Genomic DNA, 144,179 nt, shown 5'->3' on the forward strand with positions numbered 1-144,179 from the left:
AAAATTCTGTCTTGTCAAAGCTATGGTATTTCCAGGAGTCATGTAGGGATGTGAGAGTTGGACTATAAAGGAAGTTGAGCACTGCAGAATTGAAGAATTGATGCTTTTGAACTGTGGTGTTGGAGAAGACTCTTGAGATTCCCATGGACTGCAAGCAGGTCAAACCAGTCAATCCTAAAATAAATCAATCCTGAATATTCTTTGGAAGGACTGACGCTGAAGCTGAAACTCCAATACTTTGGCCACCTGATGTGAAGAACTGACTCATTGGAAAAGACTCTGATGCTGGGAAAGATTGAAGGCAGGAGGAGAAGGGGATGACAGAGGATGAGATGGCTGGATGGCATTACTGACTTAATGGACATGAGTTTGAGCAAGCTCTGGGAGTTGATGAAGGACAGGGAAGCCTGGTGTGCTGCAGTCCGTGGTGTGGACTGACACTACTGAGCAACTGAACTGAAGCTTCAAAAAATTCCTCCCAAATGATGTGCAGGAAATCTCACTAAAACATGCTTTATAAATACAGTCTGTGGTTTTAATTTTTTGGTTGTTTTTTATTGCTGTTGACTATGGCAACATTGTTGGAGAAGGAAATTGCAACCCACTCCAGAATCCCAGGGATGGGGGAGCCTGGTGGGCTGCCGTCTATGGGGTCGCATAGAGTTGGACACTACTGAAGTGACTTAGCAGCAGCAGCAGTAGCATGGCAACAGTGTATCAAGAATCTGAGCCAGTTTTTAAAATACATTCCTCAATTCTCTTTAATTCCAGTGCATTACCAATCCTTGCATTCCTTATTGTATCTTATATTTTTATATATGGTCAATAAACATTCATTGTACAAAAAATTGCCAAAAATTTACTTGTGTTTCAGGCTTTCAGAGTCAGTGAAAGACTGCTAATTTGAGAATTCACAGATTAATTGAAGAGACAAAAAGTATGTGATTGAAAAAGAGATGCAAATTATCAAAAACAACATAAAAGTAGTTAATATTTAATATCTTTAATAATGTGAGGTAGGACTTAGTCTTGAGATAAAATTGGACAGGATTCAAGAAAAATATTAATATAAGATAGCTGATATTACTTAACATTTTTATTTTTAATTGAAATATAATTTGAAGTGTTATGTTAGTTTCAGATGTACAGCAAAATGCTTCAGTTACATGTATAACTAAATATGCACATATATATTATTTTTCAGATTTTTCTTTTATAGATTATTATAAAATATTGAATATATTATAGCTCCTTGTACTATAGAGTAGCTCTATTTTATGTATACAAGTGTGAATATGTTAATCCCAAGCTTCCAGTTTCTCTCTCCCACCCTCTCCTACATATTTATTTACTTTTAACAAGTAAATAAAGATAACTGTCTGACAGGATTTAATCCAATGTTCAATTAAAATAATTCAACTTGCTGCTTTGAATACCTAGACAGAGCCAAAAATATTCAGTAAGAAATGACAAGCAAATAAATATACATATACATATATATATACTCTCAAACATAGATACATATACAGACACATCCAATGAATGAATAAATAAATAAATTCATGATTAGTGAAATTAGAGAATTAATGAAAACTTGAAATATTCTCTCCAACTTTGGCAATTTAATAAGTCAAATTTTTGAGATGTTGGATGGTATCATCAACTCAATGGACATGAGCATGAGCAAGCTATGGGAGATAGTGAAGGACAGGGAAGTCTGGTGTGCTGCAGTCCATGGGGTCGCAAAAAGTGTCAGACACAACTGAGTGACTAAACAACCCCCAAAAAGCTTGGACTGCAAGGAGATCAAACTAGTCAATCCTGATGGAAATCAACTCTAAATATTCATTGGAAGGACTGAGATACTGAAGTTGAAGCTCTAATACTCTGGGCAACCTGATGCGAAGAACTGACTCATTGGAAAAGACACCATTGATGCTGGGAAAGATGAAGACAGGAGGAGAAGAGTCATAGAGCATACGATGGTTGGATAGCATCACTGACTTGATGAATATGAGTTTGAGCAAACTCTGGAAGACGGTGGAGGACAAGGGAGCCTGGAGTGCTGCAGTCCATGGAGTTGCAAATAGTCGGATATAACTTGGCAACTGAACAACAAAAAACTCTGAATTTGGCAACTCATGGACAGACACTCTTTTTTCCTTACTCATTTCTAATTTTTCCTAATCTTTGCAATGGATAAGTATCTCTTTGATTTAGAGAGGAGTAATATTTTAAATGAAACAAAAGTAAGTAATAAATAAAAAAATGAGGGGCTTCCCAGATAGCTTAAATAGTAAAGAATATGCTTGCAATGCAGGAGACCCAGGTTTGATCCCTGGGTCAGGAAGATCCCCTGGAGAAGGGCATGAAAACCCACTCCAGTATTCTTGCCTGGAGAATTCCATGGGCAGAGGAGCCTGGCAGGCTACAGTCCATGGGGTCACAAAGAGTCAGACATGACTGAGAGACTAATACACACAGACACACACACACACACACAAGATAAATGAAAGGAGACAACAATATCTCTTCATGAATTGTTTGAGAGTTTCCCAGCCAGTATTTTGTGCTCTTGCTGTAAGTTGAGAAATGTCTTGTATAATGTTTGTTGTTGTTTGTGCTGGGTCTTCATTGCTGCCTGCAGCTTTTCTCTAGTTGTGGTAAGCGGGAAGTGGGATTACTCTTTCTCTGCTGTGCACAGGCTTCTCATTGCGGTGGCTTCTCTTGCTGAGGCTTTAGGGATGTGGATATAATTTGCTCAAGGGTATATGGGATCTTCCCAGACCAGGGATCAAACCCATGTCTCCTGCATTGGCAGGCAGAATCTTAACTACTGGCTTAACAGTGAATTCCTTTAGAAAGTCCTTTCACTCAGGATTTTTCTTTCATATATGTGTGTCTTTTACATAGTCTTATACTGGATTGCATTCCATTGCATACATGTGATTTAGCTTAATTTTAAACCATCTGCACTTCTATAGGTGAAGGTCTATGGCAAAGGCAAAGTTCTTATCACAGATAACTTGAATCCTGTGAAAAAGTTTAACATACTCTGTATATTTCTTATTTCTTATATTTTCAGGTTGTTAGCTATTCCCAACAACTCATATCAGCTGGAAAGAGCAAAGTTTAATTGTGATTCACTATCGTCTGATTTCTGACAGGCTCTTTTTATCCACAAAAGGATTGTCTTTTATATATTCAGAATGCATACACAGTCCTACTGTGTCTCTTGAGATGCTAACCTCATCAAGGAGGAGTTGATGCTTTTGTCTCTGTTTCAGGATAAAAACTCCTCTTTGCTCCCTTTGGTCTTGTATTTACCCTTGTTTTTGCAAATGTTATACCTTCGTTTTGTCTACAGAAAATTCACATACCGTAACATTAATTTCATGCTTAAGTCTATTATTGAGAGATATTTTATAAAACAAATAATAGATTATATTTCAGAATAACTGTGCCTGCATCCTGGTTCTATCATTCTAGTGACATTACTTTATATGGGTGTTTGAAAACCCTTTTTTTAATGGTGGCCAAGTTAAGATGATCCAAGAATCTGATTATATTGAAGAACTGAGGCAGACCAACTTTTAATAAATCATGTCAAAACCATCTAATTTTTCACAACCAAATAAACAGCCATTGTAATCACTAAGAGCAACCTTATCAATTTTAACTAAATATTAATATTTAAGAGGAACAAAACAGCTTCATGTAATAATGATATTGTATTAAGAACAAATTTCTATTTATTCAAGTTGTGGTAATTCAGCACATTTGCTAATTAGATATATATTAACAGATATGTGACTTTTAAAATATTGAATAATTTCTTTGTTATGGACCACTTTTTAGAGTTCTAGAACAGAACTTCTATGAGTTACTATTAATGCATGTCAGCTAACTTTAGTAACTTTTATAAGCAACATGTCTTTACTGTTATATACGAATTAGAATCTGTGAAGTGTTACATAATTCTCCCCATGAAAAACAAACAAAAAGAGGTCTTGCATTTTTGAATTAGCTAAGCATAGAGCTTCCATTAGTCTTTGTATGCGCTAAAGAGCATCTGTTGGTAAATGTGGATTTTAAAGTTATTAAATTTATGTTTTGGAGAAGGCAATGGCAACCCACTCCAGTACTCTTGCCTGGAGAATCCCATGGACGCAGGAGCCTGGTGGGCTGCCGTCTATGGGGTTGCACAGAGTTGGACACGACTGAAGCGACTTAGAAGCAGCAGCAGCAGATACTTAGAGACAGATCTGTTTTCACACAGGGTATAGAGAACTCCAGGGAGGTAATGTTTGCCTTCTTTCCCCTTGTGCATTTGGTTTCTATGTTTCTGGCATGTTTGGGTGTTTGCTTTGCTCATGTTAGGCAGTGGGATAATTGACATTCTCTGCACAAATATTTTAAGTTTTAAATTACTGTGTGGGTACAACATCCACCCTTCTCTCGCCCACCCTCACACCTGGAAACCTGATGGAACTGTGCTGTCTTGAGACCCTGGCAGAAAAATCATTTTAACTTCTAGTAAATTGAGGAAGGCTCACATATCTGGGCAGAAAAGGCAATGGCACCCAACTCCAGTACTCTTGCCTGGAAAATCCCATGGCTGCAGGAGCCTGGTAGGCTGTAGTCCATGGGATTGCTAAGAGTCGGACACAACTGAGCGACTTCACTTTCACTTTTCACTTTTATGCATTGGAGAAGGAAATGGCAACCCACTCCAGTGTTCTTGCCTGGAGAATCCCAGGGACTGGGGAGCCTGGTGGGCTGCTGTCTATGGGGTCAGCTAAAATGCTTTATATGCAGTAAGTACATCATCCATGAGATTGTATTAGATTTTGGTAAAATAAATCATTTTTTTTTGTCCTCTATAATATTTCTTCAAAGTGCATTCCATGAAATACCAGTTTTTTTTTTTTTCTTTAATCCAAACAGGAAGGAAAAAACATTATCTAATTTATTTAATCTGGGGAAACAATGTGTTTAAAATAATTGCAGCATATTTTAAAATATACCTTCTAGTCTGCAATAAAATTGTGAAATATATCAAATATATTTTCTGAATTTTTTAATCATATGATGCTATTTCAAAGACTATTGTGAATCTAGAGTAGCACTGCCCAGCAGACATTTCTACTGTGATGGAAATATTCTGAATGTGTGCTTTCCAAAACCCAAAATGTAGACACTCCTCACTAGTGGCTTTTGAATACTTAAAATGTGATTAGCATGACGGCATTTATGCTCAGTCGCTAAGTTGTAGCTGACTCTTTTTGTGATCCCATGGACTGTATAGCCCGCCAGGCTCCTCAGTGCATGAAATTTTCCAGGCAAGAATACTGGAGTGGGTTGCCATTTCCCTCTCCAGGGGTTCTTCCTTACCCAAGGATTGAGCCTGTGTCTCCTGCCTGGTAGGTGGATTCTTTACAACCTGTGCCACCTGGGGAGCCTCAAGTGTGATGGAAGAACTGAATTTTAATGTTATTTCATTTTAAACAAATTTTAAATAGCCACTTGTAGCTAATGGCTGATTTATTGGACAACTCAGATCTAGATTCTCAAAACTACCCAAGTTATGCTGCTCTATCACAACAGTTATGACTAATGTGGTTTTTATGTACCTTTAGAGCACATCAACCAGGAAGGTGATGATTGTAAATATTCCTAAGGAACCATGACTGGAGAACAGCACTGATGAATGTACTAATAATGAAGACAGGAGAAATGTCTGCAAGCAGAAAAAGTCCAAGGGTCAGCAACAAAAGCTGGATGAGGCCAAAGGCAACTACAAATTCTGAAGGGCATAATTTATTGCAGCTGTCTCATTAGTGCCCTTCATTCCCTACTCCTCCCTCGTGTTACAAGAAAGGGAAAATGGGAAAGATCAAGCTAAGATGAATATGTTCATGTGGCAGAACTGCTGCTCAGAGACAAGGCTAGAATTGTGCAGGAACAGACAATTAAAATGTGTTTCATTCTATTGCCACATTATTTATGACAATATATAAAAATTGTATATGATTATGAGGATTGGCTTACCTTGCCATTTTATCATTTGCAGTGATCCATATTCAAGCCTAAATGACAGTATAAAGGTTTCAACAATGCAAGTGTTAGCACTTTACAACCAGCATCAAAGTATTACTCAGTCATAAAAATCAATTAATGTCATCTGCAGCAACATGGATGGACCTAGAGATTATGCTACTAAGTGAAGTAGGTCAGAAAGAGAATGACAGATACCACATATATTTGGAATCTAAAATATGACACAAATGAATGTATTTACAAAACAGAAATAGACTCACAGACATAGAAAACAAATGCGTGATTACCAAAGGGAAAAAGTGGGGGGGGGGGGTGGTAAATTAGGAGTTTGGGATTAAAAGAAATATGCTACTATATATAAAATAAACAATGAGGATCTATTGTATAAAATAGGGGATTATATTCAATGTCTTGTAATAAACTATAATGAAAAAGAATCTGAAAAAGAATAGATATATATAGCTATACCTGAATCATTGTGCTGTATATCTGAAATTATCACATCATTTAAAATCATCTATGCTTCAACTTAAAAAAAAAAAAAGTGTCAAAGTAATACTGATGATAGTGCAGACATGCTGGACAAGACACAGGTTGCCTTGCATTCACATACTCTGGAAATTGCTCTGAACTGACTGAGCAAGAGATAACATTGAACAAAACAAGGGAAATAAAGACTCAGGAAAAGGACACTAAGTTACATGACCACAATATTTTACACATTTAAAGCACTTCCAACTTTTAAAATATTGGCAGGGATTAAAGGAAAGATATAAACATCTGAATGCAGAGTTCCAAAGAAGAGCAAGAAGAGATAAGAAAGTCTTCTTCAGCGATCAATGCAAAGAAATAGAGGAAAACAACAGAATGGGAAAGACTAGGGATCTCTTCAAGAAAATCAGATACCAAAGGAATATTTCATGCAAAGATGAGCTCGATAAAGGACAGAAATGGTATGGACCTAACAGAAGCAGAAGATATTAAGAAGAGATGGCAAGAATACACAGAAGAATTGCACAAAAAAGATCTTCAAGACCCAGATAATCACGATGGTGTGATCACTGACCTAGAACCAGACATCCTGGAATGTGAAGTCAAGTGGGCCTTAGAAAGCATCACTACGAACAAAGCTAGTGGAGGTGATGGAATTCCAGTTGAGCTATTCCAAATCCTGAAAGATGATGCTGTGAAAGTGCTGCACTCAATATGCCAGCAAATTTGGAAAACTCAACAGTGGCCACAGGACTGGAAAAAGTCCGTTTTCATTCCAATCCCAAAGAAAGGCAATGCCAAAGAATGCTCAAACTACTGCACAATTGCACTCATCTCACATGCTAGTAAAGTAATGCTCAAAATTCTCCAAGCCAGGCTTCAGCAATATGTGAACCATGAACTTCCTGATGTTCAAGCTGGTTTTAGAAAAGGCAGAGGAACCAGAGATCAAATTGCCAACATCCGCTGGATCATGGAAAAAGCAAGAGAGTTCCAGAAAAACATCTATTTCTGCTTTATTGACTATGCCAAAGCCTTTGACTGTGTGGATCACAATAAACTGTGGAAAATTCTTCAAGAGATGGGAATACCAGACCACCTGATCTGCCTCTTGAGAAATTTGTATGCAGGTCAGGAAGCAACAGTTAGAACTGGACCTGGAACAACAGACTGGTTCCAAACAGGAAAAGGAGTTCGTCAAGGCTGTATATTGTCACCCTGTTTATTTAACTTGGATGCAGAGTACATCATGAGAAACGCTGGACTGGAAGAAACACAGCTGGAATCAAGATTGCCGGGAGAAATATCAATAACCTCAGATATGCAGATGACACCACCCTTATGGCAGAAAGTGAAGAGGAACTCAAAAGCCTCTTGATGAAAGTGAAAGTGGAGAGTGAAAAAGTTGGCTTAAAGCTCAACATTCAGAAAAGGAAGATCAAGGCATCTGGTCCCATCACTTCATGGGAAATAGATGGGGAAACAGTGTCAGACTTTATTTTTCTGGGCTCCAAAATCACTGCAGATGGTGACTGCAGCCATGAAAATAAAGACACTTACTCCTTGGAAGGAAAGTTATGACAAACCTAGAGAGCATATTGAAAAGCAGAGACATTACTTTGCCAACAAAGGTCTGTCTAGTCAAGGCTATGGTTTTTCCTGTGGTCATGGATGGATGTGAGAGTTGGACTGTGAAGAAGGCTGAGCACCGAAGAATTGATGCTTTTGAACTGTGGTGTTGGAGAAGACTCTTGAGAGTCCCTTGGACTGCAAGGAGAGCCAACCAGCCCATTCTTAAGAGATCAGCCCTGGGATTTCTTTGGAAGGAATGATGCTAAAACTGAAACTCCAGTACTTTGGCCACCTCATGCGAAGAGTTGACTCATTGGAAAAGACTCTGATGCTGGGAGGGATTGGGGGCAGGCGGAAAAGGGGACGACAGAGGATGAGATGGCTGGATGGCATCACTGACTCGATGGACGTGAGTCTGAGTGAACTCCGGGAGTTGGTGATGGACAGGGAGGCCTGGCGTGCTGCAATTCATGGGGTTGCAAAGAGTCGGACACGACTGAGCGACTGATCTGATCTGATCTCATTTGATCTTCTTAAAAACGTTCACAGTTATGCATGGAAATATAGCCCTGATGATGATGATGGTAGTGGTAATGAGGTTTATGATAATAATGAGGATAATGATAATGATGGTGGTGACCTCATGAAAAGTATTCCCTGAGTAGCTTCATGTCCATTACTGTTTTCCTGAGACATCAAACTTGAAGTTAATAGAGTTGGGTTAAATTTGGCTCACGTTGTCTGGGTCTTACAGTGTTAGGTAGGGTAAAAATTCTGCTGTTGAGAAGACTAGGGGCATCCTGATATTTTTGCTTATATATGAGCTGGAATTTTTGACTGATACATAAAGTGTATTTTCTTCTCATCTTTAAAGTCAATATAAGTCAGTGTAAGTCCCAGGCACACAATCTTCAATCTTTCAGTATATTTTTTCAAATATATTTTTTTGGGGGGATAGCAAAAGTAGGGCTAGATAGCAGGTATTAAAGTTTTCAGAAAAGTGTCTGTTTCTGTTCTTTTATGTGTGTGTGTGTGTGTGTGTGTGTGTGTGTGTGTGTGTAGGAGCCCAGCTAGCTGTACACTATATATTTAAGGCATTATTTGCCTATCTAGTAAAGGGGTCAGCAAACTTACCTGAAAGCCAAATTCAGACCTGAATCTGGCCTCAGAATTGAGAATATTTCATTTTTATATTTTTTTAAAAGTTGTGAAGACAAGGAAGAGCATTTAAGAGGCCTCTTGCGACCCTTAAAATCTAAAGTATTAACTTTACAAAAACTCTATTTAAAAAGTATTAAAAACTTTTTTCAGTCTATATTCTAGTACATTCAACATTTTCCTAAATACTACTTTCCTTTTCCGTTGTTCCCATCCTATTTTTCCTTATTGGTGTTTATTCATTCCTGTTATCTTTGTGAAGATGAGATTCCATTCTATTTTTCTCAAAATTTTCTGAATTTTATTATGTCCTGTTTCAAATCCTACTTATTTCTAGTCACATTATTGAAATTTTTGTACCCACTGTTCTTTATTATTTGTTATAGTGAAGGTTAGTTGATGTACAATGACTCAATTGTAAACATTATATTTATTATATATTATATATACAATTTTTTTCATAGTATTTTCCCTTATAGGTTATTGTAAAATATTCAATATAGTTCCCTGTGCTATACAGTAGATTTTTGTTTATCTATTTTATATATAGTAGTATATGTATTTGTTAATCCCAAACTTCTAATTTATCCCTCTCCCTGAACTGTTCCTCTATGCTATATCAATAAGGTACCCATTTTAAGGTTTCAATTAAAGTATTAGGCTAAAATTTTCAAATACTTTTTGGTAATTTTATTGTTCTTTATTCCTTGGGAAAGTGGAAAAGTGTTAGTTGCTGAGTCCTGTCTTACTCTTTGTGACCCCATGGACTATAGTACACCAGGCTCCTCTGTCTATGGAATTTCCCAGGCAAGAATATGGAGTTGGTAGCCATTCCCTTCTCCAGGTGATTTTCCTGACCCAGAGGTTAAATTTGGGTCTCCTGTGTTGCAGGCAGATTCTCTACTGGCTGAGCCACCAGGGAAGCCCGTCTTTATAAATTACTCACTTTATTTTCATCTTTGTATTTCTTGTAATAGTTGTGCTTGTTATTTTAGTGAATCCTCCATTGTATTCCCTCTTAAAAGGATGAGTTTTTCTGGGCTTCTCTTGTGGCTCAGCTGGTAAAGAATCTGCCTACCTTGTGGGAGACCTGCATTCTATCCCTGGGTTGGGAAGTTCCCCTGGAGAAGGGAAAGGCTACCCACTCCAGTATTCTGGCCTGGAGAATTCTGTGGACTGTGTGCAGTGGCAAAGAGTCGGACACGACTGAACAACTTTCACTTTCATTTTTTTGGATAATAAGAGTAGGTTTGATTTTGTCCAAGTGAAATCACTGTGGTTGTTTTCTCTGAGCCATGGCTGAATCTTTCCACCGTACATAGATGTTCTATAGTGTTCTTAATTCTTTCTTGCATTACTTTTCTCCACCCATCTCTGCCATCATTATATTTTATTTTTCTTAACCTAATGTTATTGACAGCATAAATAAATTTGTATTGATTGTCTTTTGTTTGGGCTTCCCTGGTGACTCAGACAGTAAAGAATCTGTCTGCAATGCAGGAGACACAGGTTTGATCCCTGAGTTGGGAAGATCTCCTGAAGAAGGAAATGGCAACCCACTCCAGTATTCTTGCCTGGGAAATCCCATGGACAGATGAGCCTGGCTGGCTACAGTCCATGGGGTTGCAAAGAGTCAGATATGACTGAGCAACTAACACACAAGCACACATCTTTTCTTCAGAGTAACCATTGTTTTGAAGGAGCATGTATTTGTTAAATTTCTTTTTCTTCCTCAAGGAACTGAATCATCCTGGTATACACTTTAGTCCTTTTGAGGTTTTACTAAATTATTGCAGTTATAATCAAATTAGAACCTCAGAAAATTGCTCCACATTTCCATGATCATGTTCAGATGCTTACTCATGTTTTCATTAAGCATGGGATCTATCCTTCTCAACAGGCATATTTGCTGACAATTTTTGTTCCCTAAGGTTAGTATCAGGGAAGCTCAGATGGCTCAGTGGTAAAGAACCAACCCAACAATGCAAGAGATGCAACAGACCCACGCTTGATCCCTGGGTTGGGAAGATCCCATGCAGAAGGAAATGACAACCCACTCCAGTATTCTTGCCTGGGAAATCCCATGGACAGAGAAGCCTGGCAGTCTACAGTCCATGGGGGTGCAAAAAGTCAGACACAACTGAGTGACTAAGCAACAAAGCAAATTTAGTATCAGATCCCCCTTTATCTCCCATCACTCCACTGAGCGTGATTCTGTCCTCACTTTGGTGTGAATTATGATTGACTTTACAAGCCTGTCTTGCAGTGTTTTATTAAAAATAGAGATTTATGTGTTTGCTGTCTGGGGTAAGCTGAGTAATTAGTACTTGCAAAAAGAGATCTCAACATCCAAATCCTGAAACTTAGTAAATATGCTACCTTCTGTGGCAAAAAAGCACTTTACACATGAGGTTATATCAAGAAAACAGATGTAGCAACTGTCATGGATTATCTGGGTCATCCCAAGAATCCTTATAAGGAGAAGGCAGGTGGGCCCGTAGAAGTCCTGATTGGAGTGATGCAGCCAAAAGGAATGAAGCCACCAGAATCTGGAAGAGGCCAGGGGGCAATTCTCACCTGGAGCCTCTGAAAAAAGTTTTGAAGACACTGTGACTTTAGCCCAGAGAAACTTAATTTGAACTTCTTCTTTCCAGAATTGTAGAGAATATATCTGTATTATGCAAGACACCAATCTAAGGTAATTTGTTACAGCAGAATTAGGAAACAAACTATTCTTGGTCTATATCATTTGGAGGCAAGGGTGTCCTGGTAGGTTCACTAAGTAGATATCAATAGGAAATAAATAGGCAGAGAATGTCCATCTATTTTAGGAAAAAAAAAATTGACTATTTCTTCAATTATTTTCTTCCTTCCTTTCTTTTTCTTTCTTTTTCTTTTTTTTAACTATTTAGGAGGAGGGGATAACAGAAGACAAGGTGATTGGATGGCATCATTGACTCAATGGACATGAGTTTGAGCAAGCTCTGAGAAATGGTAAAGGACTGGGAAGCCTGGCATGATGCAGTCCATGGGGTTGCAAAGAGTCAGACAAAAATTTTTTACTATTTTTGTTACTATTTACTCTTTTCTGTATTTTGATACTTTACTTTTGTTTATATAACCTAGATTTTTTTTTTATTATATATCCTGTATCTTAGTATTTTCTTGCAGGATTCTGCTTCTAGTATTATGAAATTAACTCAGCATGATAATATTCCTGCTGAGAATAACTGGAAAACAACAGATAACTTATTAAAAAAATCCATTATATGACATTAAAAAAAAAAAATGAGTGCAAACAGTACTAGAGGAATCAAGATCCAAGAGGGAAGGGAACTCCTTTTGACAGAGATCCATTTTAATGTTACGGACAAGGAGGACTTTGAAGAGACTCTTTCTAAGTGATGATGCTGAAGACTTCATGTTTGGAGGAATTTGACGTGGAAGAGTGCACTATGAGAGCTCCTGTCAATCTGCATGGGTTTCCACAAATGTCAGCTGGTAGTTTGGGCTATTGTTATGGTCTTATCTTACCAGGAAGGATAACAGAAGTAGGATAGCAAGTAAAAAGCTTAAACAGATTTCCTCCAACTGGTCACTAACCACCATTGCAACTGGTTTCCTGGTATTAGGGTACAACTCAGCATTCATTCTGTAGAGAGAATTTTTAATTTGTTGTCATCATTAATTCTAGAATTCCTTTTAATATGTATTTCTTTTGTTGGATTGTTGTTCAGTTGTGTCTGATTCTTTGCGACCCCATGCACTGCAGCACACCAGGCCTCCCTGTCCTTTACCATCCATTGAGTCAGCGATGCCACCCAACCATCTCATCTTCTGTTGTCCCCTTCTCCTCCTGCCTTCAATCTTTCCCAGCATCAGGGTCTTTTCTAATGATTCAGTTCTCCACATCAAGTGGCCAGTGTATTGGAGCTTTAGCTTCAGCATCAATCCTCCTAAAGAATATACAGGATGGATATCCTTTAGGATTGACTGGTTTGATCTCCTTGCAGGGCAAGGGATTCTGCAAGAGTCTTCTCCAAAATCACAGATCACTCTCAAGAGTCTCAAGAGTCAGGAGTCAGTCTCAAGATCTGACTCTCAAAGAGGCAGATCAAAAGCATCAATTCTTTGAGTTCAGCCTTCTTTGTGGTCTAGCTCTCACATCCATACATGACTTCTGGAAAAACCATAGCTTTGACTTGATGGATGTTTGTTGGCCAAGTAATGTCTCTACTTTTTAATGTCTAGGTTTCTCATAGCTTTTCTTTCAAGGAGCAAGCATCTTTTCATTTCATGGCTATAGTCACTGTCTGCAGTGATTTTCAGTTCAATTCAGTTGCTCAGTTGTGTCCAACTCTTTGCAGTGATTTTGGTGCCCCTCAAAATAAAGTCTGTCATTGTTTACATTGTTTCCCCACTTATTTGCCATGAAGTGATGGGGCTGGATGCCATGATCTTAGTTTTTTGAATGTTGAGTTTTAAGCCAGCTTTTTCACTCTCCTCTCTCACCTTCAAGAGGCTCTTAAGTTCCTCTTCTCTTTCTACCATAAGGGTGGTATCATCTGCACATCTGAGGTTATTGATATTTCTCCCAGCAATCCTGATTCCAGCTTGTGATTCCTCCAGCCCAGCATTTCTCATGATGTACTCTGCATTGAAGTTAAACAAGCAGGATGACAATATGCAGCCTTGACGTACTCCTTTCCCAATCTGGAACCACCCCATTTTTCCATGTCTGGTCTAACTATTACTTTTCTTTCTTTGGATAACATATTTTTATTTCATATATTTTTATTATATATTACATAAATTAAAATATTATAAGAAACTTATCACACACTTTGAACAATACAGGTGAGAAATCCCTTTAACATTTGAGATTATTCAGTAAAAGAGAGAGAGGTCAACATTTTCTACTTTCCTATTATTTTAACGTTTCAAGACAAAATTATTCCCTATTTTTATTTTTGCAGGAAAATGCTACTATAGGAAAAAAAAAAAAAAAGAAAATGCTACTATTGAGCCAATAAAGTGATAAACTCAGGAAATTACCAAAAATAATAGCTTAAGAAATAGAGTCACAGATGTAGAAAATAAAATTATGGTTGCATGGAGGCAGTAAATTGGGAGAATAGAATTGACATTTACACACTGCTATATATATATATATATATATATATATATATATATATATAAAATATAGACTTCCCCTGGTGGCTCAGATGGTAAAGCATCTGCCTACAATGAGGGAGACCCGGGTCTAATCCCTGGGTTAGGAAGATCTCCTGGAGAAGGAAATGGCAACCCACTCCAGTATTCTTGCCTGGAAAATCCCATGGCTACAGTCCATGGGGTCACAAAGAGTCAGTCACCACTGAGCAACTTCACTTTCACTTTCATATATAAAATAGACAATTAAGAAGAACCAACTGTATAGCAGAGGGTAACTCTTCTCAATACTCTGTCATGATCTATTTGGGAAAAGAATCTAAAATGAAATGGATATATATATTTGCATAACCACGACGGAGGAGCCCAGTAGGCTACAGTCTGTGGTGTCGCAAAGAGTGGGACACTACTGAGCGAGTTCACTTTCACTTTCAAGCAGTTGTATAAAAAAAGAGTATATGACTATTTTAATTTTGAACAAAAAATGTTATTAGTAATTCTTCTCTGCAGAATGTGCATCTAAAACATGCATGCTAGTAAATTAAAAACATATATATATGCCAAGAGCAAATTAGATTAGCTAATAATCCAGTGTTTCTTCATGAAAACAATGTATACAGAAATTATGTATATTTACAATGCTAATTTTTTGCTATAGGATCAAGTGCTTGCAATATATTTGATTTCTTAGGGCAATAAGACCTGAAGGAATTTCCTAAGGTCATCACATCCATTTTTCTGACTTAAGGTCTGCAACTACCCAAACAAAGCAATTAATCACACAGCCTGATTCTTATCTCACCAAAGGGAAAGACTAGCTAGGAAAAAAATGCTATGAAGCCTCAAAGAACAACTGCATACAGTTCATCCTTTAATCCATGGGGCTTTGGCTCCAGAACCCCATGTGATTCCAAAATCCGTATCTGCTTAAATCGCTTATGTAACATGGCATAATATTTACATATAATGTATACACACTCCTGTACTTTAAATCATCTCTAGATTACTTATATTACCTAATACAATGTAACTGCTGTGTAAGTAGCTGTAAACACAATGTAAATGATTGATATATTGCTGTGAGCACATAGGAAATTCACGCTTTGCCTTTTGAAACATGGATTTTTGTTCTGAGCACTTTCGATCTGTGATTTACTGAATCCGTGGATGTAGAACCTGCAGATATGGTGAGCAGACTGTATATGACAGGGCATTAAAAAGTCAACAGTGTATGTAGTCACAAGTCCTCAGTTGCTGAGCTTGTTCTGACATCATAACATGTATTCTATAGTTGCTTGTGAATATTTCCTTTAGAGAGTGTCCTAAACGATGGTGTGATCACTCACCTAGAGCCAGACATCCTGGAATGTGAAGTAAAGTAGGCCTTAGGGAGCATCACTACAAAAAAAGCTAGTGGAAGTGATGGAATTCCAGTTGAGCTATTTCAAATCCTGAAAGATGACTCTGTGAAAGTGCTGCACTCAATATGCCAACACAATTGGAAACCTCAGCAGTGGCCACAGGACTGGAAAAAGTCAGTTTTCATTCCAATCCCAAAGAAAGGCAATGCCAAAGAATGCTCAAACTACCACACAATAGCACTCATCTCACATGCTAGTAAAGTAATGCTCAAAATTCTCCAAGCCAGGCTTCAGCAATTGAACTGTGAATGTCCAGATGTTCAAGCTGGTTTTAGAAAAGGCAGAGGAACCAGAGATCAAATTGCCAACATCGGCTGGATCATGGAAAAAGCAAGAGAGTTCCAGAAAACATTTATTTCTGCTTTATTGACTACACCAAAGCCTTTGACTGTGTGGATCACTACAAACTGTGGGAAATTCTGAAAGAGATGGGAATACCAGACCACCTGACCTGTCTCTTGAGAAACCTGTATGCAGGTCAAGAATCAACAGTTGGAAATGGACATGGAACAACAGACTGGTTCCAAAGAGGAAAAGGAGTATATTAAGGCTGTATATTGTCACCCTGCTTATTTAACTTCTATGCAGAGTACATCATGAGAAATGCGGGGCTAGAGAAAGCACAAGCTGGAATCAAGATTGCTGGGAGAAATATCAATAACCTCAGATATGCAGATGATACCACCCTTATGGCAGAAAGTGAAGAACTAAAGAGCCTCTTGATGAAAGTGAAAGAGGAGAGTGAAAAAGTTGGCTAAAAGCTCAACATTCAAAAAGCTAAGATCATGGCATCTGGTCCCATCACTTCATGGGAAGTAGATGGGGAAACACTGGAAACAATGGCTGACTTTATTTTGGGGGGCTCGAAAATCACTGCAGATAGTGACTGCAGCCATGAAATTAAAAGACGCTTACTCATTGGAAGGAAAGTTATGACCAACCTAGACAGCATATTAAAAAGCAGAGACTACTTTGCCAACAAAGGTCCATCTAGTCAAGGCTATGGTTTTTCCAGTGGTCGTGTATGGATGTGAGAGTTGGACTATAAAGAAAGCTGAACACCAAAGAATTGATGCTTTTGAACTGTGATGTTGGAGAAAACTCTTGAGAGTCCCTTGGACTGCTAGGAGGTCCAACCAGTCCATCCTAAATGAGATAAGTCCTTGGTGTTCATTGGAAGGACTGATGTTGAAGCTGAAACTCCAATACTTTGGCCACCTGATGTGAAGAGCTGACTCACTGGAAAAGACCCTGATGCTGGGAAAGATTAGGGGCAGGAGGAGATAGGTGGATGGCATCACTGACTCAATGGACATGGGTTTGAGTAGACTCTGGGAGTTTGTGATGGACAGGGAGGCCTGGTGTGCTGCATTTCATGGAATTGCAAAGAGTTGGACATGACTGAGTGACTGAACTGAACTACTGCCATGGATACTCTTCACAGCACCATCAGTTCTTGAAATAATAATGACTATGGGAAAACTGGAGAAGGCAATGGCACCCCACTCCAGTACTTTTGCCTGGAGAATCCCATGGACAGAGGAGCCTGGTAGGCTGCAGTCCATGGGGTCGCGAAGAGTAGGACATGACAGTGACTTCACTTTCACGCATTGGAGAAGGAAATGGCAACCCACTCCAGTGTTCTTGCCTGGAGAATCCCTGGGTTGGCGGGGCCTGGTGGGCTGCCGTCTATGGTGTCGCACAGAGTCGGACATGACTGAAGGACTTAGCAGTTGCAGCAGCAGCAGCATGGGAAAACTATTCAGTATGGAAGAAAATCCGAGGGTTAGTGTTGTAAATTATTATAATAGGTTGTTACACAGTCCTACAACCTCTGGTCATTGAACAGAGAAGTACATGAAGATAAGTATAGGGAACAGAAAGGAACAAAACTCCATTTGGTGCACACACCCCCTCCGACTCCCACCCACCCCTGCCTTCCTGCCTCAGCTTCTCTTCCATCTCCCTCAAACATAGAATTTCGTTTGAATAATAAAGGAGCTAAAACATTCCAATCTTAAACTCTATTGCAACTGAATCAAATTATATACAGTTTCACATCAAAAATTAAAGGTTAATGAGTGATAGATTTTTTTTTTTTTTTTTGATTTTTTTTTTTAATTTTATTTTATTTTTAAACTTTACATAACTGTATTAGATTTGCCAAATATCAAAATGAATCCGCCACAGGTTTACATGTGTTCCCCATCCTGAACCCTCCTCCCTCCTCCCTCCCCATTCCATCCCTCTGGGTCGTCCCAGCGCACCAGCCCCAAGCATCCAGTATCGTGCATCGAACCTGGACTGGCAACTCATTTCATACATGATATTCTACATGTTTCAATGCCATTCTCCCAAATCTTCCCACCCTCTCCCTCTCCCACAGAGTCCATAAGACTGTTCTATACATCAGTGTCTCTTTTGCTGTCTCGTACACAGGGTTATTGTTACCATCTTTCTAAATTCCATATATATGCGTTAGTATAGTGTATTGGTGTTTTTCTTTCTGGCTTACTTCACTCTGTATAATAGGCTCCAGTTTCATCCACCTCATTAGAACTGACTCAAATGTATTCTTTTTAATGGCTGAATAATACTCCATTGTGTATATGTACCACAGATTTTTAATAGCATAAAACCTCAGGATTTCTTTCCTTTATAAATTTGCAGCATGAACTTGCTGACCCTGCATTTATGCCTTGATAAGAAGAGACTTCAAAGGCATTCCTAGTTTCTGAAATTCAGTCACTCTAGGGTGCAGATATCACCGTGGTTTAATGTCTAAGAAATATGAAGTGTAAATAAAGGAGAACTGGGAAGACTTTCTCTTGCTGATTGCCATAACTTTTTCCCTACCTTGTCAAATAGTGCCTGGGGCAAGCCAAGAGATAAAATAACCCATATTTTATCTTCATCCTACAAATTTAGTGTCCATGACTTGTCCTGCTCGCAGCTGTCTTTTTTCTGGCTTTCTTCAATGTTTCTACATAATTATTTTTTCTACTTTCATTTAAAGGTATTTACATAATGATTTCTAAAGCAATTCTATAAGTGTTTTGACAAAACAGACTTTGGGAAGTTAAAACCATTCAAAAACTTTCTAAAATAAAGTTTTTCAGTTGTAACATAATTTTAAAGTATAGAATTTGACCTTTACAAAATACAATGTAAGCAAAGCTCAATTACAGGAGTTGGTGAAATGATGTTCAAAGAAAGAGTGTAGGAGACAGTTTTGCAGAGGGATCTGTGACTAAAAGAAAATGTCAGAAAGATAAGTGACTGACATTGACCTCTGTCTGGAACAATCCTATTCTCACTTCTGGCACCTGCCATAATGATTTCCCTTATGATTTCTTTCAGAGCTTTAAGTAGAGAATGCTTTTTCTAGGTGGGGGAAATTAAAGTATAAATAGATGACAGTTAAAGAGAAATCATGTTTGCTTTCTTCTTGCAACTTTGGAAGAAAATTAATTATTTTCACTGATACAAAAGTCTGTTTCATATAGATCACCTGTACTACTGGTAGAGAAAATGACCTCAGAGAGCACACACACCAATACTGGGAACATAGCAATGCTTAGCATTTTTTAAAGAAATAACAATGATGTTTCTCTAGCCCTTTTATTGTTCATTATAGTTTACAAGCATATATACATGTATATGTATGCATATATATGTACATATGAATGCACATGCTCATTCACAAAAGGCAACCATCATGAGCTAAATGACATGAATCACAGAAAACCCTTATAAAAATATTTCTTGTTAATAGTTGAGATTTTGATGACTGGAGAATTCTTGCACACACAAATATCTGTATATGTATTATTGAGGTGCTGTGTGCTCAGTTGTTCAGTCATCTCCAGCTCTTTCCCACAACAAGGCCTGTAGCCTGCCAGACTGATCTGTCCATGGCATTCTCCAGGCAAGAATACTGGAGTGGGTGGCCATTCCGTACTCCAGGGGAGCTTCCTGACCCAGGGATTGAACCCATGTCTCTTGTATCTCCTGCACTGGCAGGCAGGTTCTTTACCACTAGCACCACCTGGGAAGCTATTGATACTATCCATAAAATAGATAACTAACAAGAACCTACTGTATACCATAGAAAACCACTCAGTGCTCTGTGGTGACTCAGATAGGAAGAAAATCCCCAAAAGAGAGGATATATGTAAACATATAGCTGATTCATTTTCTTTTTTTCTTTTTTATTTTTTTTGATTCATTTTCTATAGAGAAGAAACTAACACAACATTGTAAGACAACTATACTGCATAAAATTAGTAAGAATAAAATCATTTAAAGTGATTCACCATAAAAAATAACACAAAAATAAATATTGACATGGATATTCTTATATAAGTTAAAACCATTTTCTAGAAATAGAAAAATCTAAATTTGGAGATGAATATACATGAGAAAAATATGATGGTGTTTGGGCTGAATTGTGATCCTCCAAAAATGTATATATTGAGGTTATAACTCCTAGTATCTTAGGATATGTCTTTAAAGAAGTAATTAAATCAGGTTGCTGGGCTGGGCCTTAACCCACTATGACTGGTGTCCACAGAAGGGAAGATTATGACCCAGGCACTCACAGAGAGACTATCATATGAGACATTGCATAAAGACTAGCATCTGCAAGCCAAAGAGAGAAGTTCTCAGAGGAAACCAACCCTGGGTACACCTTGATCTTGAACTTCCAGCTTCCAGAACTGTGACAAACTAGATTTCTGTGGTTTAAGGAACTCATTCTGTATACTTTGTTGTGGTAACTCTAGTATGCTAATACATATGAGATAAAACAAAAGAAAGAAAAAGGCTGGCATTTACTCATGTAAATGAAGCACATTTCCTTGTCTATATTCAAGGACAAATGATAGATTAAAAAAAAAAAATCACCCAAGTAAAAATGTCTTTAAAATACAAACATTAGACTACACTCAAATTTCCCTTTTCAACTTCTCTTTTATGACTTACATTATGTAGAAAATAATGAAAATAAATGTTTTTATCCATTATTAAAGGAAAAAAGAAAACCTTTCCTTTGTCATTTCTTCTGTCATTAAGGCTCAGATGATGGAATGAACTTGGGGGTCTTTTGTAGAGCTGGCAAATTAGCAAAAAAAATTGCTTAAAACTTGAGGAGGGACTTCCCTTGTGCTCTAGCAGCTAAGACTGTGCACTCCCAGTGCAGTAGGCCCAGGTTCGATCTCTGATCAGAGAAGTAGATCTGACATTCTGCAACTAAAAGATCCTGCACAGCACAACTAAAGATCCCACAGCTCAGGCCTGGCATAATCAAACAAACAAACAAAAAGAGATACTAAAAAAAAAAAAACCAAAACACAAAACTTCAGGGGAAATAATTTTTAAAAAGACTTTGTTGACTGATTTCCCTTTATTTTAGCTTTTCTTCCCCTAGATCACTCTTTTTCATATTGGTTAACTCCCTATCTCACTGGTTACAGATCATCCCTTATCAGAGCTTTCACTAGCATCGGTGTCTAAAACCACCTTGTCACGATCTCTCACTCTGCCTTTCTTTTTTCTCTATGCAAAGAATTTTTATGAAGGAAAATGAAGCACCTCCTAACATGTCTACATATATGTTTCTTTGGGGGCTTCCCAGGTGACTCAGTAACCCGCCTGCAATGCAGGAGATCTGGGTTTGATCCCTGAGTCAGGAAGATCCCCTGGAGGAGGAAATGACAACCCACTCCAGTATTCTTGCCTGGGAAATCCTAAGGACAGAGGAGCCTGGCAGGCTACAGTCCTTGGGTTCCCAAAGAGTCAGACACAACTTAGTAACTGAACAACAATGTTTCTTTGTGCTTTTTCTTTTTTTTTTTTTTAACAGAAATGCACATTTCAGGAGGACTTTGTTTTATTCATATCATCTATTAATAATAGAGATTTGTTGAATGCTATTTTTATTTGATGTTATTAATTTGAAAGGGAAGAGCCCTGTGACTTGCAATAGTGACTCATTTCTCCCTGGCTATTGGAAAGTCAAGCCCTGTTTGGTCTTTGGTGAAATGAATATGTATATTTCAGGCCCATCCAAAAAAGTGGGCAAAGCCAAAAATCTTTCCATAGGGTTTTGCCCTGATCATTGAGGACTCCAGAGTCAGGAAATTTGGTGATTAGAACTTGAATTGGCTTCTCTCAAACCCCATGCCCACCCTTCCTACCAGGTCCCCACCTGGAAAATGTTGTAGTTCTTGGTTTGTCTTTTTTTCTAATAGAAAGAAAAATCAAAAGCAAGGAAAACATGGACTCAGAGAAATGTCCTAAACAAAATATTTGATTAAAACGACAAAGGAAAACATAATAGAAAGTAAATTTGTTTAAATACTGTCACAATATAATATAATCTGATCTATATAATATTTAATATAATCTAATGTTTACAGAATTTGTTAATCTGACCTCCAGACTATTCAGAGGAATTCTCCTAAAAATGCATGTATGTTCATGTCCTTTCCTGTCGAAAATTCCTCAGAGAAGCCCATTGGTCTTTTTAAAGACCACATGTGCAATATTCTGTTCAGGGACCTAGCTAGAAACTACTTCCTTAAATACCCATGTTCTGGCCTAACTATAAGTTTGATCTTGGACTGGTGAATTTACTTTTTTCTGTATTTGGAATTTCTGAGCTGCTTGACTAGTAATGTAAAATTGCTCCCTTCAGTGGTTAAAGTCTCTCACTAAAGCAGAGGCTGTGAGAATGAAAAGAGGGGAATAAATCTGGGTTTGTCTAAGTCCAGTGCTGTTTTTCAGCATGCATTTCAGCAGAATAATTCTGTATCAGCACATCATTGCCTTAGGCCATAACTTGTGTGGCATTTTTCAGTGAGAGGGTTCAATGTTTCCAAGACACCTAACACTTTTAAAACAGAGATGACAAATGCATGCAATTGTTCTTCAGACACTTGGGCACAGCAGTGTAAAATTTGGGGTAATCAAATCAGGAAACATAGCCTTAAAGCAATTTCCTCAGACTTGTGGTTATGAAGAGAGCAATATATTCTGGGATTCAACAAAGTGCTGGTGTGTGGTCTGGGGGTTCCTGCATAGTTAGCTGAGTTATCATCAGATTAGTGATCTGATGCTTGCTTGGGCCAAACATGGGTGTGGCACTCCCTGATGGGTGACGCTATGAAAGTGTGAAAACTATAAATAAAACATAACAATATATTTTTCTTAAATCAAGTAGAACTTCATATTGTATATAAAACCATGATTCTAGCTTCCTACAGTATTAAGTATTTTAAAGTGACTATGAGGTTTATATAGAACTTTTAAATATACATTTTAATTTTATTATTCTCGTCAGAATTAAGGAGCAAGTACTGGAGAAGAATAGATGAATGCCCAGTTTTCCAGGAATTTAGGCTGTTTACTGAGGACAGGTGAATAATTAGAACAAGGCTAGTGTTCCTGACATTTTATGCACAGATATCAGTATCTTTGATGCTAGATGCAGCACATTCCAAGAGTAAGTTCCCCCAGGAAACCTTTCCTTTGTTTTCTTGCCAAACTCAAGGTGGCTATGCTCTAAATAATACCAAATATACCAAGATTTTAAAAGTGCACAGTTTTCAACCCTGCATTGAAAGAGCCTGATGTAGCAGATTTTAGTACAGTTCCATTTCCACACTCTTCAGATCTTGCTTCGAAATTAAACAAATTTAACCAGCACAATTTATTGAAAAATATGTTCACATTGCATTTTCTAACGAAAGGTTGTTGCTGACCCACAAAAAGATACCAGGATTCTTGGCCTCCAGAGGAGAAGAATTCAATCCGGGGCCAGAAACAAGGCTTGATCACTCAGAGATTTTGTGTAATAAAGTTTTATTAAAGTATAAAGGAGATAGAGAAAGCTTCTGACATAGGCATAGGGGCATAGTATCTCCCTGCTAGTCTTCAGCTGGATGTTATATAGTCACTAGCAGTCTGTTAATGAAAGAAAGGAATATCTTAAAACTCAGAATGGCACCAGGCCCCTCATCCATAAAATGTATTTTGGGATAATCTCAGCACCAGATGATTCATCCTGGGCCATAAAACGATTGACTTGAATATTGTAGAAGGGCAGATTACCATACAGATAGTTTCATTTACATAGATTAGGGGAAAAATGTCTGAGTATAACATAATGGTTTGTCAAGTAGGTTCAGAGCCATTAGGCAGAACCGACTGGAAGATAGAGTCTGGGGTAAATGCATAGTACACAAACATTTCCACAAGAAAAATGCATTGGTTAACTCAAGGTTTGAGAATAGTTAACTTCAGGTGAAACCAGTTGTCATTATGGCAACACAGTATTTTAGGAGAAACCTCCTTTTAAATTTGTAAAGAGAAGGGAAAAAAAAAAAATATCGCTAGTTTGTTTCCTCCTGCCACTTAAGAGAGATAAAAATGTCTGACGCTTGCAGCCTATTTCCTCCGTTTGGAGACCCCTGGCCTTCCTGCCTGTTACCCTCTCACTAAAGCATATGTTTCTAATTTGGCTTGCCTTGTTTAAAAGGGGAGAAAATACATTAAGAGTTAAAAGAGGTGATTATCCTAAAAACACACCAGAATCTCTTAAAATTATAGAGCAAAGTAAAATGGGGCCTCATGGGAAAATCCTTCCATCTCTCTTTTTCTGCCTGGGGTATGTGGCCTACATGCTCTGCTTCTCTTCCCCGGTTCACTTCAGTGTCTCTGCAGACTGCACACTCCACTCATCCTCATTCAGCTTTCAGGGGACAAGTGATATTTCTCTCCCTAGATGGCAGCCTTACCTCCTAGGTCTGCCTACTCTTCTAGTTCTCACAGTTTAACAACTGAGTTCCTATAGTATCCCATTTCCGAAATCTCATTTCAGAGAATCCACTTGGCCTGCCTTGACCTGATTTAATGAGCTCTGGGCAGAGTCCAGGGTCATCTGGTCATCTGGTCCAGAGCAAGGGCCAAGCTTGAAGGCAGGCATAGAAAGCATTGGTACTGGGGGTGGGGGGTGGGGGTATATAAAACATTTTACACTAAAATTATAATGTACATTCATCAGATATATGTAAATTATATGGATACTTGAGAAGAAAGCTTATCTTAAAGGGTCCATGATGTTAGGTGATAATTGGTGCTTGTTATTAGTTAAACAGTGTGGGAGAAACTTGATAGGAATTCTACTACTTGCAACAGGATCTGACTATAATCTGTTATTTCAGTCAGCAAATATTTGTTGATCACTTGCTATTTATCACATGATGAGACAGTAAAAATAAGCCATGGAGGGGCAAATGAGCATGTTTCAGCAGAGGCAGCAACCAGAGATTTTGCTGAAAAGTTAGGAGCGGTGATGTCAGGATATCAACTGCAGGTGCTGTTCTTCCTGTTCAACGCTACCTGTTAGCTGGAGACAGTACTGATTTGAAAACTGTCCAACACCTGCAACTTTACATAAATATTTACATATCAGTTCCTTTTTCTTTTTACAACTCATAGATTTGGGCTTCTCTGATGGCTCAGGGGTAAAGAATTCACTTGTAACTTAGGAGACGCAGGTTCAGTCCTTGGGCCGGGAAGATGCCACTCACCACAGAGTAGCTAAGCCCCTGCGCCCACAACTACTGAGCCTGTGTTCCAGAGCCCAGGAGTTGCAACTACTGAGCCCTCATGCCACAACTATTGAAGCTCTCAAGTCCTAGAGCCCATGCTCTGCAACAAGAGAAGCCATGCAATAGGAAGCCTGTGCATTGCAACTAGAGATTAGCCCCTGCTCACCACAACTAAAGAAAAGGCCCCACAACAACTAAGACCCACCACAGCCACAAATAAATAAATAAATAAAATTATTTTTAAAAACTCATAGATTTTCAGATGATGTAAATACATATATTACTCAGCTATATTTTAGCTGGTATTGAAAATTTTAAATATCTGTTTAAAAACATCAGGATGAAAATAATGATCTGTAATTAAATTCTTTCTTCTCCTATTTACCAAGATAACCTCAAATGAGTTACTATCTCACAGTAGTTCTCATTGCTCAATTAAAAAAATATATGGAATAATAAGTTAATTCACTCTAATTGAGAAAATTATAACCCATTTAATACACTAGCTATATTTGAATGATGTGCTAAATTGAATTTAAAATCACCACCAACAAAGCCATCACTTACCAGTGATAAAATGTTAGATAAAGTACTCTTTTGAATATTGTTTCAAGTTGTATTCGGAGCTTATATTTAACCCATATTTTGACAAACATGGTCATTCATGTCTTTTCTTAATATAGAATTATTTTAAAAAATGATACATCGAAAAATTCAAAACTTATCCCTATTGGTCTTCCTTAAAAGAAAGTTTTAAACTTCATAAAATAATTGCAATTTTCTTAAGGGAGATTATCTGAGATATCATATCTGGCCTACTTTTAACAAGAATAATCTATGTCAGCTAAAGTAATATAGATTTTTATTACAGTTGAAATACCAACATAGTAATGAGAGTTAACTGAAAATTAATTCAATATTTTCAAATTTGTTACAATATCTTGAAATACTGTAAAATTTGATATTAATTTGTATACATTTCCTAAAATACAAACCTCAGGTTTTTGTTGTAATGGATGTGTCAACTGACTGATATGTTTATCAGTCAGATATGTTTATCTTCAGTTCTGATATGTTTATATCTTCAGACTGATATGTTTATCTTCAGTCAAACATTAACTGGCCATTGAAAATAATCAGTGGGAAAAATAAAATTATTTTAATTTACTCAGGAAAATAGATCTTTCTAATGTATGGTAACAGGGAGGGAGGAACAAGGGAGGGGACACAGGTATACCTATGGCTGATTCATGGTGATGTATGGCATAAACTAACACAATATTGTAAAACAATTATCTTCCAATTAAAAATGTAAAAAAAGAAATAATAAACTATGGTAATGATTGATTATGATTGAGAAATTCACTTTTAAAATCTGCTGTGTATGAATTTTTCAATATCCACCATGGATCATATTTAACTCATCACAGATTATTGACATTAAGTTAGTAATTTAAAGGTTTAAGTTTGAAAAGCTAACTGCATGCAATCTTAAAATAGTTGTTCATCTTAGAGTTAAAGATGTTGTAATGTGAACCATAAAAATACTAAGCTAGGGAAATAATGGACTTCCCCAGTGGCTCAGGGGTTAAAAAAATTCCACCTACAACGTAGGAAACACAGGAGATGCGGGTTTGATCCCTGGATCAGGACGATCCCCTAGAAGAGGGCATGGCGACCCATTCACGTATTCTTGCCTGGAGAATCCCATGGACAGAGCAACCTGGCAGGCCACCGTCCATGGGGTTGCAAATAGTCAGACACCATGGAAGCGACTGAGCACGCACACAGGGAAACATTGCATCTTTGTGAAAAATACCATTTAAATAAACACACCATGGGATAAAGTTCAAAATGTTATAGAGAGCAATAATAGCTTCAAAGACAACTCACATTTTAAGAAATATTACAGTAGACATGATTTAGAATATAGAGTGTGCAAACAATAAAAATATTGCATTTGAATTGATCTGAATTTCACTTAAAGGTTCAGGCAATCATTCTCTACTTAAACTCCATTTAAGTAGTTTGTTAATTTTTTTCAATAGAAAATAATATACAAAAACTTTGCTTATATATATACATATTTGTGTATTGGTAATTAATGATCCTCCATGACACAGTCATGTCCTGAGTCCACTGTTTATTAGTGGGCTTGTGTTGCCTTTTTCTTGGTCTACTTTACTCTCAATCCATTTATAACCCTTTTGGCCAAGGAAAAAACTGTATTGGTAGTTCTGAGAAAGCACAGTATTTCAAAGAAAAATAACCCATGACCTTAAAACTCTAAATGGAAAGAAAATTGGCCAGAATTTAATCAGTCACAGGGTTCACAGGCTTTCTTTTTTTTAAAATTGAACTTACTTTAATTATTTTCTTTAATAGATTTATAGGACTATGTGAGTCCCTCCTGATAATGCTGTATTGAATGATTTTAAAGAAGGGAAAAATTCTACACACAAAATAAAAGTGTTATAATAGATGGTCATGGAGTTTATAATCTATTGTGGCTGTTTCCATAGTGATTTCAGAGAGAAAAATACTGTGTGCTACCCAGTATAACTTCTATCACACTTAGAGAGAGACACACCTTTAATGAAATGAGATTATTTTAATGGATCTCAGGCTGACCTACTTCTACTGTTTTATTTAGGTTTCCTGCTTTTTGTATAGTGTATTCATAACCAGAATCTTATTGAATGATGTTAAAATATTGTTCTTTAATTATTTGACACTTTATGAACATCTCCAGAGATTTAAACATATAGCATTTGAATTTATTAGTTTCAGTAGTCATTCTACCCATGCTCTATCAAGCATCCCTTTTTACCTAAAATAGTGCCCGGAGCATAGAAATTGCTAAGAAACACACACACACAGGATTACAAATGTACTCATTTAATAAAGAATGTATCCATATTGAACTTCCTTCACCCTTCATTCAGGAATAATGTAAGAGCAAGTGGGCTGTTTGATATGATCACAAGTCTGAACATTTAGTCCCCTTTATCACGGCAGCATTTCAAACCTTGTATATTAAAATGAAAATACATCTCTGAATTCTACCTACTGCAGCAATATTTCACCTTTGGTAGAGTTACTGAGAAAAGGTTAAAAAAGAAAGATCATATTGTTGTTTATTGTTGTGTTGTGATTTTACATGTCTTTTTCACTCAAATTTCACACCTCTGAAAGGAGTTTACAAGTATTGGTACTAAGACTCCCATTCTAGATTGTAAAAATTTCTCCAGTTCTTCCAGAACAGCTTAAAGGTAAGGATACTGAAGTGTATACTAAGCAATTATTATTTATAAGTTGAGTCTGCACAGCTTGAAGCAGCTCCTTGCTGGACACCATGCTCAACAGGAAGCTCCTTTTTCTTGTCACTTTAGGAAAGAAAAAGTGTAACTAACTCTTAAACCAGGCACCTCTATGCTCTACTCATCTCCAGCCCAAGGGCACTGTTCAAATCTTATAATCACACAATGTCTTGCCTAGCTTGTTAGTTGTTTCAGTAGCTCAGAGAAGTAGAGTGAAGAATAAGTAATTGACAGATGACCAGATCTCTTCTCTAGCTTCCCCTTCAGCAATCTCCTGAATGAACTGTGTGATCAACCTGTGTGAACAAGGTAACATCTAGAGGAAGATCAAGAGAAGTCCACAAGCCTGCACACAGTGGAGAATGACAACAACTCAACCCCTCATATCAATGATTAACTGGCATGACTTCTATGTTTACCTTAAGAATTTTCATAACTGAGGAGAATCTCCAGAGGTGATTTTCGGGGAACATTGAGTCCACCATCTCCCCAGATTTATGACATTCTGACCAAAGTCATTTTTATTTTGCTACCCACATTTGAGGTATTGATTTTGAAAATGGTAAGAAGAGGGGCCCCCAATTCAATAACACTGCCAATAAAATTTATTAATAAAGAAAACACATGTGAAACATTGGGCTGAGATGTTAATGTCATAGAAGAGAGCATTTCACTCAAGAAAGAAAAGTCTGGGCAGCCAATAGTAATACTGGATAAGCAGGAGTTGGGATGAAAAGGTATGGATATAAGCAGCAGCCACATCATGAATGGTCTTCTAGGTAGTGACAGGCTATTATTATTTTTCATAATCAAGATGAATTGCCACTGGGTAGTTATAATTGTGTCTGAGGTTAAGGGAGGGAGTAATAATGGTAAAATAAAAACAAAGAAAAAACTTCTAAGAACAATCCAGAATAAAAGATGAAAAATGCCTAGAATAATCTTGAACCTGTGGAGAAGTGGTAAAGGAGGGGGGTGATGATCATAAAAGAGAAATAAAGAAAATAAATTTAATTTAAAAAATAAATAAATAAAGATTAACAACAACAACAACAAAACTTCTAGAAATAACCCAGAATAAAGGATGAAAAATGTCTAGAATAATCGTGGACATGTAAAGAACTGGTAAGATTTGGAAAACCTGTGGATTTATGAAAAGAAACCTCATTATCCGGATGTAGGTTCCACAAAAAAGAGAAGAATCAGTGATGAGTTCTTGAATTTGAGACTGATTAATTCAAACTGTGAAAGGTTTCACTAGGACTCCTTCTAGTGCTACCATATGCTAATTGAACTCTATAGCTCAAGAATTCTATAAAGTTATCTTTATAAGGACATTCTTTAGAATATCCTGTTATAAGTTTTAGCCACTGGATATCAGCTTTGGGAATAGAAGCCTATGTGAATAGGTGGTGAGGTGAACAAGCTTGCAAAAGGACTCAGAACCATGACAGTAGATAGAATCAAGCACACAAGATATGAAGATTCTGCATACCACGTGGACACTATTTGAAGGTACCCTTAAAATAAGTAAATAAATATTGATAATGAAAATGCTGATTGCTTTAATTTTCAATAACCAATTTATATACAATGCATATTTGAAGTCATAAATTAGATTGCGGCTCTTATTGGTTTATTTATTTATTTATTCTCTTCCTTTTCGGTTTTTCACCTTACTAGAAGACCCTAACTTGCAATGGAAGGTTGTTGGGAATGGCATCATCTGTTTTTTGTTTGGTGGCTGTGACAATATTTCTGGAATATTTGAATCAATCCTGAACCCATAACTTAAGAAGTGACTTCCAATTAAATACTATATTTACTAAAACAGTTAAATACATTCTATAAAATAAAATATATAGTTCATCAAGGTTTTAAATATGTTAAGCAGTGATGCTTAATGTACCATTATTGAAATTATCCATTTAACATTTAATGAAAAAAGATTCCCTTTTGTAATCCTTGCTTTTATTTATATCTCTTTTCCAAACTTTTACTTGATCAATCATGCAGCTTCTCTGATGTAAAAGCTATTACAAATGATATTGAAATACAGAGAAGAGTTTATGTATACCTCTAGGTATCTATATGCACCTATATATACACCTATGGCTGATTCATGTTGAGGTTTGACAGAAAACAACAAAATTCTGTAAAGCAATTATCCTTCATTTAAAAAAACAAATTAATTAGTTAAAAACAAGAAAAAATAAAGACAACTCATTTGTAAAAAAAAGTGAAGAGTTTATGTGGAAGGTGAAGGCAATTAATATAGACAAATCTGTGAATATTTACTTTAAAATCAATATGAAAAGCCTGGTAATGACAAAAGAATGAAATGCAAGAGGCTGTTCCCTTTTTGATTTCTTAGGTTGTGATTTGGCTACGATTAGGTTAGGTGATTTTAAAGCATATCTGTGTGTGCAATTGCATATTGCACTAGATTATTCAGAAAAAAGTGATAATAACAAAGTGATGCATGGCTGTTAAATTAAAATAATTATGAATGAACTGGAATTTGAAAAGAGAGGTACTTATCTCAATTTACTAAAGTGAAAAAGGTAATGTATGAACAGATTAAATTTGTGGATTTGGTGGTGAAAAACAAAAAAGATTTAAGTGAAATTCAAGAAAGATCAGCTGAGATAAAGGGAAGGGGATGAGGGTAGTAATTAAGAGAGAGAAAAGAGAAATTCTTAAGTTGTAGTGGCAGGCAGAGTTGATTTGTTGCAATGATGAGACTTTAATTTCCAATAAAATATTTGGTCATTTGAATGATTTTGCTTTGTATAAATACATATGTGGGAGACAGTATACTTGATAATAGGAAATATTGAAAGTGTTAGAATGAAATGTTGGCTTCCACTTTTGATTTTCTTCCATCTCTAAAAATGTACAACTTTATTAAATCTATATAAAAATATCCAAAGGAGAACAAGGTTTTTCCCAGTATAATTTCCCCTGTTTTTTTTTTTTTTTAGTTTTATTTTTTTTTTATTTTTTTAAATTTTACATAATTGTATTAGTTTTGCCAAATATCAAAATGAATCCGCCACAGGTATACATGTGTTCCCCATCCTGAACCCTCCTCCCTCCTCCCTCCCCATACCCTCCCTCTGGGTCATCCCAGTGCACCAGCCCCAAGCATCCAGTATCCTGCATCCAACCTGGACTGGCAACTCGTTTCATACATGATATTTTACATGTTTCAATGCCATTCTCCCAAATCTTCCCACCCTCTCCATCTCCCACAGAGTCCATAAGACTGATCTATACATCAGTGTCTCTTTTGCTGTCTCATATACAGGGTTATTGTTACCATCTTTCTAAATTCCATATATATGTGTTAGTATACTGTATTGGTGTTTTTCTTTCTGGCTTACTTCACTCTGTATAATAGGCTCCAGTTTCATCCACCTCATTAGAACTGATTCAAATGTATTCTTTTTAATGGCTGAGTAATACTCCATTGTGTATATGTACCACGGCTTTCTTATCCATTCATCTGCTGATGGACATCTAGGTTGCTTCCATGTCCTGGCTATTATAAACAGTGCTGCGATGAACATTGGGGTACACGTGTCTCTTTCCCTTCTGGTTTCCTCAGTGTGTATGCCCAGCAGTGGGATTGCTGGATCATAAGGCAGTTGTATTTCCAGTTTTTTAAGGAATCTCCACACTGTTCTCCATAGTGGCTGTACTAGTTTGCATTCCCACCAACAGTGTAAGAGGGTTCCCTTTTCCCACACCCTCTCCAGCATTTATTACTTGTAGACTTTTGGACCGCAGCCATTCTGACTGGTGTGAAATGGTACCTCATAGTGGTTTTGATTTGCATTTCTCTGATAATGAGTGATGTTGAGCATCTTTTCATGTGTTTGTTAGCCATCTGTATGTCTTCTTTGGAGAAATGTCTATTTAGTTCTTTGGCCCATTTTTTGATTGGGTCATTTATTTTTCTGGAGTTGAGCTGTAGGAGTTGCTTGTATATTCTCGAGATTAGTTGTTTGTCAGTTGTTATAAAGCTTTCAGTTTTGGTCATAAAACAGTAAGCATTATTGGTCTTGCCTTCCCACTAATGTATATATGATCAGAGTTTCAAAAATGAGATGAGAGAAACAATAGAAAAGAAAAAAAATGGAAAAAGTATTGATAGAAATTGCTACAAATGCTGTTAAACTGTCAGTATACATTAATATATCCAAGAAATTAAACAAATCATAAGTATAATACAGAAAAAAATATGAAATATAGGCTCATCATGATACAATTACTAAAAACCAGTGGTATAGAGAAAGTGTTAAAGGAAGCTAGAGGAAAAAAACACCTACATGCAGAAGATCAGCTACATAAATGACATTAGACTACTCATCAGAAACAATGGAGTTCTGAAAACACTGAAATGACATCCTTAAATTGCTGAAAGGAGAAAATAATTTCAACAAGATTTTTGTATTTGTTACAAATATTCACTGAAGAAGGCAAAACAAGATGCTTTCTGATAAGTAAAACTGAGATCCTACTTTGTCAGTGAAGTAAAAGTGTGAAAGTGAAAGTTGATCAGTCGTGTCTGATTCTTTGAGAACCTGTGGACTTTCAGTCCATTCAGGCCACTATTTAGTCCATTCAGGCCACTATTCAGGCCAGAATCCTGGAGTGGGTAGCCTTTCCCTTCTCCAGGGGATCTTCCCAACCCAGGAATGGAACTCAGGTCTCCTACATTCTTTACCAGTTGAGGCACAAGGGAAGCTCAGGAATTTTGGGGTGGGTAGCCTATCCCTTCTCCAGGGGATCTTCCCAACCCAGGAATCTAACCAGGGTCTCTTGCATTGCAGTCGGATTCTTTACCAAGGGAGCTATCAGGGAAGCCTGGATTTGCCAGTAGACCCGGTCTACAAAATAGGAGAAGAGTTTCAGGCTGATAGAAATTACATCTGATCCATACTAAAGAAATGAAGAACAACAGCAAATACATGATTAAATATAAACATATTTTTCTTGTTTTAACTTCTTTAAAAGTAAAAAAAAAAAAAAGTAGTTTAAAAAATCTGTGAAGTATCAATTTTATGGTGAATGCTAGATTCTAAACAAGTTGTAGATACATTTATTACATATAAATAAACTGTATATACATGCAATAAATATGTTAAATTGGCCAGAAGTGATAATAAAACATTGAAAAAATGTACTGGATTGCTCAAATAATTAGTCTGTAAACAAACAACTAGAAAACAGATGTCCGTAATTTTGAAGGTCTGCAATTTTTATGGTTATTAATTCTTATTTTATAACAGTTTGTGTTGATGGTTGACTTGAGTTTTAAAAAGAAGCACCTGACAGAATAAAATCACATTTACTGATGCATAAAAAAGTAATTCCAGTTTTCTTCTGATCAAAGCGTGTGTAGCTGGGAAGGGGCAGAAGGAGACGTGAGCAGGAAAAAAGAAAGAATCAAACACACTATCCCCTATGAGGGCAGCAGTCCCACAGAATACAGATTATAGCTGGAGGAACAGAGAGGCAAGTGATGCATCTCAGTGAAGAGTGCAGTTTTAATTAATATATTGAAATGCTATTTAAGCTGCTGAAATGAAGATGGGCTTGATGAATGAAATTATCATAGGGCCATCTATTAAATACAAGCTACCAGAGATGCTCTGGGCTTTGCCGGAGTTTTTATTTAGTTACAAAAGAAAAGAAAAGAAAAGAAATCATTCCTTGCTCTGCAAATATTAAGGAGAAAGTGTAGGAGAGAAATAAAAAATTTATTTATATTATGTCCCCATCTTGTCTTTGTTCAAACCACAGATTACATCCCATTAACGCATTTTCCCCACAACTTCCATATAGCCTGAGGCATTCATAATAATAATGCCTTTCTTGGGTTTATACAAGTTTCAGTGAAAATAGTGTTCAAGGTTTATAATCCAAACTTTGGGATGAATTATCTAAACTAGTTTGCATGTGTGCTTATCACTCAGTCATTGCAACTCCATGGACTATAGCTTACCAGGTTCCTCTGTCCATGGGATTCTTCAGGAAAGAATACTGGAGTGGGTTGCTATTTTCTTCTCCAGGGCATCTTCTTGACCCAGGGATAGAACCCAGGTCTCCTACATTGCAGGTGGATTATTTACCATCTGAGCTACCAGGGAAGCCCTCAGTTTACTCATATGCAAACAGAATGGCAATAAGTACCTTACAGGGTTGAAATGAGGTTTGTATAATTAAGCCAAAAGAATTAATACACCGTGATCATTTAGTATATACCGTAGTCACTGTATGACTATCAGTTCAGTTCAGTCGCTCAGTCATGTCCGACTCTTTGAGACCTCATGAACCGCAGCACGCCAGGCCTCCCTGTCCATAACCAACTCTCAGAGTTCACTCAGACTCACATCCATCGAGTCAGTGATGCCATCCAGCCATCTCATCCTCTGTTGTCCCTTCTCCTCTTGCTCCCAATCCCTCCCAGCATTAGAGTGTTTTCCAATGAGTCAACTCTTCGCATGAGGTGGCCAAAGTACTGGAGTTTCAGCTTTAGCATCATTCCTTCTAAAGAAATCCCAGGGCTGATCTCCTTCAGAATGGACTGGTTGGATCTTCTTGCAGTCCAAGGGACTCTCAAGAGTCTTCTCCAACACCACAGTTCAAAAGCATCAATTCTTCGGCACTCAGCTTTCTTCACAGTCCAACTCTCACATCCATACATGACCACTGGAAAAACCATAGCCTTGACTAGATGGACCTTTTTTGGCAAAGTAATGTCTCTGCTTTTCAACATGCTATCTAGGTTGGTCATAACTTTCCTTCCAAGGAGTAAGCATCTTTTAATTTCATGGCTGCAGTCACCCTCTGCAGTGATTTTGGCTATAATTTATCTCAAAATCAATATTCTTTAAATCATTGCCTTGAATTGCTTAGATTTGTATGGAAGAAATAATATAAAATGAATTTCAATTTTACTTTATGCTCAAGTTTTGCTTAATTACTGAGGCTTTTAATTTGACTAATTAATCAAGAAAAATAAATTTTAGAATGTGAGAATATAGTCTATTAAATATCAAATGATTATATACATTGCTTGGTATATTTTTAAAGTCATGAGTTCACTAAGTGTATCTTTATCAAAATCATATGTAAAACAGATAGCCAACAGGAATTTGCTGTATGGCTCAGGAAACTCAAACAGAGGCTAGGTATCAACCTAAAGGGGTGAGATGTGAGGGAGATAAGAGCGAGGTTCAAAAGGGGGGGAATATATGTATACCTATTGCTGATTCATGTTGAGGTTTGACAGAAAACAGCAAAATTCTGTAATGCAATTATTCTTTAATAAAAAATTAACTAATTAAAAAACAAAGGAAAATTATTTAAAAATCCATGGTGATAGTTATAAAAGATAAATATAAAATTGAACAAAAATTTTTAAAATAATTTATTGAGGCAAAATCCACATAACCTAATAGTCATCATTTTAAAGGGAATAATTCCATGGGGGAGGTGTGGCCAAGATGGTGGGGCAGGAAGACTCTGAGTGCACCTGCTCCCAAAGGCACAGAATTACAACTATTTACAGAGCAAACAGTTGATGAAAACAACCTGAAGTCTCACAGATTTTCCCCAACTAAAGAAATAAAGAAGGGACTGCAGTAAGACAAGTAGGAGAAGCAGATATGTGGTAGAGGTAAGACCCACATCCTTGAGTAGGTAATCCAGAAATGGAAGGATAATCAAAATTACAGATGCTGCTCCCAAGGAGCAAGGGGTCCAAGCCCCATGTTGGACTTTCCAGCCTGGAGATCCTGCCTCAGAGTCAATGGTGCCCAGAACATCTGGGTTTGAGGACAGTGGGGCTGGTGTATTGGAGAGCAGAAGGGTTACAGGAGAAGATTGCCCCTAAAGGGCACGAACAGAATCTCACATGCTCCAAAACCCAGCACAGAGGCAGTAATCTGAAAAAAGCCTGAGTTAGACCCACCTGCTGATCTTGAAGAGCCTTCTGGAGAGACAAGAGACAAGTGGGAATATCCAGGGTGGAGGGCACAGATGCTGGCAGTAGCCATTTTTGGAAACTTGTTCTACCATGAGGACACTGGTGAAGGCAAGTGCCACTTTTGAGTCCTCCCTCTAGTCAATTAGTACTGGCACTTACCTGCCCACTAGTCTGTCACCACAAGCCCCAGGAGCACTCCCATGCTGAGCACACAGCTATGTGGGGACTCACCCCACCTACCAGTGAGCGAACACCTGCCTCTGAACCCACAGGTCCTGTAGCCAGCCTCCTCGGTACCCATCCCTGCCACCAGTGGACTGGCACAAGCCCTGGACCTCCAGGGCCATGAATTATAATGGGCCAGGACCTGACCCTGACCACTTGAAGGATGTCATCTTCCACAAGAGACAAGGCTGAAAGCCAATGGGGCAGGGGCCAGACCCACCTACAAATGCAAACACAGTTGTTTGTTCTATCACAACAGAAGGGCACATGCAGCCCACACAGGAAGCAACACTAGAGCACACAGATCTGGCAACCAGAGGGGAGTGTGCATGCACTGTTGGTGGGAATTCAAATCGGTGTAGCTTCTGCAGAATGTAGTTGAAGGTTCCCTAGAATATTAAAATAGAGTTATCATATGATCCAATAATTCTACTTCTGGGTACTTTTCCAAAGGAAACAAAAACACTAATTAGAAAATATATATATTTCTTTCCCATGTTCATTGCAACACTACTTACAATAGTCAGTACATGGAAGCAAGCTAAGTATCAACAGATAGATGGAAGGATAAAGAAAGAGGATAGATGAATGGATAAGAATATTATTCAGCAATAAAAAGGAATGGAATCTTTCCATTTATGACAGCATGAATGGACCAAGAGGGTAATGTGCTAAGTGAAATGTCAGACAGAAAAAGTTAAACACCATATGTCTCATAGGTATAAGAGCAAAGCAAATGAACAAACATAACAAAACAGAAACAGACTCATATATGCAGGAAACAAACAGCAGTTGCCAGAAAGGAGGGGGTAAAGGAATTTTTAAAAAATTTTAAAAAGGTAACTCTGTGAGGTAATGAATGCTAATTTGATTTTGGTGATCATTTCATGACTTATATTTACATAAAACCATCATGTTGTACACCTTAAATATATACAATTTTTTCCAGTCATACCTCAATAAAGTTGAAAAAAGGAAAAAAGTAAAGTGAATATCTCATGGCTTTTTGTTCATCCACAATATTGTCCAACCACTATCCCATATGTACTTAGTATTTCTCACAAAATCTTGATTTATTTGAACTATATAGTAGTCTATTTTCAATAGAATAATTTTAGAATTTAAACAGCAAGGAGAAAATTATGTTAAATCATGAATTAAGATATGTTTCATAAATATTTATTCTATCTATTATAACATTCTTATTAATATGTAGTAGCAATTTCTTTTAATTTTAAAGTAGATTAATTATATGCAATCATTCAATGTAAAGAAGTGTTTGCTCATGAAAAATATTTAAACATAAAATAAAAATGAATTTAGAAGTGAATCCCTTGCATGTTATATCTATGGTTAGAAATATTAGCATATACTTCAAACTTAAGATCAAATTCAATCATCATTCTATTTACTCTAAAATATGGCATGTAAAGTTTTATTTCCAATGCATTTTGAATTCAATGACTTTTGTTGCCTGTGCAATGTGTGATTTCATTCTTGATATATTTTCTCTTTCAGTAGCTGAGGAATTTGCCTAAGGGAAATCAAATGTTGAGGGGAAGCTGTCCAGGGATATCTGCTTTTGTAGAACAATGACTTGAGTACAATTGATTATAAAGCTGGAATAAAGGAGTTAAGAAATAAAAACAAAGTGGGGGTTAAAGGCTTATGTTGGTGGTAGGTGTGCTTGCTTAGGAAGTTGGTGTTTTCTGGCATTGGGTACAGGATTTCACTGTTGGTTTTTTATTATTATGTCTTTTGCTTTGGCTGTTGTTGCTGTCGAATGTGATGAAAAGATTATGGAGAAAGAGATAACAGATAATAACAAAGTAGGGGGAAAATAGGGGTTCTGGATATCAGGAATGTTATAAGCTTGGAAAATGAACTAAGGACAACTGAATAGAAAGAAAGAAAGAGCTAAATTCTAGGTGGTCTCTAACCAATCATACATTATATAATTTCCATACAATTTAAGAAGTGAAGCTATAATTCAAGCAATGGATAAAATTAAACAGGACTTGAAGGTGAGTCTCTCTTTTGCTGTATATAAGTATCTTAAATTAGGGCATCCTCTAGATGAGAAAACAATATAAATTTTTAAAAATATCAGAACTCCAAACCAGCCCACTACATAGCATACACTTCTGAATTATAGTTTATTAAATATGGGAATACATTCTAAAATTAAGGGCAGCTATATAAAAACTCACTATAAATAGTTGAAAAACTCATCTAGCAACCTGCAATGTTAACTGCTGAATAAAGGACATTTTAAAATTTAGTCTATGTTTACACACTTAGCACACCTCCTAGGAATAATAATGGCAATTGTTATGTTTTTTAAACAAAACTGAAGATAACTTTAATTTATTATAATCAAGTCAAGTGTTGCTGCTTTTTAATCATTATTATGTAACTGGTTGTTCATTCTGCATTTTCTTATTGTGTAGAATAAAAAAGTGCATTCTTTGGGTGAGTGAATTTTTCTTAGAGACAAATTTCTTACTGAAGCAAAATTAAACTCTGCCTACTCAGCAAAATCTGTTTATTCTATTGCTGGGATAAGTGACCCAAAATTCTAACTTTGATTTCACCAAAGTTCTTGTCACTTAAAAATGTTCTAAATGTTATTTAATTAATCTGAATATTTTAAATAGTAAGTGCTCAGTGACTCAGTTGTCTGACTCTTTGCAACCCCATGGGCTGTAGCCTGTCAGGCTCTTTTGTCCATGAGATTTTCCAGGCAAGAGTACTAGAGTGGATTGCCATTTTCTCCTCCAGGGGATCTTCACTACACAAGGATAGAACTCTTGTCTCTTCTGTCTCCTGCATTCTCAAGTAGGTTCTTAAATAGTAGAGGTACATTTGTTTTGCTAACATGAATAAAATCATGTCCTAAATAATATTTTTAGAAAATTACTTTTATCATTTGACATGATCATGGTAAATTTCCAGGAGTATACCTAAAAATCTTACAGCTCATATTTTAATGATATTATAGTATTTTACTTCTTTATATTATTTCACCTAATTTTAATTTTTTCCTTATGTGAATCTTATCTATACAAATGCAAACACATACATATACATAAGCTTCCCTCACACACTGACATAATTAGCTTATATATTTTCTCTGAGTATTATCCTTCATATGGTGGAATTTTTCACATATATTCACATCTCAATAGTTATTGTTGATACATAGAAAGCAATAGATTCTTTGCTGATAAAGGTCTGTATAGTCAAAGTTGTGGTTTTTCCAGTAGTCATGTACAGATATGAGAGTTGGACCAAAAAGAAGCCTGAGCACTGATGAACTGATGCTTTTGAACTGTGGTGCTAGAGAAGACTCTTGAGAGTTGGATGGCAAGGAGATCAAACTTGTCAATCCTAAAGGAAATCAACCCTGAATATGCATTGGAAGGACTGATGATGAAGCTTCAATACATTGGCCACCTGATGCAAAGAGTCGACTCATTGGAAAAGACCTTGATGCTGGGAAAGATTAAGGACAAGGGGAGAAAGGGATGACAGAGGATGAGATGGTTGGATGGCATCATCAACTCAGAGGGTATGAGTTTGAGCCAACTCTGAGAGATAGTGAAGGACAGGGAAGCCTGGTGTGCTGCAGTCCATGGGGTTGCATGGAGTCGGACATGACTGAGCAACTGAACAACAACAAATAGATTTCTAAAATATTAGTTCTGAGAATTTGGCTTTATGTTTTAATAGGGATTTATAATATTTTGGCTTCTCAACTTTTCTAAAATATAAGCTTGTGGTATTTGAGAGAATGCTGCATTAGCTAGAATGGTCATTATAATTTGTAAAATATATTTTAACAGTAATTCTCAATTGTTTTTAATTGGCAACACCCTTAGTGATTCTATTACATATACTGTGTTGATTTCAAGTGTATATTGCAACATATTAGATATTTCTAATTCTAGTTCACCTAAAATGTTTAAAATAACACTCACGTTATCATATTTTATTCAACAATTTATTGCTATATATATGGTGTCATTATTATTTAACTTACTAACAGTCAATTATATTAATACATAGCCTGTTATACAGCCACACCCCAATTTGTGTAATTCAACTAATTTGGCCAATGCAAATCATTCTTTAAAAATAATGTTAGATCATTTTTCGTTATTTTCCAGGAATTTCATATCCCTATTTGAATTTTTTTATATCTATGGTTGTCTGAAGAATGGTGTATGACTTTATGCATGAATTATTGTGAGGCAAGCACAGAGAAAAAGAGAGTAAGCCAGGCAGTTGGGCAAAGAAAGATTTATTATAGGAGGAAAGAAAGAAAGTGACTGGCTTTAGAGAAAAATCAGGGCTCTCTTTTTATAGCCAACCCTGGTTACACCCTTTTAATGGGGAATTGTGTCCCAGAGGGAGGGGGCCTCAGTTTATCTTTAGCCTCCAGCTGGGATCTTGTAGTCATATACTGAAGGGGTCTCTCACAGTCGGGTGGTCACATAGTCCTAGGGATCTCATGATTGGGTGGTCACGTAGTCTTGAGAAACTGGTACCAGCACGGAAAAACAGGATATTGCCTTAAGGAATAAACAGGATGCCCACCAAGGCAATGTGGCCACTGTGACTTCATCTCTTGTTAATCAGGTCACCACAATGGTCCATATTTTAGCTATATGCTATAAGCCCCTTATAAACCCTAACAATTATAGTCAGGTGAGATTTATAAAATGAATGTGCTGTGCTTAGTCACTCAGTTGTGCCTGACTGCGACCCCATGGACTGTATCCCATCAGGCTCCTCTGTCCTTGGGGATTCTGCAGTCAAGAATACTAGAGTGGGTTGCCATGCCCTTCTCCAGGGGATCTTCCCAACCCAGGGATTTAACTCAGGGCTCCCACATTGCAGGCAGATTCTTTACCATCTGAGCCACCAAGGAAGCACATAAAATTTGTATTGAGACTAAATATTTAGCTTTGAAATGGTTTAATGATACATACACATTTTAATTCTTTCTCCACTGAGTTTTGAGTCAATGGCTTGTGTCAAAGAGGTTAGATAGGATTTGATTTACTAATATTATTGTTGCATTAATATATTGTAGCACTGAATGTACCAGTGCTGAGTAAATCTAAGGGACAAAAAGCTCAGTGACAGCGAGACAGGAAGAGAAAACGAGCATAGGAGATCGGACTGCGTGCTTATTGTGGTTGTTCAGTCTCACCTATCACTTTGCTCCTTTTCCCTGGAAGAGTGGCTGGTGAGAAGAACAAAAGGCAACATAGTTTTCCAAGTAAATCTTAAGAGGCAGTAGTTCGTTCTTCCTTGTAAAAATGGGTGCAGGGAGAATGAGGGATGGTTGTTTGCCCTCCTAAATGGCATTTATGCATTCAAGAAATAAGGACTGGGATTTATTAAGGCAGCAGAAATGAGCAATGAACAAAAGACAAAAGATTTCATGTTTATTTCATTTTCATTACAGTGTGTATCTGTGTGTGGAAAAGGGGATAAATATATTTAATAACTAAGTTATATAGCACTATAGACAGCAATTAGTTGTATCTGGGCAAAAAAGAATAGTCAGAGGAAATGGCAACCCACTCTTGGTATCCTTGCCTGGAAAAGTCCATGGACAGAGGAGCCTGGCATGCTACAATTCACGGGTCACAAAGAGTCAGACATGAATGAGTGACTGAGCATGCATCACACAGGGAAAAAAGAAATTAAGCATGATAAGTGAGGAGTGCTGGATAGAACTGGAGGGTGGCAAATTTAACTTGGGTGTTTGGGACAGTCTTAATGAGAGGTAACCCACTTGAGTGAGGAAGCTCAGGGGAAGATGTTCCAAGCAGACAGGAGACTCTGAAAAGAAAGAATGATGTTTTTCAGGAAAGGAGAGGAAGTGGATCAGGAAGGAGAATAACTACCACAAAGCTTGGACAGAAATAGTGTGTGAAACTGTCTGGGTCTGGGATCCTTTCTTATGGACATCCTGTGTAAATCTTTCCAATTTATTTTCATTTAAATAGCCTGTTCAAGTTTTCTAAGTCTATGAGTCACAGTTTGCAATGTATATTTTAACAGAAAAAAACAAAAAAAACACTCCATGTAAGACACTTGATGGGATGAATCTTGACTTTTGCCTTTAAATGCCATTTATCTACTTTTAGCATTTACAGTCTTGTTGCTTTTCTTTAAAAATGTTTCTTTGCAAAAGCTTTTAATTTAAATTTTTTCAAGATAATTCTTTAAGTAGTTTATCAAAATACTTCACTGTACATGTTTAAAAATAAAATTAAACTAAGAAAAACAAATTTCCTGCTCAGTTCAGTTCAGTTGCTCAGTCGTGTCTGACTCTTTGTGACCCCATGGACTGCAGCGTGCTAGGCATCCCTGCCCTTCACCATGTCCGGGAGCTTACTCAGTCTCATGTCCATTGAGCTGGCGATGCCATCCAGCCATCTCATCCTCTGTTGTTCCCTTCTCCCCCTGTTTTCAATCTTTCCCAGCATCAGGGTCTTGTCCAGAGTCCATTCTCATTGGAATTTCCTGCTACATGGAGCCTATGTGTGTGTATGTGTGTTAGTCACTGAGTCATGTCCAATCCTTTTCAATCCATGGACTGTAGCCCTCCAGGTTTGTTGTCCACTGAAATTATCCTGACAAGAATCCTGGCGAGAATGGGTTGCCATTTACTTCCCCAGGAGATCTTCCCAATCCAGGGATTGAACCCATGTCTCCAGCGTCTCCTGCATTGGCAGGTGGATTCTTGATTACTGGAACAACCTGGGGAGCCCTATATTGCTTATAAGTTATAAGTAAACTAATTTGTGAAAAAGTGCTCTAATCCCAAAGAGCAGGGTTCCATTATTCCCTTTTTCATTTTATTACTATCTTTTCTGGATTCTGAACTTCTGAGTTTTCCCAGAAGATATCTCAATGTAGGCTTATATGTGTGTGTGCCAGGGGTGGCGGGGTAGGGGGTGGTGGATGCTCAGTCATGTCTGACTCTTTGTGATTCCACTGACTGTAGCCCACCAGGTTCCTCTGTTCATGGGGTTTTCCAGGAAAGGATACCGGAGTGGGTTGCCATTCTCTTCTCCAGGCTATCTTTCTGATGAAGGAATCAAATCTAGGTCTCCTGCATTGCAGGCAGATTCTTTACCATCTGAGCCACCAGGGAAGCCCTGTAGGTTTAGATATGGTGGTTTACTTGCTAAGTCAGGTCTGACTCTTGTGACCCCATGGACTGTAGCTTGCCAGACTCCTCTGTACATGGGATTCTCCAATCAAGAATACTGGACTGGGTTGCCATTTCTTTCTCCAGGGGATCTTCCCAACCCGGGAGTCAAACCCGGGTCTCCTGTATAGAAAGGTTTAGATACAGAAACTTAAAAAGCAAAAAAATGAACTTCTGTTAGGATGTCATCTGATTAGGCTGAAGCAAGGCATTTATCTACCTATATTCACAGTAGCGTTGCTCTGACCTGGTGACTCTCTCTTCTGTTTTTCTGACCAAGTATTTCAATATTCTACAGTCAATTATCTTCCTTATTTGTCTCCTTCAGTGTATTCCAGCTCCATCTCACAATAGCTAGAATAATCTTTTCACACACCCTCTCACTCATAAACACTCAAGTATACTACTGAAAACCCTCTTAAAGCTTCTTAAATCTCCTAAATTAGAGATTATAATATTGAAAATGACCAGTTGGGCCCTGAGTAATGGCTTCTTTTTAGGTCACTCAAGCTTTATCTCCCAATTATTTTCCTTTCTTTCTTCAAGTTTATCAAATGCTTCTCTCCAAAACCTTCACATTTGCTGTTGCCCCTCCCTAGGTTTTTGTCTTCCCTTCCCTGAATTCTCCCATTATAACTTTTTAATCCATTGAACTTTTCCACCTTGCATTTACTATATTAAGTCATTAAATGTATGTACTACTACTTGACTAATACCATTTTTCTACTAGACCATAAGCTCTTTGAGGGCAGAGACAATTTGCTAATTCTTTTTCATTCAGAACATGACAGTTTTGTAACCTTACAGCAGCAGCTAATACATTTTTGAGGAATGAATAAATGACCTCCTTGAAAGTTCTAATTTTTTCACATCACTTTCTCGCCTCTTGTCAGCTTTTTCTTGTCTTTACTATTTGTCTAGTAGACTTTTTGACCATTGTTATGTTGTTTGGTCACCAAGCTGTGTCTAACTCTTCATGACCCCAGGGACTGCAGCATGCCAGGCTTCCCCAACTTACTCAAATCCTTCCCTCCAATCACATTTTCTTGCCTAGGCTTTGGTGCACCCACCTGCCTACCTGTCCTGTTAGATTTTCCTATATAAAAATCACAAGCCAGACAGTTTAGTAAGACTGTAATTCAGGGTCACCTACCTCAAATGTTGCTGCAATCTTATTACTTTTTTGGGATTGGCTCAGGCTGTATTGGAATGGCTGCAGCTATGGGGTTGGCACCTAGACTTCTACTCAATTTCTGGGGATCTAACTCATAAAAAAAGATAAAAACAGGATTCACCAGTAAGCTGAGAAAATCAACAAGATCTCAGTATTTCCCATCTCAGGGTTCTCTGGTAAGATGAGTAGAAATTTGAGTCCAGTGAGCCTCTTCCTCCTTCTAATTGAATTGGAGACAGAGGACCTGTAGCACAGGAGTTGCTGATTCATCCTCCCCACCCCATCACAGGGGGAAAGTTAAAACAAGGAGAGAAAGGAAGAGTGGGTTTCACTGCCCACCAGTGCTCCTTATTCCTCCCACTTTCTCTGCCCCATATTGAAAACGTCGGTCTAGTACATCATTCTACCATTCAGTTTTCTGTATGACCTTTATTATCAAACACAAAAATTGAAGTCTAGCATTAGATTTAACTGCTTAACTGTGCTAGTACTAACAGTTCATTAATACTTTTTCTTTATAATAAGAAATAATACCTTTATTTCTCAAATGTTGGCATCCTGTAATTTTGCTTTAGTAAGATTGCAATACAGTAACACTAATTAACTAAAAAAAAAACACCATAATAATAATACACATAATGCATTATTAACCAATACAGACAAAATGAAAAAATGTGTAATGAGTTGTTAAATGCTAATTCATCAAACAATTACAAATAATAACAGGTAAATAATGGAAAGAAGTTAGAGCAAAATGTTTCAGATAAAAAACTAAGCATAAAATGCTGTGTGATTAAATAAAAACTAATTCAGATATTCCATTTCTTCTCCACACTGTCTCTTGGTTTTACAATAACTTTCAACAGAAGTGTCACACCTATTTTTACAAAGTTATTCTATAAGAAAAGTCCTAAAATATTCTTAATGTTATGTTTATGCTGATGTTTGTACTTTTGTTATATCTTTTGGTTGGTTACATTGAATAAGCATTTAATGATGCAAAAATGATCTAGAATGTAGTTTATTTTCCTGAAAGTTACATTGAACATAAACCATTCTTATGACTAAGACACTTCTTTAAAGAAAGAGGAATCCAGTATTTTAAAGTGAGTGAATCTGCCAACATTTTTATCACAGAAACCAAATGTTTAGAGTTTTTAAAAGCCACAATAGAATGCAGGCATAGGGGAACCCATTGTGACCTAGCAACTCAATTTTGAAAGTTTTACTAGTCAAGTATATTTAATATATATTTAGAAAACTGATGCTAAAATTCATGTTAACTGTACTTAATTGTAGTAATCATCTCTAGATACCCAAATACTGAACTATTATGTTGTACTCCTGAAACTACTATGTCAGTTATATTGCAATTACAAAATAAAAAGAATATAGATTCTTTAAAAATTTTCTCAAATTTCTATTAAAGGTATAAAACAATGTACGCATTTCTCTGAGCATTATGCTACATACAAGGTTGCTTTACTCATTATATTTTCAAAGAAGTGCAAATTGTAGATAAAATAAAAAATTCATCTAGAAATGTCTGTTTATTTTAATAAGCTATGTCTTTGAAACATTAAGTTAGGAAGAATAATCATCAAATCAATGGACATGTATTTGTGCAAATTCTGGGAGATAGTGAAGGACAAGGAAGCTTGACATGCTGTAGTCCTTGGGGTAGCAAAGACTAAACACAACTGAGCAACTAAATAACAACAATCAACATATTTAAGCATTTGTTTATTACTTAAAGGAATAGCATCCCGGATGTCCAACATATCCAGAATTCTCCCAAGGAGATTACTGAGAACTACTGGCACCCCACTCCAGTACTTTTGCCTAGAAAATGCCATGGACGGAGGAGCCTGGTAGGCTGCAGTCCATGGGGTCGCTAGAGTCGGACACGACTGAGCGACTTCACTTTCACTTTTCACTTTCATGCATTGGAAAAGGAAATGGCAACCCACTCCAGTATTCTTGCCTGGAGAATCCCAGGGACGGCGGAGCCTGGTGGGCTGCCGTCTATGGGGTCACACAGAGTCGGACATGACTGAGGTGACTTAGCAGTAGCACCATGCTGATTATTTAATTTTAGATGATTATTTTTTGTTGTTTTTCTAACAGATCTTTGTATTTTAACATGATTGTTAATTTACAGCTATTGGGAAAAAATAATTCAGAAACTAAAATCCTGTGCACCTTTACTCATGTGTGCAGGCTCAGTCACGTCCAACTCTTTGTGACCCCATAGTCTACCAGGCTCCTCTGTCCATGGGATTTTCCAAGCAAGAATACTTCAGTGGGTTGCCATTTCCTCCTCCAGGGGAATCTTCCTGACTCAGGGATCAAACCCACTTCTGCACTGGCAGGTGAATACTTAACTCCTGTGCCATCTGGGAAGCCCACTCCCTTACCCAGTTTCCCCTAATGGTAACTTTTTGCAAAACTGTGGCACAATATCACATCCAGGATGTTTACACTAATTCAGTAAAGACCAAACATTGCCATCAGCTCCAGGGCCCCTCATGCTGCCCTTTTATAACCACACCCACTTCCTTCCAGCCAAGGCTTCATCCCACCTACTTCTCCGAATCTCTGACAACCACTAATCTGTTGTCTAGCTCTGTAATTAGGTAGTTTCATAAGTGTTTTATAAATGGAATCATAGGGTATGCAGACTTTTGGAACTGCTTTGTTGTTGTTGTTGTTGTTTAGCCTAAATCTCTGGAGATTCATGCAGGCTGTCATGTGTATGAATAATATTTCTTTTTATTACTGAGTAATATTCAGTGTTAGACATATGCTAGAATTGCTTTAGACATTTACCTGTTCAAAAAATTTGGATTGTCTCCAGTTGTGAGCTATTTCAAATGAAGTTACTATAAATATTTGTGTACATTTTTGTGTGAACTGAAGTCTTTGCTTTTATACAATAAATACCCAAGATTTCAATTACTAGGTCATCTGTTAACTGTAGGTTCCCTCTTTTCAGAATCTACCAAAGTGGTTTCCAAAGTGTTTGCACCATTTTACATCCCTACCAGCAATGTTTTAAGTGATAAACACCAACAGTTAGTGGTATTTTTTTATTTTTTAGCTATTCAGATATGCATGTTGTGGTATCTCGCTATGATTGTAATTTGCATTCCTTTAATGGCTAATGATATTGAATATATTTTCATGTACTTATTTGTCATCTATATATCTTCTGTTAAATGTTGCTTCATTTCTTTGTCCATATTGTAGTTGAATTGTATGGTTTGTTAAATTTTAGTTTTTTTTTTAAATATCTCCAAAGTACTAGGCCTTTGCTGAATATAATGTGTGCTGATATTTGTCCCGATGTGTTTCTTGTCTATTCATTACCTTAACAGGTTCTTTCATAGAGGAAAAGTTATTTTCATGAAGTTTAATTTATCAGATTTTCCTATTGTGGATCAGGTTTTTGGTATTATACTAAGTTTAAGAGCTATTTGTTAATTGCTCACTTGTTTCCAACTCTGTGATCCCATGGACTGTAGCCCACCAGACTCCTCTGTCCACGGAATTCTCCAGGCAAAAATACTGGAGTGGGTAGCCATTCCCTTCTCCAGGGGATCTTCCTGACCCAGGGATTGAACCTGCGTCCCCTGTACTGTAGGCAGATTCTTTACTGTATGAGCCACAAGGGAAGCCTGTTAGAGTTTTTGTCTAACTAAATTTTTTCTTGTATTTTTCTAAAAAATGTTTTATAGTTTGACATTTTACATTTAACTCTGTGATATTAGTAGTTAATTGCTGTCTATAAGCCTTATGTTGAGGTTCTCTGGTTTTATTTTTTTACCTGTATATGTTCATTTGCTTCACTACCTCTTACAAAGTTTGAAAAGTCTATCTTTGGTCAAGTGTACATTTGAATGTCTATTTACAATTAAGTTCCTTAAATCTATGTATGTGTCTGTCCCTCTCACATTATCAGAGTCTTGATTACAATAGCTATATAGTAAGTCTTGAAAATAGGTAAAGTGACTCCTTACACTTAGTTTTTATCAAAACTATCTTAGCTAATCTAGTTCCTTAGGTTTTATACTTAAAAAATAGTATAATTATATGATTTAGCTAATCTAGTTCCTTAGCTTTTATACTTAAAAAATAATATAATTATGTCTATGATTACAAAAACTCTTTGGGGAATTTTGATGGAAATTCTGTGTGATGATTCATTTTATGGCCAACTTGATATATATGTGTGATGTCCATGTATTGTGTATATCATAATGAAGGTGAAAGAGGAGAGTGAAAAAGCTGGCTTAAAATTCAATATTAAAAAAAAAATAAGATTATGGCATCTGGTCTCATCACTTCATAGCAAATAGAAGGGGAAAAAATGGAAATGGTGACAGACTTTATTTTCTTGGGCTGCAAAATCAATACGGATGCTGACTGTGGCCATAAAATTAAAAGATGCTTGCTCCTTGGAAGAAAAGCTATGACAAACCTAGATAGTGTATTAAAAAGCAGAGACATCATTTTGCTGACAAAGGTCCACACAATCAAAGCTATGGATTTTCCACTGGTCATGTATGGATGTGAGAGCTGGACCATAAAGGCTGAGCACTGAAGAACTGATACTTTCAAACTATTGTGCTGGAGAAGACTCTTGAGAGTCTCTTGGATAGCAAAGGCATCAAGACAGACAATCCTAAAGGAAATCAACTTTGAATATTCATTGGAAGGATGATGCTGCAAGTGAAGCTTCAATATTTTGGCCACCTGATGCGAAGAGCTGATTCAATGGAAATGACCCTGATGCTGGGAAAGATTGAAGGCAGGAGGAGAAGGGGATGTTTGGTTGACATCACTGACTCAATGGACATGAGTTTGAGCAAGCTGCAAGAGATTGTGAAAGACAGGGAAGCCTGGCGTGCTGCAGTCCATGGGGTCACAAAGAGTCAGACACAACAGAGCAACTGAGCAATAATATCAACAGCAAATGTAATCATATGGGTCACAAGCGAGGTGATCAGAGTCAATGAATATGTCAGTACTGAGACAGAAGTCAAAGAGAAGAGAAGATGCTACACTGAAGTCTTTGCAGGTAGAAGCGGAAGCCACTGGCCAAAGAATGGAGGTGGTTCTTAGAGGCAGAAAAAGTCATTGTTTCTTCCCTGGAGCCTCCAGAATGAAAGCAGACCTGCAGACACTGATTTTAGCCCAGTTAATCTGATTTTGCACTTCTGACTTTCAGAACGTGAAGATAATAATTTGTTTTCTGTTTTAAATCATCATGTTACAGGCAATTTATTACAGTAACAATAAGAATCTAGTTTATCATGGTAGCCCTCTTTTCTATTACATGAAGTTCAGCTTTCTAAGACTAACATCCAAAGGCCACCATTCTCTAGTAGCAAATGTATATGATCTTTTATCTTCTATAAGAGGTTTTCAGTGATGCTTTCTATTCTGCACCAAATTAAATATTTGCTATTTCTTATACCTTTTCTCAGTTGAGTCTTTGCTTACATTTACCTTTAAACTCACACACATCCTCTTCTCCTTTCCATAATAATTCATCAAAGTCCCAGTTTAATGTATAGCTCACTCTGATGTTTTTATCTAGTTTTTATTGATATTATGTCTTTTTCCCCCGTTCCAATAATGAGTGTCATTACCTGTTTCGCTTAGACAGCTGTTATAAATGGTTTTCTAGTAAAGTCTTCTGTGAACTTTTTGCATCCCACTCTCAACTACTTCATATAAAAATGAATTGCAAATGTTTGAGAGAATTTTTGTTCATAGTTTAGCTTTTTTAAACTTCAGCAGTGCCTCTAAATATAGCACACCTATTGCAAAGAACAGAAACCACTAAAAGTATTTTGAGTAAAGGGAGGATATTTATGCAAATAAATGTTTGTTTTAATAACATTCATGCAAGAAAAGAAAAAAATAGAGGAGAAAAAGGAACTAAATAGAACTAAACTATTAGAATAGCAAGAAGCAAGAACACTTTCTTACAACAAATGGCTTCATGTTCTGTTATCTTATTTTCCTCTACCAGCAACCCTTCTTAAGTGTCTGTTTCCTCTCACATTATCATGCACACTGCTCTAAACCTAATTGTAGGTTAAATGAATTAATTGTACAATATAATATAATACAAATACAATTCATCTAATCGCATCTAAGTTTTTTTTAGTTCAAATTATCAAAAGATTAAGAGTAAGACTGTCCAAGGACTTGAGTGTTTGCAATAACGTACCACTCTTGGTCCAATTAACTTTTTGTATGAATGGGGATAGAGTTAATACATAACATAGCACAAACTTGTACCCGAACTTGAATAGCAAAGTTCCGTAGGAAAGGAAGGTTGGATATAGGGAATTTAACAAATGTCTATCGCAGAGCACAAAATTAAATGAAATAAAAGTAGTACCTGACCTCAAAAGACAGGAAAACTTTAATGTTGTGTATAGTCTGTGCATTGGACTTCAATTTAAAATGATAATATTAGTTTAAACAGATGAAAATGTCTGTTCATGGTCTTGTTAGCCAGCATGAGAAATTGTGCTTATGAGGTTACTGTATTTAAGCCAGAATTTAGCAGTATAATCTAGGGAGTTATATGAGTTTCTGATAGAAGTATTTGTACCTTTATTTGCTTTTTATGTTTATTGGTTTAATGGTTTTATTAGTCCCTATTTGCTTAGTTACTTATATTACTTTGATACCAAAAAGCAAAGGATTAATAGAAATGAACATCTTATTCATAGGCATACCTAGAACTAAAATGTAACCAAAATCTATGAAGGGTTTTATGTGCATTTATTTCATTTAACCACTTCCATTTATTTTTATTTTTTTTTAACCACTTCCATTTATTAGTCATAATTGGAACACTTTTTAAGCTTATAAAATATATGTGTAATACAAGTAATGGCTTATAAAAATACACAGGCATATTTTTCTCATAAAATGGGAAATAGCTGTCAGAGTTATAGAAATTTATTAAAAATAAAATAAGACTTTTCTGAAGAACCAAATTTAAGAACTTCTTTTTCAAGTTGCAAAGTATATCTTACTATCTTTCATTTATTCTAATTTTAGCAAAAACATAGAGCATTATTAAAGTTGTCTTAAATAAGTTATAATGAATTATAACTCTTATTTGAATATCAAACCTCTGGCATTTGAATAAGCCTAAGGATGGGAATCTTGGTTTTCCTCTATAACTATCTTGCTCACCCACAGGTGACTTCCCATGCTCTTCTTTCTTTGTGCTTAAATATTAGTATTTGCCACAACATCATTAACCTATGGATTGTTCCTTGTCGAATTCACCTAAACCAAATAACAACTATTACATTTATAAACCTAAAACCTTATTTTCTGTCCAAGTTTCTCTGCTGAGCTCTTCAACCATATCTAACTTCTTGTAGTTCACATACACTGAGAAGAAAATAAAAGTGAAAGTTTAGTCACTCAGTCGCATCCTACTCTTTGCGAGTCCATGGACTGTAGCCTACCAGGCTCCTCCATCCATGGGATTCTCCAGGCAAGAACACTGGAGTGGGTTGTCCTTTCCTTCTCTAGAGGATCTTCCCTACCCAGCGATTGAACCCGGGTCTCCCACATTGTAGGCAGACACTTTACCATCTGAGCCACCAGGGAAGTCCTACATACACTTAGACAATGCATAATTAACTATGAAACCAAACTGTTAAAATTGAACGTATATGGCAATTCCCTGTTGGTCCAGTGGTTACAACACTCCACTTCCACTTCTGGGGCCTGGATTTGATCCCTGGTTGGGGAAATAAGAAACTTGCAAGCCACATGGTACCTCCAAAATAAAAGTTGAACATATAATATTTTTCTCTTCTGCTTACAGCAGCACTGTAGGTAACCTGCAAACTCCCTTTATCTCTGATGTTGATTATTTGATGCATTACCACATTTGTCTCCAAGACTGAGGGATTATTTCCTCACGATTTGTGAATATTGCTAGCATCAGCTCTCCTCAGAAAATGCCTCCTCTGAAAAGAGGCACTTCATGAAGTGTCACTTTTTCTTGGGAAGTCCATACCTATGACTGTTGATCTGGGAGTATGAATATCAGTCTCTTTACAGAAAGCAGGGTCATTCTAAAGGACTTTCTCAGCTCTTTCCATTTCTTTCTCTGTGGCATTAGCATAAGCCTTGTTCAGAACTGTAACTTACTCCAGATTCTCTCTCTGTCCAAGCCTGTTCCAAACTCATCCTGTGCAGGATGAGAAAGCAGATGCCAAGATAAAATACTTTAAGATTTTTCTGAAGTTCCACACTTAACTTTTATTTCCAGTTCCATGGTATAGCTTTCTATCTTGGGATAGGATGGGATGTTGAGGGTGGATCACCTACTAACTCCCTGACCATAAGGACACCATCATCACTAATGAAGACAACACAGATAAGACCTAGTATAAGGAAGACTTGCAATTGTTATTTTGGCTGTGGTAAGATGAGATGGGGCAAATAGATGGGGAAACAATGGAAACAGTGACAGACTTTATTTTCCTGGGCTTGAAAATCACCCCAGACAGTGACTGCAGCCATAAAATTAAAAGACATTTGTTCCTTGGAAGAAAAGCCGTAGTCAATCTGGACAGCATATTAAAAAGCAGAGACATTACTTTGCCAACAAAGGTCCATCTAGTCAAAACTATGTGTGTTTTTTTTTTTTTTTTTTTTTTGTAGTTGTGTATGGATGTTAGAGTTGGACCATAAAGAAAGCTGGGCACAGAAGAATTGATGCTTTTGTACTGTGGTGTTGGAAAAGATTCTTAAGAGTCCCTTGGACTGCAAGGAAATCAAACCAGTCAATCCTAAAGGTAATCTGTCCTGAATATTAATTGGAAGGACTGATGCTGAAGCTATAATCCTTTGACCACCTGATGCAAAGGGTATTCATTGGAAGGACTGATGTTCAAGCTGAAACTCCAATACTTTGGCCACCTGATGCGAAGAGATGACTCATTTGAAAAGACCCTGATGCTGGGAAAGATTGAAAGCAGGAGGAGAAGGGGATGACAGAGGATGAGATGGTTGGATGGCATCACAGACTCAATGGACATGAGTTTGGGTAAACTCTGGGAGTTTGTGAAGGACATAGAAGCCTAGCATGCTGCAGTCCATGGGGTCACAAAGAGTCGAACATGACTGAGTAAGTGAACTGAACTGAACTGAAGGTGAGATGGAATTCCAGTGGAGGAGGGTATGCTGTTAGCAACAGTGCACTAGGTTGCTGAGTGTAAATAATGCATTTGAAAAAAGATAAGGTAAAGGCGAGCATGATTAGGGCTTCCCAGTGTGCTCATGTTAAAGAACCTGCTTGCTAATGCAGGAGATGTAAGAGATACTGGTTCGATCCTTGCGTTGGGAAGATCCCCTGGAGGTAAGCATAACAACTCACTCCAGTATTCTTGCCTGGAGAATCCTGTGGACAGAGGAGCCTTGTGGGCTACAGTCCATAGGGTCACACAGAGTTAGACATGACTGAAATGACTTAGCATGCATGCTCGAGCATGATTAATCAGCAGCTAATGGCCAAATGTGGAGGCCAGAAGACCCCATAGTAGCATTTAAAGAGGACCTGGTTTACTTTAGCCGGAGGGAAGAGAAATTTGAGTAAAAGGGCCCCTAACGTAATAATGCTTGCTAAGTTGCTCAGCCCTGTCCAACTGTTAGTGAATCCCTGGACTGCAGCCTGCCAGGCTCCTCTGTCCATGGAATTCTCCAGGAAAGAATACTTGGGTGGGTAGCCATCCCCTTCTTCAGGGGATCTTCCTGACCCAGAGATCAAATCCGGGTCTCTTGCACTGCAGGCAGATTCTTTACTATGTGAGCCATGAGAGAAGTGTAGACTGATTGGAAAAGACTGTGATGCTGGAAACGACAGAAGGTAGGAAGAAAAGGGGGAGACAAAGGATGAGATGATTGGATGACATCACCAACTTAATGGACATAAGTTTGAGCAAACTCTGGGAGATGGTGGACAGGGAAGCCTGATATCCTGCAGTTCATGAGGTGGCAAAGATTCAGATGTGACTTAGTGACTGAATAACAAGAGTAGCAGATTCCCAAGAAGTTTGAACTCTCATTTGAGGTAGGTTGCTCTGGCTGGATCAGGGCATTTGTTGAGAAAGAACAGGACCCTCAATCATGGAATGAGGACTTCTGGGTTTATGCCCCTGAGAATCTTGAATCTTTAGATCACTTGGAACCCTCTGGTTCTGGTAAGGTAGACCACACTTTTCTACTAAGGGCCACGTTGTTTGAAGACAATGCAAAGGTGTCCCTTCATAGTACAAAATAAGCCATTACACTGTGTCTGCTCACACCTTCCCTCTTAGTCACTAACTCAGAGACCAGGGTTAAGCCACAGCATAATTTCACTGTGGACTTTCTCAGTCCTATTCATGAGTAAATAAACTATACTTCAAAATACCTGAGAATCTAGCCAACATGTACCAGCAGGAGCAAAGACTTCATGAAATTGCATCAAGTGGGCATATGGACGTTTACTTAAATTTTGGGATGGACTTTAAAATGTAGAGTCATTCAATTATTGATAGAATTGAAAAGAATAAGGCTCAGAGAGATCATTTAGCCAGTGCTTATAGGTACAAAACAGTATGATCCTACAAAAGAATATTAGGACTCTACTATCAACTATAAACAAAACTAGTGGAGGTGATGGAATTCCAGCTGAGCTGTTTCAAATCCTCAAAAATGATGCTCTGAGAGTGCTGCACTCAATACGCCAGCAAATTTGGAAAACTCAGCAGTGGTCACAGGACTGGAAAAGGTCAGTTTTCATTTCAATCCCAAAGAAAGGCAATGTCAAAGAATTTTCAAACTAATGCATGATTGCACTCATTTCACATGATAACAAAATAATGCACAAAATTCTCCAAACTAGACTTCAACAGCACATGAACTGAGAACTTTGAGATGTTCAAGCTGGGTTTAGAAAAGGGAGGGTAACCAGAGATCAAATTGCCAGCATCCTTTAGATCATAGAAAAAGCTGGAGAATTTCAGAAAAACATCTACTTTTGTTTCACTAATGATGCTAACATCTTTGACTATATGGATCACAACAAACTGTGGAAAATTCTTCAAAAGATGGGAATATCAGACCACATTACCTGCCTCCTGAGAAACCTGTATACAGAACAAGAAGCAACAGTACAACTGGACATGGGAAAATGAACTCATTCAAAATTGGGAAAGAAGGATGTCAAGGCTGTATATTGTTACCCTGCTTATTTAGCTTATATGCAGAGTATATCATGTGAAATGTTGGGCTGGATGAATCACAAAATGGAATCAAGGTTGCTTGGAGAAAGATCAGCAACCTCAGATATGCAGATTGATACCACTTTAATGGCAGAATGCAAAAAGGAACTAAAGAGCCTCTTAATGAAGGTGAAAGAGGAGAGTGAAAAAGCTGGCTTAAAACTCAACATTCAGAAAACTAAGATCATGGCATCTGGTTCCATGACTTCATGACAAATAGATGGGGAAACAGTGGAAACAGTGACAGACTTTATTTAGGGGGGCTCCAAAATCACTGCAGATGGTGACTGCAGCTATGAAATAAGATGCTTACTCCTTGGAAGAAAAGCTATGACCAACCTAGATAGCATATTGAAAAGCAGAGACATTACTTTTTCAACAAAGGTCCATCTAATCAAAGCTATGGTTTTCCCAGTGGTCATGGATGGATGTGAGAGTTGGGCCATAAAGAAAGCTGAACATAGAAGAATTGATGCTTTTGACCTGTGGTGTTGGAGAAGACTTTTCAGAGGCACTAGGATCCTCTGCAAGGAATTCAAAGCAGTCAATCCTAAAGGAACCCAATTCTGAATATTCAATAGAGGGACATGCTGAGCCTGAAGCACGAATATTTTGGCCACCTGATGAGCAGAGTTGACTCATTGGAAAATACTCTGATGCTGGGAAAGATTGAAGGCAGGAAGAGAATTGGGTGACAGAGGATCAGAGGGTTGGATGGGATCACTGACTCAGGGGACATGAGTTTCAGCAAGTTTCAAGAAATGCTGAAGGACAGGGAGGCCTGGCATGCTGCAGCCCAATGGGGTCACAAAGAATCAGACATGACTTAGTGACTAAATGACAGCAATAAACTATAAAATTGCAGAGTTTAATACTTAAATGTGGGGAATTTTTTATAATTAAAGGAAGAAATAAATGCCTCTCCATCACAGATACATTTGATAATTCCCTTCATTGTTATTTCATTTTAAACTTGGAATGAAATATTTGACTTTCAAAGTCATTTTGTGAGCAGTGTTTCTAGCAAACATTACTATCTGTGACTTCTTGTGTTTGTGTGTATGTGTGTGTGTGTGTGTGTGTGTGAATTTTCCAGCACTTACATATGTAGACCTTAGAATATATTGTACTTTATTTTTCCCACACTGAGAGATGGAGGATTAAAGACAAAAGGCAGAACCACCACCTCCACATAATTTGTTATTTATCAAAGTTTTCAACATTTATATTCAAGTAGAAAAAAACAAAGTTGATGAACTCCTCATAATTTCATTGATTTTTTAAATTTCAGAGTAGTTATTCTCACTTTATCCTCCTTTTCTTCTGGTGTGATGTAGACTGGTATTGGGAGAAGGCAATGGCACCCCACTCCAGTACTCTTGCCTGGACAATCCCATGGACGGAGGAGCCTCATAGGCTGCAGTCCATGGGGTCTCTAGGAGTCGGACATGACTGAGCAGCTTCACTTTCACTTTTCACTTTCATGTACTGGAGAAGGAAATGGCAACCCACTCCAGTGTTCTTGCCTGGAGAATCCCAGGGACCAGGGAGCCTGGTGGGCTGCTGTCTATGGGGTAGCACAGAGTTGAATATGACTGACACGACTTAGCAGCAGCAGCAGCAGCAGACCGGTATTTTGCTTAACAGTGAGGATTTTAGCATCTGATTGCCTGATTTCAAACCAAGACTTATCCACTTGCAAGTGTGAAACTTAAGAAAATAAGTCACTACAAATGACCCAGTTTCATTCCTTTTTGTATGTATACAATGAAATATATTGCATATATTAACAATAGCCAGGACATGGAAGAACCTAAGCATCTATCAACAATTGGATATATATATATATATACATCTGTGCCACATCTTTATCTATTCATTTGTTGATAGACATTTAGGTTGCTTCTATGACCTGGCTATTGTAAATAGTGCTTCCCTGGTGGTCAGCTATTAAAGAATCTGCCTACGATGTGGGAGACCAGGATTTGATCCCTGGGTTGAGAAGATGTCCTGGAGAAGGGAAAGGCTACCCACTCCAGTATTCAGATCTAGAGAATTCCATAGACTGTATAGTCCATGGGATCTCAAAGAGTCAGACACAACTGAGAGACTTTCACTTTCACTTTTCACCACATCTTCTTTATCTGTTCATTTGTTCATAGACATTTAGGTTGCTTCCATGTCCTGGTTATTATAAATAGTGCTACAATTAACATTGGAGTATATGTGTCTAAAGGTGTAAAGACTGTCATACAGAGTGAAGTGAGTCATAAAGAAAAATAAATATTGTATACTAATGCATATATGTAGAATCTAAATGAAATGGTAATCATGATCTTATTTGGAAAGCAGAAATACAGACACAGACATAGAGAACAAACATATGGATCAATACCTAGGGGGAAGATGTGGGAGAGATGAATTGGGAAATTGGGATTGACATTTATAAATTTTTGATACTATACATAATATAAATAATTAATGAGAACCTACTGTAGAGCACAGGGAACTTTACTCAATGTTTTGTGGTCACCAAAATGGGAATGAAATCCAAAAACAATGGATATATGTAAATGTATAGCTGATTCACTTTGATGTACATAGAAATTAACACAACATTGTAAAGCAATTGTACTCATAAAAATTAATAAAACAAAAAGAAAAGATGTCAGGCCCGGTGTGCCTCAGCTTCCTTTTTCTGTAAGATGAAAGTAACCATAGAAACTATATTATGGATTTGTAATGATTAAATGAATAAAATCTGTAAGCTAAATAGCATAGGGGCTGGGACATATGAAGGATTTAATAAATATTAATAGCTATTAGCAATTACAGAGGGCATTCTTTCATTACTCTGATAAGACACTTGATGTGTTTGGCCTAGAGTCATCAACACCAACTAAAGCTGATACCTACCAATTATAGAAGCTAATTATTATTATTATTTTTCTGAGTAAACCTTATTCATTAGAACTAATTATAATAAAACACATAACCATGCCTATTCTTATCTGCAACCTATGCATCTAATTAAAAAACTGCAAATAGAAACAAAAAAAAAAAGCTTAAGAATTAACTTTAGTTGTTATAGTACTTTAAACTCTGTCATATATGTAGTACATTAAAGCATAATGGATATAGCAAAATAGATCAAGTGAAATCATTAATATACAGTTTTTATATCATCTTTGATTTCTACAGTGCAGTTCTGAAGGTCAATATAACAGTCATCATATTGCCTGATTTCCCAGGCAAGAATACTGGAGTGGGTTGCCACTTCCTTCTCCAAGGGATCTTCCAGACCAAGGGATCAAACCCTCATCTTCTGCACTGGCAGGTGGATTCTTTATCAATAAATCACCAGGGAAGCCCACAGAATGACAATAGCCCATTAGTATTGCTTCTTAGCTCTCTATAAGCCCCAAATATCTGTCATTAAGGACCAAGGGACCAACTGAGTTGTTACTCACCTCTCCTAGGCTGTTTTTCTTTGATTTGCTTCTTTATTTTGTCTTATTTTTTCCTAAAATCTTGCCTGCTTCACTTATTCAAGTTAATGTCCTAGCCCCTACAAACATTTGCATCCATGATTAATATTATACCATGATATTCTACATGTGTATTGTAGGAAAGAATAAGGCAAGTCAGAAGGAAATGCATAATTAAGAATAAGAAAAGAAGAGAAAACTTGATGATGAGAAGAAAGGAATAAAAAAGAGAAAGGATGAAAGATAAAGAAAGAAAGGAAGTCCACTAAAAGAAGAAAAAAAAAATCACCCAAATCTCCTCTATTTAGGCTGGAAGTTTCCTATCATAAATGACTTAATATCCTCTTAATATAATTTATTCTATCCCTTGTTAATGTTTATTAGTAATTTGTTTTAATTAACTTTTACTGTTTCATTGCATTTCAGTTTTCATGTGTGTACCATGTTTGATCTGGAGAAGTAAATGGCAACCCACTCCAGTATACTTGCCTGGAGAATCCAATGGACACATTCCCTTCTCTAGGAGATCTTCTCAACCCAGGAATCAAAACTGGAGAGGGTGTGGAGAAAAGGGAACCCTCTTACACTGTTGGTGGGAATGCAAACTAGTACAGCCACTATGGAGAACAGTGTGGAGATTCCTTAAAAAACTGGAAATAGACCTGCCTTATGATCCAGCAATCCCACTGCTGGGCATACACACTGAGGAAACCAGAAGGGAAAGAGACACGAGTACCCCAATGTTCATCGCAGCACTGTTTATAATAGCCAGGACATGGAAGCAACCTAGATGTCCATCAGCAGATGAATGGATAAGAAAGCTGTGGTACATATACACAATGGAGTATTACTCAGCCATTAAAAAGAATACATTTGAATCAGTTCTAATGAGGTGGATGAAACTGGAGCCTATTATACAGAGTGAAGTAAGCCAGAAAGAAAAACACCAATACAGTATACTAACACATATATATGGAATTTAGAAAGATGGTAACAATAACCCTGTGTACGAGACAGCAAAAGAGACACTGATGTATAGAACAGTCTTATGGACTCTGTGGGAGATGGAGAGGGTGGGAAGATTTGGGAGAATGGCATTGAAACATGTAAAATATCATGTATGAAACGAGTTGCCAGTCCAGGTTCGATGCACGATACTGGATGCTTGGGGCTGGTGCACTGGGACGACCCAGAGGGATGGAATGGGGAGGGAGGAGGGAGGAGGGTTCAGGATGGGGAACACATGTATACCTGTGGTGGATTCATTTTGATATTTGGCTAAACTAATACAGTTATGTAAAGTTTAAAAATAAAATAAAATTAAAAACAAAATAAAACAAACAAACAAACAAACAAAAAAACAGATATTTCCAAAAGGCTTTGTGAGTACTTAAAGGAAGCAAGCCAATTTGAAGCAAATAACTTGAGTATTAGCAAAAAGAAAAAAAAAAATCTCATATTTATACATATAGCATAATGAGCAGAAAAACACAATAAGGGAAATACATTAAATTAGCATAATTTTATTTCACTATTCAAATCTGAAGCTTGGAAATTGATTTTGTTTCAATTACTGCATTTGCTTGTATTTTAAATCTACTCTTGTGTTTGAATTTGATACTTTTCATTGTATAGATAACCATGTTATCAGTTTAGGTCTGTCGCTCAGTTGTGTTTGACTCTTTGCAACCCCACCATTCGCGACACACCAGGCCTCCCTGCCATCACCAACTCCCGGAGTTTACTCAAACTCATGTCCGTCGAGTCGGAGATGCCATCCAGCCATCTCATCCTCTGTTGTCCCCTTCTCCTGCCCCCAGTCCCTCCCAACATCAGGGTCTTTTCCAGTGAGTCAACTCTTCTCATGAGGTGACCGAAGTATTGGAGTTTCAGCTTTAGCATCATTCTTTCCAATGAACACCCAGGACTGATCTCCCTTACAATGGACTGGTTGGATCTCCTTGCAGTCCAAGGGACTCTCAAAAGTCTTCTCCAACACCACAGTTCAAAAGCATCAATTCTTCAGTGGTCAGCTTTCTTCACAGTCCAACTCTCACATACAAGACCACTGGAAAAACCATAGCCTTGACTAGATGGACTTTGTTGGCAAAGTAATGTCTCTGCTTTTCAATATGCTGCCTAGGTTGGTCATAACTTTCCTAATTTCATGGCTGCAATCACCATTTTATACTGTTACATAATAATATAAAGTTTTGTTTGTTAAGTTTGTTCTTATTGAAAGAGTACTCACTCATAGTTATATTTGGTCAAAGTAGATAATTAATAGATTGAATATTTATTTTTATTACTTTAGATTGAAATTTGCACTGGATTGTCTTATAACACACCAAAAATACTGTTTGATGAAAGTTTCAACTTCTTATAAAATCATTGACCTGCATCAGTTCAGTCCAGTTGCTCAGTTGTGTCTGCTTCTTTGCAACCCATGGACTGCAGCACACCAGGCTTCACTGTCCATCACCAGCTCCCAGAGTTTGCGCAAATTCATTTCCATTAAGTTGGTGATGCCATCCAACCATCTCATCCTCTGTCGTCCCCTTCTCCTCCTGTCTCTAATCTTGCCCAGCATCAGGGTCTTTTCCAATGAGTCAGCTCTTTGCATCAGGTAACCAAAGTATTGGAGCTTCAGGCTCAGCATCAGAACCTCCAATGAATATTGAGGATTGATTTCCTTTAGGATTGACTGTATTGATCTCCTTGCAGCCCAAGGGAATCTCAAGAGTCTTCTCCAACACCACAGTTCCAAAGCATCAATTCTTCAGTGCTCAGCCTTCTTTATGATCCAACTCTCATATCCATACATGGCTACTGGAAAAACCATAGCTTTGACTAGACAGACTTTTGTTGGCAAAGTAATGTCTCTGCTTTTTAATATGCTGTCTAGGTTGGTCATAGCTTTTCTTCCAATGAGCAAGCGACTTTTAATTTCATGGCTGAAGTTAACATCTTCAGTGATTTTGGATCCCAAGAAAATAAAGTATGTCACTGTTTCCGGAGAAGACAATGGCACCCCACTCCAGTAAGTACTCTTGCCTGGAAAATCCCATGGACGGAGGAGCCGGGTAGACTGCAGTCCATGGGGCCGCTAAGAGTCGGACACAACTGAGCAACTTCACTTTCACTTTTCACTTTCATGCATTGGAGAAGGAAATGGCAACCCACTCCAGTGTTCTTGCCTGGAGAATCCCAGGGACGGGTCAGCCTGGTGGGCTGCCGTCTATGGGGTCACACAGACTTGGACACCACTGAGGTGACTTAGCAGCAGTAGCAGCAGCAGTCACTGTTTCCATTGCCCTCCATGTATTTGCCATGAAATGATACGACCAGATGCCATGATTTTAGTTTTTTGAATGATGAAATTTAAGCCAGCTTATTCAGTGGCCTCTTTTACTTTCATCAAGAGGCTCTTTAGTTCTTCTTCACTTTCTGTCATAAGGGTGGTATCATCTGCATATCTGATGTTATTGATAGTTCTCCTGGCAATCTTGATTCCAGCTTGTGCTTCATCCAGCCTAACATTTTGCATGAAGTACTCTGCATATAAGTTAAATAAGCAGGATGATAATATACAGCCTCAACGTACTCCTTTCCCAATTTGGAACCAGTCCATTGTTCCATGTCTGATTCTAACTGTTGCTTCTTGACCTGCAGATTTCTCAGGAGGCAGGTCGGGTAGTCTAGTATTCCCATCTCTTGAAGAATTTTCCACAGTTTATTGTGATCCACACAATCAAAGGTTTTGGCATAGTCAATAAAGTAGAATTTGATCTGCATAATCTTATTTATAATAATAATTATTATTATAGGCATTTGTTATCATGCATTCTTTGACTCAAATTCTACTAAAAGACATAATTTTTAATTTTTGAAATTAAATTTTTCTTTCATTTTCAAATTTAAGCCCTAAACCCTTTGCAATAAAAAAAAAAAAAAATAAAATTTCTGCTATTATATAATTTGAATTTTCAGAGAAAATCATGCATACTGACTTGGAAAAAAAAAATTTCTCTTACAATGAAAGTCATACAATCAGCTTATTATATATTTTAACTAGGTTATTTGTAGGCCATAGTAATTCAAGCAAAATGTAGAACATAATTTCTTTTTGTCTCATGGTCTACAAGTGATCACACTAACAGTGAAGCTAACAATGTCTTGTACTGTTAAATTATAAAATTCTTCACATTCTCCTAGCAAGATTCCTTAGAAATTATAAATACTGCTTAAATGTAGCAAAAGAAAATATACTATTAAAGATACTATTCTAAACATTATCATACAAAAGTCTTAATGTTAAGTAATAGAAAAGGTCATTCACTTTATGTAATGTTACAGTCTACAGTCCTACTGATTACAGTGCATGGGATCTCAAAAGAGTAGGACTTAGTAACTAAAGAAGAACAATATCGTCTTTCCAGTCAGACCTAACAACTTAAAAAAAAAAGCAGAAATTCCATTTTTATACTGCTGGAATTTACTTTTAGTCACATTTAGCATTTGGAATGCCTGGAAAAGATTTAGCATATTTACATACCTACCCTGCAGACCAAAACTTGATAAGCTAAATAAACAACATCTTTAGGAATGGCTGGTGGATTGCAGGTAGGCCTGAGGTATAATGGAAAGGAAACCAGATTCACAGACAGACCTGTGCTTAAACTATGGATACACCACTACCTAGATGTTTTCATTGGGATGTGTTATTAATTTCTACAGTTTTTATATCCAAACAAATATCAGAGACTTTCTAAGGGTCAAAGTAAATGGCTTAGGGAAATGAACAATAAACAGTGCTTTCCACTTATATGTAATCAAAATTGTGGGCATTTTTTGAGATATAAATGTATACAGAAAACTAAGACATACACAAAAAATCTCACAATTTAATGGTTGAAATTAGATTTATAAACAAGGAAAGCACTATTTTATATGACAAATTCCAAATGAAATAATGAACAAGTCACAGAACTATGAACAAAGTGATAGTGGAATCTAGGGAAAGAAGCAAAAATCTTCAAGAAAGGGACAGTAAACTATAAAATAATTTAAAACTTCAATTTGAAAATTTTTTGGAGGGGGAGCTCTCACTGCTATTCTGAAAAAACTGAAAACAGTCATGTTTAAAAATAATGTGACCAAAAAAATTAAAAATAATTTTGTAGTCAACACCTCTACAAGGATTTATGTTACAACTTGCAAAGAAAATGTCCTCACAGCAGAAATATTTTATCATTCAATTATCTAACATACCTTGAATTATATGGAGCACAGTATAAACATGATAAATCCTTTAACCTTTCTCATGAGAATGTCATACTGATAAACTATCATAAACATTCAAATTTAATAACATTAAAAATGTATCTTAAGTATTTCCAAATTATGTGCTTTAAACTAAATGTGTTACAATTGTTAAATCATAGCATAGATATGCTACATATCTAAAGATGAAACTATTTTGAAAAGCAAGAATAATCCAAATAATATTCTTCCTCATCAAATGGAATAAAACCTTGATTTTAATGGACAATGGAGAGGTTGGTGAGCATGTAAATGTACCCGAGAGTGGCTCATTTTTATACAGATTGAATTTTCATCTGTGTAATTATCTCTGCATGATTTTCTTGTAAAGCATGTACATGTGGATTCAACTTGTCAGGGCACAGTGATAGACAGATGTTGGCATTGAGAAGGCAAAACTTTACTTTACCCATCTTAGATTTTTGGTGAAGACTAGTGAAAAGACAGAATAACAAGAGAAAACAGCTTATTCATGTGCATTGTGGAGAGAAACCTGAAACAAAGAGGAATCCAAGGCAGTGGCTTAGGATTTTGGCTTACACAACGTCTTCAATGAAAAGCAAGCCATTTGTATATAAAAGACAGGACAAGGAAAATAGCCCTCAGTGTCTGAGGGTGTCAAAATGCAAGAAGGTAACTAAAAGGGAAGGAACGCCTGGAGGAAGATTGTTTGCAGTTCCTCTGGTGCCATCTCTGGGCTGACAAGAGGGTTTCTCCAGTAAAAGGAGATTTTTACATACTGCCTTTAGGCTGAAATGAGGAAGTTTACTCTGGGTTTTCTGCTTCTTAATTGCCTTCAGTTCAAAATCACTTTTATGTCAAAGAGGCATGTATTGGGATTAAGATCCTGGTTTCTTTCAATAGACAGAAAAATATTTATTTGAATGTCAGAATAGGTCTGAAATTGTCATGCTGTCTAATTGAATGAGCCTTAACAATATCCCAGGTGACATTTTGTTATATAATTGAAAATACTCAATTAATTCTATTGACATAACTCGTAAAACAAGCTAGAACTAACCGCTGACACACCTGCTTTGGAAAGATAAGACCAAAATGTGGATGATTAGTCACTCAGTCATGTCCAAGTCTTTGCTGCCCTTTGGATTGTAGCTTGCCAGGCTCCTCAATCCCTAGATTCTTCAGGCAAGAATAGTGGAGTGGGTTGCCATGCCCTCCTCCAGGGGATCTTCTTAACTCAGGAATTGAACCTGTGTCTTCCATGTTTCCTGCATTACAGGCAAATTCTTTACCTGCTGGGCCATCAGGAAAGCCCATAACACTTTACAGTAAATACGTAGATTGAAAAGTCCCACTGCTTCTTGTTCTCAATACATTCACAAGTAACAACAGCCTGATCATTTCCCCTAAATATCACTTCTTCCCCTAAAGTCATCACTGTTCCAAACCAAGTGCCCCCAAATCCCAATCCAGGACAGAGCTCTAGCCTTAATACTTTCCTTTGAAATTTCCAGTAAATTATTAAGATTTATTCTTAGCAGCAGACTTACACACTTAGCAAAAGAGAATACACAAAATTCCATTCTTTTATATATGTCATTTAGAATCTTGTGGAGGTATTATATATATATATGCTTACCTATTAACATATTCTCTAGATTTATGGGAACACTACCATTCTCAAATATAGCCAATTGAAAAGGGTTATGATTTCTTGGGTCAATAAAAAATTATTTTACAGCTTCTAATTACTTGAAAAATGAAATTCAAACTTCTCAGGATGGTTTTCAAAATTAAATCAAAATTACACATACAATTAGCTCATAACATGTTTATAGATATTAATCAGTTCAGTTCAGTCTCTCAGTCCAACTCTTTGTGACCCCATGAATCGCAGCATGCCAGGCCTCCCTGTCCATCACCAACTCCAGGAGATCACTCAGACTCATGTCCATCGAGTCAGTGATGCCATCCAGCCATCTCATCCTCTGTCGTCCCCTTCTCCTCCTGCCCCCAATCCCTCCCAGCAGCAGAGTCTTTTCCAATGAGTCAACACTTCACATGAGGTGGCCAAAGTACTGGAGTTTCAGCTTTAGCATCATTCCTTACAAAGAAATCCCAGGGCTGATCTCCTTCAGAATGGACTGGTTGGATCTCCTTGCAGTCCAAGGGACTGTCAAGAATCTTCTCCAACACCACAGTTCAAAAGCATCAAGTCTTCGGTGCTCAGCCTTCTTCACAGTCCAACTCTCATACCCATACATGACCACTGGAAAAACCATAGCCTTAACTAGATGGACCTTTAATAATAGTATATAAATCATACTGCTAAGTCACATCTGACTCTCTGTGACCCCATGGACTGTAGCCCACCAGGCTCCTCTGTCCATGGGATTTTCCAAGCAAGAATACTGGAGTGCCTTGCCATCTCCTACTCCAGGGGATCTTCCCAACACAGAGTTTGAACTCATGCCTCTTGTATGTCCTGCATTGGCAGGCAGATTCTTTACCACTAAAGCCATCTGAGAAATCCCATATTCATCACAGCAATATGTTATATAGATGTTACTTTTTAAATATGGAATTGTATTCTTTGGCACTAGGAGCAAATCCTGTTATTCTAATTAAACAAATAACAAAACAAAACAAAAGATCCATATATATGCATGTATAAACTATGCCTATATGTTATATATAATACTCATAGTTTATATATCATATATCACATATAATTTGATCATATTAATCTAGGCAATTTTTATAATTTCTATAGAATATTATGTTAAAATTAGAACAGTTGTATTGAAAACAAGAATGACTTCCTTGAAAAGATGTCTTTCTAACTTTCTTTTTTCATAAAGATCCATCTGTTCCTCACAAATAGCTCTCAGTGCTTGACCTGAGGCATTAATGACCACTGCAATCCTGTAACATACCAGCTTGTTGTATTCACCAAAATAGGGGAAAAACAATGACATGTCACTGTAGATGTTTAACAAATTGACAAAGGTAGAGAATATAATGAAGACAATTTGTTTTTAGAGTGAGAATACTGCATGCTTTTCCAGGAAACTGAATGTTCATATAGTTCTTGCCCCAGAATCCTTAATTCTTAGTATATACTTGAAATACATTTTATCACCTTTGCCTTTCACTTCAACAAAGGTCCATATAATCAAAGCTATGGTTTTTCCAGTAGTCATGTATGGATGTGAGAGTTGGACCATAAAGAAGGCTGAACCCAGAAGCACTGATACTTTCGAACTGTGGTGCTGGAGAAGACTCTTGAGAGTCCCTTGGTCTGCAAGGAGATCAAACCAGTCAACGCTAAAGGAAATCAACCCTGAATATTCATTGGAAGGACTGAAACTGAAGCTCCAATATTTTGGTTACCTGATGTGAAGAACCAACTCATTGAAAAACACCCTGATGCTGGGAAAGAGTGAAAGCAAGAGGAGAAGGGGAAAACAGAGGGTGAGATGGTTAGATCTCATCATGATCTAACCATCATGATGGTTAGATTACCTCATCATCAACTCAATGGACATGAGTTTGAACCAACTCCAGGAGACAGTGAAGGACAGGGAAGCCTGGTGTGCTGCAGTCCATGGTGTCTCAAAGAATCAGAGACAACTGAGCAACTGAATAACCACAACACTTGGGATAAACAGGTATAGACTTGTAAGAGGATGCGGTCAAGAATATTGCAATGCAATTTGTATTTGGCAAGAATCACATAATTAAATTTCATTTAATTATGAAAATATTCACAATTAAAGAAATGGATTAGTTGAAATGTGATTAAAATTAAAATTAAAATTTCATGACCTGGAATTTCAGCTTGAGGGGCAGGTTTCATGTTTGACACACATCCAGAGATAGCAGAGGTCCTCTCAAGAAACATAAGCCAGAGATACCATCTTAGAGCTCTTTTTTGGCCCTCCTTCAGCTTGCTGATATCTACCAGAACAGAGCTTATACACTCAACTGGAGCCCAGATTTTTGCAAATGCTTCCCAGATTGCCTAGCTGTGGAGGCCAGCAGAACTTAAACTTTTATTCCCATAGGACTTTTATTCCCATACATTCCCATGTATATATTTGCATACTTTTTAAAGCTGGTGTCTGAGGCATATAAATAGTAATAATACTACATGTTTTGAAAGTATGTATATGTATTAAAGGAGAGGGCAAATTTGTGTCAGAAGATGGAAGATGGAACTAGGATGCAGTTAAAGGGGAAAATTGCAAATTAAAGTAAAAAATAAAAAGCACAGCAAGACTAATGATGCAACTATGTCATGAATTTTAACATATGATCAATTCAACTTTAGGGAACAGGTTCCCAAAAGAAAGATTAATGTATAATCAAGCAAAGAAAGTGTGGAACACATTTTTAGTTTGATTGTTCTTATTTTTGCTTTTTCCTTTCTCCTGAATTGAGATGCTAATGTTTGGAACTGAATCATTAATGATTAATGTCATTGTAGAAAGGAAAAAAAGGAATAATAGTCCCTATTTTATCTGATCTCTAGGGTCTTTTCTTTTTATTCACTGTCCAAAAGAGTTGATTTGAAAAGCTTACAAAATGTAATTGGACAGGTTATTTATTCATATTAATCAAACATACTAATTAACAAAATTGCTTTTCATTTTAACTTATAAGTATTTTCTGCTACATTTTTTGCAATATTTAATTTTTGTCTAATATTATAAGAATAGGCTTAACTGACAATCAAATAAGCAAGTACTCCATTTCACACAGTGAAATTTTAAAATGAAAAACACATTTTTATGTGAAGTGAACAATAGTTCTGATTGAGTTGAACTCATACTAGTAATTTTAATGCTGACTTTTGAAATAAAAAAGATTTAAATATTCCTCAGATGCATATTTCCTGTATCTTTTCCCACATAGCACCCAGTAAGATGACTCTGGGTGCTGTGTAGGAAAAGACACAGAAAAAGAGAAGATACAATAAAGAAAACAGGGGAATATTGCACCAATCAAATTGAATACAGGACTTCCATGGTGGCTCAGATGGTAAAGAATCTGCCTACAATGCAGGAGACCCGGTTTTGATTCCTGGGTTGAGAAGATCTCCTAGAGAAGGGAATGGCAACCCACTCCAACTGCATACAAGATTCACATTACATTTTGAGGTTAGAAACAAACAAACAAACAAAAAAAGATTTAACTTCAGTAAATGCTTTAAGATGTTCATATTTATATTACAAGATTGTTTGATGTTCAAGTGATAATGTTTCTACCATTGTGCTCAATGAATGGTAATATTGTTGAAATCCAGATATTTCTATAGCTTCAAAGACTAAAATTATCTGCATATTTCAATATATGTGGTTTTAATCAGTTAGCACGATTATAGTTACTTTTTAAACTTTAAAATGTCCATTTATAGAATACTAATATCCACTTAGAAATAAAAATAGAGGAAACATTTTTCTCCCTCTGCATTAACCAAAGCAACTAGCTAGTTCCAATTCAATCAGTTTCAGTCAGTCCATGAATGTATATTAATTTTCCAAATTCAACAAATATCTAGGTTTTAGGGAATAAGATAGCCTATACTGTCATGCTGCATTCAAAAGCTAATTCTTTATAGCTCATGTAGGTTAATGTTAACTGTGGCTTTCCCAGACTCCTTGATGAGTTATCTGACTGATTGATCTCAGGTGTAGTTATCCAATGCAAATTAATTAAGCTCAATTTTAGTCATAGACAGTGGGGCTTGGTGTCCTAGATAAAATAAAATGTATGTTGCTCAAAGAATGAATAAGAAAAAAAATTGGAATAATTCTTGATTAAGAAAGGTATTTTAATAACACATTTTATCCAACTTGTCAATACCTTGGCTCATTGACCTATCTTGTCTTTCAGGACCACTAACAGAAAAATGATTAAATTGGCACAAAATCAAAATATGTGTGTGCTATGAAATAATATTACACATTATATTTTATTCTTTACCTGGCTAAGTGACAAGTAACTAGTTTTTATACCACAACAATACTTGTGAATCAAAGCCTCTCCTGCTTTCTCACACATCAGGAAAAGCCCATAAAAGTTTGTACATGTTTGTGACACTTGCTAAAAGTGATTGGAGTTGAAGCATAAAATCATGAATATAGAATCAGTCAATTACCCACATAAAATAGGAGTGTGTTTGCTAATTTCCCTGGGCATGTACATGATTTATGTACTTTACTTAGTTTTAATGTGAGAAAAGTCCTAAAATATGGACTACAAAAAGAATTGTTGATTATTACTTCTGCAGTAATAACCCAGGCATCATTTTGACTTAGGCCAAATAGGTCATAACAATGCCTAGGTATTACCTACATACTTTATATATAGAGATGTATATAAAGACTTTGTTTTTTTAGGGCAGCTTTAGATTTACAACAAAAATAAGAAGAAGGTACAGAGATATCAGTAGACACCCTGATGCCACATATGTACAGCCTCCCACATTAACACTATCATTCACCAGAATCTTCCCAACCTGATCATGGCAAACACTGATCTTGTATTTTACAATATTCCCTTTTCCAGATGTCATATCCTCAGAATTACACAGTTATGTAGCCTTTCCAAGTTAATAATATGCATTTAATGTCTCTTCATGTATTTTTACCGCTAGATATTTCATCTCTTTCCAGCATTAAACAATGTTTCATTCTCCGGAGGTGACGCAGTTAATCCATTCAGTAACAAAAAAAGACATCTTGGTTGCTTTCAAGAATTATCAATTATAAAGATACTATAAACATTCGTGTAAGATTTCTATGTGGACATAGTTTTCAACTTCTTTGAGTAAATACTAGGGAGCACAATTACTGGATTCTATGATGAGTATATGGTCATTCTATGATTCTATGATGACTAGTGGTCCCAGACTCCTTTTTCCATCTGTTCAAAGATACTACCTTCTGGATGAAGAAAAGGCATCTGAAATCTAAAAAGAATCCTGGATACCTTTTCTTTCTTCAGGCTTCCTAATCTCAATGGCAGAGGAGAAGGACATCATCTTCTCCTGCAAGAACTCCAAAGTCACAACTAGTTGCTGAACAATGATCGACAGGAGAATGTCGGATCCCAACAAAAAAAGATACCCACATCCAAGGGCAAAGTAAAATCCCCAGCAAAATGGTAGAAGGGGTGAAATCGCATTTAGAATTAAACCCCATACCCACCTCCGAGAGACTGTAGTGGCAGGCGGGCAGTGCTCCCCGGTTTCCCGGTCTGCCTCAGGAATATCTTGGCAGAGCTTGGAGCCCTTAGCCTGAGTTGAGCGGCCTAGCTCTGGAGGGTTTGGGGAAGCCCTTGGAGGCGTGCAGGGCAGCCGAAAGCACACGAGCGCTCCAGGGTCTGGCTGTTGGCTGGGGTCGCAGCCGGAGCGGTATTTCAGAGGTGTGGAGGAGGAGGAGATGCTGCCTCTCTTCTCCCCCTCTCCAGGCTCCTTCTCCAGCTTCTTCGGCTGGCCGCTTGAGGCAGAGGAGGTGGTGGCTCTAGGTGCCTGTGGCAGCTGCCCAAGGCCTGCCTCGAAGTCGCGTCCAGGCTGCCCTTGCCCCGCGCGCCAGTAGGCGGATCGGGTCTCGGGAGTAGCGGATGTAGGAAGGGCGGCAGTGAGGAGATACCACTCGTTCAAGGTAAGGAGCAGTGGCTGCACTTGGCTGGAGCAGTCATGAAGAGATAACCCACGCCTAAGGTAAGATAAACCCAAATAAGACAGTAGGTGTTGCAAGAGAGCATCAGAGGGCAGACACACTGAAACCATACTCACAGGAAACTAGTCAATCTAATCACACTAGGACCACAACCTTGTCTAACTCAGTGAAACTAAGCCATGCCCATAGGGCAACCCAAGACGGGCGGGTCATGCTGGAGAGATCTGACAGAATGTGGTCCACGGAGAAAGGAATGGCAAACCACTTCAGTATACTTGCCGTGAGAACCCCATCAGTTCAGTTCAGTCACTCAGTCGTGTCCGACTCTTTGTGATCTCATGAATAGCAGTGTGCCAGGCCTCCCTGTCCATCACCAACTCCCGGAATTCACTCAGACTCAAGTCCATCGAGTCAGTGATGCCATCCAGCCATCTCATCCTCTGTCGTCCCCTTCTCCTCCTGCCCCCAATCCCTCCCAGCAGCAGAGTCTTTTCCAATGAGTCAACACTTCACATGAGGTGGCCAAAGTACTGGAGTTTCAGCTTTAGCATCATTCCTTACAAAGAAATCCCAGGGCTGATCTCCTTCAGAATGGACTGGTTGGATCTCCTTGCAGTCCAAGGGACTCTCAAGAGTCTTCTCCAACACCACAGTTCAAAAGCATCGATTCTTTGGCACTCAGCCTTCTTCACAGTCCAACTCTCACAGCCATACATGACCACAGGAAAAACCATAGCCTTGACTAGACGGACTTTTGTTGGCAAAGCAATGTCTCTGTTTTTGAATATGCTATCTAGGTTGGTCATAACTTTCCTTCCAAGGAGTAAGCGTCTTTTAATTTCATGGCTACAGTCACCATCTGCAGTGATTTTGGAGCCCCCATAAATAAAGACTGACACTGTTTCCACTGTTTCCCCATCTATTTCCCATGAAGTGATGGGACTGGATGCTACCCCATGAACAGCATGAAAAGGCAAAATGATAGGATACTGAAAGAGGAACTCCCCAGGTCAGTAGGTGCCCAATATGCTACTGGAGATCCGTGGAGAAATAATTCGAGAAAGAATGAAGGGATGGAGCCAAAGCAAAAACAATATCCAGCTGTGGATGTGACTGGTGATAGAAGCAAGGTCTGATGCTGTAAAGAGCAATATTGCATAGGGACCAGGAATGTCAGGTCCATGAATCAAGGCACATTGGAAGTGGTCAAACAGGAGATGGCAAGAGTCAATATCGACATTCTAGGAATCAGCAAACTCAAATGGACTGGAATGGATGAATTTAACTCAGATGACCATTATATCTACTACTCCAGACAGGAATCCCTCAGAAGAAATGGAGTAGCCATCATGGTCAACAAAAGAGTCTGTAATGCAGTACTTGGATGCAATCTCAAAAACGACAGACTGATCTCTGTTTGTTTCCAAGGCAAACCATTCAATATCACAGTAATCCAAGGCTATGCCCCAACCAGTAACGCTGAAGAAGCTGAAGTTGAACGGTTCTATGAAGACCTACATGATCTTTTAGAACTAACACCCAAAAAAGATGTCCTTTTCATTAGGGGACTGGAATGCAAAAGTAGGAAGTCAAGAAACACCTGGAGTAACAGGCAAATTTGGCCTTGGAATACGGAATAAAGCAGGGCAAAGACTAATAGAGTTTTGCCAAGAAAATGCACTGGTCATAGCAAACAACCTCTTCCAACAACACAAGAGAAGACTCTACACATGGACATCACCAGATGGTCAACACCGAAATCAGATTGATTATGTTCTTTGCAGCCAAAGATGGAGAAGCTCTATACAGTCAAAGAAAACAAGACCGGGAGCTGACTGTGGCTCAGATCATGAACTCCTTATTACCAAATTCAGACTTAAATTGAATAAAGTAGGGAAAACTACTAGACCATTCAGGTATGACCTACAGTGGAGGTGAGAAATAGATTTAAGGGCCTAGATCTGATAGATAGAGTGCCTGATGAACTATGGAATGAGGTTCATGACATTGTACAGGAAACAGGGATCAAGACCATCCCCATGGAAAAGAAATGCAAAAAATCAAAATGGCTGTCTGGGGAGGCCTTACAAATAGCTGTGAAAAGAAGAGAAGCAAAAAGCAAATGAGAAAAGGAAAGATATAAGCATCTGAATACAGAGTTCCAAAGAATAGCAAGAAGAGATAAGAAAGCCTTCCTCAGCGATCAGTGCAAAGAAATAGAGGAAAACAACAGAATGGGAAAGACTAGAGATCTATTCAAGAAGATTAGAGATACCAAGGGAATATTTAATGCAAAGATGGGCTCGATAAAGAACAGAAATGGTATGGACCTAACAGAAGCAGAAGGTATTAAGAAGAGGTGGCAAGAATACACAGAAGAACTGTACAAAAAAGATCTTCATGACCAAGATAATCAGGATGATGTGATCACTGACCTAGAGCCAGACATCCTGGAATGTGAAGTCAAGTGGGCCTTAGAAAGCATCACTATGAACAAAGCTAGTGGAGGTGATGGAATTCCAGTGGAGCTATTTCAAATCCTGAAAGATGATGCTGTGAAAATGTTGCACTCAATATGCCAGCAAATTTGGAAAACTCAGCAGTGGCCACAGGACTGGAAAAGGTCCGTTTTCATTCCAATCCCAAAGAAAGGCAATGCCAAAGAATGCCTAGACTACCGCACAATTGCACTCATCTCACACGCTAGTAAAGTAATGCTCAAAATTCTCCAAGCCAGGCTTCAGCAATATGTGAACCGTGAACTTCCTGATGTTCAAGCTGGTTTTAGAAAAGGCAGAGGAAACAGAGATCAAATTGCCAACATCTGCTGGATCACGGAAAAAGCAAGAGAGTTCCAGAAAAACATCTATTTCTGTTTTATTGAGTATGCCAAAGCCTTTGACTGTGTGGATCACAATAAACTGTGGGAAATTCTGAAAAAGATGGGAATAGCAGACCACCTGACCTGCCTCTTGAGAAATCTGTATGCAGGTCAGGAAGCAACAGTTAGAACTGGACGTGGAACAACAGACTGGTTCCAAATAGGAAAAGGAGTACTTCAAGGCTGTATATTGTCACCCTGTTTATTTAACTCATATGCAGAGTACATAATGAGAAAGGCTGAACTGGAAGAAACACAAGCTGGAATCAAGATTGCTGGGAGAAATATCAATAACCTCAGATATGCAGATGACACCACCCTTACGGCAGAAAGTGAAGAGGAACTCAAAAGCCTCTTGATGAAAGTGAAAGAGGAGAATGAAAAGTTGGCTTAAAGCTCAACATTCAGAAAACGAAGATCATGGCATCTGGTCCCATCACTTCATGGGAAATAGATGGGGAAACAGTGGAAACAGTGTCAGACTTCATTTTCTGGGCTCCAAAATCACTGCAGATGGTGACTGCAGCCATGAAATTAAAAGACGCTTACTCCTTGGAAGGAAAGTTATGACCAACTTAGATAGCATATTCAAAAACAGAGACATTGCTTTGCCAACAAAAGTCCGTCTAGTCAAGGCTATGGTTTTTCCTGTGGTCATGTATGGCTGTGAGAGTTGGACTGTGAAGAAGGCTGAGCGCCAAAGAATCGATGCTTTTGAACTGTGGTGTTGGAGAAGACTCTTGAGAGTCCCTTGGACTGCAAGGAGATCCAACCAGTCCATTCTGAAGGAGATCAGCCCTGGGATTTCTTTGTAAGGAATGATGCTAAAGCTGAAACTCCAGTACTTTGGCCACCTCATGTGAAGTGTTGACTCATTGGAAAAGACTCTGCTGCTGGGAGGGATTGGGGGCAGGAGGAGAAGGGGACGACAGAGGATGAGATGGCTGGATGGCATCACTGACTCGATGGACTTGAGTCTGAGTGAATTCAGGGAGTTGGTGATGGACAGGGAGGCCTGGCACACTGCTATTCATGAGATCACAAAGAGTCGGACACGATTGAGCAACTGAACTGAACTGAACCCCCCAGAGATGCTCAGAGGTCTCAAAGAAAGCCTTGTGTGCCCCAGGACACAGAGACCCCACAGAGACTGAGCCAGACCTGTGTTTGAGTCTTCTGCAGAGGTGCGGGAAGGAAGTGGTCTGCCGCGGGGCAGGGGTTCTGGTACAGTTATCTGGTCATACAGCCTGAGGCATAAGCCCTCTTTGAGGACTCCATTAACCCCACCATAGAGCTGCTGATCAGACAACCCACAAATTGCTGAACAGTTATACCAAAGAAATTCTTCAACTGTTAGGAAAGTTCTAGGACCCACAACAGATTTTCCAACCTGGGGATCTGGCAAAGGGGCTGAGAACTCCAAGAAAATTTGACTTTGGAGGCCACTGGGATTTGATTACAGAACTTACATAGGACTGGGGAAACAGACTCTTGGAGGGCAAAAACAAAATCTTGTGAGCGCCAAGACCCAGGAGAAAGGAGTAGTGACCCCACAAGAGACTGGCATAGACTTTCCAGTGAGTGTCCAGGAGTCTCCAGCAGAGGCGTGGGTTGGCAGTGGCCTGCTGCAGGATTGGTGACACTGAGTGCAGCAGTACATGCATGGGATGTTTTGAAAGAGGTAACCATTATCTTCATTACCTCCACCATAGTTTGGCCTCAGGTCCAACAACAGAGAGGGAATAGAACTCAAGCCATCAACAGAAAATTGGATTAAAGATTTACTGAGCATGGCCCCGCCCATCAGAACAAGGCCAAGTTACCCCTACAGTCAGTCTTTCCCATTAGGAAGCTTCCATAAGCCCCTTATCCTTATCCATCAGACAGAAGACAGAATGAAAACCACAATCACAGAAAACTAATCAAACTGACCTCATGGACCACAGACTTGTCTAACTCAATGAAACTATGAACCATGCCATGTAGGGCCACCCAAGACGGACAGGTTGTGGAGAGTTCTGACAATATGTTGTACACTGGAGAAGAGGATGGCAAACCACTTCAGTATTCTTGCCTTGAGAATCCCATGAACAGTATGAAAAGGCAAAAATATATGACACTGAAAGATAAACTCAACAGGCCTGTAGGTGCCCAATATGCTACTGAAAAAGAGTGGAGAAATAACTCAAGAAAGAATGAACAGACAAAACCAAAGTGAAAACAATGCCCAGTTGTGTATGTGACTGGTGATGGAAGTAAAGTCTGATGCTGTAAAGAGCAATATCACATAGGAACCTAACCTAACTTAACCATGTTAGGTCCATGAATCAAGGTAAATTAGAACTGGTCCAAACAGAAGATAGAAAGAATGAACATCAACATTTTATGAATTAGCAAACTAAAATGGACTGGAATGAGAGAACTTAATTCAGTTGAGCATAGTATCTACTACTGTGGGAAAGAATTCCTTAAAAGAAATGGAGTAGCCCTCATAGTCAACAAAAGAGTCCGATATGTAGTACTTGGATGCGATCTCAAAAATGACAGAATGATCTCTGTTTCTAGGGCAAATCATTCAATATCACAGTATTCTAAGTCTATGCCCCAACCTGCAATATTGAAGAAGCTGAAGTTGAACAGTTCTATGAAGACCTACAACATGTCCTAGAACTACCACCCCCAAAATATGTCCTTTTTAGGATAGTATTGGAATGCAAAAGAAGGAAGTCAAGAGATACCTGGAGTAACAGGCAAATTTGGCCTTGGAGTACAAAATGAAGCAGGACAAAGGCTAACAGAGTTTTGCCAAGAGACCACACTGGTCATAGCAAACACTCTTTTTCAACAACACAAGAGAAGACTCTACATGTCGACATCACCAGAAGGTCAATACCAAAATCAGACTGATTATATTCTTTGCAGCCAAAGATGGAGAAGCTCTATACAGTCAGCAAAAACGAGACTAGGAGCCAACTGTTGCTCAAATCATGAACGCCTTATTGCTAAATTCAGAATTAAATTGAAAAAAAGTAGGGAAACCACTAGACCATCCAGGCATGACCTAAATTAAATCCCTTATGATCGTACAGTGGAAGTGACAAATAGATTCACGGGATTAGATCTGATAGACAGAGTGTCTGAAGAACGATGGATTGAGGTTTGTGACATTGTACAGGAGGCAGTGATCAAGAGCATCCTCAAAAAAAGAAATTCAAAAAGGCAAAATGGTTGTCTGAGGAGTTCTTACAAATAACAGAGAAGAGAAGCTAAAGGCACAAGAGAAAAGGAAAGACATATCCATTTGAGTGCAGAGTTCCAAAGAATCGTAAGGAGAGATGAGAAAGCCTTCCTCAGTGATCAGTGCAAAGAAATAGAGGAAAACAATAGAATGGGAAAGACTAGACATTTCTTCTAGAAAATTAGAGACACCAAGGGAACATTTGATGCAAAGATGAGCGCAATAAAATACAGATGGTATGAACCTAATGGAAGCAAAAGATATTAAGAAGTGGTGGAAAGAATACACAGAAAAAATACACAAAAAAGATCTTCATGACCTAGGTAACCACGATGCTGTGATCACTCACCTAGAGCCAGACATCCTGGAATGCAAAGTCAAGTGGGCTTTAGGAAGCATCACTATGAACAAAGCTAGCGGAGGTGATGGAATTCCAGTTGAGCTATTTCAAGTCCTAAAAGATGATGCTGTGAAAACGCTACATTCAGTGTTGCAGCAAATTTGGAAAACTTAGCAGTGGCTACAGGACTGGAAAAAGTCAGTTTTCATTCCAATCCCAAATAAGGGTAATGCCTGCAAATGTTCAAACTACCACATGATTGCACTCATCTCATTCAATAGCAAAGTAATGCTCAAAATTCTCCTAGCCAGCCTTCAACAGCATGTGAACTGTGAACTTCCAAATGTTCAAGCTGGATTTAGAAAAGGTAGAGGAACCAGCGATCAAATTGCCAACATCTAGATAAAACAAGAGTTCCAGAAAAATATTGATTTTTGATTTTGCCAAAGTCTTTGACAGTGTCGATCACAACAAACTGTGGAAAATTCTTCAAGAAATGGAATTACCAGGCCACCTGACCTGCCTCCTGAGAAATCTGCATGCAGGTCAAGAAGCAATATTTAGAATTGGACATGGAACAACAGATTGGTTTCAAACTGGGAAAGAAGTATGTCAAGGCTGTATATTGTTACCCTGTTTATTTAATTTATATGCAGATTACATCATGTGAAATGCCGGGCTTGATGAAGCACAAACTGAAATGATGATTGTCGGGAAAAATATCAATAACCTCAGATATGCAAATGACACCACCCTTATGTCAGAAAGTGAAGAGGAACTAAAGAGCCTCTTGATGAAAGTGAAAGAGTAGAGTGAAAAAGCTGGCTTAAAACTCAATATTCTGGAAACAAGATCATGGCATCTGGTCCCATCAATCCATGGCAAATAGATGGAGAAACAATGGAAATAATGACAAACTTTATTTTCATGGAGTACAAAATCACTACAGCCATGGAATTAAAAAGACACTTGATCCTTGAAAGAAAATTTATGACCAACCTAGACAGCTTATTAAAAAGCAGAGCCATGACTTTTCTGTCAAAGGTCTGTCTAGTCAAAGCTATGGTTTTTCCGGTAATCATGTATGGATGTGAGAGTTGGACTGTAAAGAAAGCTGAGCACCAAAGTATTGATGCTTTTGAACTGTGGTGTTTGAGACGACTCTTGAGATTCCCTTGAACTGCAACAAGCTCTAACCAGTTAGTCCTAAGGAAATCAGTCCTGAATATTCATTGGAAGGGCTGATGCTGAAGCTCCAATAATTTGGCCATCTGATGTGAAGAACTGACTCATTGGAAAAGATCCTGATGCTGGGGGAGATTGAAGGCAGAAGGAGAAGGGGATGATAGATGATGAGATGGTTGGATGGCATCATTGACTCAACGGACACGAGTTTGAGCAAGCTCCAGGAGTTGGTGATGGATAGGGAATTTTGGCATGCTACAGTCCGAGGGGCCGCAAAGAGTCAGGCAGAACTGAGTGACTGAACTGAACTGATGATGAGTATGTTCAATTTTGTAAGAATTCACAAAATGGACTTGCAAAGTGATTATACCATCTGGCATTTCTGTTGATCCTCATAGTTGCCAACGTTTGGTATACTAAGTGGATTTGGGACACTCTACATGGCTCACTGGATAAAGAATCAACCTGCAGTGCATGAGATGTAAGAGACTCAGGTTTGACTTCTGGGTTAGGAAGAGCCCCTGAAAAAAAGGAATGGCCACCCACTTTAGTATTGTTGGTTGAAGAAATCCCTGGTCAGAGGAGCCTGGGGGGTGGTTACAGTCCATGGGATAACAAAAAGTCAGACACTACTGAACACGTGCACACAAAGTAGGTGTATCATGGTATCTCAATGTTGTTTTATTTTGCATTTAATTTGCATTGCATGCTGACATATGATATGGATCATATTTCCATATATTTCTTTGCCATCAGTATGATTTCTTTGGTGAGGAATCTGTTAATATTTTTTTGGCCTATTTTTTCTGAGGTTGCTTGTTTTCTTATTGCTGAATTTTAAGAATTTTTTATATATTTTAGAAAACAGTTCTTTATCACATATGTCTTTTGCAAATTGTTTTTGCCCATTTTATGGCTTGTGTTCTACTTCTCTAGATATTTTCTTTCTCAGAGCAGTTTTAAAACTTAATGAAGTCCAACTTATCTATTACTTTGTTTTTATGGATCATGTCTTTGGTGTTGTACATAAAAATCTGATCACCACATCCAAGGTCATCTAGATTTTTTCTCCCATGTTATTTTCTAATAGCTTTATAGTTTTGCATTTTGTATTTGTGTCTGTCATGCATTTTGAGTTAATTTTTGTGGAGGGTGTAAGGTCTCTACCTAGGTATTTTACCTGTGGATTCCCCATTATTCCAGACCTACTTGTTGAGGAGGCCATTTTTGATCTTCTGTACTGCCTTTTATCCTCCGTGAAATATCACTTGACTATATTCATGAGGGTCTATTTCTGGATTTACAAAATCTGTTGTCTATTTTTCCATTCTGTCACCAACACCACATTGATGCTGTAGCTATATAGTAAGTCTTGAAATCATGTACCACCTATCCTCCAACTTTGTTCTTTTCTATATTGCATTAGCTATTTTGGGTGTTTTGCCTCTCCATATAAACCTTAAGTTCAGTTTGTCAATACCCATAAATGACTTGCTGAGATTTTTATTGGAATCACAGTGAATCTATTGATCAAGTTCAGAAGAACTGACATCTGGACAATATTGAGTCTTATCCATTAACATGGAAAATACATCCATGTATTTCATTCATCAAAGATTTGTGGCTTTCCTTGTATTTTGTAAATATTTCATTAGATGTATACCCATTTATTTCTCTTTGGGGAATGATAATATAAATAGTATTATGATTTCTTTTTTCTCTTGATAAGCCTGGCTATAGGCTTACTGGTTTTACTGATTTTTCTAAAGCTTTTTTTAATTGCTTGCCCCGCCCCCCACCAATTGATTTCCTTTTTCACATTGTCATTGGTTTCTTCTGTAATCCTTAATATTTTTTTTTTCAACTTTCTTGGGATTTAATTTTCTCTTGTTTTTCTAGTTTCATAAGGTAGGCATTTAGATTACTGATTTTAGATATTTTGTCTATTCTAATGTATGTATTTAATACCATCCCACAAATTTCTGGTCAAGCTCCTGGAGGGAGCACTCACAATATTTTTGGGACTCTCTTATGATGGCCCCCACTGGTGTTTGTAACCCTCACAGTGGTCAACACTAAGCCTTCAGTAAATGTCAATTATAATTGTGGTTTTACTATTGTTACTCTGGTTCCATAGTTCATTTCCCCTCCTAGGACTCAGATTCCTGATTTTTATGATCTGTCTCTCCAGTCTTCTCTGTTCCTCCAGTCCTGTTGTCCATTTCTTTCTCATGGATCCATGGTGTTTAACCTTTGATTCTGTTCAACTTTTTACTTGTTGTTAGGATGTAGTAGTGACTTGTTTACACATGAAAGTGGAAACTAGAAATTCATAAAATATCATTTTAGTGATTTTCCTTCCTCTTTTCCCAAGTGTTGAAAAATGTTGGTCACTCAGTCATGTCTGACTCTTGGTAACCCCATGGCTATAGCCCACCAGTCTTCTTTCTCCATGGAATTCTCCAGGCACAAATATTAAACTGGGTAGCCATTTTCTTCTCCACAGGATCTTCCCGACCCAGGAAACAAACCTGGGCAGATTTTTTATTGTCTTAAAATCTTACAACAAACAGAGAAAAAAAATCAAGGAGTAGTAATTGTAATCTTTTTTTTTTTTTTTTTGAGGTGCTCCTTACATGCTGATTTAGTGTTATTTTCATTTGTTTATAGATTATAGCATAGATCATAAATTTATTCTCTCAACTTCACTTTGAACTCAAGCTCATTATGGTTCCTTTCAATCTAGATCTCTAAAATCTAACCAATTGCAATACACCAATTTGAAATATCTAATAATTCATACACAGATCAAGTTTAGCATGGCCTTTCTGTTTGCTGTGGGAAGAAGACTTCCTGAAATACATACCTAATATTTCAATATGTCAATGCCTAATTTATAAGAACATCTGCTTTATAAGCAACTGAATTGGCTTTGTTTACATACATCATTCATCAAGTCAATTTAAACATATCTGTGTGCATTCATCATGTTAGAACACCTGATTGACAACATTTTTAGACATAATTTTGGAGTTCCTGAATGTGCAGAAATATCATGCCAATAATATTATTATATATGCATGAACTTAATAAATTTGTCCTGCAACATAGAGGTAATTCTATTATGAATCAAGTATCTCATTAAGGAATAGGAAGTCTCAAAAATACCTCAAGATGTTTGGTATCAGAATTTTCCCCAAAGTATTAGTAAATATACTTTGACCAATGTGATTTTATTTTCTAGATGTCAATCTATCAGCACAGCTCCTTGCTGTCTATGACTGGACCTACTGTTTTATCAATTTATACAAAAGTTTTAGCTTCATGTTGTGGAAATAATACTGGCCTAGATGGCAGAATACCTGATGTTTGCCTATGTAACCTAATGTAAAGGAGATAATTTAGTCAGCCTTCATCATCATCTTCATTTTAATATGACAGATTAAAAGAAATAATTTATTAACCCTACACTGACCACTTTACTCTTATTAAGGACTGAGAATATGCCAAGTAGAGCGCTCTGTGCTAGAAGCCCTGAAAATATTCCAAATATACTTTTTTTCTTAAACGGACTAAAAGAGGGAGGGAAAGAGGAATAGTGGGGAGCTAGGACAGAGAGAGAAAGGGGAGTGGGAAGAATACAGCAATATGACCCATTTAACAGTGGCTTGATCATAATACTTTGTTAGATAGAGGGGAAATTAATCATACAGTTTTGTATAAATCACTTACTTAACTTCTAGGGTTAAGTGATCCAAAGTGAGAACACTTAAGATATTGAATGGAATTTGAAGAAAAAAGAACATGTACAGGATTATAAGGCATAATAAAGTCATAAAATCATTGCATTTTCAAGGACTTGAAATTAAGTCAACATAAAAGGAAGAGATAGAAGATAAACTAGGACATGCAAACTGGTGGTGGGTAATAAAGAACATATTTGTAATGTGGAGAAGTGTAGTTCTTCTTTTTGTATTGTATTTGTAGTTATTTGTTGCTTTTGTTTCAGCAACATTTAAACTGCCTTCTCAATTTGGAGGAATTCCATAACAGCTAAGATTTAATGAGAGGAAGCATTCATCTTTATTTAGAAAAAGAGAAAGAACTTAGAAACTCCTTTCTCCCAGCTTCCTGATAACTACCATTGCTGTTATTTAAGTTGCTAAGTCGTGTCTGACTCTTCTGCGACACCATGAACTGTAGCCTGCCAGGCTCCTCTGAGGCAAGACTACTGGAGTAGGTTGCCATTTCCTTCTTCATCTGACAATTACTGCATGGACATAATTACTAGAAAGCATTACAGAAAACAAATTTCTAGGAAAATGTAGGTGATCTTGGTTATGTGGTTAGCTAGGCTGCCAGCTTCCCATTAATATTCACCAATGAGGATAATAAATCTTGCTCCACAGCAGCAAGAGAAAATGCAATCATTCTTAGTGATCATCTGGAATAAAGAACCCGCTAGGATCTAGAATTTTAAAGACAGCATATTCAGTTTATTCAACAGTGCAACAATCAAGAAAATCAAGGATTGTGAAGTGGAATTCAGCTTCAAATTTCAGAAAACTTTCAAAAGAGTAAAAGTTCAAATATCAGCTCAAGGCATTGGTGCAAACCAAGAAACTTTTTGTAGTGATAAATTTGCAACTCTTATCTCTTGTAGCTGCAAAATTGAGATACGTGACAACCAAAATCAAACATTGATCTGCTGATCCTGCTGAGTTGCAAATTACAATGTCAGTTACATTTACAGTCCTGCCAGATAGCCTATGTGAAAACTGGGACATTTTTAGGATAAGACTGGCATCTTCAGAGTTGGAATGATTTAAGTAGTGTGAGTACTCATGGATAGCTTCTCCTAAATTTTCCTTCCAATTTGCATTCCCTCCTCCTCTTTCTGATGGGGTAGAAAAAGTTGTGGTAACTTTCCGTGGTAATTTTCTGAAAAGGAGGGAAAATTGTTCTCATTTCCTTTAACTCTCATTTCTTAGTTAAAAGCCTTTTAACAGACGGGTTAACTCATGGAGGCAAAAGAGAAGGAAAGCCATGTCATCAAAAGTCAAACTATAAAGGGAAGGTCAACATAAAGAATGTTCAAAGTTTGTAATTTATGTAGGCACAAATCTAATGAATAGGTATAAAAAATAATTCTCAGTATGCTTAATCCATAAGAGAGAAGGAGTTATATACAGGACTGGAACTTATGATGTTTTCAAAATCTCATCATGTTCCCTTCTGGCAACATTTAGGCTAGTAGAAGGAAAATTTTTGTTCACTGGACATAGTACAATAACTTTCAAGTCTCCTTTACTAGTGGCTCCACTGCCCTTGCTGGCAGAAATATTAACAGCACTCTGTGCCACTAAATCATTGCACAGAGTACACATGAATGGTTTTTGGAAAGGGTGAATTACAGTGAGAAAACTTGGTTATATATCTCATTATCTATGGTTTCTGGAAGAAGATTTGGCTTAAGGTAAGCATAAGCAGGTTTACTTAGGAAAGAGACACATATCATGTAAAGCTCACCAAGAGAACCTGATGGATATGAGTCTTAATGGCTACTATGAGCTCAAAACATAGATATACCATTTCCAAGTTTTAAATTTACAAGGAGTAAGAAAACCTGATTTTCAAGATGATACTCAGTTACTGGAAGCAGAAGGACAAAATGTGGCCTAATTACACTACGACTATGACAAAGTTGATGATTTGTTTTTCTGAGTTAGAGTCATTTAGCATTTTGATATGACTTCCCCTCCTGTTGTGCTTTCTGTCACTTACTGAATAGTTTACAAATTTCACATTACACTACAATATATTGTTCTGATAGGAAATTCACTTTACAATAAAATAAATAAGCTAATGAACTATCAGCCTTGTAATTTCTGATCATACAAAATAGCCAATCTTTTAGTAAAACCTTGATTTTTGTAATGATGAAATGGCCTATAGAAATTATGATTAATAATTACATTGAAATGAGCATTTGGACCCTAGTGTAAGGTGGCCATATTCTCTGAATTGACAGAAGGCATGTAACTTAAGGTAGTTCGTGTTTGTCTCTATAGACTCTAGAAGATAGAAGACAAGTTCAGCTAAATGGATATGTGGAATCATAATCATGAAAGGTAACCTGAAGAGAATGCTGATGATTAGAACAGTAGCTGGGTCAATGAAACATGCTACTGCCTTCAAATTTTGCTGATTGCCCAAACTAATTTTAAGACCATATTACTAGCACATGATTTTGTTGCAAAGAACATTCCAGTGATAGAAAGTAAATGTACTTTTTTTTTCCTGATAAATGTTTTTCTATTTTTTATTTAAATTTTAATGAGTACCTTTTGGAATTTATCAAGTTTACTGAAAACCACAGGATATGCAAATAGCTCAGGGGTTCTTGTCCAATATTAAGTCCCTGTTGTAGACTCTAGGTGTATGCTAAGACTCTAGGGAAAATGAAGCGGGGTGGTGGTGTCATTGTGCTTGTTAAGGGTGATTGAACACAATAAAATTTTGTGTCTGAACAGTGGATCAGTTGTATTTCAAAAGGATTTTCATGAGCAAAATTCCCAGTGAAATTTTATAAGCACTTAATGTGTCTCATTACCAGGGAAGGCAGGAATGATTTATGCTGGCAAATTAAGCAAAGGTAATTAAAGTTTCAAATAAAAATAGCATGCACCACTACCAAAAGGGACTCATAAAATAAACAAACAGTAACATTAAAATTTTTAATGCTCTTCACATGCGATATGCTCACAAAGTTATTTGGTAGATTGCTCAGTTTACAAGTACTTATTCTGAAGTCCTTACACAGGGGAAACTCCCACACATTAAAAAGTTGTCTGTTGACATTTAGGTCTTTAATCCATTTTGAGTTTACCTTTCTGTGTATGGTGTTAGAGAATGTTCTAATGGGCTTCTTCTTCATGCAACTATCTAGTTTTCCCAGCACCACATTCCTCCTTTGTATATTCTTGCCTCCTTTGTTGTGGGTTAAATGACCATAGGTGTATGGGTTCATTTCTGGGCTTTCCATCCTGTTCCATTGATCTATATTTCTATTCTGTGCCAGTATCATTCTTTTTCATACATATCATTTCATATATTTTTCATCCATTTTCATACATATCATACAGTATCATACATGCATACATGAGAAATCTGTATGCAGGTCAACAAGCAACAGTTAGAACTGAGTACGGAACAACAGACTGGTTCCAAATCAGGAAAGGAGTACATCAAGGCTGTATATTGTCATCCTGCTTATTTAACTTATATGTGGAGTACATCATGAGAAACGCTGGGCTGGATGAAGCACAAGCTGGAATCAAGATTGTTGGGAGGAGTATCAATAACCTCAGATATGCAGATGACACCACCCTTATGGCAGAAAGCAAAGAAGAACTAAGGAACCTCTTGATGAAAGTCAAAGAGGAAAGTGAAAAATTTGGCCTAAAACTCAGCATTCAGAAAACTAAGATCATGGCATCTGGTCCCATCACTTCATGGCAAATAGATGGGAAAACAATGGAAACAGTGACAGACTTTATTTTTCTGGGCTCCAAAATCACTGCAAATGGTGACTGCAGCCATGAAATTAAAAGATTCTTGTTCCTTGGGAGAAAAGCTATAACCAACACAGCATATTGAAAAGCAGAGACATAACTTTGCAAACAAAGGTGCATCTAGTCAAAGCTTTGGTTTTTCCAGTAGTCATGTATGGATGTGAGAGTTGGACTATAAAGAAAGCTGAGTGCTAAAGAATTGATGGTTTTGAACTGTGATGTTGCAGAATACTCTTGAGAGTCCTCGGACTGCAAGGAGATCAAACCAGTCAATTCTAAAGGAAATCAGTCCTGAATATTCATTGGAAGGACTGATGCTGAAGCTGAAACTCCAATAATTTGGCCAACTGATGTGAAGCACTGACATTGGAAAAGACCCTGATGCTGGGAAAAACTGAAGGTGGGAGGAGAAAACAAGCAAAGAATCCAAAAATTGGCAGAAGCTCTCAACAGACATTTTTACAAGGAAGATATGTAGATGGCCAAAAGGCTCATGAAAAGATGTTCAACATCACTAATTATTAGAGAAATACAAATCAAAACTACAATGAAGTATCATCTCAAACTGGTCAAATGAGAATCATGAAAATGTTTACAAACAATAAATGCTGAGAGGGTGTGGAGAAAAGGGACCCCTCTTATACTGTTACTGGGAATGTAAATTGGTGACCCCTATAGAGAACAGTATGAAAGTTGCTTAAAAAATTAAAAATAAAACTACCACATGATTAGCAATCCCAAACCTGGGCATAAAACTGAGGAAAAGATACAAGCACCCTCAGTGTTCATTGCAGCACTATTCACAATAGCCAAGGTATGTAAGCAACCTAAATGTTGATCAATAGAGGAATGGATAAAGAAGATATGGTACATATATATAGTGGAATATTAGTGATGAAAAGGAAATTAATAATGCCATTTTAGCAACATGGATGAAACTAGAGATTATCATGCTAAGTGAAGCATGTCAAAGACAAATACCATATAATACTATTTATATATGGTGCCTAAAAGAATTATACAAATGAAATTATTTACCAAAAAAAGGCAGACTTACAGACTTTAAAAAAAAAAAAAAATTATGTTTGCCGAAGGAGAAAGGTGGTGGGGAGGAATAAATCCCCAGTTTGGGATTAACATATGAACACTACTATAATGTACTATTTCTTGGACTTGTAGAATTCCCTGGACAGCAAAAGATCAAACCAGCCAATTCTCAAGGAAATCAGCCCTGAATATTCATTGGAAGGCTTGCTGCTGAATGTCCAATACTTTGGCCACCTGTTGTGAAGAGCTGACTCACCTGATGAAAAGACCCTGATGCTGGGAAAGATTGAGAGCAGGAGGACAAGGGGGTGACAGAGGATGAGATGGTTGAATGGCATCACCGACTCAATGGATATGAGTTTGCACAAACTCCAGGAGATAGTGAAGGAGAGGGAAGCCTGGCATGCTGCAGATGAGTAGCAAAGAGTTGGACACAATTTAGCAACTGAACAACACAGACAACAGCTACTATAATGGGATTCCCAGGAGGTGCAATGGTAAAGAATCCGCCTGCCAATTTCAGGAGAGGCAGGTTCAGTTCCTGGGTTTTAAAGATCCCCTGGAGAAGGGAATGGCGACTCATTGCTGCCCTGGAAAATCCCACAGCCAGAAGAGCCTGGAAGGATACAGTCCACGGGGTCACAAAGAGTTGGACATGACTGAGCATACACAAACACTGCTGCTGCTGCTAAGTCACTTCAGTCGTGTCAGACTCTGTGCGCCCCCATAGATGGCAGCTCATCAGGCTCCCCCGTCCCTGGGATTCTCCAGTCAAGAACACTGGAGTGGGTTGCCATTTCCTTCTCCAATGCATGAAAGTGAAAAGTAAAAGTGAAGTTGCTCAAGTTGTGTCCGACCCTCAGCCTACCAGGACTGCAGCCTACCAGGCTCCTCCATCCATGGGATTTTCCAGGCAGGAGAACTAGAGTGGGGTGCCATTGTCTTCTCCAATACACAAACACACACACACACATAAAATAGAAAGTCAGTAAGGACCTACCACATAGCACAGGGAACTATTCAAAGTTCTGTGATAACCTATATGGGAAAATTTTTTGAAAAAGAAAGGATATATAATATATATGTATATGTTTCCAATATAGATTAGTTTCATGTGTACAGTGAATCACAGAATCACTTTGCTGTACACATGAAACTAACACAACATTGAAATCAATTATATTTCAATATAAAAATAAAATTTAAATTTTAAAAGTGGCCTATTTAAAAGGGGATTCAAGGGCAAATTAATAGTGGGTATTTTCTTTCTTTGATGTTGAAAAAAAGGTTTATTTTCTCACCTGTTTCATTAGTTGCAAAATGCAAAACTATCTAAAATGGCAGCAAGTTCATGAAGGGAAAATATAGCTACAAATACTGATGCTAAGATTGACACACAAAAAATAAAAAAATAAGACATATAGGACACCATGTCATATTAGAAATGGCAAATAAAACCCAGTAGATTTCAGACTGCAAAAGGAGATGTCACTGCCAGTTAGAAGCCTGCGAACAAGAAAACAATATTGAGACAGTCTAGATTTTGTAATTTTATAGTTGGTAATAATGCAGCTGATGTTTTTTTGCATCCCATATTTTATCTAATCAATCATTGTAAAATTCACATACATGTTTTTGATAGGCCTGCCTTGATGACATGTAAGTTATATGAGGAAGAAAATTCAATGCATTAAGCAATGTAATTAATATAAAATATCATGTGTTTCGGTGTTGACTACCTGCTGTTGTCCGTGTGTAGAGTCTTCTCTTGTGTTGTTGGAAGAGGGTATTTGCTATGACCAGTGTGTTCTTTTGGCAAAACTCTGTTAGCCTTTGCCCTGCTTCATTCTGTACTTCAAGGCTGAATATTCTTGTTACTTCAGGTGTTTCTTGACTTCCCACTTTTGCATTCCAGCCCCCTATAATGAAAAGGGCATCTTTTTGGGGTGTTAGTTCTAGAAGGTCTTGTAGATCTTCAAAGAACTGTTCAACTTCAGCTTCTTCAGCATTACTGGTCAGGGCATAGACTTGGATTACTGTGATATTGAGTTGTTTGCCTTGGTAATGAACAGAGATCATTCTGTCGTTTTAGAGATTGCATCCAAGTACTGCATTTCAGACTGTCTTGTTGACTATGATGGCTACTCCATCTCTTCTAAGGGATTCTTGCCCACAATAGTAGACATAATGGTCATCTGAGTTAAATTCACCTATTCCGGTCCATTTTAGTTCGCTGATTACTAAAATGTCAACGTTCACACTTATCATCTCCTGTTTGACCACTTCCAATTTGCCTTGATTCACAGACCTAACATTCCAGGTTCCTATGCAATGTTGCTCTTTACAGCATCGGACCTTCCTTCCATCACCAGTCACATCCACAATTGCATATTGCTTTTGTTTTGGCTCCATCTCTTCATTCATTCTGGAGTTATTTCTCCACGGATCTCCAGTAGCATATTGGGCACCTACAGACCTGGGGAGTTTATCATTCAGTGTCCTATTTTTTTTGCCTTTTCATACTGTTCACATGTATGGATGTGAGAGTTGGACTATAAAGAAAGCTGAGTGCAAAAGAATGGGTGGTTTTGAACCGTGATATTGGAGAAGACTCCTGAGAGCCCCTTGGACTGCAAGGAGATCCAGCCAGTCTATCCTAAAGGAAATCAGTCCTGAATATTCATTGGAAGGACTGATGCTGAGGCTGAAGCTCCAATACTTTGGCCACCTGATGCAAAGAGCTGACTCATTTGAAAAGACCCTGATGCTGGGAAAGATTGAAAGCAGGAGGAGAAGGGGATGACAGAGGATGAGATGGTTGGAAGGCATCACCGACTCAATGGGCATGAGTTTGAGTAAACTCCGGGAGTTGGTGATTAACAGGGAGGCCTGGCAATCTGCAGTCCATGGGGTCACCAAGAGTCGGATATGACTGAGTGACTGAACTGAACTGACCATGTATTTGATTATAGAATATATTTGATTATAAAGCCTGCTTATTCCCAACACACTGATCTTTGGACTGAAACTCAAGAAGAGTCAATTTTGTTCAATTTAGTATTCCGAATATCTAGCAAAATACCTAGTTCACTAGGTAAGGACTTCATATTATTGAGGGCATAATAATGATCTATATTGTATTCCAAAAGACTGTGATACAGACTGATATATAAAGTGAGCAAAACAAACAAAAAAATATACTTGCCATTTCAAAATTGAAAAAAAAAATAGGTTTACTTTTCTTCCTTTTATAATGTAAAATTCATCTCTTAAAAATACTACTTTCACTCTTAAATGATAGGGCTTAATGGATCTTCCAAAGGCCATTAAACTTTAAAATTCTATTAACTATTTCATTAGGCAGAGCAATATAAATTTTGACAGAATTTGCATCTGCTTTAAGATTTATTCTAGATATAAAATATTCTAAATAGGAAACAATAAAACTGTTGCTGTTCAGTCGTTCATTCGTGTCTGACTCTTTGTGACTCCATGAACCGCAGCACGCCAAGCCTCCCTGTCCTTCACTATCTCCATGAACTTGCTCAAACCCATGTTCATTGAGTTGGTGATGCCATCCAACCATCTCATCCTCTGTTGTCCCCTTCTCTTCCTACCCTCAATCTTCCCCACCACCAGGGTCTTCTCAAATGAGTCAGCTCTTCACACCAGGTGGCCAAAGTATTGGAGTTTCATCTTCAGCATCAGTCCTTCTAATGAACACCTAGGACTCATCTCCTTTAGGATGGACTGGTTGGATCTCCTTGCAGTCCAAGAGACTCTCAAGAGTCTTCTCCAACACCACAGTTCAAAAGTATCAATTATTCAGTGCTCAGCTTTCTTTATAGTCCAACTCTGACATCCATACATGACCACTGGAAAAACCATGGCCTTGACTAGACGGACCTTTGTTGAAAAAGTAATGTCTCTGCTTTTTAATACGCTGATTAATTTTACTGTATCTGAATTATAAAACGTCAATAAGGGTGAAATGTTAATAGTAATATAGATGGTGACATATACGCATAATGAATCACATTACCATGCTAGAAGGGATGGAGAAGGAAAAACTTATCTAAGTCACTTTGGAAATCAGTTTTATAATTGCAAATATAAAGCTAAAGACAAAACAAATCAGATAACAGAATACACATAAGAAAACCACACAAATCTAAAGATAGGTTGGTAAATTTGTGACTCAAGTAATATGGGTTAAAAATTCAGAAATAAGCTCATTTTTTACCAGTGTTGAAAATCAGTAAATATTCATGGAAAATGATAGTGAGGTTTCTCAATGTCGGAGAAAACAATATTATAATGTAAAACTATGCTTAAATTAAGTCTATGAGGTCTTCTGGATAGTGAATCTAATCAGTTATAAATAATGATAGCACTTGAAATATTTTAGGTAGCATATATTACATGCTAGACTCTTCTTAAAATTATATAAACTTGTGTTCATATTATATAATTTGTAGTTTATGCTTTTTATCTCATTAAACTTTTTTTATACCTTCAAGTAATCTGTATCATGTCTTTTTTTGGTTATTTATTTTATTTTTAATCAGCAGATAATTACTTTGCAATATTGTAATGGTTTCTGCTGTACATCAGTCACAGTCATACACATGCAGGGAACCCAAAGTCAGTGCTCATACATCCTTTTAACATCAGAGCTGTCCATATTTTTTTTGTCTATAATTTTTAGGAATCTATCATACATTTACACTGTTTACTGTATATGCTGCTGCTGCTGCTGCTAAGTCGCTTCAGTTGTGCCCGACTCTGTGCTACCCCATAGACGGAAGCCCACCAGGCTCCCCCTTCCCTGGGATTCTCCAGACAAGAACACTGGAGTGGGTTGCCGTTTCCTTCTCCAATGCATAAAAGCGAAAAGTGAAAATGAAGCCGCTCAGTCCTGCCCGACTCTTAGCGACCCCATGGACTGCAGCCTACCAGGCTCCTCGGTCCATGGGATTTTCCAGGCAAGAGTACTGGAGTGGGGTGCCATTGCCTTCTCCGTTTACTGTATATATCTACACTTAAAAATGAACCATAATATTTGTTAACATGTCATGTTTCAGGCTACCTAGTTTGAATTGGACTTCTGTGAGTTTCTTACTCTAGCACATGATATTAGAAATAAAAATCCTTTCTATAGGAAATACCTTAATGCATTTCTTTGTAAGGTGCTGATAAATCAATATACCTGACTTCTGAAAATTTATGGAATTTTATGATAGCAAATTAATTTCTAAAATATGATATATGAGACCCAAATATAACAAATTTTTTCAAGCTAATTTGATGAAGGAAATTAAAGATGCAGTGATGTTGGGTACATTTTTATGTCTTGAAAATCCCAAATTTGGGGCTAAATGCACTGAAAATGGGCCTTCCCAGGTGGCTCAGTAGTAAAGAATCTGCCTTAGGAGACATGAGTTTGATCCCTGAATTGGGAAGATCCTTAGAGAAGGAAATGATAACCCCTGCAGTATTCTTGCCTGGAAAATCCCATGGACAAAGGAGCCTGGTGGGCTATAATCCATATGGGCACAAAGAGTCAGATAAGACTGAACAACTGAGCACGCACTGAAAATACTTGTAAAGTCTTAATTTTCTCCTCTCATTATGGTTACCAACAAAGGGTTCTAATATATCTAATGAAATACTATTTTGAGACTAATTTTGAGTGGAATTCAAGTACAACAAATTGAAACCTTAGCTCTGCTAGTGTTTCCTAACACTGTAGAAGATACATATTCCCTGGTATCTAACAACTTGGGATGTATGACTGAAGAAATCACACTCTTGTCAAAACATTTAATACTGAGGCTATAGTTCTTCTGTGTATTACCTGATTTGTGAGCACTTCCTTAAATTCTTAATTACTTTCTCTATAGGAAGATCTGAGGGTTGTAACATCATCATAAACTTCCAGGACCAACATTTGGAAGTGTCAGTTAAAGATATGCTTTAAGATATGGTATCTTTATCAAGCTACCAATGGTATTTTTCAAAGAGCTAGAACAAATAATGTCACAATTTGTATGGAAATACAAAAAACCTTGAATAGCCAAAGCAATCTTGAGAAAGAATAATGGAACTGGAGGAATCAACCTGCCTGACTTCAGGCTCTACTACAAAGCCACAGTCATCAAGACAGTATGCTACTGGCACAAAGACAGAAATATAGATCAATGAAACAAAATTGAAAGCCCAGAGATAAACCCACACACCTATGGACACCTTATCTTTGACAAAGGAGGCAAGAATATATAGTGGAGAAAAGACAATCTCTTTAACAAGTGGTGCTGGGAAAACTGGTCAACCACTTGTAAAAGAATGAAACTAGAGCACTTTCTAACACCATACACAAAAATAAACTTAAAATGGATTAAAGATCTAAACATAAGACCAGAAACTATAAAACCCTTAGAGGAGAACATAGACAAAACACTCTCCGACATACATCACATCAGGATCCTCTATGACCCACCTCCCAGAATATTAGAAATCAAAGCAAAAATAAACAAATGGAATCTAATTAAAATTAAAAGCTTCTGCACAACAAAAGAAACTATAAGCAAGGTGAAAAGACAGCCTTCAGAATGGGAGAAAATAGCAGCAAATGAAGCAACTGACAAACAAATAATCTCAAAAATATACAAGCAACTCCTGCAGCTCAATTCCAGAAAAATAAACGACCCAATCAAAAAATGGGCCAAAAAACTAAATAGACATTTCTCCAAAGAAGACATACAGATGGCTAACAAACACATGAAAAGATGCTCAACATCACTCATTATCAGAGAAATGCAAATCCAAACCACAATGAGGTACCATTTCACGCCAGTCAGAATGGCTGCGGTCCAAAAGTCTACAAGCAATAAATGCTGGAGAGGATGTGGAGAAAAGTGAGCCCTCTTACACTGTTGGTGGGAATGCAAACTAGTACAGCCACTATGGAGAACAGTGTGGAGATTCCTTTAAAAACTGGAAATAGAACTGCCATACGACCCAGAAATCCCACTGCTGGGCACATACACCAAGGAAACCAGAATTGAAAGAGACGTGTGTACCCCAATGTTGATCGTAGCACTGTTTATAATAGCCAGGACATGGAAGCAACCTAGATATCCATCAGCAGATGAACGGATAAGAAAGCAGTGGTACATATACACAATGGAGTATTATTCAGCCATTAAAAAGAATACATTTGAATCAGTTCTAATGAGGTGGGTGAAACTGGAGCCTATTATACAGAGTGAAGTAAACCAGAAAGAAAAACACCAGTATAGTATACTAAAGCACATATATGGAATTTAGAAGGATGGTAACGACAACCCTGTATGCGAGACAGCAAAAGAGACACAGATGTATAGAATAGTCTTTTGGACTCTGTGGGGGTGGGGATGTGATGGTTTGGGAGAATGGCATTAAAACATGTATAATATTGTATAAGAAACGAATCACCAGTCCAGGTTCGATGCAGGATACAGGAAGCTTGGGGCTGGTGCACTGGGATGACCCAGAGGGATGGTATGGGGAGGGAGGTGGGAGGGAGGTTCAGGATGGGGAACACGTGTACACCCATGGCAGATGCATGTTGATTGTATTGGCAAAACCAATACAATATTGTAAAGTAAAAAAAAAAAAAAAAAAAGATATGGTATCTTTAAATGACTTTCTCCCAAGTTGAATGCTTTTTGTTAAGTATTTGATGAAAAGCCAACTCAAGCCTCTGGGTTATATTTATGTTTGGCAGATTGTGGCTTTCTTTGGAGTTAAGAAATCACAGAGAGCCTAAGGTAAACATGAAAATTGTCTTGGAAGCATGATCTTTCTCTGCACATGGGTCATCTCTGAAATGAGAGTCAAGACATAAAGTGAATGATGTTTCTGCAATTGGCCAAAGTTAGAAGGCTATTGCTACATACAAGTCTCTGTTTTTCAACAAATGTTATAGAAAAAGTTAAAAAAGAAATAAAAATGTGAAAGATTAGGCTGGGAGTATATAATTCTCAAACACATTGTTTTGAATGAATATTCTAAGATTTTTAAAAATTTATTTATTTTTTAATTAAAGGATAATTGTTTTACAGAATTTTGTTGTTTTCTGTCAAAAATGAACATGAATCAGCCATAGGTATACATATGCCCCCTCTCTCTTGAATGCTCCTTCCATCTCCCTTCTGAACCCACCCCTCTACATTGATACAGAACCCTTGTTTGAGTTCTGTGAGTTATACAGCAAATTCCCATTGGCTATCTATTTTACATATGGTAATGTAAGTTTCCATGTTTCTAACTCCATACATCTTACCTTCTCCTCCCCTCTCCCCCATAGTCTGTTTTCTATGACTGTTTCTCCATTGCTGCCCTGAAAATAAATTCATTGGTACCACCTTTCTAGATTCCATATATATGCATTAGTATACAATATTTATCTTTCTCTTTCTGACTTACTTCACTCTGTGTAATAGGCTCTAGGTTCATCCACCTCATTAGAACAGACTCAAATACATTCCTTTTTATGGCTGGGTAATATTCCATTGTGTATATGTACCACTGTTTCTTTATCCATTCATCTCTCGATGGACATCTAGGTTGTATCCATGTTCTAGCTGTTGTAAATAGTGCTGCAGTGAACATTGGGGTGTATGTGTCTTTTTCAATTTTGTTTTCCTCAGGGTATGTGCCTAGGAGTGGGAATGCTTGGTCATGTTGTGTTTTTACTCCTTGGTTTTTAAGGAATCCCTATTACATCTTTAGTGGCTGTATCAATTTACATTCCTAGGAACAGTGCAAGAGGGTTCCATTTTATCTACAGCCTCTCCAACATTTATTGTTTGTAGACATTTTGATGATGGCCATTCTGACCAGTGTGAGGTGATATCTCATTGTAATTTTGATTTGCATTTCTCTAATAATGAGCAATGTTGAGCATTGCCACATAAGTTTTTAGGCTATCTGTATGTCTTATTTAGAGAAATGTCTGTTTAGGTCTCTTTCCCACTTTTTGATTGGATTATTTGTTTTTCTGGTATTGACTTGTATGAGCTGCTTGTATATTTTGGAAAATAATCCATTGCCAGTTGTTTCATTTGCTATTATTTTCTCTCATTCTGAAGGTTGTCTTTTCACCTTGCTTGTAGTTTCCTTTGCTGTGCAAAAGCTTTTAAATTTAATTAGGTCTCATTTGTTTATTTTTGTTTTCATTTCCATTATTCTAAGAGGTTCATAGAGGATCTTGCTTTGATTTATGTCATCAAATGTTCTGCCTATGTTTTTCTCTAAGAGTTTTATAGATTCTGGCCTTACATTTAGGTCTTTAATCCATTTTGAGTTTATCTTTCTGTATGGTGTTGCTGCTGCTGCTGCTGTTGCTAAGTCGTTTCAGTCATGACTGACTCTGTGCAACCCCATACACAGCAGCCCACCAGGCTCCCCATCCCTGGGATTCTCCAGGCAAGAACTGTGGAGTGGGTTGCCATTTCCTTCTCCAATGCATGAAAATGAAAAGTGAAAGTGAAGTCGCTCAGTCGGGTCCTACTATTAAAGACCACATGGACTGCAGCCTACCAGGCTCTTCCACCCATGGGATTTTCCAGGCAAGAGTACTGGAGTGGGTTGCTGTTGCCTTCTCCGTATGGTGTTAGGAAGTGTTTTAATTTCGTTCTTTTACACGTAGCTGTCCAGTTTTCCCAGCACCATTTGTTGAAGAAGCTGTCTTTGCCCCATTGTATATTCTTGCCTGCTTTGTCAAAAATAAGGTACTCATATGTGCATGGGTTTATTTCTGGGCTTTCTCCTTGTTCCATTGGGTTATATTTCTGTTTTTTGGCCAGTACCATATAGTCTTGATGACTGTAGCATTGTAGTATAATCTGAAGACAGGAAGGTGATTCCTCTGGCTCCATTCTTTTTTTCTCAAGGCTGCTTTGGCTGTTAGCGGTCTTTTGTGTTTCCATATGAATTGTGAAAATTTTTGGTTCTAGTTCTGTGAAAAATTGCATTGATAACTTCATAGAGATCACACTGACTCTGTAGATTGCATTTGTATTATAGTCATTTTCACAATTTTGATTCTTCCTACCTAGGAACATGGACTACCTGTTCATCTGTTTATGTCATTTTTTATTTCTTTCATTAGTGTCTTGTAATTTTCTGTATACAGTTCTTTTGTCTCCTTCAGTTCAGTTCAGTTCAATTCAGCCGCTTAGTCATGTTCGACTCTTTGTGACCCCATGAATCGCAGCACACCAGGCCTCCTTGTCCATCACCAACTCCTGGAGTTTAATCAAACTCATGTCCATTGAGTCAGTGATGCCATCCAACCATCTTATCCTCTGTCATCCCCTCTCCTCCCTTCCCCAATCCCTCCCAGCATCAGTGTCTTTTCCAATGAGTCAACTCTTCGCATGAGGTGGCAAAAGTATTGGAGTTTCAGCTTTAGCATCTGTCCTTCCAATGAACACCCAGGACTGATCTCCTTTAGAATGGACTGGTTGGATCTCCTTGCAGTCCAAGGGACTCTCAAGAGTCTTCTCCAACACCACAGTTCAAAAGCATCAATTCTTTGGCATTCAGCTTTCTTCACGGTCCAACTCTCACATCCATACATGACCACTGGAAAAATCGTAGCTTTGACTAGATGGACCTTTTTTGGCAAAGTAATGTCTCTGCTTTTTAATATGCTATCTAGGTTGGTCATAACTTTCCTTCCAAGGAGTAAACGTCTTTTAATTTCATGGCTGCAATCACTATCTGCAGTGATTTTGGAGCCCAGAAAAATAAAGTCATCCACTGTTTCCCCATCTATTTGCCATGAAGTGATGGGACCAGATCCTAGTTTTCTGAATGTTGAGCTTTAAGCCAACTTTTTCACTATCCTCTTTGACTTTCATCAAGAGGCCCTTTAGTTCTTTTTCACTTTCTGCCATAAGGGTGGTGTCATCTGCATATCTGAGATTATTGATATTTCTCCCAGCAATCTTGCTTTCAGCTTGTGCTTCCTCCAGCCCAGCATTTCTTATGATGTTCTGCATACAAGTTAAATAAGCAGGGTGACAATATACAGCCTTGACGTATTCCTTTTCCTATTTGGAACCAGTCTGTTTAGCTCTAGTAATTTTCTGATATTTTCTTTAGGGTTTTCTATGTATAGTATCATGTCATCTGCAAACATTGAGAGCTTCACTTCTGTTCCAATCTGAATTTCTTTCCTTTCTTTTTCATCTCTGATCGTCTTATCTGGGACTTCCAAAACTATGTTGAAAAATAGTGGTGGGAGTGGACACCTTGTCTTGTTGACATCATTGAGAATAATGATTTCTGTGTGTTTACCATATAAGACCTTTACTGTGTTGACGTAGGCTCTTTCTATGACCACATTTTGAAGTTTTAATCATAACTGGGTGCTGAATTTTGTCAAAGGTTTTTTATGCATCTATTGATATTATCATATGGTTTTTATCTTTCAATTTGTTAATACAGCATATTACATTGATTGATTTGCATGTATTGAAGAATCCTTGCATCCCTGGAATAAACACAACTTGATCATTGAGTATGAGCTTCTTAATATATTGTTGAACTCTGCTAGAATTTTGTTGAGGATTTTTGCATCTATGTTCACTAGTGATACTGACCTGTAGTTTTCTATTTTTGTGATGTCTTTTCTGCTTTTGATGTCAGGATGATGGTGGCCTTGTAGAATGAATTTGGCGTTTTTCCTTCCTCTGTAGTTTTTTGCAAGAGTTTTAAAAGGATAGGCATTAATTCTTCCCTAAATGTTTGAAAGAATTCACTTGTTAAGCTATTTGGTCCTGAGCTTTTTTGGGGGGGAGATTTTTTTAACAGCTTTAATTTCAGTGCTTGTAATTCAGTTGTTTATAATTTTTAAATCTTCTTAGTTTAGTCTTGGAAGATTGAACTTTGCTAAGAATCTGTCCATTTCTTCCAGGTTGTCCATTTTATTGCCAAATAGTTGCTCATATGAGTCTCTTATAATCCTTTGTAGTCTCATGATGTACTGTGCATAAAAGTTAAATAAGCAGGGTGACAACATTCAGCCTTGACCTACTCCTTTCCAGATTTGGAACCAGTCTTTGTCCCATGTCCAGTTATAACTGTTGCTTCCTGACCTGCATACAGATTTCTCAAGACAGAATTAATTCTCAAAAGATAATTAATCTTTCAATAGTCACTAATTTATACTATTGTTTCTTTCATTTATTTTTCACTTATTTCTGCTCTGATCTTCATGATTTCTTTCCTTCTGCTGGTTTTTTGTTGTTCTTCTTCTTTTTCCTTTTGTTTTAGTGTAAAGTTATGTTGTCTCTTCAATAGTTTTATTGTTTATTAAGGTAGGAACACATTGCTATAAACTTCCTCTTAGAACTGATTTTTCTGTATCCCATAGGTTTTTAACTGTTGTGTTTTCATTGTTGTTTCTAGGATTTTTTTTTTATTTCCCTTTTGATTTCTTCCATAACCTGTTCATTATTTGGAAATGTATTGTCTAGTTTCCATGTGTTTGTGGTTTTTTGCAGGTTTTTTTTTTTTTTTTCAATCTTCTTGTAATTGATATCTAGTCTCATAGCATTGTGGTCAGAAAAGATACCTGAAACAATTTCAATTTTCTTAAATTTACTGAGGTTTGATTTGTGAACCAAGAGGTAGTCTATCCTAGAGAATGTTGCATGTGTACTTGAGAATAAGTTGTATTCTTCTGAATTTGGATGGAATGTCCTGAACATATCAGTGAGATCCCTCTTGCATGGTGTATCATTTGAAACTCGTGTTTCTTTATTTTCTGTTTTGATGATCTTTGCATTGTAAGTGGGGTGTTAAAGTCTCTTACTATAATTATGTTACTGTCAATTTCTCCTTTTATGTCTGTTCATGTTTGTCTTATGTATTGAGATGCTTCTATTTTGGATGCATAGATATTTGCAATTATTATGTCTTCCTCTTGGATTGATCTCTTGATCATTATGTAGTGTCCTTCCTTATCTCTTTATTTTAAGATCAGTTTTGTCTGATATTAGGATTCTGCAGCTTTCTTTTGATTTCCATTTGCATAGAATATATTTTCCTATCCTCTCACTTTCAGTCTATATATGTCTTTAGGTCTGAAGTGGGTTTCTTGTAGACAGCATATATATGGGTCTTGTTTTTATATCCATTCAGCCAGTCTGTGTCTTTTGGTTTGGATCATTTAATCCATTTATATTTAAAGTAATTATTGATATATATGTTAATAGTGCCATTTTATTAATTGTTTGGGTTTTGTTTGTGCAGATCTTTTTCTTCACTTGTATTTACTGACTATATAAGTCCTGTTAACGTTTGTTGCAAAGGTGATTTGGTGGTGCTAAAGTCTCTTAACTTTTGCTTGTTTGTAAAGCTTTCGATTTCTGCATCAATTTTGAATGAGATCCTTGCTAGTTAGAGTATTCTTACTTGTAGGGCTTTCCCTTTCAATACCTTAAATATATCCTGCCATTCCCTTCTGGCCTTCAGAGTTTCTGCTGAAAGATCAGCTGTTAAACATATGGGGTTTCACTTGTATGTTACTTGTTGCTTTCCCTTGCTGCTTTTAATATTCTTGATATATTGAGAATCATTGCCAAACATTTTTGTGAATATCATTTTAATGTTCTTGTCATGATTAATTTATCTATTGTGGCACTTTTATTTAAGTTGACTCTTTTTAAATTTTGAAGTACACTTAATCTATTAATTTTTAATTAAAAGTACTCAAGTTACAAATATTTTACATACTTTTTTAATTTGACATCTTTGCTAGCTGGGAAAAGCTATGGATTTTTATTTAATTTGGTAATGACAGGACACATGTAAAATGAAACTTCCCAAACCACAAATTCTCCTGTAGAACAATGAACAATATAGTTATTTAAATAAAGTTAGGAGTAAATTAAGCTATTTTATTGATATGCAAGCTGAGAGAGGGGGGATTCAGAGCATTCTAGAACCCTGATTTTTGTGAGGATAAAAATAAGGTATTTATTCATTTTATAATTTCTTACATTCTGTTAATATAGTATGGTAAAATTCCAAGGGTGATATTTAATTAGAAGATTTAATTTTTAATTAATTTTTAATTTTATTTGGGGGATAATTTCTTTACAGTATTGTGGTGGTTATTGCCATATATTGACATGAATCACCCACGGGTGCACATGTGTCTCCCTGTCCTGAACCTCCCCTCCCACCTCCCTCACCATCCCTCTGGGTTGTCCCAGAGCACTGGCTTTGAGTACCCTGCTTCAGGGATCAAACTTGCACTGGTCAGAAGATGTAACTTTTAAACAGATAAATTGGACAAATAAAATGAGGGAAAAGCTTACTACAAATGAAGAAAATATGATGAATAAGCATTAAAGGGGCCTAATGAATTACAATAAGATGGCTGAAATACAGCATGGAATAGCAAAGATAATCAGAAATGTGACACTCCCTGTAAAGCTGGATATTATATGATTTGATATATAACAATTATTAACATATCAGACCAATATCAGACAACACAGACTTTAATTAAAAAAAACCAACTGTTCATAAGAATGAGTAAATATACTCTATTAAGATAAGAAGTTTAACTTAGCCTGTGTCTTTCATGAGATCTATAAATAAGAATTTAATTGTATTTTGATACACTAGCTGAAGACAGTTTAATATACTTCAAGATACAATAAAGTGGAAATAAAATATAAGTTCAGTAGATTCCTCAGTTTTCTTGACAGTATTCTATTTCTTAGCTTGCAAATCTATTTTCTTTTCACAATGCATTGTGAAATACAACTGACATTAGTCGATTTTCCTTCCCACATTCTGTCAACATTCACCCGATCATTTTTTTTTTATATATGCCTTGCTATGCTATTAAGGTTAAATGCTATCTTCGTTATTTTTAAGTATCATGTTAACTATATAATTTTGTGATCATAATTGCAATGAAGTTGATTATATGTGCACTTTATATAAATAAGATTAATGAGATGTCCAGTGAATGCTTTCCTGGTTAATATCCTAATTCTTTGAGTTTCCATCACTTCATCATTTTCCTTGGAGATTTAGTACAGTCTAGCCACAATTTCCAGAGAAGGCAATGGCACCCCACTCCAGTACTCTTGCCTGGAAAATCCCATAGACAGAGGAGCCTGGAAGGCTGCAGTCCTTGGGGTCGCTGAGGGTCGGACACGACTGAGCGACTTCACTTTCACTTTTCACTTTCATGCACTGGAGAAGGAAATGGCAACCCACTCCAGTGTTCTTGCCTGGAGAATCCCAGGGACGGGGGAGCCTGGTGGGCTGCCATCTATGGGGTCGCACGGAGTCAGACACGACTGAAGCGACTTAGCAGCAGCAGCAGCAGCAGTAGCCACAATTTCACTGATACTGTTTTTTGATTGTCAAAGCTATGGTTTCTCCAGTAGTCATGTATGGATGTGACAGTGGGAACATAAAGAAGGCTGAGTGCCAAATAATTGTTTTTGAATTGTGGATTTGAAGAAGACTCCTGAGAGTCACTTGGACTATAAGGTCAAACCAGTCAATTCCAAAGGAAATCAACCCTGAATATTCACTGGAAGGACTGATGCTGAGCTGAAGCACCAATACTTTGACCACCTGATGGGATGAGCCAATTTATTGGAAAAGACCCTGATGCTGGGAAAGATTGGAGACAAAAGGAAAAAGGTAAGCAGAGGATGAGATGGTTAGATAGCGTCACTGACTCAGTGGACATGAATTTGAGCAAACTCTGGGAGATAGTGAAGGACAGAGGAGTTTGGCATGCTGCTGTCCACTGAGTCACAAAGAGTCAGACATGGCTTAGTGACTGAAGAAAAACCACAGTGGCTTTTTATAACAAAAATATTCCAGTGTTCTGACATGCAAGGCCCTTCATGTTTTACTACTGCCTACTTCTCTAGCTTTATCTACCATACAGTTCCTTTATTCTCTGCACCACCACATAACAGGATCACTTCAAGTTAATTTAACAGTCTTTATTAACTCTTTCACCACTTGGTTTTTAGCACATCCTCTTCCCTACGCCTTAAAGAAAATCAAATAGGGGACTTCCCTGGCAGTCCAGTGGTTATGATTCCACACTTCTAGAGCAGAGAGCACGGGTTTGATGCTTGGACAGGAAACTGTTATCCCACATGTAGTGTGGCATGGCCAAAAAAATGTCAAATAAAGGGCCAATGATACATAGTAAGAACTAGAGGACTGGAGCTAGAAACCAGTAGAATCAGTTATTACATCCTGAATCATTTTATAAGGAAGATGGCCAATTCTTAGTCTTTAAAATTGTTTTGTGACAGAATAACTTCAAAGTATACATAGGAAGAAAGATTGTACAGCTGAAGAAGATTGTACAGTTTGTTCCTTGACTGTTTCTGTCTCTTCAACATTTCTTAGGACATGACACTTGGCCAGTCTCTCTTAAGGTATTAAGCAACGAAACTGTTGGAATTTCCAGGTCCAAGTAGAGAGAATCTGGCCAAGAACTCCCTACAAGATTAAGTACCTGAGGGGCTTCCCTGGTGCTGTAGTGGTAAAAAAATCTTCCTGCCAAAGCAGAAGACATGGCTTCAATCCTTGGGTTGGGGAAAATGGCTATCCACTGCAGTATTCTTGCCTGGAAAATCCCATAAACAGAAGAGTCTGGCGGTCACAAAGAGTTGGACATGACTGAGCAGGCACACATACACCCATCCTATCTTGAAGATCCAGTAACTGGTATACAACCTAGATGAGAGGCAGCTGACTCAGAGAATGGGCTCAGGCCAGTTTGCCTAAGGGCTATATGATTAACAAGATATTAAAGACAAAAGAACCTAGTACTGGTGGTTTCCATCAAGAGGCTGTCTGCACACACTCAGGCTTGTCTTTCCTGACCATGCTTATCTTCAATCCATCAACATTCTGCCTGGGAGCAATAAGATATCTGCATATCCTGTTGTTATATATACTATTTAGTTTCCTGCTTTGTATCTTTCTTATGCATATGTAAACATGGTATCTGTTGAAGCTTTGGCATGCAGCTTGTTTTTCTTAAATTGTCAATCTGCTCTCCTTAAAAAGGTGATTGCAGCTAATATACAATTTCAATATATTAAGAACTGCACGACCCAAATGACACCAAAATAATACCATTTAGTCCTGTAAATGACATGTAACTTCTGTGACGTTCTGTTAGTTCTAGTTCCACCAGTCATTCAAACTTACTCTGCTTAATTTTATTCTTATATGACCTGCTACAAGATGGAAACAACTATTTCTCCAGGTTACACTAATTCTGCACCAAGTTTCCCAGTACAACAGTCATCCAGTAAAATAAGATGTATCCAAAAGAATGCAAACCTTGATAGTTTTAAAGATATGATTGCTCGGTTGCTTCAGCCATGTCTGACTCTTTGTGACCCTATGGCCTGTAGCCTGCCAAGGTCCTCTGTCCAAGGGATTTTACAGGCAAGAATACTGGAGTGGGTTGCCATTTCCTCTCCCAGGGGATCTTCCTGACCCAAGGATTGAACCTGGGTCTCCTGAGTCCCCTGCATTGCAGGTGGAGTCTTTACCCACTGAACCAGCTAGGAATCCCTTTAAAGGTATATGACACATTAAAATGCTTAATGACTATTTCTAAAGTATTTTCTAGGTGTTTCCTCTCATGATTTACTATAGTCATAGTATTGGGAGATTTTCATTGGAAATTTATTGCAATATAACAGAACAAGCAGCTACAGTTTTCCTTTATCTCCCTTCAGATATAAAACATTAAATTATGTCTATACTGACACTGTGATAAATATTATGTACATATTTATTTTACCTCTGATGTCTGAAGAGTGTATCTCATTAATTTTCCATGCAGTCAATTTTTGTAGGCCAGTCATATAAATAGGCTTTTTATTATTTTATGCATATTCATCAGATAAAATACATTTGAGGATTATAGACCTGTGTCACAAACTGTTTTTAAAGTGAGATGATAACCATAAAATTTACAATCGAGATATAATAAAGAGGAGCAGTCAAAAAGCTTCAAAGTGATGTTGCTATTCTGGTTCTCATCTAGGGTGACTAGGTCATGGTGAACTTAACAGTATTCATATGTGATTTTGATTATATAATTACATTTGAGAAGTGTGACTGGGACAGTCCTTGGAACATGATAATTGTCTGTGTGTATACAAAGTGAAATAACAGGAAAATTACCATGTGTCTTAAGCAAATCTTCTTTTGACTAATTGTTTTAGGCCTAATCCAAATTATTTTGTGAAAAAAAATTCCCCCAAATGAAAATATGGTCTTTTCGACATAGTTGACTTCTATACAACTTATAATATATAGAAAATGTATTTGTGTTCGCTTCCATAGATAATTAGTAATCAATACTGATGCCTTATGATTGGAGTTGAATTTGTACTAACAAAACTACAAAGTACCTTTCCATACTAAGGAAACAGTTTGACTTAATGACACTGGGGTATATTCTCATTCTTATCCATATATTATTATTAGTATTGTTGCTGTTTTTGTGTGGCAGAGTGTATTATTGTCTATTGCTGTGTTACAAATTGATGCAAGGATTAATGACTTAAAACAACAGACATTTATCATTTCTTAGTTTCTGTGATTCAGGAAGTTAGCCATGGGCATAACCTAAGTGTTGGCCTCAGAACTGCAGTCTCATCTGAAGGCTCAAATAGGGAAAGATCCCCTTCTAGGTGCACCTAGTGGTGGTTGACAGCATTCACTTCCTGGTGGGTGGTTGGGCAGAGGCCGTCCTTGGTTTCATATACCATGATCTCTCAAACGTGACAATCTGCTTCATCAAAGCTGTAAGATGAATGGTTAATAGAGTCTGGTTGCAAGACGGACTTCATGACATTTATAATCTAATCATGATGTGGCAAACAACTTCTGTCTTTATCTATCAGTTCCAACCTCAGTTTAAGGGGACAGTTTACAGTTTGTCAGTTCTAGGAAACAGCTGTCACTGTGGGCCATCACAGAAGTATACCTAGCACATGAAGTATACCTAGAAGATCAAATAAGTAATGTGGGTGCTTGAGATAAAGGTATTATGATTGGAAAGGTATCATGTGTTTGAATGTTGGGAAGGCATGAAAACTAACTACACTTATATATTTACAAGCCTACTGAGACTGAAGGCATAGCTTTTCCTTATAGTAGTATTCACACAATATTTAACTCATCTGATTAATTTCCTCTAAAGCAGAGAGTCAGACATAGGAGACATACGGTCTAAATTATAGTTGTTTAAATAGTATAAATAATTACACCTAGTAAGATACTGAACATTCATATGCTTTGATCAAATTCTATGATTTTTAATATGAATGTGGTAAATAAACCACTTTTAAATGTATCCAAAATCTCAGCCTTAAATATTAGTGATAGGGTGATAGGTGGCTGAGTGGTGAAGAATCCACCTGCCAATGTAGGAGACACATTTGATTCCTGGTCTAGGAAGATCCCAAGTGCTGAAGAGCAACTAAGCTCATGGGCCACAACTATTGAGCCTGGGCTGGACATCTCTATGAATAAGATATTGTACCCCAAAAAAGATATATGGTGTTTAATACTTAACACTAAAACTAATCTAATCATTTTGTGTATTTAATGATCAAGAAGTTCTTCAATATGTCACAATAACTAACTCATCACTATAAAAATCAATTATCACTGCTTGTGTGATTTACAGAAATGCTATTTGAGACTCTGGTAAAAAGAATTCTGAATAAACAACTATACACTAAAAAAAGATAGCAATTACCCTCTAGGGAAGCAATATTACTTCTTTTTATCCCTGTGTAAAAATATAAAGCACACCTTGTCATTGGAATTTAGAACATAAAAGGTATTAACAATAAATATACAAAATAAGTCATCATAATCCATAACCAGGGATCAGTGAAAATTTTATAGATTACAATTATGGGAAGCATTATATTTTTCTTGAAATTGCTTTAACCTTGTTTGAGCCCTCCCTATTCAACTGAACTTTGGAGAGGGTTAGAATATTGATTGAGAAGGCATAGAATTTTTAGGTTCATTTAGAAAGGATTGTTACTTTTACCAATACTGAGATTATAATAATGTCAATTGGTAAATGAATGAAAACATTCATTCAAATGTTTTCAGTATAATTTACAGTTTTATTCCTTTGTATTTACTTACACATATTAAAGATTTTTACTGCACTCACAAGTTTATTATCTCTAATATTTTTTGTTTATGTCAGAAGCTCAGTTGATTTGGGAGAAAGAGCACTGAATTGTCAGGTGCTGGAGTTATTAAAGCAATAAGTCAAATTATAAAAGAGTTAATTGTGAAGTATGAGCGTATAAGCAAGATTCTAAAACCAAACCACCTTGGCCTATTTTATCCATTCACCCCTTCCACTCCAGAAGAGCTCACTGATCTAGGGTCTGGTGGATCAGTGCAGATGTGGGGGTTGCATCTCACTGTTGAGAGGACCAAACAAGAGGTTCTGGCAACTTTATGAACTAAAGTGGAGTGAGGGCTGCAGGGGAAAAGTGTTAGCCACTCAGTCATGTCCAAATCTTGCTGCCCCATGGACTGTAGCCAGCCAGGCTCCTCTGTCCACAGAATTCTCCAGGCAAGAATACTGGAGTGGGGAGCCATTCCCTTATCCAGGGGATCCTCCAGACCCAAGGATTGAATCCGGGTCTCGTGAACTGCAGGCAGATTATTTACCATCTGAGCCACCAGGGAAGCCCTTGAATATGCAGGCCCCCTCTTAATTCTATAAGACAGAGGTTTTCTTTGGATTCCTCAAGGTTCATTCTGAATAAAATAAAGCTCAGTCCTTCTAAGTTCCTATGTGTTGTCATCATCTCTCTTTGGCTGTCGTAGACTGTGCATGCTAAAACCTCCTGACCCACTCTCTATTGGAAAACTCAAAAAACCATCCTTGAACGTTCCCAATATTTTCATACATTTCCTGAATAAGCATAATGCAGTAGTCTTACTTATGGTATAGACATTTCTACATTGTTGGTGGTTATTTATTTTTATGTTATCTCTTCACTAGCCTGTGAGTTCTTTGATGGTAAACACCATGTCTTTTAACCCAGTAATCTTGGTGGCAGCTGTAATGTGTCATGTAGCATGGATGTTAAGGAAATACTGAACAAAGGGAAAAGGAGACAATTATTTTTCTCTATGCCTGATATTATGTGTCCTTTTCAAATATTTCTTTCTCATTACAAAGTTATGAGGCAGCATTTTTCTCTGCATCTTGGAAGTGATAAAAGTAAAGTTTGAGAGTTAAGTCATTTTCAAAAGATCACACACAACCAGTAATTGTGAAACAGAGTATGGCTTCTAGACGTGTCTACTTCTAAAGTTCATGATCTTTTCACTAACCCCTGCTGCTGTGAGCAATGCGACTAAGGCTGCATGTAAAGGATGCCTGGTGTCAGTGTACATTATTCAGTGACTAGTGAGAGATGTAGGTTGTTTTATGAGAAGAAAAGGCTCTCACAGGACAGGGGAGGCTGATGGGAAAGGATGGTATGTAGAACAGTTAGTGACAAGACCAACTGGACTATGCCTGGAAATTATGATCCTGAAGAATGCAGGGGAATCAGTAAAGAGCATGTTTCTTAAGATTGCAAGATGATTTTAGGAGTTATTACATTCTTCACTTAAGGCTTTAAGGTTCTGCAATTATTATGTTTGTCTGACACAGTCAAGGGAGAAGGCACATATTGACACAAGAAAATTAAAGGAAAAATCACAGACAAACATTTATTGCACTATCAGGGCAAGATGAGCTAAAAGGATAAATTCTTTCTATATTTTTCTACTATTAAATTAAAAACATTATAATATTGAGGTAGAAAAGACAGAGTTGGTCCAAGGAAATTATCCTCAAGTATAGGCATTAGTCAGAAGGCAAAGCCACCTTCTTGTTTTGTACTTATTGAGGCCATGATGGATAGAAGAAAGATATCTTAAGCAAACACTTTGTATTAATAGCATCTGAACAAGAAACTCAGACCATGAAAACTGTGAAGCAGGCACACACACACAAAAAAGCAGATTGCTAATAACCTTGTACTATGAGGGAACTGCTGACTAAAACCATCCACCTTATCCAGGCAAGGTAATAACTGCTTGTAAATTAAAAGACTCTTGGCCCTTGGAAGAAAATCTATGATAAACCTAGACAGTGTATAAAAAAGCAGAGACATCACTTTGCCCTTAGAAGTCCATAGAGTCAAAGCTAATTCCAGGCTTGCTCCATGGAGAAAAGCTATTGCAAACCTAGATAGCAAATTAAAAAGCAGACACATCATTTTACCACAAAAATCTGTATAGTCAAAGCTATGGTTTTTTCTAGTATTCATGTACAGATGTTGGACCATAAAGAAGACTGAACACCAAAGAATTGATGCTTTTGAACTGTGGGACTGGAGAAGACTCATGAGAGTCCCTTGGACAGCAAGGAGATCAAATCAGTCAATCCTAAAGGAAATCGTTATAAGGACTGTTGCTGAAGTTGAAGCTCCAATACTTTGGCCACCTGATGTGAAGAGCTGACTCATTGGAAAAGACCTTGATGCTGGGAAAGACTGAGGGCAGATGAAGGGCATGACAGAGGATGAAATGATTGGATGGCACCACCGATTGAATGGACATGAGTTTGAGCAAACTCCAGGAGATAGTGAAAGAAGGGGAAGTCTGACATGCTGCACTCCATGGGCTTGCAAAGAGTGGGACGTGACTGAGTGACTGAACAACAACAACAACCATGGGTGTCTCACAACAGGAGGTCCACACAAGGAACTTGGCACTTCCACTGAAAATCAACTGGAAGAATTTGGCAAGGGCCCATAATACTATTCTATGATGCCCCAGACTCCTTCAAGATAGAGTCCATTTTGGCTGAGAGAGGCACATGACACCAGGAAGGCGCCTGAGTCAGACCAAACATGGCCAAACAAGATAACTGGCCAGAAACAACCTGGAAACTAACCCGATTTACTATAAAAGCTGAGGCTGCAAGACATGTGGCAGAACATCCCTCCTGCATTCCCTTACACTACTGCTCTCAGCCTGGGGGCCCCCTACCCTATAAAGGTTTTTTTCTTTTTCAGCACATGTGTTTCCTCAGACAATTCATTTCCAAGTGTTAGACAAGAGCCCTCTCTCAGTTCCCGGTAGGGGTCCCCTTCCTGCAACAGTACAGCCTTCCATGTGTGGTGCTTGACTAGTAAGGGAAAATAGCATGTACATATTGAGCTTCCTGATGGCTCCACGGGTAAAGAATTTGCCTGTGACACAGGAGACACAGGTTCAATCCCTGGGTCAGGAATATCCCCTGGAGAAGTAAATGACAACCCACTTCAGTACTTTTGCCTGGGAAATTCTATGGACAGAGGAGCCTGGGGAGCTGCAGTCCATGGGGTCTCAAAAGAATCAGACATGACTGGTTGACTAAGCACACACACGGTGACTTCAGGAGACAAATAGGCAGGACTGAGAGCTGATGCAACCTGGTGCTATCCAGGCCACACCTCAACCCTCTGCTCAATGAATACTGAATATTCTACCCTTAATCAAAAAGACCCCCACCCATTCAAAGGGTTAAAAAGAAAAGGGGATCAGAGAACCCTGTAGTGACTCCTCATATTCAAGTACGCACACACTCTTCTCTAAGTACATAACTCCCACTTCTGCCCTGTAATATACTGTTTCTTTATTCTCTTTGCTCCTCAGCTTCAGTGTATTTTTTTTTTCCCTTTGTGTTTTGTGTTTCAAATTCTTTTGGATAGGTTGAACAAGATATTGGATTTTTGATAAACTTTTTTGGTGTCAATAGACTACTTTGTGTGGTAGTGAGTTTTATAAGTCAACTGGCCATAAGTACCCAGAATTTGGTCAAATGTTATCCTAGATGTGTCCCTGAGGGTGATTCTGGACAAGGTATATATTTGAGTTGGAGAATCTAGTAAGGCAGACTGACTTCTTTAATGTGGATGGGCCCCATCTCACAGTTGAATAGAACAAAAAGGCAGGAGGAGGAAAATGGAATTCCTTCCACTTAACTTCTAGCTGAAACATCATTCTTTTTTTTTTTTTTTCCTGCCTTCAGAATGGAACAGAAATATCTGCTCTTCCTGGTCTCCAGCAAGCAGACCATTGGACTGGCATTACACCATGGGCTCTTGTGGGTCCCAACTGCCCACTGCAGATCTAGGGACTTGTTCACCTCTCTCATTCCATGAGTCACTTCTACATAATAAGTCTTCTCTCTGCTCTCAACCTCTCTCTTCCTCTCTCTCTTTACACAAACACACACATACACACATATACACCCAAACAATTGGTTCAGTTTCTTTGGAGAGTCTTGACTAATACACTTTGTTAACATACTGTATAAAGGCAACAAAAAGGAAAAAAAAATCAGAAGTACAAGGTTAGATATTATTTATGATCACTGTCGTTAAGAGATAAGGAGCACTAAATGCATTTGGAGGAAGCCAATTCAGTATTCCATTTTTGTAGCTTATGGAAATGGATACCTTTGGCTTATCTGAAAGCGTGAAGTATAATCAAGTTTCCAAATGTCAGACAATAACTAGTCATTATTGCTTTACAAAATATAAAAGTAGAATGGAATAATACCTATGGAATTATAAGATTGTAAATCTAAGTGGAAAATAGCAATCTGTAACCAAGTATTATTACAAAGTTGTTAATAATCTTGGTATGAGAGGAAGAAAGAATATATTCTCTCTATATATATTCATATATAAAGAATATGCATATATAGACACATATATGTGTGCACACACATGTGAATATATAAATACACACAGGTCCCTGGGATCATCATATTAACTTATGATCTGGTCTGTTAAACACCCTTTAGAACTTCCTTGAGCAATAGCCAATCAAGCCTTATTTTCTTGCTAAGCCTTTCTAATGTAGATTTAAGTGTGCAAAATTTTTAAGGCACATTATGCATTATATTTTTCATTGTAGAATACTAAAACCGTTTCATCAGAAAAAATATACATAATAATATAACATGAAAGTGAAGAGAAACTAAAGAGCCTCTTAATGAAGGTGAAAGAGGAGAGTGAAAAAGCTGGTTTAAAACTCAACATTTGGGGGGCAGTCCCAAGATGGTGGAGGAGTAGGACGGGGAGACCACTTTCTCCCCCACAAATACACAAAGGATCATCTATACATGAAGCAACTTCCACAAAACAGCTTCTGTATGCTGGTGGAGGACCCCAGATACCCAGAAAGGCAAATCAATCTCTTTGAAATGAGATAGGACAAAAGATAAAGATGAAAAGAGACAAAAGATTTAGAAGTGGAGACAAGTCCTGGGGAGGGAGTTGGGAAGGAGAAGATTCCACACAATAAGAAACCCTCTCACAGGCGGCATCAGTGGGGGAACTTTGGAATTTCAGAGGGAAGCATAACAAAAAAAAAAAAAAAAAGAAAGAAAGAAAGAAAAAAATCACCACAGAATTCATGCTGAATGGCAATTACTAGCTGAGAAGCAGCTCACAAGCTCATGTCCACCCCCAGTGAGTAGGGGCTGGGTGGGGAGGCATGGGTTGCTTTGTCAGTCAGGGTAAGGACCAGGGTTGAATGTCCCAAGGACACTCTGAGGGGACTAACATGACATAGCATCCCAAACCATGGGAATACCGGATAGACAAAGGAAAACAAAGGAGCTTTCCTGCAGGAAGGCTCAAACATAGCACTCTGACCCCTGGCATGCTCAAAGAACAAAGGGTCATGCCCTAGTGAATACCAAAGGAGAGCAAGTTGTCTGCCCTTTACAGCCCTCCCTGGAGGCAGAGAGGCAGATGCATGACAGCCAGAGACTGAAGGCAAGGGGCCGCTGCAAACTCAGCCCCAGAGTTGAAACTTCTGCCAAGTTGTCAGCAGGCTGCCAGTTACTGACTACATTTCCCTGGGATCCTGGATGGTTTATATTTGCCAGGAGTGTCACAGCCTGAGACAAGCATCCCCGAAGAGACACATGGCTCACCTGGGACTGCACTCAGGAACACCTGTGAGCCTGAGCAGCTTGGACCTGGGACCTGCACACTGCCTTGAACTATGGCAACTTCCATTGTGGTCCATCCACTGCGAGTGCTCCCCACACATCTCAACAGTATTTGTTTTCAGTGTCCCTCCCTCTCCACAGCACAGCTGAGCAGGTAAGCCGAAGTAAGTGGTCACTTTCACCGCCTCATGTCAGGGTGGAGATTAGACACTGAAAAGACTTGCAAGCAGAAGAGGCCAACCTAAGAAAAGAAGGGGGAAACTGCCAGAGAAGTGGCAGGTGCAACAGATTAAAATCCTGTAGTTAAGCAGAGACTGTGCATTTGAGGTGCAACTGTATACTTTTAGAACAAAGGATTATCTGACACTAAACTGACCACACACTACCCACAACAGTTACATAGAAATTTTTAGCTATGTTTTTATTATTATCAATTTTTATTTTTTTAATTTTATTATTTTTTAAATTTCTTATTCTTATTTTTTTCTCATTTTTCCCCTTTATTTCCCATCTTCTTTTTCTTTTTTCCCTCATACTGTCCTAATATGGTCTTCATTACTCTTATAGCCTACTATTACTTTTCTTAAAAAAAAAAACAAAACACTTTTTTTTTTAATCTTTGCATTTGATTTTTTTTTTGAATATTGTACTTTTTCAGAGTCTAATCCATATTCTAGGTTTTTAATTATTGCTTTTAAATATTTGCTGTTAACTTTGTACTTTGAAGAGTCTAAATTTCAGTATCCATTTTCAGTTAGGAATTTGATTACTGGCTTGATTGCTCTCTTCCGTTTTGACTCCTTTTCTCCTCTTGGTCACTTCTATCGCCCTCCTCCTTCTTCTGTATATAACTCTGTGAATGTCTTTGGGTTTTCCTGACTGTGGAGAATTGTTTCACCATTAACCTAGGAGTTTTGTCCTCTGCGTTGTATGGATGGAAAAGACTTGATGCTACTGTAAGAGGGGGACCAAAACCCAGAGGCAGGAGGCTCATCACCAAGCTTTGGCCCATCATAGAACTCCTGACCCCAGGGAACACTAATGGATGAGGGCCCACCCTAAACCTCCATACCTACTCTGAGACCAAGTTCCACCCAAGAGCCAGCAAGCTCCAGTGCAAGACACCACATGCTAATCATCTAGCAAAAGGGGAACACAACCCTGAGCATTAAAAGACAAGCTGCCCAAAGCCATACCAAACCAGTAGACAACTCAAAAGTCACTACTGAACACTGCATTGCCCTTGAGACAGACAAGACCTCGCTTCATCACCAGAACACACAAGTTCCCCCAACAAGGAAACCTAACAAGCCACTGGTCCAACCCCACCCACAGGGAGTAGATGCCACAATTAAGAGGAAATATGAAACTCCCTTCTGCAAAAAAGGAGAGCCCCAAACACCACAAACTAAACAAAATGAAAAGGCAGAGAAATATGTAGCAGATGAAGTAACATGATAAAAACCCACCAAACCAAACAAAAGAGGAGGAGTTAAGGCGCCTTCCTGAAAAATAATTCAGAATAATGATAGTGAAGATGATTCAAAATCTTGGAAACAAAATGGAGTTACAGATAAATAGACTAGAGACACTGAGAGGATGCAAGAAATGTTTAACAAGGACCTAGAAAAAATAAAGAATAGTCAATCAGTAACAAACAATGCAATAACAGATTAAAAACACTCTGGAAGGAACCAACAATAGAGTGAAGCAGAAGAAAAGATAAGTGAGCTGGAAGATAGAATGGTAGAAATAAATGAAGCAAAGTGGAAAAAACAAACAAACAAAAGAATAAAAAGAAATGAGAGCAGCTTCAGAGATCTTTGGGACAATGTTAATCACCCTAACATTTGAATCAAAGGTGTCCCAGAAGACAAAAGGAAAGGACATGAGAAGATGTTTGAGGAGATAACAGCTGAAAACATCCCTAAAATGGGGAAGGAAATCACCACCAGATACCAAGAAGCCCGGAGAGTCCCAAACAGGATAAACTCAAGATGAAACACACCAAGATGCATATTAAATCAAACTAACACTCCAGTGTTCTTGCCTGGAGAATTCCAGGGATGGGGGAGCCTGGTGGGCTGCCGTCTATGGGGTCGCATAGAGTCGGACACGACTGAAGTGACTTAGCAGCAGCAGCAGCAAAAAAAATTAAACATAAAGCACAAATATTAAAAGCAGCAAGGGGAAAGCAACAAATAACATACAAAGGAATTCCCATAAGGATAACAGCTGATCTTCCAACAGAAACTCTGCAGGCCAGAATGGAATGGCTGGATATATTTAAAGTGATGAAAAGGAAAAACCTATAACCAAGATTACTCTACCCAGCAAGGGATCTCATTCAGAGTCAAAGGAGAAATCAGAAGCTTTACAGACAAGCAAAAGCTGAGAGAACTCACCACCACCAAACCAGCTCTCCAACAAATGCTAAAGAATCTTCTCTAAACAAGAAACACAGAAAAGGTATATATATATAAATGGTATAAAAGTATATATCTATATCTATATCTATATACACACACTTTATATATACTTTATATATATATAAGTATATATATATAAATGGTATAAAAGGTATATATATATAAATGGTATAAAAGTAAATGGTAATGGGATCATACTTATCAATAATTACCTTTAACGTAAATGGGCTAAATGTTCTAACCAAAAGACAAAGAAAAGACTGGCTGAATGGATACAAAAACAAAACCCCTATATATGCTGTCTACAAGAGACCCACCTCAAACCTAGGGACACATACAGACTGAAAGTAAGGGACTGGAAAAAGATACTTCATGCAAATGGAGAACAAAATAAAATGGGAGAAGCAATACTAATATCAGATAAGACAGACTTTAAAATAAAGATTTTTATAAGAACAAAGAAGGACAGTCCATAATGATCAGTGAATCAATCCAAGTAAAAGATACAACAATTATAAATATATATGCACCCAACACAGGAGCACCTTAGTATATAATCCTATATATAATCCAAATGCTAACAGTTATTAAAGAGGAAATTGACAGTAATGCAATAATAGTGGGGGACTTTAATACTCCACTCACACCAATGGACAGATTATCCAGACAGAAAATTGTCAAAGAAACACAAGCTTTAAATGATACATTGGACCAATTAGACCTAATTGATATCTACAAGGCATTTCACCCCAAAACAATGAATTTCACCTTTTTCCCAAGTACACACAGAACATTTTTCAGGACAGACTACCTCCTGGGTCACAAATATAGCCTTGGTAAATTTTGAAAGACTGAAACCATTTCAAGCATCTTTTCTGAATACAATGCTGTAAGATTACATATCAGCTTTGGGAAAAAAAAAAAAGAGCTATAAAAAGCATAACATATGGAGGCTAAACAGCGTGTGCCTGAATAGCCAACAGATCACAGAATAAATAAAAAATTATTTTTAAAAATGTATATAAACAAATGATAATGAAAACAGACAATCCAAAACCTATGGGATTCTGTAAAAGAAAGCTCAAGAAACAAGAGAGACATCAAATAAACAAGATAACTTTACATCTAAAGCAATTAGAAAAAGAACAAAAAAAACCAAAGTTAGTAGAAGGAAAGAAATGATAAAAATTAGAATAGAAATAAATAAAAAAGAAATGGAGAATACAGCAAAAATTAATAAAACCAAAAGCTGTTTCTTTGAGAAGATAAACAAAATAGAAAAGCTGTTAGCCAGACTTATCAAGAAAAAAAGGAGAAGACTCAAATCAATAAAGTTAGAAATGAAAATGGAGAAATTACAACAACACAAAAATACAAATGATTGTAAGCAACTACTATGATCAACTGTATGCCAATAACATGGAGAACTTGAAAGAAATGGACAAATTCTTAGCAAAATATAACCTTTCAAAATGCAACCAGGAAGAAATAGAAAATTTGAGCAGACCAATCACAAGCATGAAATCTAAACTGCAATAAAAAAAAATCTTTCACAAAGGAAATTCCTGGACCAGATGGCTTCATAGGTGAATTTTACCAACAATTTAGACAAGCACTAACACTTATCCTATTCAAACTCTTCCAGAAAATTGCAGAGGAAGGAAAATATACAACCTTATTCTATGAGGCCCCTGTCACCCTGTTACCAAAACCAGACAAAGACGTCACAAAAAAAGAAAATTATGGGCTAGTATCACTGATGAACATAGATATAAAAATCCTCAATAAAATTCTAGCAAACAGAATCCAACAATATATTAACAAGAACATACACCATGATCATGTGGGCTTTATTCCAGGGATGCAAGGATTCTTCAATATTTGCAAATCAATCAATGTGATACACCATGTTAAGAAATTGAAAGATAATAATCATATGATTATTTCAACAGATGCAGAGGAGGCCTTTGACAAAATTCAACACCATTTGTGATAAAAACTCTCTAGAAAGTAAGCATAGAAGGAGCATAACTCAACATAATAAAGCCATATATGACAAACCCACAGTAAACATTATACTCAGTGGTGAAAAATTGAAAGCATTTGCTCCAAAATCAGGAACAAGACAAAGCTGCCCACTCTCATAACTACTATTAACCATAGTTTTATAAGTCCTACTCTCAGCATCAGAGAAGAGAAAAAAAAATAAAAAGACTCTAGATTGGAAAGGAAGAAGCAAAACTCTCACTGTTTGCAGATGACATAATCCTCTGTATAGAAAACCTTAAAGATGTCACCAGAAAATTACTAGAGTTAATCAATGAATATAGTAAAGTTGCACGATATCAAATTAATACGTTTAAAAATACCTTGCATTCCTATACACTAACAGTGAAAACTTAGAGAAACTAAGGAAACAATCTCATTTACCATTGCAATGAAAAAATAAAATATTTAGGAATAAATTTACCTAAAGAATCAAAAGATGTGTATACAGAAAACCATAAAACCCTGATGAAAGAAATCAAAGATGGAACAAATAAATGGAGAAATATACCAGGTCCTTGGATTGGAAGAATCAATATAATGAAATGAGTATGCTACCCAAAGCGATCTATAGATTCAATACAATCCTTATCAAACTACCAATGGTATTTTTCACAGAATTTGGACATATAATTGCACAATTTGTATGGAAATACAAAACACCCCAAATAGCCAAAGCAATCTTCAGAAATAAGAATGGAACAGGAGGAATCAACATTTCTGACTCCAGGCTATACTGCAAAGCTATAGTCATCAAGACAATATGGCAATAGAACTGCCATACAACTCAGCAATCCCACTGCTGGGCATATGCCCCAAGGAAACCAGAATCGAAAGAGACACACATATCCCAAAGTTCATTGCAGCACTATTTATAATAAGTAGGACATGGAAGCAACCTATATGTCAATTGGCAGATGAATGGATAAGGAAGTTTTGATACATATACACCATGAAATATCACTCCTCTATAAACAGGAATGCATTTGAGTCAGTTCTAATGAGGTGGATGAACCTGGAGCCTTTTATACAGAGTGAAGTAAGTCAGGAAGAGAAAGACAAAACCTGTGTGTTAACACATACATATGGAATTTAGAAAGATGTTACCCTTGATTCTACAGCACAGCAAAGGAGATACAGATGTAAAGAACAGACTTTTGGATTCAGTGGGAGAAGATGAGGGTGGGATGACTTGAGAGACTAGCACTGAACATGTACTTTACCTGAAGTAAAATAGATGACCAGTGCAAGTTTGATGCATGAAAAAGGACACCCAAAGCCAGTGCTCTGCAACAACTCAGAGGGATAGGGTGGGGAGGAAGGTGGAAGGAGGGCTCAGGATGGGGGGCATATGTATACTTGTGGCCAATTCATGTAGATGTATGGCAAAAACCATCACAGTATTGTAAAGCAATTTTCCTCCAATTAAAATAAATTAAGCATTGAAAAGATAAGTAAATAAAAAACAAAACAAACAACAAAAAATTTAAATTAAAAAACTAAGTTCATGGTATCCAGTCCCATCACTTCATGACAAATAGAAGGGGAAAAATGGAAAAAGTAACAGGCTTTATTTTATTGTGCTCTAAAATCACCACAGATGGTGACTACAGCCATGAAATTAAAAGAAGCTTGTTCCTTGGAAGAAAAGTTATGATAAACATAGCAAACTGAAAAGCAGAGACATCATTTTGCTGACAAAGGTGCATATAATCAAAGCTATGGTTTTTTCCAGTAGTCATGATTTAATGTGAGAACTGTAAAGAAGGCTGAGCCCCAAAGAACTGACGCTTTCAAACTGTGGTACTGTTGAAGACTCTTGAGAACCCCTTGGACAACAAGGACGTCAAACCCATCAATCCTAAAGGAAACCAACTCTGAATATTCATTGGAAGGACTGATGCTGAAGTTCCAATACTTCTCCACCCACCTGATGCCAAGAGCTGACTCATTGGAAGAGACCCTGATGTTGGGAAAGATTGAGGGCAGGAGGACAAGGGGATGACAGGTGATGAGACTGTTGGATGGTATCATTGACTCAGTGGACATGAATTTGGGCAGAATCTGGGAGACAGTGGAGAACAAGGAAGCCTGGCATGCTACAGTCCATGGGATCACAAAGAGTCAGGCATGACTTAGTGACTGAACAGTAACAGCAGTTATAGTACATATATGATATATATGATAATATATATTTGTACATATAATACACATATATTTGAAATAACTGGTAATTAATTTTTCAATATGTTACTAGTTTTTATTTTATTTGGTTTCATTTTCTGATTTTATGTGTGTGTGTGTTAGTTACTCTGTCATGTCCGACTCTTTGAGACTCTCATGGATTTCAGCTCTCCAGGCTCCTGAGTGAGTTGCCTTTCCCTTCTCAAGGGGATGTTTCCAACCCAGGGATCAAACCTGGGTGTCCCACATTGCAGGTAGATTGTTTACCATCTAAGCCACGAGGGAAGGCCTTTCTGATTTTATTATTTCAATACTCAAGATGTAAAGATGTTAAAACCTTAGAAAAATATATAAATTTTGTATAATTTAAATAAATTGCATTCTAATATTTATAAATACTATGGAAATAATACTCAAAGCCATAATTGTATTTAATAAAGTCAATTTATAAAATTGTGAAATGTATTAAACATAATATTTAACAATTTCATATTTGACATCCAGAGCAATATTATGTATCTTAGGTATTTGGCTGATTTAAAAGAAAAATTGTCCTAATATTTACCTTAAGATCTTTGGAAGAATTTTTAAAATTTAATTCCTATTGCACCAAAATATTTTTATCTTATTGCTTGCTATTATCTATTCTCATATAGTAACTATGACTATATGTATAATGTACTTAATATTAGACTGACTGAACTTCTTTACAGTCCCCTTAATTTTTTATTATCTCAATCTTTAGATATGCTAGCTAGGTTACTATAGAGATTATACATTTATATATATATATATAATTTTATATGCTATAATTTTTCAAAAGCATAATTGATATATACCATTTTGTTATTAATAGTTTCAGATAATAACAAGTAATTTTACATTTGCATACACTGTGAAATATATCACATGTGAAGTCCTGTTACCATTTGTCACCATAAAACTGACCCCCTTCACCCATTTGCCCAACCTCCAACCTCCCTCTTCTCTATCAAGAAACAATCTGTTCTCTGTATCTATCAGTTCTGTCTTGATTTATTTGTTTTGTGTTTATATTTTACATGGAAATGAAATCATACAGTATTTATCTTTATAGTGGATCAGTTGGTAAAGGATCTGCCTGCAATGCAGGAGACCCAGGTTCAATTCTTGGGTCAGGAAGATAGCCTGGAGACGGGAATGGCAAATCACTCCAGCATTCTTGCCTGGAGGTTTCGATGGACAGAGAAGCCTGGCAGGTAACAGTCCATGGGGTCACAAAGAGTTGGACACGACTGAGCAACTAACATTTCACTTCATTTCACTTCATCTGATATTTCACTTAGCATAATATCCATAAATGCTGTTGAAAATGACAATACTTCATTTTTTCATGACTGAGTAGTATGCATGTGTGTGTGTGTGCACATGTGTGTGTATTCAGTTCAGTTCAGTTCAGTTGCTCAGTCGTGTCCGACTCTTTACAACCCCATGAACTGCAGCACACCAGGCCTCCCTATCCGTCACCAATTCCGAGTCCACCTAAACTCATGTCCATCAAGTCAATTATGCCATTCAATCATCTCATCCTTTGTCGTCCCCTTCTCCTCCTGCCCTCAATCTTTCCCAGCATCAGGGTCTTTTCTAATGAGTCACCTCTTTGCATCAGGTGGCCAAAGTATTGGAGTTTCAACTTCAACATTAGTGTGTGTGTTACACTTTATCCATTCCTCTGTCAATGGACACTTAACATTGTTTCCATATTTTGGTTATTGTAAATAATTTTGCAATGAACAAAAGGGTTCATATATGTCTATATTGTTCTTCAATTTTTAAGTTTGTTTTTATATTGAAGCATAGTTGATAAATCATGTGGTGTTACTTTCAGGTGTACAGCAAGGTGATTCAGTTGTATATGTATATATATGTACCTATTCTGTTTCAAATTCTTTTCCCATGTAGGTTATTACAGAATATAGAACAGAGTTCCCTGTGCTATACAGAAGATCCTTGTTGGCTGGTTATTTATTTTAAGTATAGTAGGGTATACATATATTTTTTGAATTAGTGCTTTTATTTTCTTCAGATAAATACCCAGGAGTGAAATTGCTGGATCATATGGCAGTCCTATTTTTGTGAGAAAACTCCATACTGCTTTCCATAGTGGCTGCACCAATTTACATTCCCACCAAAATTGTGGAAGTGTTGCCTTTTCATCACCTCTTGGCCAACACTTGTCATTGTTTGTCTTTTTGATAATAACCCTTCTGAGAGTTGCCAGGTCATACTCATTGAGGTTTTGACTTGCATTTACCTGAGGATCAGTAGTATTGAGCATCTTTTTATGTGCCTGTTTGACCATCTGTGTATCTTCTTTGGAAAAATGTCTTTTTATGTCCTCTGCTCATTTTTTAAAAAATGAGATTGCTTGTTTTTTGATATTGAGTTGCATAAATTCTTTATATAGTTTACATTAATTCCTTATTGGATACATGATCTGCAAGTATCCTATCCCTTTCAGGAGGTTTTTTTTGTTGTTCTTGAAGGTTTTCTTGGTTTTGAAGAAGTTTTTAGTTTGATGTGCGTGTTAAGTCACTTCAGTTGTGTCTGACTCTTTGCAATCCTATGGACTGTAACCCACTAGGCTTCTCTGTCCATGGAATTTTTCAGGCAAGAATACTGGAGTAAGTAGCCATGTCCTCTTCCAGGGATCTTCCCAACTCAAGGACTGAAGCTGTGTCTCCTGCACGTCCTGCACTGGCAGGCAGATTCTTTACTACTGAAGCACCTGTGAAGCCCACTTAGTTTGCTGTTGTATTATTTATTTTTTTGCTTCTGTTGCTTTGGAATGAGGTTCAAAAATGTATTGCCAAGAGTGAGGTTAAACTTCTAGAATTTTATGGTTTCTGATCTTACATTCAGGTTTTTAAAGCATTTTGAGTTGGCTTGGTATACGGTATAAGATAGTGATACTTATTTATTCTTTGGCATGTGGGTGCCCTTTTGTGCAAGCACCATTTATTGGAGAGACTGTCCTTTCTCCACTGTATGTTCTTGCTTCCTTTGTCATAAATTAATGTACCACATATTCATGGGTTTATTTCTGGGCTCTCATTCTGCTCCATTGATCTGTGTATCTGTTTCTATATCAGTAGAATATTATTTTTTTTAACCGCAGCCTTATAATATAGTTTAAAATCAGGGAGTTTGATGCTTCAAGCTCTGTTCTTCATTCTCAAGATTGCTTTGGCCATTTGGGATCTTTTGTGACTCCAACATAATTTAGGAGTGTTTGTTCTATTTTTATGAAAAATGTTGCAGGAGAGGCTTATATTGTCACACTTTTTACAAATTATATAAATTATCAGTTAACAGATGAATCATGGACTCCATAGGTATCCAAAGTTTCAGAGTTTGAATCAAAATGAAAAAAATACAAAATAAACTTAAAAATATTCTTAAATACTTTATTTTGTATAATGTTAACTTGTCTAGTACATGTATTACAAATAGAATCTATTAATGATCTACAATATAAATAATGATAAATCAACTTCAGATATAGATACATATATATGTATATAAATATTCTGAATAAATGTTTAATTATATTTTATTTCCATTTATTATTTGCATTATATTCTTACATTTTTATTTCTGAATACAATTTTAGGCTACTTTTAAAGTCACCAGTTGTGATGTATTTAATCAGACTTTAATCAGGCTTTAATATTAGCAATAAAACTATTGTAGCTAGTTTTAAATCAAATAAACTTTTAAATGTAAATAATATTGTTAAATCATTTAGACATCAGCAGAAACTAGCATTTAAATCTACATCTTTCTATAAAAACTAGGATGCAGCTTATTCTATTCAAGAATGTGGCTCATAAGGAAATTTCTAGATTAATGAACATCATTGAGAATGTCTTGTGATACATCTAAAAATCTATGGGGCTTGCCATGAAATGTAATAATTATTGCACTTATAGTTAATATGTTTATAAAGTAGATAATTAAGCTTACAGAATTTGGGAGCATAAAATCAGAATTTAATAGTGATAGCAAGAATTTTGGAGAAGGCAATGGCGCCCCACTCCAGTACTCTTGCCTGGAAAATCCCATGGATGGAGGAGCCTGGTAGGCTGCAGTCCATGGGGCTCGATAAGAGTCGGACACGACTTCCCTTTCACTTTTCACTTTCACGCATTGGAGAAGGAAATGGCAACCCACTCCAGTGTTCTTGCCTGGAGAATCCCAGGGATGGGGGAGCCTGGTGGGCTGCCGTCTGTGGGGTCGCACAGAGTTGGACACGACTGAAGTGACTTAGCAGCAGCAGCAGCAGCAAGAATTTAGCTTGTTACTAAATGAAAATATCTATATAAAGAAAGTGTGCCATTTACCTTACACTGATAACACATATCAATGAATTATGAATAAAATGACAACTTCAGATATCAAAATACCTTAGTTTGTCCATCCTGCTATAACAAAATATCACAAACTGATGGGGGAAAAAAAAATCCAGTGGATACATACTGTTCCCTGTTCTGGATGCTGAATGTCTGAGAGCAGAATATGAACAACACTGGATCAAGACCCTCTTCTGGACTGAAGACTTCTGGCATTCCCACAGGATGGAAGGATCCAGGGTGTTCTGTGGAATCTCTCTTGTAACATTCACAAGGGTTCCGTCCTCATGATCTAAGCACCTCTTAAAGGCCACTTCTTCTAACACCATCAAATTGTACATAATGACTCTGACATATGAATTTTTCAAGGACACAGTCATTCAGGCCATAATACAAAATATGGGTCATTCCACTCAAGATGGTGAAATAGACAGATGTGGAACCTACGCCCCCCACTCATAAATAGATCAAAAAGACCATCTACATGTGGAAAAATCCTCACAGAATATCTACTGAATGCTGGTAGATCTCAGACAGCCAAAACTGCAAGAAAGGTCTCCATGTAACTGAATTAAGACAAAAGAGAAAAAAAAAATCAGGACATGTCCTAAACCCCTGGGAAGCAACTGTGAAAGAGGAAAGGTTCCCTTACCTTGGGAAGCCCTTTCTCTCATTAGGAGAGAAGCCATGACAGAAAAAGAGCTTCAAAGGCTCAGAGGAACATGCAGCAGATGGTCTGTAGTCAGCAGAACACAGAGAGCCCTGCAAAGAGAGCTGGTACCACCTCTCTACCCTTCCAAGACCCACATCCACTGTGTGTACAGGGGCCGGGTGCTGAAACCTGGGCTTCAGAGGACAGACCTTGAGAGAGGGCTGACGTGGGCTGCATGGAGACAGCCTGGAGGGGCTGAACCAAGGGGCATACACAGAAGAAGCCTGGGCCCAGCACAGAAGTAAAGTGGCATGTGAGAGGAGGGTGGGCCCTGCCAGAGCAACCCCTTTCTCAGTGTGCTTCCAGCAGCTGTGGTGTTTCTTCTAGAAGTTCTGGAAGTGTGCGAGTGCCATCAATGCAGGTGTGACTTAAACCCAAGCTGATCCCTGGAGCTACATGACTTAGGAAGCGGGGTAGAGATTTGTGCCCTCTCCCTGGTCAGGGGAATAAGATTCCACATGCTACACAGCATGACCAGGAAGAAAAAAAAAAAAAAAAAAAGCTATTTATGACAAACTCACCATCAACCCAATACTGGAATCTGGAACAGAAGCAGGGATGCCCACTCTTATCACTTCTATTCAACATACATCATAAATCATAGCCACAGCAATCAGACAAGAAAAAGAAATAAAATGCATCCAAATTGGAAAGGAAGAATAAATTCTCATTTCATGCATGGGACATAGTACTATATATAGAGTTCAAAGACTTCACACAAAACTAGTAGAACTGTTAATTCAACAAAGTAGCAGGGTACAAGAATAACATTCAGAAATTCGTTATGTTTATTTACACTGGAAATGAAGTATTGGAAAGTGAATTAAAAAAAAAAAACAAAAGCCTTTTAAAATTGCATTAAAAAATACTTAGGAATAAGTATGACCAAAGAGGTGAAAGACTTATATGCTGAGAGCTATAAAATATTAAAAACGGAAACTGAGGGCTTCCCTGATGGCTCAAACAGCAAAGAATCTGCCTGCAATGTGGGAGACCCAGGTTTGATCCCTGGGTCAGGAAGATCCCCTGGGGAAGGAAATGGCAACCCACTCCAGTATTCTTACCTGGAATATTCCATGGACAGAAGAGCCTGGCTTGGTACAGTTGAGTTGGACACAACTGAGCAAATAACACCTTCGCTTTCACTTTCAAAGGAAAGTGAAGATGACTGAAATAAATGAAAAGATATCCTATGCTCTTGGATTGGAAGAATTAATATTGTTGAGATTGCCATACTACCACCCAGAGCGCTCTACAGATTTAATTGATCTCTATCAAATTATCCATGACATTTTTTACAGAACTAGAAAATATAACCCTAAAATTTATTGGAACCATGAAAGATCCAGAATTGCTAAAGCAATCCTGAGTAAAAGGAACAAAGTAGGAGGTATAACCCTCCAGACTTCAGACAATACATAAAGCTAAGTAACCAAACAGCATAGTGTTGACACAAAACAAATATATGAATCAATGGGACAAAATAGGGGGCCCAGAAATAAACCCACACACCTATGGTTGATTAATCTTTGACAAAGAAGGCAAGTAGATACAATGGGAAATGGTCTCTCCAGTAAGTGGTTTTGGGAAAGTTGGACAGCAACATGTAGATTAATGAAGTTAGAACACACTCTCACACCATACACAAAAATAAACTCAAAGTGGCTTACAAACTAAAATTTAAGACATGACACCAGAAAACTCATAGAAGACATTATAGGCAAAATATTATCTGACATAAATTGTCCTGATGTTTTTTTTAGGGCTGTCTCTCAAGCCAAGAGATATAATAGCAAAAATAAATAAATAGAACCTAATCAAACTTATAATCTTTTGCACTGAAAAGGAAACCCTAAATAAAAGGAGAAGAAATGCTATGAAATGGGAGAAAATATTTCCAAATAATGTGGCAAAGTGCTTAATTTCCAAAACATACAAATAGTTCATACAACTCCACAACAAAAACAATCCAATGAATAAATGGGCAAAGATCTAAATAGAAATTTCTCCTAAGAAGACATACAGATGGCCAATAGGAACATGCAAAGATGTTCAATACTGTTAATTACTTGAGAAAGGCAATCAAAACCGCAATATGTTACCACCTCAAACCATTCAGATGGCCTTCATTAAAAAGTTTACAAATAAAAAATTTTGGAGAGGTGTGGAGGAAATTGAACCTTCCTGCACTGTTGGTGAGAATATAACTTGGTATAGCCACTCTGGAAAACAGTGTGGAGGTTAGAGTTACCATATGATCCAGCAATCCCTCTTCTGGGCATATACCTAGTCAAAATTATAAATTGTAAAGATACCTGCACTCCTATGTTCACAACAGCATGATTTACGATAGTCAAGACATGGTAACAACCTAAATGCCCATCAATCAATAAGTGGATAAAGAATTTGTGAAACATATACACAACTGAATAATACTCAGCTATAAAAATAATGCCATTAGCAGTAACATGGATAGACCTAGAGATTTCCATACTAACGAAAGTAATCAAGAAACAGAAAAACAAATGCCATATGATATCACTTATATGTGAAATCTAAAACATGACACAAATGAACTTCTCTACAAAATTGAAACAGATTCACAGACATACAAAACAGGCTTGTGGTTGCCCAGTGGGAGGGCACTGAGGGAGTGATAGGGAGTTTGGGATTAGCAGATGTGAACTATTACATATGCAAAAGTGAATCACTTTGCTGTACACCAGAAACTAACACCAAATTGTAAACTAACTATATTTCAATAAAATAGAAATTTAAAAAAACATGCCAGATATCAGAAAATATGTGCAAAATATGGAATAGAATAGTGGCAATAGACAAGGGTTCTCCAAACTTGTTTTACGTGAAAACTAAAAAGTGCTAAAAGAGAAAGGCAAGATTATGGGGCAAGAGGGGTTCTCTTTTATCACAATAATTATGAGGAATGCTGGGTACTCAGTACTCTTCTTAGAGTTCACAATGCTTATAAACTCACAAAGGATATGGAAAAGCTCTCCATTAAATAATCCTGTTATCCTAAATCTGAAAGTGAAAGTGAAAGCTGCTCAGTAGTATCTGACTCTTTGCAACCCCATGGACTACACAGTCCATGGAATTCTCCAGGCCAGAAAAATGGAGTGGGTAGCCTTTCCCTTCTCCAAGGGATATTCCCAACCCCAAAACTGAACTCAGGTCTCCCACATTGCAGGTGGATTCTTTACCACCTGAGTCACAATGGAAGCCCCATCCTAAATCTAGTGTTTCATTAATAGCCCAGTTATATAACATTTGATTATTGTATTTTTACAAACATATAATGTTTTCTGAAAATGCTTCACTAAACACAGCTTGAGTAATGTAATAATATTTGCATTTACATTCTGATATGCTGCTTCTATATACTGAAAGCAGCAAACTTTTTAAAACTGTTTTTCCACTGAACACAATTATGCCCAAAAACATTTTTAAAGTAAAAAAAAAAAGTGTGTGTGTTGAATATATAATTGTGAACATCCATGACAAGATTATAAATCAAGTATCAAGTGAATGTAAAATAATAACATAATGACTAAATAGTAGTGCAAAGTTAATGGGCTATTTTTGATTATAGAAAACAATCATCTTTTTATGAACATGTATGAAAAAGACTACTGGAAAATTACTTTGTGCAGGAAAAGGTATGATATATAGGATTCCTTGGGGGCTCAGTGCTAAAGAATCCACCTGACAATGCAGGAGACATGGGTTCTATCCTTGGTCAGAAAGATCCCCTGGAGAAAGAAATGGCAACCCATTCCAGTATCCTTGCCTGGGAAATCCAATGGACAGAGGAGCCTGGTGGACTACAGTAAATGGGGTCAGAGGAGTCGGACATGACTGAACTCACACACACACACAGACACACACACACACACACACACACGGGGGTGGCAAAATGTAAAAACACACTTAAATTGCTAAGTTTCAGATAGGAATTGCTCAGAAAAGAAGGATCCAAGAGTTAATTAATTTAGAAAATGTTTTCTAATTAATCCTGAGGGAGTAAGATGAAATTTTTTGTTGTTGTTGGAGATGTGGGGTTAGTGATCATGCTTTTACACTTACAAAATGGAGATTTAAATGCTGATTCTTTGGTTTGGCTCTTTTTCAAAAGGTAACAATTCCTTTGAGATTAATTAACTTAATCTCAAAAATAAGTTAAAACTTTCTTTTGAAAGCCATCTCATTAATATTTTTTAAAAGATCTCTTTTCTAACTTTCCAACCTGCTTTTTTTCTATCTCCCTTTAATTGTTTGACAAAGGGTGATTATAACACAATTCTTCAAGATTTCACATGAACCTGCTTTTTGTTTTAGATTTTAATTTTTATATAAAATTCACTCCTCTTGTATTCTGAAGAACCAATAAATTTCTAGGTCTTGTATAATATTTTAACACAAAAATAAAAGAAAACTAGAAACATCTGTTTCTTATATGTTCTATGATGAGGGTGAACAAATTTTAAGAAATAAATCTTCTGCTACACACTGTAACCAATCTCTGCTCAATTCCATGTAGAACATTTAAAGTAATAGCTCTGTAACTGTGCACCAGAGCCATCCAGAGAGCTTGTTAAAATTTTTATTCTTATCATCTATCTTGTAATGAAATAAGACTGGGTGAAGCCCAGGAGTTTGCATTCATGACAGATGACCTTGATGATCCAGACACTGGTGGTCACTACACCATGATTTCTTAAACACTGGTTTAAAATAAGAGACTTAGATTGTCTGCTTCTAGTAAGAATCAGATGCTTATAAAAGTCATTTATTTTGAGTTTTTCATCTCAGTTAGCCAAATTTACAAATGGTGAGAAAAAAAAAAGAAAAGTCTCCAAAGTAGAAGAAACATTGTACAAAGAGAAAGATAAAAAGCAATGGATTAACATATGAATGCTTAATATATCCCAATACACTTTATTGAACTTTTATAACATAAGTTGGAGTAGATATAATACAGAAACTAGAGGAGAGGGGATCTCAATAAAAATACTTTAACTCTGCAATCTAGGGTCAGTGTTGGAATTTGGATATGGTATTTGATGAGCTATATAACACAAAGAAACTGTTCTTAGAGCCAACAGACCGGCTTTATGTAATAGTTGCTAAGAAACATTACCAGGAACACTTGATATAGTCAGGTATCTTGATGTTATCTGCCTCCTAAGAAACCTGCATGCAGGTCAAGAAGCAACACTTAGAACCGGACATGGAACCATAGACTGATTCCAAATTGGGAAAGGAATACCTCAAGGCTGTATATTGTCACACTGCTTATCTAACTTCTATGTAGAGTACATCATGTGAAATGCTGGACTGGATGAGCTTAAGCTGGAATCAAGATTGCTGGGAGAAATATCAGCAACCTCAGATATGCAGATGACACCACTATTATGGCAGAAAGCAAAGAGGAACTAAAGAGTCTCTTGATGAAGGTGAAAGAGGAGAATGAAAAAGCTTGCTTAAAACTCAATATTCAAAAAAATGAAGATCATGGCATCTGATCCCATCACTCTATGGCAAATAGATGGGGAAACGTGACCAAATTAATTTTCTTGGGCTCCCAAATCACTGCAGATGGTGACTGCAGCCATGAAATTAAAAGATGTCTGCTCTTTGGGGGGAAAAATTAACTATGACAAACCTAGCAATGTATTAAAAAGCAGAAACATCACTTTGCTGACAAAGGTCTATATAGTCAAAACTAAAGTTTTTCCTGTAGTCACGTACACATGTGAGATCTGGACCATAAAGAAGGCTGAGTGTTGAAGAACTGATATTTTTGAACTTTGTGCAAAAGGAGACTCTTGAGAGTCCCTTGGACAGCAAGGTAATCAACCAGTCAATCCTAAAGGAAATCAACCCTGAATGTTGGAAGGACTGGATCTGAAGCCTGAAGCTGAAGTTCCAATATTTTTGCCACCTGATGTGAAAAGTTGACTCACTGGAAAAGCCCCTGATGCTGGGAAAGATTGAGGGAAGGAGGAAAAGGGACTGACAGAGGATGAGATGATTGGATGGCATCACCGATTCAATGGACATGAGTTTGAGCAAACTCCAGGAGATAGTGAAGGACAGGGAAACCTGGTGTGCTGCAGTTCATGGGGTCACAAAGAATCATACATGACTGAGCAACTAAACAACAGCAACATCTTGATGGATTGGAATTCAAAATATAAGAAAGTCTTAGCAAAATACAACATAACAACCTAAATGGGAAAAGAATTTGCAAAAGAACAGAAACAAGTATATGTATAATTGAATCACTTTTCTCTACACCTGAAACTAACATATTGTTAATCAACTGTATTTCAATATAAAATAAAAAGTTAAAAAAAGAGAGGGTTCTTTCTCTTCTGATATTGAAAGAATTCTTTTAATGTTGAAATCCTCTTTTCAAAAGCTTTGTTCATCTTACTGAAAATAACCTAAGATAAATGCTAAGGAAAAATAAAAAATTTAATCACTCAATAAGTTAATAAAATAAAAGTAACAAATTGTGAATTATACAATGTGTGAACAATTAAGATGGGAATTAGGATTTCTTAGAATATTACTGTCAACAAGGGCATGATGTTTTATTTTAGAGATGTTCAAAGTAATACATTAATATGTATGACATTTACTCAAGCCTCACAAGGTTTTAATTTTGTCTCTGGGATGAAATATTTTCTTTAAAATATATTTTGAAAAATACTATTTGTATCTAGTAGTGTCTAATATTGTTTGCCTAAGTGAAAAGCTTCCAACTCTACAATATAGCATGGAGTAGAATATTTTTCACAATGAATAATCTTGCATCATTAAAATTCATTTTACCAGGCATTCCTGAGTTTTTACTATAATCCTGAGTTTTTACTGTGTGCTATATAGGATAATATGCAGTGTGTAGATTCAAATAGCATAGTGTGGAAATCAGAAATGTGTGACATTTCATTCCGCACCACCAGTTTCTGAAAGAGGGACAGTTTTGGAACTTGTATATCACTAGATCTGCCAAAACTGAAGCTACTCGATTCATGATGAAACTTCATTGGCCCATTTCCCTTCTGCTGTTTTTCACCCCAATGGGTTTGTTCATGTTAACAATCATTCTGACTTTACATTATTTGATAAAAGCTTCTCCTTTTTGCTTACATTTTTTAGTTATTCAGTGTTGTAGCTTTGGTTGGGTTTGCCTATCTTTTTAAAAGCAATAATAATGTACATTTAAAAAACTATTCCCTAAACTCATATTCCTTTAAACAAGAGATATTTCACAGAATATTAACATTTATATAGCACAAAAGAAAAGAAGAAACAATCATAAACCATGCTCTGCTGCTGCTAAGTCGCTTCAGTCGTGTCCAACTCTGTGCGACCCCATAGACGGCAGCCCACCAGGCTCCCCCGTCCCTGGGATTCTCCAGGCAAGAACACTGGAGTGGGTTGCCATTTCCTTCTCCAATGTATGAAAGTGAAGAGTGAAAGTGAAGTCACTCAGTCATGTCCAACTCTTAGCGACCCCATGGACTGCAGCCCACCAGCCTCCTCTGTCCATGGGATTTTCCAGGCAAAAGTACTGGAGTGGGGTGCCATTGCCTTCTCCATGCTCTAGTATATAATAATTTTAGGGAATACTGATTCAATCAATATTATACATTTCTTTCCTAAAAAACCGATGAATGCATTAATAATAAAATGTGAGTTTTGAATTACTGAAAGAGGGTTTTTTTTTCATAAGTCTATGTGTGTGTGTGTGTGTGTGAGAGAGAGTGGTTATTGACTTATATACACATACATATTGGAAAATGTATAAATCATTTACATCAAAATTCATATAGCAGTTATATCTTATTTTCTCATTGCTGAATCTAAATTTGATTAACCATGTTTCAATTTTCTGCATAGTAGTTAGTAATGTATATGACAGATATTATTTCTAAAATATGCAAAATTAAATTATTGACATGCTGTTTACTCTAAAGACTATAATCAATTGTAAAGTTTATCGCATATCTGAGTGACAATTTCAAAACCGTTTTGTTACAAAGCAGGACTCTATGTCAAAAACAATGCTCAAATGTTTTGAATTGAAATCATTTCTGAGAATGGGTCACTCAGTAATAAACTGATACTGTATAATCAAATTTAAAAGCATGACTACCACACAAAGGAAAATTTACTCCAAGTGCATTAAGAACTCTAAACAACAAAACTTCAAAATACTCAAAAGAAAACAGAAGAGTATATCTTTCTGACCGTATTAAAGGTAATGATTTTATCAAAAGGAAGTAAAGCAAACATTAATTAAGTTTTTTATTAAAATTAACTATGTTTCATCAAGAAAAGACACAAAAAATTCTTCAAGCTAAAGAATACACTTGTTACATCTCCAACAGGCAAAGAAATGCTTAGATTATAGTAAAATATCACAACCATGAAAAAGACACAATTCAAGCAAAAAGAAGTAAAACATTAGAGGAACTATGAATGATTAATAATCATGAAAGATTCCTGAGTGACACTGCTAATCCGAAAATTACAATCATAATCATAAAATCTTTCACGCCAAAAGAAAACAAAGAAAAAGCAATTTCATGTCTTTCAATAGCAAGTGTTAACAAAGATTTGGCTCATTGGGATCTCACAGTGCTGAAAAATCTGTAGTATATTAAGCTTATGTTGCTGGAAGATAATTGGTCTTAACCCTTAAAAATGAGTAAGCATACATTCTATGTATAACACCCAGGATTTACACAAGCAGGCTTATACCCTGGAGAAAGTCTTGACCATTTCAACCAGTAAACATGCATAAACACCTCGAGAGCCTTATCTTCTGGAGTTAAATGACATTGATTCCCAAATCTATACAGAATAGTAGAAAAAATAATTAAGACATTGTTCATCCAATGGAATATTACAAAACACTGAAGCTAAATGAGCTTCATGTGTCACCATGAATTTGCCTTCTGTGTACAACATTGAATGAAGAATGCAAAATTTCAGAAGAATTATAGGTGTTATTACAACATTTTATATAGTATTGCAAAAACTAGTAATCTATCAGATTGGGTTATGTAAATACATGATAAATTCTTAAGAGATTTAGAGAAATACATTTTTAAAAAAGATTTTGGTAATCTGGCTCAAGAGGTAGGAAGCTGATATTTGAAAGTAGTACATATATATTTAAAATTATGTATAATATAATGTACATAGCATATTAAAACAATCATAAAGCCTCTTTTGTCAATAACAAAAAAAAATATATAGGTCTATAACTAAATCTATATTTTGCACCATGTCATCAGAAATGTTTCAGCAGAGAAAATGAAAATCTATTCAGAATGGAAGAGAAAGTCTTGTGTAATTTATTTTGTGGTTATATTATATGAATTCAAGTAATTACTATACTATGAAAATATTTGAAATCACACCACTACTTGAAATATTTGTTTCCTCCATCAGTTTTCAATCATTACGAATTTATTTTTTATGTTCCTGAGGCCTTTCTTCTTAAAGATGTACTTCATGTTATTAGAACAAATGAGACTGACTTTATTTCTGTCCCGTTCCACCACTTCTTTGGTGTTCCAACCTAGAGCATTACAGAGTAAGGAATAAATAGTGTAGTTAATCTGCTAGAAAACAAACAAATAATGAGAGATTTTTCTAAGCATCATAGGTGCCTTCCTATCCACACTTGCCTAAATAAGAAATGCAGGATGGATACCCCACAGACTCACCCCATCTCACCAGACTATCAAAGCTCAGCTGAGCTGTTGAGAGACAGGGAGACAACAGCGAGACAGAGACAGAGAACGCTGAGCTATCAGGTGTAAGAGTAGCCAAAAAACAAGTCAAAAATGAAAGAATTAATAAGCCTTGGATTCTCTTATGGTGGTGATAAAGCAAGTTCTAAACCAGAGAAGCGCCAGCTCCCCACATTCCACTTCTTCCGTGGAAGGCATACTGTTCAAAGCCAAGTGGATCAGCACAGACCTGGGGAGCTCTCACTATTGATGAAGCCTCAAAAAAGGCTCCAGCACTGAAGTCAGGGGAGGAAACAGAGTGAAGGCTAGGAGTGGAGTGGAGAATGCTGTGTACTGAGTCAGAATAAGGAAATATGTTTTCAAGTCTTCCCCTTCCCACTGTATCCCCATGCTACAAAAAGAGACTTGGGGGAGGAGCCAGAAAAGACTTCAGATGAGGAACCTAAGACCACAAGTATACCAACAGCTTAACCCTAGGGGAGCCTGAGTCCTCCACTGCATCTCCCAGAGCCTGCCCACATTGGCTGCATACCAAGTCTGGGGCAGGGGCAAATCTCCCCCAGGCATCAGGCAGGTAAAGATTTTGCAATTGCCTATGATATAGCCTGAAAAATCACACAAAGGCTTTCATCCAGGAGGGACTCCTCACACTTTATGTTGCTGGGCTGGTACCAAAGGTAGGACACTCAAAAAATTTTTAAACATTTTATACATAGCATGTATTAAATTAATCTCTGATTTAAGCATTACTTGATAATGACATTCAGCTGTCAGATTGCCATATGCTGAAAAATATCTATATGTAGTTAAAATATAACTGAAACTTGTCTGTGAATGCTAAAAACAGTAGAACAGAATGTTATATTGGCACAAGTAAATTGAAGATTTCCTAGTTATAAATGTTGAAGGAGATGTGCAAAATTATATAATTTTAAATTTGGGAACAATCTGACATATCAAAGTCAGTCTATTGATTTTATATAAGCATATAAAAAGTAGGCATATATTAAAAAGTTTATCTAAGTTCATAGAGTTAATAATGGCATAGCTGAGGCTAGTAACTAGAGCATGGATTCTTATTTTTTTTTTTTTTTTGATCATTCATCTCCTGCTTTATTCATCATTCTTAGGAAAGGCAGTAGTCTGATTGGAATGAACAGATTTTTTTTTTTAATTTTATTTTATTTTTAAACTTTACATAATTGTATTAGTTTTGCCAAATATCAAAATGAATCCGCCACAGGTATACATGTGTTCCCCATCCTGAACCCTCCTCCCTCCTCCCTCCCCATTCCATCCCTCTGGGTCATCCCAGTGCACCAGCCCCAATCATCCAGTATCGTGCATCGAACCTGGACTGGCAACTCGTTTCATACATGATATTTTACATGTTTCAATGCCATTCTCCCAAATCTTCCCACCCTCTCCCTCTCCCACAGAGTCCATAAGACTGTTCTATACATCAGTGTCTCTTTTGCTGTCTCGTACACAGGGTTATTTTTACCATCTTTCTAAATTCCATATATATATGAAATTTCTTTTACATCATATTATGTTGAAGTCAAGAGCTACATTGTATTTGTTGTTTAGTCACTCATTTGTGACCCCATGGACAGCAGCAGCACACTAGGCTTCCCTGTTCTTTACCATCTCCTGGAGCTTGCTTAAACTCATGTCCATTGAGACAGTGATACCATCCAAATATTTCATTCTCTGTCATCCCTTTCTCCTCCTGCCTTCACTCTTTCCCAGCATCAGGTATTTGCTAATGAGTCGGCTCTTCACATCAGGTGGTCAAAGCATAGGAGCTTCAGCTTCAGCATTAGTCCTTCCAATGAATATTCAGGGTTGACTTCTTTTAAGATTGACTGGGTTGATCTTCTTGGAGTCCAAAGGTCTCTCAAGAGTCTAAACACCAAAGTTCAAAAACAAAATTCTTTGGCACTCAGTCCAACCCTCACATCCATACATGACTAATAGAAAAAACATAGCTTTGACTATGTGGACCTTTGTTAGTAATGTTTCTGCTTTCTTTAATACGCTGTCTAGGTTTGTCATAGGTTTTTCCTCCAAGGAGCAAGTGTCTTTTAATTTCATGCCTGCAGTCACCATCTGGAGTGATTTTCGAGCCCAAGAAAATAAAGTCTGTCACTATTTCCATTGTTTCCCCATCTATTTGACATGAATTAATGGGTCTGGGTGCCATGATCTTTGGTTTTTGAATGTTGAGTTTTAAGCCAGCTTTTTCACTCTTCTCTTTCACCTTCATCAAGAGGCTGTTTAGATCCTCTTCGCTTTCTGCCATAAGGGGGGTATCATCTGCATATCTGAGGTTATTGATATTCCTCCTAGAAATCTTGATTCCAACTGTGCTTCATCCAGCCTTGCATTTCACATGATGTACTCTACATATAAGTTAAATAAACGGGGTGACAATATACAGCCTTGACATACTCCTTTGACAATTTTGAACCTGTCCAGGGTTCCAAGTCTGGTTCTAACTGTTGCTTCTTGACCTGCATACAGCTTTCCCAGGATGCAGGTAGAGTGGTCTGGTATTCCCATCTCTTTAAGAATTTTCCACAGTTTGTTTTGCTCCACATAATCAAAGGATTTAGCATAGTCAGTGAGGCAGAAGTAGATACTTTTCTGGAATTCTCTTCCTTTTTCTATGATCCAGAGGATTTTGGAAATTTGATCTCTGCCTTTTCTAAATCCAGCTTGAACATCTGGAAGTTCTCAGTTCCAGAACTGGCTTAGAGAATAAGGCAGAACTTGGCCTGGTTTGGAGAGTTTTGAGCATTACTTCGATAGCATGTGAAATGAGTGTGATTGTGTGGTAGTTTGAACATTCCTTGGCATTGACCTTCTTTGGTATTGGAATGAAAACTGACATTTTTCAGTCCTGTGGCTCCTAGTGAGTTTTCTACATTTGCTGGCATATTGAATGGCACACTTTAACAGCATCATCTTTTAGAATATCATATGCTCTTGATGAAAGTGAAAGAGGACAGTGAAAAAGTTGGCTTAAAGCTCAACATTCAGAAAAAGAAGATCATGGCATCTGGTCCCATCACTTCATGGCAAATAGATGGGGAAACAGTGGAAACGGTGTCAGACTTTATTTTTTGGGGCTCCAAAACCACTGAAGATGGTGATTGCAGCCACGAAATTAAAAGACGCTTACTCCTTGGAAGGAAAGTTATGACCAACCTAGATAGCATATTCAAAAGCAGAGACATTACTTTTTCAACAAAGGTCCATCTAGTCAAGGCTATGATTTTTCCATTGATCATGTATGGATGTGAGAGTTGGACTGTGAAGAAAGCTGAGTGCTGAAGAATTGATGCTTTTGAACCTGTGGTGTTGGAGAAGGCTCTCGAGAGTCCCTTGGACTGCAAGGAGATCCAACCAATCCATTCTAAAGGAGATCGGTCCTGGATGTTCACTGGAAGGACTGATGCTAAAGCTGAAACTCCAATACTTTGGCCTCCTCATGCAAAGATTTGACTCACTGGAAAAGTCTCTGATGCTGGGAGGGATTGGGGGCAGGAGGAGAAGGGGATGACAGAGAATGAGATGGCTGGATGGCATCACCGACTTGATGGACATGGGTTTGGGTGAACTCTGGGAGTTGGTAATGGACAGGGAGGCTTGGTGTGCTGCAATTCATGGGGTCGCAAAGAGTTGGACGCGACTGAACGACTGAACTGAACTGAACTTTTGCCATCACAGAAATTATATGAAATAATGCTCAGCAACCCTAGCAGACTTTGGAGTACTTTACTTAGGAATTTATTCAAACTTCAGAAAACCAAACATGAATAGGAAATAAACAAAGAACATAGATGGAAAAAAAAAATTAAAAAAAAGAATGCAGATGGGCAAAGATAGTCTACCAATAGAGAAATAAGGATGAGAACTATATCAGACTTCTCTTCAAAAACCATGCAACAAAAAGAGTGGAGTGGATTATTTAAAGCACTGATAGAAAAAAAAATAATAAATTGGAATAGCATATTGCATATCTGGCAAAATTATCCTTCAAAATAAAGGAGAAATAAAGACATGATACAGCAAAAGAGACACATATATAAAGAACAGACTATTGAACTCTGTGGGAAAAGGGAAGAGTGGGATGATTTGAGAGAATAGCATGGAAACATGTATATTACCATATGTGGAATAGATCACCAGTCCAAGTTCAATGCATGAAGCAGGGCACTCAAAGCTGGTGCACTGGGACAACTCTGAGGGATGGGATGGGAAGGGAGGGGGAAGGGGGCAGGATGGGGGACACATGTACACCCATCGCTGATTCATGCCAATGTACGGCAAAACTCACTACAATATTGTAAAGTAATTAGCCTCCAATTAAATAAATTAAAATATATACATAAATAATATAAAAAAGACTTCATCAGACAAATAAATACTGCATGAATTTGTTACCACTAGATTTGCCTTACAATAAATGTTAAAAATAAATTATCAGGGAGAAAAAAGTAATAAACTTTAGAGTTTGGGATTTACACAAACAAAAAGAGATGGTTGGAGAATGAATATAACATTTACTTTTCCTATTCTTATTTGATCTAACAGAGAACAGTTTATTTAAATTAATAATAACAATACATTGCATTTTCATAGCTTATGGATAAGTAAAATGAATGACAACAATTTTTTACAGGCTGGGAGCAAGGAAGTGGGAGCACTGTTTTATGGTATCTGCACTACCTATAAAAGAGTATTGTGTTAATTAAAAGTTGACTTAAATTAGTTATAAATCTATATTACAGACAAAATAGCTAATTTTAAGAAAGTATAATTGACATATTAAGAAGATAAAGTAGAAACATGAAAACACACATTAAAACCAAAAGAATTATGAAAAAGTAGAATTAAAAAAATTTCTGATTTGTTATCATTGTATTCCCAATATACAAAATAGCTTTAAAAACTTAACTATAAGAATCAACCCAATTGAAAAATAGACCAAAGAACCTGACCAAGAAGATGTAAAAATAGCAAAGAAGCATTTGAAAAAATGTTCTCCATAATATATCATTAGGAAATTAAAAATCAAAACAATGAGACATCACTCTACACCTATTAGAATCACTAAAATTCAAACCGACAGTACCAGATTCTGATGAGGATTAAGTCACAGGACTATCATTCATTCCTGGAAGGAATGCAAAATGGTATGGCCACTTTCAAAGACACTGTAGTAGTTTCTAACAAAGCTAAATGTAATCTTATCATATGACTAAGCAAATCCAAATGAGTTGAAATTTATATTTACACAGAAACCTGCATTAAAATGTTGGTAGTTCTTGATTCATAATTGCTGAAAACTGAAAGATGAGAAAACTTTTGTAAATCTATACAATAGAATATTAGTCAGCTATAAGAAAAAAATAATAATAAGCTGTCAAGCCACAAAAAGACGTGGGATAAAACTGACCAGGGCCCTCTGGTCCTCTTGGACACAAGTCCCCCTGTGTCCCCCAGCTCTTGTTTGTAGGAAAAAAAAAATAGCTCCAAGGTCTTTATGTCCTGTATTCTAAAGTACAAACTCAAGTAGTTAATAATTGTTGTTGTACTTGTTTAGTCACTAAGTCGTGTCCAACTCTTTTGCAACCCCATGAACTGTAACCCACCAGGCTCCTCTGTTTATGGATTTCCCAGGCAAGAATACTGGAGTGGGTTGCCATTTCCTTCTTTAGAGGATCTTCTGAACCCAGGGATCAAACCCGAGTATCCTGTATTGGTAAGCAGATTCTTTATCACTGAGTCATCAGGGAAACTTAGTTCTTGATTAGAGAAGAGGAAAACTAGAAACAAAGAAAAAGCAGGCAGGCAAAAAGGGTAATAATAGCTTAAATAATATTAGCCATAAAAAAAAACAAAAAAAAAAACCTCACAGAACCCTTTTTTCCTCCTTGAGGGATACAGGTAACAATCTCTCTCACATTCTTGAGTTGTTTTTACAGGAACAAGTGCCCCACCAATTGGAGACTGCTGACCACACATAGACCCTAAGCTCCCTGATGCCAGAGACTGATGACCTAGATTCCCACAATATCACCCTGTTACTTCAACACCAACCAATCAGAAATTTGTCCACAGGCTGATAAAGTATCTTAACCACCCTTTCCCTAACACTCTGTAAAACCTTCTTACTTGAAAGCCAGGGGAGTTTGGGTCTTCTGAGCTGCCCATTCTCCTTGCATTGTGCCCTACAATTAATGTCACACTCTCCTTCACTGCAACCTGGTACCTGTAAAGTGGTTTTGCTGTGGACCAAATAACTGGACCTGAATTCAATTCAGTAACAGGAGGAGTACTAAATGATTATTCCTAAGCAAAAGAAGCCAGTCTCAAAATGCTACATTTTATATGATTTCAATGATATGATATTTTTGGAAATGCAAAACGATAAAGATAATGTAAAATCAGGGTAGGGAATGAGGAATGGGTAAAGCACAGGGCATTTTTTATAGCAGTGAGTCTACTCTGCTTGATATTTTAATGTGAATTCATGACATAATGCATTTGTCAAAATCCATTGAAATTTAAAACACAAAGAGTGAACCATGATGTAAACTATGGATTTCAGTTAATGGTAATGTATCAATATTGGTTCATTAAATCTAACAAGTGTATCACACGGATGAAAAATGTTTAAAAAAAGGGAAAACTGTGACAAGAGAAGCTTGTATGACAACTCCTTGGAAATATAAAACTGCTCTAAAAATAATTTCTGTTAATTTTAAAAAGTTATTTTCCAAAAGTAGCTTAGCTATTGAAAGTCTACAAGTTTATATTGTTAGTTTGGAAACTGGTGTTATTTCAAAATGTATATTAAAATTATTAAAGTCAGAGTGTTGATTATACTGGATGATTAAAATGGATTAGTTATGTTATATGCATTCACTTTCATTAGAAGAGAGATACTGACTGTGTGGGCTAGATGATTCTTAGGTTGTGTTACATGGATTTCTAA

This window comes from Bubalus bubalis, chromosome 5 (assembly GCF_019923935.1).
Source record: "Bubalus bubalis isolate 160015118507 breed Murrah chromosome 5, NDDB_SH_1, whole genome shotgun sequence".
Taxonomy (NCBI): Eukaryota; Metazoa; Chordata; class Mammalia; order Artiodactyla; family Bovidae; genus Bubalus; species Bubalus bubalis.